This window comes from Mauremys reevesii, linkage group 2 (assembly GCF_016161935.1).
Source record: "Mauremys reevesii isolate NIE-2019 linkage group 2, ASM1616193v1, whole genome shotgun sequence".
In the NCBI taxonomy this organism is placed as follows: Eukaryota; Metazoa; Chordata; order Testudines; family Geoemydidae; genus Mauremys; species Mauremys reevesii.
The window spans coordinates 59,650,204-59,753,931 of NC_052624.1; the positions used below are offsets into that span (position 1 = coordinate 59,650,204).

The following is a 103,728-nucleotide window of genomic DNA, read 5'->3' on the forward strand; positions in this document are numbered from 1 at the left end:
CGTATCTTACCGTGTTTAAATTTCTTTTACATTTAAACTCAACTCTGAATTTCCTGGGTTTGTAATACTTGTTTTTGGGATAACTACAACTTCACTTTTATCCTTAAGTTACTGATATGTACTCTCAGTCTTAAGTCCGTCTTAACATAGTATTTTTATTAATTGTCCTGATTTTGATAGGAGACTTGGATTTTCTTACTGAGCTAGTGTCTCCCATTAAAAGCATATAGCATATAACTTCTAATTGTAGAAAGTTTCTGCAACAAAAAAGGAAAATATCTTTAAAATATATTGTATACCTCCCAATGCTTGAGATTGATATAAGATGTTACATGTGATATAATATGATATTGACACTCATAAGTTATAATGTAGTCTTGAGGATACTCAGATGAATCTTCCAGGGGAGGGGGGTCCTACATTTTTAAATTAACAATTTAAAACAAAAATCTTTAATATGGAAGAGACATCTCTGGAGGAGATTTTGGGTGGGGGGGGGTGCTGGGAGACGGGTGGGAGTTCCATTTGTTTTCTCAACCCTGGTTGCCTCATGTTTGTTTTGTTGTGTTCAATAAAATTGCTGGTTCCAGGTCAACTAATGAGAGAGATTAAACAAACAATCAAAACATTGTTGTCTAAGGATGAAGGTCAGTGCATCACATCCACTCTGTCCTGTTTGACAAGTATGTGAGGAAATCGCTGTGTGGTGCAGAGGGGATTTAGTCCCACTACCCCACCCATTCCTGCCCCCATATGATGGATAGAAAAGGGTGTGACTAGCAGAACAGGCTCCCAGGATTCTCTAATCTACACTGGAGGCAGCTGGTTGTGTTCATGAACAAGTGAGCACAAAGGTCCTGCACTGAGTCCAGCTCAGCCACACGTGAGGATCTGACCTATTGTTAGGAACAGAAAATCAGCTAGAAATAGTTGTATAATTTTTTTATTACATTTGAAGTTTAATAACAACCATTCCAATCATTGTACCAGTAGCATTCTTGCAGATTCTTGTATTCTAAACCTTCATATTTGAAACACATAGAATCATCGCAAAGAAACAGCAACAGATCCTAAAACTAGGGCAATCTTCCATTGTCACTTTTGATAGAATGGAAGGTTTTGGCACGAAAGAGTGGATCATTCCAACATACATGTTTTGTAGGATTTGTTTTTGTGTGTTTTCTGAAAAAATTTCTTTGTTTTTCGCTCTCACTTTGTTTTACGTTTTGGTGTTTTCTTTTATGTTTTGTTGTGTTTCTGCTTTGTACATGTGGGCCACTTTACTAAAGGGTCACATGAAAGATGTGTGTAAAGGAGGCCCCTATCACTTTCATGGGAGTTGCATTTGTCAGTATCAGAATAGTTGTTTGCTTTGGTGCCTATTTTATGCAGGGTAACAATAGTGGGTAAAAATGTAAATTCAAAAGGTGCAGAAGTCAGAAAAAGATAATAGGCTTTCAAGCCTTTCTACATTCCTGAAATATCCAGTGTACCCATGTTTCTGCATTATTAGGTTGCAGGTTTCCTTTATGGCCTGTGAAGGGAACTTAAAACAAAAACAACAGTTATTGTGAAATGTTGAAAGGTTTGAGTTCACTGGGTCACGTGACCAAGGCAAGTGAATGCCAATCAGCATTAATGCATACCAAATGTTTAAAGTTTTTACAATTCTGACAATATTATATACTATTGTGCTTTTATTGCTATTCTCTGTTCGTATGCTAGACAAGTGCACTGTACTGTTGTGAATAAAATGCAATTAAGGAGTTCACTTTTTTTCTTCTATGCTCCACAATTTCCCACTTTCTTCTAATCTATTTAAATTCTGTATTACTGCTGCTTCTGCCCGGTCAGATCTCCCCTGCTATGCTGAGATAACACTTAAGAAAATCCTGTCTCTTCCCAGCATGCAAAATCCTTCAGCTTCTGAAGTGCCTTTTCAGAGGAGCTGTAGATAGGTGACCAGCAGGAGTGTCTGAATGCATTAAAAATCAGAAAACAAGGAGGGAATTAGAATGGGAGGGGGTATAGAGAAGTGTCTTTTTCAGAAGAGAGAGAAAGAGAAGGAAAAAAAGTGTACAATGAAGAAAAGTGATGATGGAATAAAGAAGCCACTACTAAAGGGAAAATTGGGGAAAAGTGCAACAAAGGGCCTGATTCTCTGCTGCCTTACATCTTGGATAGTCATGCACACCAGCCCGTGGTGAGTGTCAATCATTCTGACTGGGCAGTATTTTACAACCACTTTGCACTTGTGCAAGTGGCTGCAAGGGAGCAGAGACTCAGGCCCACAGATTGACTAGAAGGAGAAAAAAGAGGGAGAGAGTGATGATGGGCCAGCACAAAGGACTCAGTATATAACACAGTTTTCAAAATAGAGTATAGTCACATTCTCAAGAGCCACTCCCACTAAGAATTTTGCAGACTAAAGTTTGCTTAGCCTGGGTGTGATGGGGTGTACCAACCCTGCACTGGGCCAACGGGGCTTGATCAATCACTGTGGGCCCAGGAGATCACGCCCCCTCACCCCTGCTGTGCGTGCTGCAGGAGGAGGAGACAGGTAAAAGGAGGCAGCTCAGCTCAGTTAGGTCTGATGCAAGAGGAGTGTTGCAAGTTCCTGCAGAGGAACCTGCATCTCTCCAGGCTGCTGGGACTGTGGACCCAAACTATGCTATGGACGACCAGCCGACTGCGGAGACTGACCGGGATGCTGAGCTGCAGTCAGCCGAAATACCCAAAATGGGCCTTATGGTAGGACGTGACCCAGAGAACATATTAGAAGCTGATGCTTGAACCCTTAACAGGGAATATTCTGGCTTCCTAGGGCACTGGGTCAGAACCTGGTGGAGTAGGGTGGCCCTGGGTTCCCCTACCCACCTGCCTCTGCACGACCACTCAGCATGGCTCCCAGGGGATCTAGCTTGAGAGTGAGCATTTGCTCTGCCCCATCCCAGGCGCTACAGTCTGTTTGTTCTGCCCTGCCCAGGGGGGGTCAGAGCCCCCAACTGCTATTTTCTGCCCCAACCAGGAGCTCTGGGCTACAGACTGACCATTTTCTCTGCCCCTCCCAGAGGGACAGAGCCCCCAACAGCTTTATTTGCCCAAGCCAGGAGGCTTGGGAAGCCATAGACGGAGTGTTTGCTCTGCCCCGCCCCAGGGACTACAGACTTCGTTTGTTTCTTCTGCCCTGCCAAGAGGGCCAGAGCCCCAACTGCTATTGTTTGTCCCAGCCAGGTGGCTCATGAGGCTAGAGACTGAGCGTTTGCTCTGCCCTGCTCCAAGGGCTACAGGCTGCTTAGTTACTCAGCCCTGCCAGGGCCCCGGAGTACCCCCATCACAATGGTTTGACCCAATAGGGAATCCCAACAATCGTGTGATGGGGCGTACCAACCCTGCACTGGGCCAACAGAGGTGGCCCCCCTCAACATGCTGAGCCCCCCAGGACAATGGGTATCAACTTCCTCTGGAAAAAAAGTGGATGAGGCAAAAGTTTGCATTGTTGCTACTGAGTTTTATCAGTTCTGATGCAGAATGCCTCTGTTCTCCTGTCTCCTTGTTCCTTCAGAAGAAACTCTCTGATAGAATTATGGCATGCTAGCCAAGGATGACAGTGCCTTGTCTGCCTTGGATTCAGTGTGTCTTGGTTTTCTGAGTTTTGTAGCGCCTTGGTTACTGTCTGCTCACATGCAGGCACCTATTGAGCAGTCCAGTCTCCCAGGATGGCATCTTCCGCCAAATTTGTCAGGTGGATTAGAAGTTCTTTTTTGTGTGTGTTAGAAGGAAGATGTACTTTGCTTTGAGACTTGAGGATTCTACTTCCTCTTCCTGTAATTCTGAGGTAGAGGCAACATTTACCATCTTAAAGAATTTAGCTGCAAACTCTTTGCAAGGCATTTCTTGGTCTGATTTATCTGTCTCCATGCTCTTCTGGAGAAGAATCATCTAAGGAAATTGAGGACATCATCTTTTTTAAAGTTTTTTTAAATCTACACTTCTTTTTTTACTCTTTTTGGGGAAGGGGAAAGAAAAGAGGGCAAAAAATCTGTAGAGACGTTGTTGACATCCCATTCAGAGGACTTGATGGAATTAGAAAGAATCTCAGCTGCCTTCTCTTAAAGTGGTCATGTTCTTTCTTAATCAAGTATTTTTACTGCTCTGAAGTTTGGGAGGGTTACCCTGGTACCTTAAAGCTCAAACTCATACTTATGAAGAAGCTGAGAGGGTTCAGGAAGACATCGGGGGGGCAAAGCTACATTAGCCTTGAAAAAAAGCTATGGCAACTGGAACAGACTGTTTTTGTAGAATCCCAGCTTCTTTGTCTACAGCTAAAGGGAATTTGGTCATCATGGTGAGAGCCTAACATGTACGTCATGCCTATATACCATCCTAATCAACAACAAATGCAACAGGAATGCATACAAGTCCACCTCTATGAGGGACCTGTCCGCCAGTAATCCTGGGGCCCCATTATCACCACCACAACTGCGAATGATGTGCATAGGTAAACACTGTAATCACAAACACAGTTACATGTTCCCATCACATATGGCTCATGAAGTGGCTCACTTAAGTAAACAGTTGTGTAAGTCATCCACTAACAGTGCTGCAGCCAATTACTACTCCCTAAGTATGATTAGAAATAAATACAGAAATAAATACAAATGCGCTATATGGAACTGCGGCAGGCTTCACGCAAGTTGACCTGTGGGCAAATTCCTCCAGAGAATCTGGAAGGATCCCAACATTTTAATTTTAAATTGGTAATATATTGCCTCAATATTAAACTGAAGGGATTCCAAGTAATCCAGTCTAGATTTTATTATTTTAAAACCTCCCATATTTTGACTTCTTGGGCTACAAACTTTCCTGGTGATCTGCACAATTCATAAAAACTTTTAATCTGAACTCTTTTTTTTTAAAGGCAACTCATAAATGTATTGCCGTCTTATGACATACTATTCAGATTGATTTATAGGAAACATCTTGGATTTCTTATAGCTGAATTAATAAGAATAAGCCAGGTAAGCCATCACATTAAAAATAAATTTACTATGGGAACTGTATATTAAAAGTTAAATAATGGCTTGATTTTTAAGCTTAAACTGAAATATTCGCTTTTCTGCCAACTAGTCAAAAACAATCTCTGAATGATTGCATTATTTTTGCTTCCAAAATGTTGTTTTTTGTTCATGGAAAGTCATAATCATTTGGACAAAAGATTTAGAATAAAAAGTGTTATTTTACATACTCTGACTTGCAAAGTTATTACAATGTCACCTTCTCACATCAAAAATGGACAGGTGTAGCCTTAACTTGGCATACGGATGCAGTGATTTTTTTCCAGCTGTAATCATTATGAGAAATTATATACAGATATCTATATTTATAGCATGTATACACGCAGATGCAATATTTTAGTATTTTAAAAACAGAGAATTACAAAAAAATTGTGCCTTGGTACTATTTTCATATGCCTCCTGAAAAAACAGGCTGTCTTGTTATTTAATACACTACTTACTACTTCAACTGCACAAGCCTTGAAAGGTGAGCAACAGTCTCATTAATACAATGTAGAACCTTCTAAGTATGATCTAATATTTTTCTAATCATAATAATGTCTGCATTTTAAGCTTTTGCAATCTACAAGGCTAAACGCAAATGCCTTAGATCAGTGAAAAGTAGGACTGAATATTGTCTATCCTGCACCTCAGAGCAGTGTCATTTTCAGAAAATATTCTATATTTGAGGGAAAGAAGGAAATGTTTTTGCAGCAGAGATGCAGCAGAAGTGACATCATCATAATCAGAAGTTATAAGTGAACTTCAAAAGATCTGAGTTTGTTAAATATACACTAGCTCAGATATTTATCCCAGTATTAAACATCACTTTGACTGAGAAACTGGACTAAAATCTCATGCGAACAGACTTTCTCCCACAAGATCTCCAGCACTTATTCATTCAACCAGAAATACCCGAGAAGTATTTCTTATGGTATAGCCACACCTTCACATTCACTTTCACCTGAATGAAAGCATGGGGAAGCACTGGAAAACAAAAAGAAAAAAAAATAACTTTTTTTTCAAACATTAAATGATTCATTTGGGGATCAGTTGAGATTTTGGACAAAATTTCAGGTCATTTCTTTTTATTTGAGCTAGAGTACCCCTCCCTAACAAGGAGACATGTGAAGCAACCAATCTGGCTCTTAAAAATCGATTAAGACTGTTTTTTCGTTGCTGAAACCTAGGCAAAGTTCTCATTCTGCATAAAGATCCAAGCAGTTCCCTTCATGAAATGAAAGGGAAGCCCTCTACCCATATTTAGAATCCTCACTCTGTTTATAACCAGGGAGTGCTTTACATTAATCAGGAATGTGCATTATTTGGTTTCAGAGTAGCAGCCATGTTAGTCTGTATCCACAAAAAGAACAGGAGTACTTGTGGCACCTTAGAGACTAACAAATTTATTTGAGCATAAGCTTTCGTGGGCTACAGCCCACTTCTTTGGATGCATAGAATGGAACATATATTGAGGAGATATATATACACATACAGAGAGCATGAAAAGGTGGGAGTTGTCTTACCAACTCTGAGAGGCCAATTAAGTAAGAGAAAAAAAACTTTTGAAGTGATAATCAAGATAGCCCAGTACAGACAGTTTGATAAGAAGTGTGAGAATACTTACAAGGGGAGATAGATTCAATGTTTGTAATGGCTCAGCCATTCCCAGTCCCTATTTAAGCCTAAATTGATTGTATCTAGTTTGCATATCAATTCCAGCTCAGCAGTTGAAGCTTTTCTGTTGCAAAATTACCACCCGCAGGTCTGTCATTGAATGACCAGACAGGTTAAAGTGTTCTCCTACTGTTTTTGAGTGTTATGATTCCTGATGTCAGATTTGTGTCCATTAATTCTTTTGCATAGAGGCTGTCCAGTTTGGCCAATGTACATGGCAGAGGGGCATTGCTGGCACATGATGGCATATATCACATTGGTAGATGTGCAGGTGAATGAGCCCCTGATGGTATGGCTGATGTGATTAGGTCCTATGATGATGTCATTTGAATAGATATGTGGACAGAGTTGGCATCGGGCTTTGTTGCAAGGATAGGTTCCTGGGTTAGTGTTTTTGTTCAGTGATGTGTGGTTGCTGGTGAGTATTTGCTTCAGGTTGGGGGGTTATCTGTAAGCGAGGACAGGTCTGTCTCCCAAGATCTGTGAGAGTGAGGGATCATCCTTCCGGATAGGTTGTAGATCTTTGATGATGCGCTGGAGAGGTTTTAGTTGGGGGCTGAAGGTGACAGCTAGTGGTGTTCTGTTATTTTCTTTGTTGGGCCTGTCTTGTAGGAGGTGACTTCTGAGTACTCTTCTGGCTCTGTCAATCTGTTTTTTCACTTCAGCAGGTGGGTATTGTAGTTTTAAGAATGCTTGATAGAGATCTTGTAGGTGCTTGACTCAACTCTTGAGAGCTTTCAAGCCACACTCCTACTACTGGTGCAGCTAACCAACCTACCAGAGGGGTAGCCATGTTAATCTGTATCCACAAAAAACAATGAAGAGTCTGGTGCCACTGGACTCCTGTTTTTCTAACCAACCTAGCGCACCTGTGTTTGCTCAGGCATTTGCCTGCAGTGGAAAGATAGAGGGGAGTGGAGGAATGTAGTTTACTTTTGAGTGGGCAGGAGATTTTTATTGAGGTCTTTAAAGTGGGTTTTGGATGAGTCCTCTGATTGACACTGGGTCATTTTGCTGTGCTGCATCAGTTTACAGTGTTTTGCATTATTAGTATAAAAAGTGCTATGTACATACACTTGGAAAACTGTAATAGTGCATTTTATGAACTAGATAAATAAATCAATGTTGTGAATGCCAGCCTCACCTCATGCCTCCCAGAGGGAATTTACAGGATCTCATGCTGGTCAAGAGCTTTCTGTTCCCTTACCATGAGGGGAAAAGACGTATATGAAACAAAGATAGATGGCAACTGGGGTTGAGGGAGGAAAATGCAGGAGACTGTGATGGCCCTCACTCAGGGTTGGTTGGTAGGGGAGTGCTGCCTAGTGGTCAGGGCTTAGGCCTGTGATGTGCAGGGGGGTTGTTGATAGGGGAGCCCCAGGCCCTCCCACTCCACCAGGCTCCAACCCAGGGCCCTCTGAGGGCTATCAGTGCTCTTATAGCCAGAGATTCTTAAGGCAGCCCTCCCTGGGTCACTTCCTACCACCTCCCTCCCTGTGATTATCCCAAGGTTGCTGTCTGAGGTAAGGCAGAACGAGGGATATCTGCTCACTGCAAGACACCTTCTGGTGGCTGTGTGTAGCAAGGTTGTTCTTGTTGGGGCTGACGGCAAGTTACCTTGGGCTGTTGTTACAGCATAGTTCGGGAGGAGCTAGTAGTGAACTGGCTTTGACCAGCCAGGCTGGCTTGCAGCCACTCAGCTGAATAAACAACTAAAGAGAGAAGGAAGGCCAGAGAGTGTTGAATGTGGGAATAGAGTGTCTCCTGCCAGAGCCTGCTTGTGGGTGAATACGCCCCCCACCCTTAGAAGGAGATGGTGATAAAAACAGCTATGAGGATTGCTTTAGATGAACAGCCCCACCTGTGGACCCTGGCCTTGTGGGTGCCCAGGAATTCCCCATGCTGGAGCAGCGCCTGCTACGAGCCCCCAAGGACAAGGCTGGAGGGTCCGGGACTGTCTGTAGCAGAAGGGACGTAAGCCTTGATTTTTGCTTGCTTGGTTGCTGGAAAGCATGTATTTAGTAACGCATGAAGGCTGGGAAGCTTATTATACTTTGACAATAAAACCAGTTATACTTATGCATCTGGTGTGGCTTCATTGAGTGCATCCGAGTGCCCCCTTTGGCTCAACAGTTCTCCTTTCCTCTCAGATGGCACCTGCCTCCTCCTCGGTATGGCCCAGCCTCCCAGGCCCAGCTCTGTCCAAGGGCTTTCCCCTACTGGGGTAGTCCAAACAAAAAATTAAGAGGATCAATCAAGTCCAGAGTTCATATGAGAGAGAGTGCTTCCCTCTCAGGTTGTTCCTGCAGTAGGCCCTCCCTTCCCTGGGCCAGCTCCAGGCACCAGCGCAGGAAGCAGGTGCTTGGGGCGGCCAATGGGAAGGGACGGCACGTCCGGGTCTTTGGTGGCCATTTGGAAGCGGGTGCCTCAGTCCTTCTTGGAGGGAAGGACCAGCCGCTGAATTGCCGCCAAAGAATGAAGCGGCGCAGTAGTGCTGCCACTGAAGTACCACCGATCACGGCTTTTTCTTTTTTTTCCCCTTTTCTTTTTTTTTTCCTTTCACCGGTTGGAGCGGCAAAAAAGCTGGAGCTGGCCCTGTCTCTGAGGGAGGGACCTTTAGGCAGTTGTTTAGCTCATCTCTCCTGGAGCTGCCAGTAGCGCACGTCTGCTCTCTTACCTGGTCTACCTCAAAATGAGCTGGTCTCTTGCCTTTTAACTCCTCCTCCATTTGGCACATTTGCTACAGGGTGGCAGGGCTGGCTGAGCCCAGAGTATTTCCTTAACCCCTGGTTGCTCAGTGTGGAGTTTGTATACCCCAGCACAGAGAAATTACCCTAACTAAGGGAAAACATAGGATTTGCCTGGAGCACTGGCTCCAAACATTCATAAAATCTAAATCGTAACACTGAGGTCAAAGGTTAAACTTCAGCAACAGTTAACACTGTAACTAGAATAAGGGGCAGAGAAGCTTCTGATCATTACATACACAGGCTGTGTGCTGGACAGGCTGGATCTCCTGGGCAACTGAACACAGTGCAGGCTTTTAATGTATGTTTGTAAAAGGGAAAATAGCCTTTGGGAGAGCTGATACAAGACCTAATCGTCTTCCTTTCCTTGATCACCTTGGTAGTGTGCCTTCTCAGTGGGTCTGTCCTCTTTGTGGTTTACATTTCAATATCAGAGCTACATCCCACAAGTTCTTTATCTGGTCAATGCTGACCTCTCAGTTTTACATCAACAGCTGTCAGTCATATAAGGAGGATCTCACTCCAGAAGCTGTCAGGGAAACCCTTCCTCCCCAGATATCAATTGCACAGCACACTGACCTATGTATTGTTGGCTAAAGGCTGCAGTGGGAGACCCTGGACCTAGAGGAAAATTCAGTGACTCCATTACTGTCTATTATCTTTGTTTGCCCCCTTAACTATAGGAGGCAGACATAATTTTTCTGTTGTCTTTCAAATTTTCATTTCAGACAGCTGGAAAGCAGAAAGGAGATTCTCTTCCTCTTCTCTTATCTTTTGTTACAGTCTCTCTGACTAGGTCTCCTTGACATACCCACTGCACATAAGCCAGTAAGTATTTAACAAGGCATTTTTTCTGGAAAGGGCCTATTTATGCAAAACCTGTTTAATATTGATAGGAACTGAGTCACAGACCTCCTTTAATTGCTAAATCTATCTGTTAATTTAAAAAGAAAAATGTGCATGGAGGCATTTTTCTGAAATAAATACAACTTACTCTTAATTCTGTCTTGGTTTATTTGCAGTTAGGACCAGATAGTGAAAGGATGGGCATTTCCCAGAATCCTGTCTCAGTAATGCGTGGCAAGTAATTTCCTTACAGGACCATGGAGAGTGCATTTATTGGCCCTGAGAGGAATGTCTCTGCTCTTTGCAGCTGGAATATAGTTCAAATAAATAAGTGTTTACAGGCAAAAGAATTGTTAAACTGAAGATAAGGCTGAAGTACCTATCAATGACTTAAGGGGAAAATCCTTTAAGAGAATGTTGTATTTATCTCAGCCTCCTGACATTCCATCCTGCACACTTGTCATTCCTTGCCTCTAAGATATTTTGCTGAAGGGGGTTTCAATAAGGACTTTAGTCTCTACAGCCTTTCACTATAGAAATTGTAAAATAGGACTTCTCAAATGTTTCCATATTGTATACTACATCTTAGCAGAGAGATGGTCTCACAAATCGCTTTTCCTCCCCTTCACAACTGCACAAAGCCTCTTCCTCCCATTGGTCATTGTGTATGTACTGCCTCACCTTCCCATTTATGACTGCATTACATCCCTGAGTCAGCTGCAGCAATTGTTTACATAGGGAGGTAATATTAGGAAAGCATTTGATGCATTTTTAGCTCTGTCTAATGCAATTTTAGCAGGTGAAAGCAAGGAAAGTTGGCACAAGGTAGTCAGCCAGCTCTCCTCTGCAGACTGCAGTTACCTCTGCCTTAAAATTGTTAAGGTATGTAGCTGCCTATGAAGATGGACTCTTGAGTGGGACTTTGATTTTATACACAACATATGTGTGAAACAATAGCCAATAACCTGATTCTGCTATCCCTACTCATGGTGAATAACACCTGTGACAAAGTCCCTCTTCTACCTTGGTGGGTCCTGTGCTTCTTGGTGGATTTGCTCACCTCAGTGATCTTCTCCTCTGGTGGAACCCACAGTCTGGGTCAACTCCTCCTGTGTCTGATCAGGAGTTGGGAGGTTTGGGGGGAACCCGGGCCCACCCTCTACTCCGGGTTCCAGCCCAGGGCCCTGTGGATTGCAGCTGTCTATAGTGCCTCTTATAACAGCTGCATGACAGCTACAACTCCCTGGGCTACTTCCCCATGGCCTCCTCCAAACACCTTCTTTATCCTCACCACAGGTTCTTCCTCCTGGTGTCTGATAATGCTTGATGGTATGATAATTCCTCACTCCTCCAGCAGCACACCCTCTCAGTCTCAGCTCCTTGTGCCTCTTGCTCCCAGCTCCTCACACACACTTCTCTCCTCTGGCTCCTTCCCCCTAGACTGGAGTGAGCTCCCCTTTTTATACCAGGTGCCTTGATTAGCCTGTCCTGATTGGCTGCAGGTGCTCCAATCAATGTAGCTCTCTCCGGTGCCTTCTAGAAAGTTCTTAATTGGCCCCAGGTGCCTTGATTAGCCTGGAGCAACTGCCATTTTGGTTCCCATGGTACTAGGGATTTGCTTAGCCTGGAGCTAACATACCTGCTCCTCAGTACTTTCCTGTAGCCATCCGGCCTTGCTCCATCACACACCTTAATCTGCAAGAAATCCCTTTTGGTTTCAGTAGAGATATTTTGATTTAAATGGGACTAATCATAGATTAAGATACTATTCATTGTGTGTACCGGTGGCATAATCTGGCTCTAAATCTCACTATTGCATATGAAAACCTGTATAACTTTAGAGCATTTGTCCTAAACAATTACTCTGAATATGGTTATTTTGGTGGAGATGTGAAAGCCTGTCTTTCTCTAATGACTCAGTATGGTCTTAAAGATAGGAGTAGTTGTGTGTTGGGAATAGGATTGCCTCCTGTTTTTCAGTGTGTGATAATACAAGGACAAACTCTGTAGAGCCAAATTAAATTAAATTACAAAACTGAATTTAAAAACCCCCCCCTAGTGAAAGTCACCAGTCCTTTACCAAGACTAAAACTGAAAACAAATTTGGAGTTTCTAGCAGAAGCTGATTTGAATTATAAAGAGCCACAAAATCACCAGAAAAAAATGATCAGGAGGTGACATCATTTTTCTCCTTCAGATTTCCCAAATACCTTGTCTAATCTTGCCTCTAACCTTTCAGAAAAATGCTATCTTGGCAGAAGATCAGGCTTATGAAATTTCAGGTGGATGTTTTTGCAAAGTTAGGATGGATACAGGGCAAAATCAGCTCTTTAAATAAAAGGTTGGCTTCACCCTTTACTACTGAATGACTAAAAATCTATCAAAAAATGTAGCCTTTTAAAATTTGTGTAGCTTTAATGAATCAAGTAGCACTTTGATGTTATTAACTCTTTTAGAATAATTCATGATTAAAAAAAAAAGGTACATCTATAAATCCAAATTCTCAAACAAAAAGAATTCTGGCAGTCAACCAAATCCATCAGAAGGTATCAAACAGGAAATAATCTCTGCATGGGAAAAACTTACTCTGAAAAAAATTGCAGTCCAAAAATTGAGTAAATGGAAAAATTACCAATCTTTAAAATAATAAGCCTACTCATGTGTATAGTATATGTAACTATAAAGAATGTCTATGTGTATTTACATGTAGGTTTGATTTCTATATAAACGTACACACTATATATATGTATCTATCTATATATTACACATATTAATAAGTTTATTTTCCTATAGGTTGGCATTTTTCAACTCAATTTCTGGACTGCAATTTTTTTAAGAATAAGGTTTTTTTTTCAAATAAGTTTATAATTTTTTTAAGAAAACAGTACAGGGCATGACAGGTGTTTAGTTACAGGTTATTATTAATGGTGGGATGAAGATTTGAAACTGGACTCTAAGAGCAGCTGCAGAAAAGATTTTTTTTATAAAGAGAGAAAGCAAACACTAAATTGTACTAGAAAACAACAGATTTGAACAAGTTCCAAAAGAATACCTGAAATTCCAGATCCTTTTCTCAGGCCTTCAGCAAAAAGCCTTTTGTAGTTGTTGTCAGTAAAGAAATGCTATACAGCTTGAACAAATCAAACACTTTCCATTCAAGACTGTCTCAGAGGAATGGAACTAACTAAAAGATTAGATGGAATCTGATTTTTAGACCTGAAATTCATCCTTAACAAGATTCCTTTTAATAGCAAATGCTATTTAATATTATTGATGTGGGCGTTACAGTACCCCAAAGCATGTCACCTCCTCAAGGAGCTCTATAATTCCTTTAGTAAGATGACTGTAAAGAAGTCTGCTCCCTCTTTGATAACTGACCCAGAGGGCATTTACTGAGTTCAAAGAGATGGGAAAGATAATTTTTCCCCATAAAGGCAGCGTCTACACATAATATTGAGCATAAAGTATCTCACTTTTTCTTTCTTTCTTTCTTTCTTCAACCTGAGGATTGATTTAATATGTGCATACAAGCATAATCTTTCTTTTCAAGGTTATTGACTCCGCTTTATTAAGGTCCATTTTTTTAGTATGCAACTGTGAGCAACTGCAATGGATTAACCCTTTCTGTTACCTATGGCCAACACTAAACCTATTCCCTCTGTCTCTGAGCTGGGTCCACCAGAAAGCAAGAACTAAACCCCACTGTAAGCTGCCTAGAGTGCTGGGACTGAATTTAATGAACAGACGGAATTTCAAGTGAACATGACAATGCATTTGGTTACAACATCTAGATTGCCCACAGCAAAACAAATGACCAAATCAAATCAAAAGGAAAATTAAGTGACTTTACAGAAATTCATATATGTATCTTGTTTTCTCTCTCTTGACCATGGGATGTTTTCCTTGGCCCTGGCCCATATTAAAAATAAGGGTGAAGAAACATAAGCCAGAACAGAGAAAACACAGGTTAAAGAATATTTATATAAGATAGATATATTCAAGTCGGCAAAACCTGATGAAATTCACCATAGGGTACTTAAGGAATTAGCCAAAACAGTCTTGGAACATTAGCCATTATCTTCAAGAACTCATGGAGGACAGGTGTGGTTCCAGAGAACTGGAGAAGGGCAAAGTACCTATCTTTAAAAAGGGGAACAAAGAGGACCCAGCAATTATAGACTAGTTAGCACAACTTCAATACCTGGAAGAATACTGGAACAAATTATTAAACAATTAATTTGTAAGCACCTAGAGGATAGTAGGGTTATAAAGAATAGCCAGCATGGATATATCAAGAACAAATCATACCAAACAAACCTAATTTCCTTCTTTGAGAGGGTTACTGGTCCAGTGGATGTGGGGAAGCAGTAGACATGATATATCTAGATTTTAATAAGGCTTTTGACACAGTCCCACATGACATTCTCATAAGTAAACTAGGGAAATGTGAGCTAGATGAAATTACTATAAGGTGGGTGCACAATTGGTTGGAAGACCATTCTTAAAGAATAGTTATCAATGGTTCCCTGACTGGGAGGGCATATCTAGTGAGGTCCTATAGGGGTCAGTATGGGATCCAATACTATTCAATATTTTCATTAATTACTTTGATAATGGACTGGAGAGTATGCTGATAAAATTTTCAGGTGACACCAAGTTGGGAGGGGTTGCAAGCACTTTGGAGGACAGAATCAGAATTCAAAATGACCTTGACAAATTAGAGAATTGGTCCGAATTCAGCAAGATGAAATTCAATAAAGGTAAGTGCAAAGCACTTTACTTAGGAAGGAAGAATCAAATGCCAACTGCAAAATGGGGAATAAATGACTAGGTGAAGTACTGCCGAAAAACATCTGGGAGTTATAGTGGGTCACAAATTGAATATGAGTCATCAATGTGAAACAGCTATGAAAAAGGCTAATCTCTCTCTGGAGTGTATTAACAGGAGTGTTGTATGTAAGACACAGGAAGTAGTTGTCCTGTTGTACTCAGCACTTTGTGAGGCCTCAACTGCAGTGCAGTTCTGGGTGCCACACTTTAAGAAAGATGGGGAAAAATTGCAGAGAATCCATAGGAAATGAACATGATTTTATTAGTTGGATATATATTGGTTGGATGGTCTAGATCAGTGGTGGGCAACCTGCGGCCCACGGGGACGTGCTGGCTGCTGTTTCCCGCAGTTCCCATTGACCAGGAATGGAAAACCGTGACCACTGGGAGCTGTGGGCAGCTGTGCCTGCAGACAGTCTATGTAAACAAACTGTCTCCTGGCCAGCCAGCGGATTACCCTGACGGGCCACAGGTTGCCCACCACTGGTCTAGATAATATTTAGTTCTGCCATGAGTGCAGGGGACTGGACTAGATGAACTCTCAAAGTCCCTTCCAGTCCTATGATTCTATGCACTGGTTTGTAGTGTTGCCATATTTTAGTTAGGTTGAATAATTGTCCATTTCTGTTTGTCTACCTTCTTATCCCCATCTCCGTTACTTTTAGCAATTCCACTATCTTTCTTGGCCTACAGGCTTGCAAGTAGGTAATTTTATTAATGCCTCCCTCGCTCTCCCTCCCTTCCATATGAATCCTTTTGCTAATTCCTGTTGGCTTCTCTTCTATAACATCTATGAAATGCATCCGATCCTCTCCATTCCCACCACTAAAATATTTGCCTAGGATATAATCATCACTTCTCACATTAACAACTGAAACCGTCTCTTCTCTGGACTTCCACCTTTGTCCTCCATCTTCCTCCTGACCAAAAAGTTGCTGCAGAAATCATCAACTTTGCCAACTGATCTGATCATATCCAGCAATTTTCCTTTTTTTAAAATATAGATTTTTATTTAAGTCATATCCACACATCCTCTGTAAATCACCCTAATAATACATGTTTCCAAGATGCAGTACAGGTTGTATTTTCAGTGTTCAGCCTCTGAACTTTGCAAATGCAGTCATTTTGAGCATACCCTTCCAATAGCTTATCTTCTGTCTGTACACAAGTGTTGACTTTTTCTGCCTGCAAAATTCATTGGGGGCAATGTTTTTCTTGTAGCTTTAAAATTCATGTTAATTATTTTAAAATGTCATTTTCTCCTGCAATTGTAAAATATGAAAAATTTAATGGAGACACTTATATTTGTAATTTTCCACTAGCTACAAAAGAGGCAGGAAGACAATCTCTGCTATGAAATGTCTGAAAACTGCACTGCTTTGCTTCTGGTTTTGTTTTAATGTCCTCCAGTTTCCTCTCCGTAAATATCTTTTTAATCGCCAACCCCTCAGTATACTATTTTTTCTTCTTTGATTCCCTCTTAAAATGATTTGCAATTGAGATAGCCCTTTTGTCATCAATTAAAAGTTGCTACTGTAGTTACACATGGCACCAAGATAGTATTACAGTAAAGACATTTTGTCAATCACCTTTTTAATTTTGGCATAGACGCCAGCATACTGATATGGCATTTGAATTCTGTCACTCTGTGTGCACTTATTATCTATCATCTACTACATTAACCCAGAAGTTTCATCCCTTCTCATTTCAGAAGTTGAGCACTTCCCCGATGGAATTAGAGAAGTGAAAACCGATTCACAAAATATTATGATAAGGAGGAAGCTTTGGTCTGTATTAATAAACCACAGTATTTAACAAAGATAATTAAAACATGACAGCCCCTTCCTGTATATTCCCCTCTACATACATGCACACTTCATTAATTAATCAATCAATCAATCAATCATTCCATGTGCTGTTCTGGATTTGCCACCAGTTAATGGAGAGTGGGGAAGCCTCAGATTTTCTTGCCACAAGACCAACATGTAGATCAGAAAATGAATCCAACCCTCTATTTACCTCTTTGTCAACAATATTTCCACAGCATTGTCACACTGAAGAGTTAGGCCTCAAAAAAATTGCAATATTTAAATAAATAATGTTATGTTTGTATTGTGATATTGGAACCTTAAGGGACAAGCTTCCTCACCACCAGTTTGTGTGAGACTATTTCAGTTTGAATGTGGCCTGACATACATACAAAACACATGGACCTCCCTATAGCTGCTAGAGGGAGATCCACTGACCTCTCTTACTCCCTGCAGTAGGGGAGCTCATTATACTTAATTTTCTTTTCCATCCTACTTCCTTCTTCTGCTTCTCCCACTGACTTATGTTCCCTCTCCTCAGTCTCTTCCATTTTTCCATCACAGTCTCTTGCCCTCAGTCTTTCCTCACTGTCCCTGCATTCCCACATTCCCTTGGCCCCACCTTCCTCTCCCATTATCCCCCTTCTCACCCAGTCTCATTTCCCTACCACCAACATACATTCCCTTTAAGCACCTAATTGCCATTTGTGCCTTGAAAATCTCCCCCACAGTCAACAATATGGAAAAGCAAATATTTACCTCCCATGTTACACAAACAACCCTATCACTGACCCACAAGACATACTTACCAATCTGAAGACACATCATAAATATATATTAATTACTTTTTTAAAACTGCATTAAAAGAACTTGATTTAGGTTGCAAGTCAAGCACTCAGAAGTTAGGAAATGCAAAGTTTATGGTTGCCTTTGGAGCCTTAATTCTGCCCCCTTCTGCATATGCATTATGATATAGTCTTTAATTACTTGATAACACATTTTTTTCCGCAGGAATTCTGCCTTGTTCAGTGCACAGGATGGATGCACAAGGTGACAAATTTAGGATTTCAGGGATGGTAGAAGTGCAACTACTCACAGAATGTTTTACCCATCAGCAGCTGGGCATGAATCCTTCTCCATTGTAGGATAACATCACATAGAAAAGTGTAGTTCCTGATAGAGAAAGGTTTGTAGGTAGCTGCCTCCTCCTCCTGTCCACCCCAAATCAGTCATTTGTGTCCCTGGCCTCCTGTGACAGAATATAATGCTGTGTCCACTATTGTAATAATCTTTGTACAAAGTACGCCTTGCGAGGTATCACTGGCAAACTCATAATTTGCTGGTCATTATTGTCCTGGTAAAATATGTGTGGCAACATTGTATGTAGAGTTATAAAGTTACATTCCACTGTATGGTGTTACTAAAACATGTTCCAAGTCTGGGGAGTGGCCAAACCAGCTCCTCAGAGACAACGAGCAAGGTGTAAACAAGGCGTATGGGCCATTATCTGCTAAGTGGCTATTCTTTGGCAGGAAAGGGGGCAGGGGGAAAAAAATCTACATTTTAGCAAAGAAACAGCATGGAGTTCCCATCCACAGAGACTGCCTGTCACCATGCTCCCAGCTGGAAAAGTTTCTCAAAGGAGGAACTGGACTATAAAAAGAAGGGGCGAACACCCTCAATGGACCTCCCCCACTTCCTGCTTTCTCATTTTCTCTGCCCATTCTCTCTTAGTCACTAAGCCTGTTGAGAGCATGTGGTGAGAAAAACTTTCCTTTGAATTTAATCTAGTTGGTTAAGTTAGACATTAGTTGCATTTTGTCTTTATTTTTCCTGGTAACCATTTCTGACTTTTATGCCTCATTTCTTGTATTAACTTAAAATCTAGCTCTTTGTAGTTAATACACTTGTTTTATTGTGCTATCTAGTCCAGTGTATTTGACTTGAAATGTTTGGGAAACTCAGGATGTGTGCATATCATTTCTATTAATAAAATGTTGGACTTTGTATAAGCTTGTATTGTCCAGAAGAGGGATGGGCAGTACAGGACATACATTTTGGGGGGAAATCTAAGACAGGGAGTGTATTGGAGTCACCCTGAAGTATAAACCAGGCTGGTAAGCGCCTAGGTGTGGCTCAAACACAAACCAACCTGGGAGTGACTTACATGCTAAAGACTGTGAGCAGTCCAGGACTGGAGGATACAGCAGCAAAGCAGTGTAAAGGGCACCCCAGGTTAGAGGGCAGGGGGACACAGCTATTCATTAGTCTAGATTGTACCCTGGGTATGTCACACCTCCAATAAGTTTTGTGTGCACAGAGTATAAACTTTCATTCATAACATGAATAACAGCTAAAAATTATCCTAAATCCAACATTAAAAAAATAAACCAGCTCAGAACTTCTCTACCACTGTTTGTATGGATAGACAATACATTGTCAGAAATATTGGTCAACAATTAAAAGTAGAGCTGCCAAGGGAAAATTTCAGCAATAGCCCAATTTCAAAGATATGCTCATAAAAATATATGGAGATAAACCAAATAAAAAGTACATAGAAAATTCAAAGGGCATAAAAACTGCCCTATGTGAAATTTCATACCAATTGGTCACATACTTTCATAGATAACCAGGCATTTATGCCCCATTTTCAGCCAATTTTAGAATGGAACCCTAGTTGCTACCAAAACCTCCATAATTATACATAGAAACTCCTGGGTGCATACATTAAAAGGATTTGTAAGTACGTCTTGCTGATCAGAGTTAAGATTGTTTATTAAATCTGTACAGTTAATTTTTTTTGCTAGTGTGAGCAGCCCAATTTGCTTTCAATCACAGGTCACATATTTTGCAGTGTCCAAATTCACCCTCTTTTGGGGATAGGGTTTTATTAACTCATAAATTAACAATGACACAAAGTTCAGCCTTTTTCCTAGGCTTGGTTCCTCCTAGAGTTCCCATTTCAAGCCTGCTCAGCCCACAGCCTGGTTCCTCTTTTACTGGAAAGCCATTCCATGGTCCCTTATGTTTGGGTGGGGTAATGAGCAGCAGATCCCACCTAACCCTTCCACAGCAGGATCAATACCTGCTAACAAGATGAGGTGTTTCAGGTAAACACTTCTATGCCCTGTGTTATGCAGGAAGTCAGACTTAATTATCAGAATGGTCACTTCTTGTTTAAAAATCTATGAATCTTTGTTATACCTACTTCTATTTCAGGATGTGTGATAGACTGAAATCACTTGCTTCGTCAGCCTGTGAAAGTTAAGAATAAATTGTTTCAGAGCAGTGATACAGGCAGTCACTCAGCTTCTAGCCAGTCAATATGTTTAGGGCATGCAAACATTAACACACAGCATGCAAAGTACTTCCGGTGCTACTTCTCACTCATAATACTCCTTTGCATATCCAGGAAGTCAATAACAAAAGATAGCATTGTTGGAAATCAAATTAGTTTAAAGTAGCATTACCATTTTCTTTTTAACATTATTCATTTTTTTTAAAAATTAGAATCAAGATCAATGGTTATACAATTGGTTTATTACCTTTTGAACCAAAAATCAAATCCTTAGACATTCCCTGGAGTCCCAATATTTGCAACCCCGACATTATTTGCAACTAGAACTTCAGTGAAGTATTGATTTATCAGTGTATTTTCTCTTACTAATGTCCATTGGTACATTCATGGTTTATATATATAGGATTTGAATGAAATTAATGATACATTAAAGATTTAAAATATATACTTGAAAAACAAAACAAAAAATTAATGTATTAATATTTCATGTCTTTGCTTTGAAATTTCTATAGATCTTATTACTGCTTTATGCCAGAGATTAATTTTAAAAAGACAACATAAATAATTTTTACTTACAAATTGTGGCACATTGTTTTCAACCACCTCCAACACTGTACTCAATATATGTGACTCAGGAATATAGACAGATGGTAAATTTCCCCATGGCAAAGTACATTAAAACTTTCTGTATATACAGGCACATTAATAAGAGTTTTTACTGTTATACTGCCAAACGATGCCACTAAGCATACAGGAGTTTGAGGAGAGAAGACATTACCCTTTTTATTTCAAGGACCATATATTTACAGTTATATTATTTAAGTGCTAAAGGTCACATGAACACCATGTTATAGCTTGCAGTTCATCTTTCTAAGAGACCAGTTCTCCACTGAGTGCTTTCAACTTTCATTAAAGTTGTACTGACTTTAATGTGAGCTGAAAGTGCTTGTTTCATTCCAGGATTGAGCCCTAAGTATACTAAATTGTGCATTTAATTATGAGCTGTATAACATGCTGTAGTTTTAGATCTCATATAATATGTTATTAGATAGAGAGATCCTCTGAATATTACCCTGTATAAAACATTTGCTAGATAAATGACAGGCTTGCAGTGATAATGTAGGCCTAAATAAATAAATAAAATAAAATAAAATAAATAAAAGTTGTTCCAACAAGAAGGTGTGAGTAACAGTAGGAGGAATAGTTCTACTTTGTGTAATGACCCATCCACTCCTAGTCTTTATTCAAGCCTAATTTAATGGTGTCTAGTTTGCACTAGTTTGCTTACAGACAGCCCCCCAACCTGAAGCAAATACTCACCAGCAACCACACACCACACAACAAAAACACTAACCCAGGAACCTATCCTTGCAACAAAGCCCGTTGCCAACTCTGTCCACATATCTATTCAGGGGACACCATCATAGGACCTAATCACATCAGCCGCACTATCAGAGGCTCATTCACCTGCACATCTACCAGTGTGATATATGCCATCATGTACCAGCAATGCCCCTCTGCCATGCACATTGGCCAGACCAGACAGTCTCTATGCAAAAGAATAAACAGATGCAATTCAGACATCAAGAATTATAACATTCAAAAACCAGTCAGAGAACACTTCAATCTCCCTGGTCACTCAATTACAGACCTAAAAGCAGCAAAGAGCCCTGTGGCACCTTATAGACTAACAGACATATTGAAGCATGATTACACTCATTATAGGTGGTATGGTAACACCCATTTTTCATGTTCTCTGTATGTATATATATATCTTCCTACTGTATTTTCCACTGCATGCATCCAATGAAGTGGATTTTAGCCCACGAAAGCTTATGCTTAAATAAATTTGTTAGTCCCTAAGGTGCCACAAGTACTCCTGTTCTTTTTTCTGATACAGACTAACACGGCTGCTACTCTGAAATAAATACCAAGTAGAACTATGCAAATGAATGAATAGAAGCAAGGGATTGGTGTAGTTCAGATTTCATCACAGAACGCTGGGTAGATGCATGGGTGCTCTTTCCCTCCTCCCCTCCCCCCATGTGCTTTCCAAGCATCATTGATTTTTGGAAGAGACAATAGCTATAGACTAGTTGGCAGCACTGTGTGACTCCTCTTATGGGAGTCACAGAGCATGAAAAAGGGGCAGTGCTAACTAATCCCCAGTTTCCACACAGACTTCATTTGCTGCAGGAAACATGCTGGATAGAGTGGCTGTGCTCATACTTCTCTCCCAGCTTCCTGGCTAGTATCCCATTTCCCATGAGCCCTGTAGGATACTCTGTAGGAAGGAAAGTGACAGCTATGTGCACATCATGCATAGCTGCCTTTCTCTTATGTGCAGTCCCACTATAGCTTTTTCCAAGTCTTTGCTCCCCACTGCCTCACATAGAAGAGTCAGGGATATATAGGGGCCTTTGGCATCAGTTGATTGGATTCGTAGGCAAGATGATGATGTTTACATTTATATTGGAATCAAATGCCTAAACAAGACTAAGTTTGGAGATTTAAACTTTGCTCAAGACCTACTTACAGTATTTACATGAACAGCTCAAGGCCTGGAATAATATAGTAACAGACTACAATAAATCTAATAGATATGGACTGTTAATCAGTAATATGACCTCTACAACTATGAGGGCTGATTTTTAAGGCGAATGAGCTGTCAGTTCCTATGCAAGACTGGAAGGAGTCTTCAAAGCTTGATCAGGATAGATAGATTGCAGAAAAAGGAAATGAGTGTGAGAATCAATAAAGCTACCAATACTTTTTGTCTGCTATATACAATCTGGAGCACAATGTTCAATATCTACAATATAGCATTCCAGTATTATCAAGCCTTTCATATGACAGTGAGACCAGACTTATACAGCCCAACAGATAATTAGACCATATTTCTCAAACATTTCAATGTTTGAGAAAAATAACAAGGCTACTCTGTCAGAACCCTAATTCTGACACAAAAACAATTAGCTAATTTAGAGCTAAGCTTGCTCAAGTGTATTTCCTATCAAGGCAATCACTAACAGTTAGGAAAATTACTATTCACAGCCACACCAAACCAACTCACATCCTTACCACAAAAACATCATAATATTCAAACATGCTCACAGACTCCTCAATACCACAAAAATATCACTTTCAGTTCCCTTCTAGAACCACCCGCAATGCACCCATCCAATCACATGGATTGGATCACATCAATATCACACAAAAATGGAGAACCTAACTTTGACCTTTGCTAAATTAAGCTATATTCCTTATAGACATACATGAAGTGGCCTGATTTTCAAAAGTACTGACAAGCCACAGCTCTTATGTTGTTCAATAGGAAATAAGGATGCTCAGCATTTTTGAAAATCAGGCCATGTAATATTATTTGCACATAGAACATAGGCGGTCAGAGTTAAAGGGTGGGATTGTATACTGCATCTCTAGAAGCTGCAGCATACACAAGTGCACCAAGGGAGAGGTTGTTCTGTTGAGATTCTGGGTTGGTTGAGGGCTGATACAGCCCTAAGCACAACATACTATCCAAGATAATATGGGGGGGGGGGGAATCAATGTCTTAAAATATGGCCCATGGTGTCAGTAGTCTGGTAACTGATCCACATACCGGTTCTGAGGTAAATTGTCTTTCATCTTAGGGTGACACCAGATCAGAATACCAGAGAACTGATTTCCTTTTTTGAATTAAGCAAGGGGTGAATGTATATGTGTTAATTCCGATAACGAACGAGACTCTGGCATGCTAACTAGTTACGCGACCCCCCCAAGCGGTCGGCGTCCAACTTCTTAGAGGGACAAGTGGCGTTCAGCCACCTGAGATTGAGCAATAACACACACACACACACACACACACACACACACACACACACACACACACACACACACACTCTCCCTGTTTTACAGCCTACATTTATAGATGTGGGACTCCTGAATTAGTCTGTTTGAAAGTAATAACTCTCTTTTAAGTAGCTCTTTGAAGTGTGTGAGTGTTGTAAGTGAATGAGGGCTGAGATTTTTCACATAATCATGACTTCAGGGGCATGGACTTCAAGAAAAGCAATAAATACTGCAAGATTTGTATTAGTTGAAATTGCAATAGTTGACAACACAGCCTGAAACAGGATGAGGTGCTGACAGGGTAAACATTGAGGAGCTTGGACTGAGGAGGAGTTCAGCACTGAGGCAAGTGAGTTGTTTAAGTTATTTGTTAGTGAAGTAAAACAAAGAAAATCTGTTAAATAAAATAAACAACTAAAAATCCTTAGACCTCTTTCACCATATTTGCCATATCTCTTTTGTGCCTCATCCTCTCCTTCTTGGCTCCTCCACCTCTTGAATTCCATCTTAGCCGCACCACCTGCTCCACCTCCACTGACCATGTCCCCTGCCCCATGACCAATCCAGTCCAATCCAGTGGGGGTGGAATTCAAGAGGGGCCATGAGGAAGATGTACACTCCCTACTGGTGATCTCAGAACAGAGCTGAAGGATCTTCCCCTACCAAAAAATACCATGACAGGAATTACTTCAGAATAATGAATAAACCCTAATGTTTGTCATAATATGTAAATAGGTAAATAAATAGGATAAACTTTGAAATTGTATGCCATTCATGGAATTTGTATCTGCATTTTATATTCTGATTGAGTCAAAATCTTTCCATGAACTACATGATGAGTTCACAAGAAATAACAAAAGTATTTATATTTTCTAGAATGTACATTCTGTCAACATTAGCTTCATAAAATTAATAGACAATGTTTTCAGTAAACATTCATAAATTAGCCTTATGCATCTTTTTGTGTGCCATTGGCAGACAATCTCTTGTACTTGTAATTGTTCTCTTCCTCGTATTAGTTTTTCTTCATTTTCTATTCCACTAAGCTAACAAAAACATCTGGGTTCTGAGCATATCAGTCTATTTCTTGGGTGTGTGGGGAAACAACTATTGCTAAATCCAAAGTATATAAGCTCTCTACTCTCAGTTCTGAAAAATCAGCACAGCCTTTCTAATAAAAAACAAAAGAGGAAAAAAAATTAACAAAACACAATCATTATTCCCATCCCCTGAGCATACTAATATATAGTTAACCAATTTGCCATTGTTGACATTCTTATATTTTCTGGAAGCTCCCACTTGTGATCACACCTGCTTTATTTAGAGATGAAACATTTTTTTAAAGAGGAAGCCTACTATTTTTATGACAAACTTTCTTTTCTGAAATCATCATAACTTAGATACTTTCATAAACAGCTATAGTAATGCTGCAACGAATGCAGATCAAGCCTAAGTATAGGTAATATTGAGCTTGATCCTTTTTCCACTGAAGTCAGTTGAAAAAGTTTCATAGATGTCAGTGGCAGCAGGATTGAGCCAATGGGGTGAAATTCACTCACGTGTCAAGGGCCAGCACAAAGCCCTCTGCTTCTCAGATAGTTTCATTCATATAGTGGGTATGCTGGCTGAAGAGTCGCATATGGGTGCAAGGGAATCCCCTATGTGCTGGGGGAAAGGTCTGTGTGTCAGCCTTGTATAGGCCAGCACAGAATACTACACTGGGAGGTGTGCTGGGGTAGTGCAGGGGGGAGCCGCTGATCCAATGGGCCCAGGAGCTAGCATAACTGGTGTAAAGGGGCTGTGACTACCATTGTAACCTTTATGGAATAGCAGCCACAAGGGTGGGGTGGGGAGGTGAGGGAGGCGTAGAAGGGTGTGTGTGCAACAGCCCTGCACCTGGCCCTGTCTTGTGAGAGGGTAGATTTCACCATCTCAGCCCCTCTGTACTCCTCCCATGTAGAGCCCAAATATATGGGCTTGATGTGGGTACAGTGTACATCAGCCACAGCTTACAGATATAGCCTGATGGGTACTACACTTTATCCCAAATATATTATGATGCTTTGAATTGCACCCTTAATAGGTAATGAGTTTGGGAGAAGAATATTCCCTTAGTCATGAAGACAGTGAATGGCAGGCTGCTGTGATAATTAAGAGGTGAAAATTTTAGTGTGTAAATTAATAGAAACCCCAAAGAACTAAAAAGGAGTCAGATGTGTCAGGGAAATATGCTAGGGCACTGAGAAAGACAAATAAACAACATAGAAACGTTTTAAAATATATTATTTCTGGTCAATGATCTTCACTATAGTCTCTCCAATTGATTGATTTAAAGATAACTCAAGAAAAGGCTTTCTAAATCTTTTTGTTTTATGCGATACTTCACTACTAAAAAGTGCATTATATATCATACTTATTGTCTTCATAATTAACTAACCATGGGTTAGTTTAACTTAAGATAATACCAGTAATGTTTCTATTGTTTTCAGTGGAGTTACTCTGGATTCTGTCTGAAAGTATTTGTCTTACATTATTTAAATTCCACATGTTGTTATTGCCAGGAATATTTAAAAGGGAAAGAAAAATGGGGGGAAAAATACAAACAATTGAAACCAGACTCTGTAAAGTTCTTGCTGGAGCAATTTTAAACTAGATTAATGTAAGAATAATAAATGTGTATGTTATATTGAACAGCACTAAACTTCTCTTTATTACACACAGCTTCTTAGTAATGTTATATGTTTAATTGCCTGTTGTTCTAATACTATCTACCTAATACGTATCCCTCTTAAAAGTTGACATTTAAAATGTATTTCAATTAAAGTCTAGCACTTTGAATTTCTGGAAAAGAGGAACTTGCTATTGTACTTCTATAGTAAAAGATAATTGGGTTTGGACTGAAAAGAAATTTAAGAAATTAGATTCTTGAGCACTAAGGTATAAGAAATTCCAAGGTATTTCTTCTGCATTTAATACTATCAGTTTATTCATTATAAAAACAACATGGTGTTAAATTATAGAAACATAAACACATTGCTTGAGACCAAGCTATATTCTACAAAATAAAGTCTGGGTTGGGCATTTTGAATAATTTGAATGTCCTTTAAGCTTAGATGAAAAATAGTAACGAATAATTGTTTTCTGAAGATCCATATCTCAATGGATGCCAGCTGTGTGTGTCTGTGTGCCTCCAAATGGGCTTGAGGCGGGACTCTAACAAGTCCTCAGACTACTATGCTATCAATACTGTTTCTAAAACTTCCCACAAAAGGCACTTCAGAATAATGTAAGATTTACTTATTACACTTTCTACATGCCACCTGTTAATTAGTTGAGCTGAGTTCCACCCGAGCTGCCAACCTGGGAAGAAAGAAACCCAGAGAGGAATTCAAGCTCAGATCCCTTACATGTCAGGGCATGTTTGTGTCCTTTGAAAAACATTTATTCCATCTCTTGGGTAGCTCCCGTTTCATTTTTCCTCCTTAGCCATAAAACATCCATGAAAGGGAAAAAGATTTTGTACATATGTCTACCAAACAGACCTCTAACAAATTAACTCAACAAATTCTGGAGCTATGATCATCTTCCTGCTTGACTTGAAAGGCTAAGAAGTCTTTTGACACTGATTCGGCAGAGCAAGACTGTGATACAGATAACATAATTTAAACCCTGCTTTAATTAACCTACTCAATAGCACATTAACTAGGGAGGAAGGATGGTCCAGTGGTTAGACCGCCAGCCTAGGACTCATCAGATTTGGGTTTAATTACTTGTTCTATCCTAGACTGTCTGTATTACCTTGGGCAAGTTACTTAGGGTGTGTCTACACTTTGAGTTGCAGGGGTATTCCCAGCTGGAGGAGACATTACTGCTGTGCTAGCTAGAAAGTTAACAAATATAGATGGTAGTGGGGGGCATACATAAGGTTGCCCTGCTTTTTCTTTCTGGGTTGATATTTGTTATAAGGTGCGTGTTTATGGAATCACCATGAATCAACATTCATGATGTCATGTACTCTTTCACAGTTGGGACCTAAATTTTGCAGAAAGGCTCTAGCTGAATTCTGCAGCAAATTGGAAATTCTGCAGCAGTGATGAAAAGTGCTATATAAGAGTTAAGTATTATTTAATGAGAAAGTGAGGTAATAACTGAATTAAATATGAAAATAAATACTACAATCAGTACATTTTTCTTTACCTTATTTGTTTTGCTATTGAATTCAATGTATATTAATACTGCCCTCAGTGTGCCATAGATTTTTTTTTTGACAGTGCATTACTGCATTACAGAAGTTATCTGAGGTGTGTTCAAGGGGTTCGTGGCAAGCTAGTGGTTTTGATAGCTGTGGCCCTCAAGTCTTGTCTACATCACAAAATTACTTGTGGCTGGCAAACTTTTTAAACCACATCTGCAATTATGTTGAATGCTGTTTGTCACTGGCTGTGTTTGCAGCTAACTCTGATCAGCTCTGGTTTCACTACACCCACTGCTGATTCCATTTGTCCTCAGTGGGTAATTTTGTTACTGTAGACATGGGCTAAAGATGCTCAAATACCTTCAAATGTCACACTGATACCTTCAGTTCATTTTTAATGTGTCCAGTATGGGTGTCCCTTCTCTTTGTGATACTTTCTTCGAACAGATGATTTGTTTAAATATAGCAAAAGCCCAGCAACTTGAGTTACCAGCAAAGCTGAGCTCAAGTCAGTGGCCAAACTGTAAAATCTGAACAAAACATTTGATTTAGTTTCAAACGAAAAGCTGAATTTTGTTTTTGTTTTTCTCAATGAAACAAAAAAACAAAAACAATCAATTTGTGTTGAACAAAACTTTTGAACCTTGGTGCGCCCTCATTCCTGGGTTGACTGTGTACCATGCTAGTCCCTTGGAGTAGCAGGCTGCTCTAAATTATTCCTGTTGCCAACAGTCGTAAGGGACTAATATGGCAGTCATGGATCCGTGGGGTATAGCGAATTCCCAGCCATGCCCCCTACACTGGCAGCTGGGGATGGGAAGAGGACTTAGTAGAGGATCCTTTATGCTACTAGAAGATTCTCCCTCAATGTGATTATTCTTCCATGATTGGCTATGTCAGCTTTAGTGACAGAATCCACCATTATTATGGTGCTAAGTATCTGCAGATCACAAGAATCACCCTATGCTCTGCCCAACCCTGGCATGCTCCTCCTCCCATATGTTGCCCATAATGCAATCAGAGAAGGGGCCGAAGATCTGGTACCTAATCTGTCTACTGCTGAATCTTAATTTAAAATGATATTTTTCAAATATATAAAGAGATGAATGTATTTTATATTAATTTTTGTTTTGAGGTTACTTGTTGCTTTGGTTTGTTTTATATTCAATTACTTAATATAAAAGAATGCCAAAAATGTAAAAGATCTCTTCAGTTGCATGGAACTAACTTACTTTTGCAGTGTTCATCCATTTGTCATTGCAAACATGTATTTCAGCAGGAAACCACATCAGATGAATTAGGATTTCCTGTTCAGCTTTCAGAGTAGCAGAAAGCTATTGACGTGTCTAGCTGGTTCAGAGTTGTTATCTACCATTACAGGAGATACAACTTTGACATAAAAACACTTTAGTAGTTCTTCACTGGAAGGCTAAAGTGTCTGGGCTACATGGTGTCAAATTAGTTCTGTCCACCTCTGTGGATTGCTTGCAGCAACATGCAGCTACTGGGACTAGTAAAGTACAATAAATTGCAGCCTAAGAAAACTGTCTTTGATGTCAGGCAACTGTGCTTGTGCTCTAAAATAAAAAATATGTATGCACAGTCATAAATCAAGGTGCTCTTCTTAGCCAGATGGAGACCTGTTCATGGCTATGCTCTTTTTTCCAAGCAAAAGAGCTCTCTTATTTCTTAGCAACAATATCTTATAACATCACATAATTCCAGGCAGTATCAGAAAGCAATTTCCTTTTCTCTCACACACAATAACTAAGACTTGAAGAACAGAGAAGAATTTTATGATTTATAATTTGATTTTTAACACTATGTGGGTGAATTATAGCAATCTGCATGAAGTTCTTTATAAAACAGAAAGTACTTCTCATGCCTCTACCATAATTCAATCACACACAAAAAAAGTGTGTGTGAGTGGGAGGGGGAGATATGACCAGTATAAAATGGCCTAGTCATTTTCTTGACTGGTTTTTTGACAGCTTTTCCTTTAATTTTTGATCACTGAATCCTGCCACAAGACGTAACACTGAACAGGGGAAACTTAGTACAAAACAAGAACAAAAATAAATAGGAATGTTTCACAGAGGTTTAATTTTCACTACAAAGATCAGTTAAGTTTAAAATGTTTTAACTACTAGGTGTTTTTAAAGCATGGGGCCCCATCCATGAGGACGGAGGTATTTCCTATCTTGTCCTTCTTTGGATGCCTTCCATTTATCTTCCATCTAAAGATAGGAAATGTGTCTCCTTCAGGCTCATTTTTGTTAGCAGCTCAGCAATTTCATTTGTACATTCCTTCATAACTCTTGGATAAATGCCACCCATTCCTAGTATACAGTGGTGTTGTCCCAGAATGGTAGAAAGACAAGGTGGGTGAGGTAATATCTTTTATTGGACCAACTTCTTTGGTGAGAGACAAGCTTTCAAGCTTACACAGATCTGAAAAAGAGCTCTGTGTAAGCTTGAAAGCTTGTCTTTCTCATCAACAGAAATTAGTCCAATAAAAGATATTACCTCATCTATCTTGTCTATCTATTCATTCCTAGTTACTTATTGCAGTTTAAATTGTCAGTTTATTCCACCACCACCTCATTTGCTACTTCAAGGCCTGGTCTACAGTGCGGGGGACAGGGGATCGATCTAAGATACGCAACTTCAGCTACGAGAATAGCGTAGCTGAAGTCGAAGTATCTTAGATCGGCTTAGATTGACTTACTTCGTGTCCTCGCGGCGCAGGATTGACGGCTGCTGCTGCTCCATTGACTCCGCTTCTGTCTCTCACCCTGGTGGAGTTCTGGAGTCGACGGGGAGCGCGTTCAGGGATTGATGTATCGTGTCTAGACAAGACACGATACATCAATCCCCGATAGCTCGATCACTACCCGCCGATCCAGTGGGTAGTGTAGACATACCCCAAGTGCTGGCAGTGCCTTATCTTTGTTATGTGCAACAAGTAGCTCTTGGGTAGGTGTTTTCCTCCTTGTCTTATATGGTGAAGCCTTCAGAGAAGCTAAATAGATTCTTCCTTTGCATCACTGTCCCTTTATTCCAAGTAGCCTAGTGGAACCCTTGACTCTTGCAGGATTCTGACTGCATATATAACCAAAGAATGCATTTATCTTTGGATATTTTCTTTTCAAATTCCATCGTAGACTTCCTAGCTTCCATTATATAATTTACCTGACACAGTTTATGTCTCTACCTATTGGTATCACTTGGGCTGAATTTTTACTTTTTTAACTTTTTTTATTTGAATGAACTCTTTAACCAACATTGTGAGTTCAATCCTTGAGGATTGGTCCTGCTTTGAGCAGGGGGTTGGACTAGATGATCTCCTGAGGTCCCTTCCAACCCTAATAATCTATGATTCTATCCCTTCTTTTCTGCTTGTTTCTTGGTTTTGGAGTACACATGCACCCTGTCATTCCAGCATGGCATGCTTACATATATAGATTCCAATCTTATGGTAAGGATTTTACTTTCTTAACTTTTGTCTTCAGTTTCATTTTTAAAACAGGGTTTGTTTGTTTTTTTAAACTTTCTAAAATTAGGATCACTTTACTAATCCTTTATTATCTTATGGTTATTCTTACTTAGTCACTCAGTTGCAATTACTTCTTAAATCAAATCTTGTTTGTTATTTAGATCTAAGTCTCTTGTGCACCAGCAAAGCCAGATATTCCTAGAAGCAATTCTTTATGGTGTCAGGAACATGCTTCTCCAAACTGTGCCCTGGATAGACATTTGATCAATTAAATTTGAGTAGTTGAAATTACCTCTTTATTAGTGTTTTACTAGTTTTTGTGTCCTCTTTGATTACTCTTAATATTGCACATCCTCTATCACTATCCTTATCCAGAGGCCGCTACTAAATTGCCATTCTTATGAGTTGGAATTTGTATCCAGATAGAGTACCACCTGGCATCTGCCTCTCCAATCAGAAATTTTATTTCAAAAGCGAGAGCGAGATTACAATTGAATCAACTTGACATTTTGTGTCTTTGCCTTTTTACTAAAGCTTGTGGGTGCAAATTCTATCTTGAGTCCCCCTCCAACATCTGCAGTACTTGGGGAATTGACACTTCCAGGAGGTACCCCTCATCTTCCTCCAATGAAGACCACTATGATTACTGAGAGTTCGTTCAGTATCTCCCCCTGCTGCTCACTGCTGCGTTTTTCTCAGCTCTCAGTCTCCAAGTGCAGTTTGTGCTACTGGGAACAGTAGGAGAGGAGTTAATCACTGCAGATTCAGCCTTCTTCCACCTCCCATCCTCTTGGTTTAAGGGATGAGGGCCCAGATTTTTAAATGTGTTGTTATGGGTTCAGCTAACCTCAGTGAAGTTGGTGGGCTTAACAGCGGCCTTTCTTTCAGGATAAGTGTAAAAATCAATTGAGCTACGTAAAACTAGATAGCCAAAACAACACAAGCCTCCACCCAAACACAGGCACATGACAAGGCTTGAGTAGAAGTTTAGCCATGTGACCCAAGGGCTTTTGTGTGTGTGTGGCCTAAGAAAGCCTACAGAGAGAGCTTTGTGGTTTGAATGCTGGCTGAAAGTGGCTTGGAATTGTGGGCAAAGAACATGTCTGCTGTTGTTTGATTCCTACTGTGTTCAGGGAAACAGGACGTTAGGCTCCTAAGTCACTTTTGAAAATGGGTCTTAGCCATCTAAGGCCATATCTGCACTACAGATGCTACTGCAGCACAGCTATGGCACTGCAGCTGTGCCACCAGAGTGCAGTAGTGTAGACATTTCCTACAGTGACTGAAGAGGTTTTTCCCTTGCTGTAGTTAATCCACTTTTCAGAGAGGTGGTATCTAGGTTGACAAAATAAAATAATAAAATAATAATAATAATTCCGTCAGCCTAGCCACTTTTATACAAACAGTTAGGTTGGCTTAACCAGTGCTCAGGGATGTGAATTTTTCACACCCCTGAGTGACATAGTTAAGTCAAGCTAAATTTTAAGTGTAGACTAGGGTTTCAATTCTTAGGCCTTACAATGCTGAACACAGCAACACCTAAATACCTTTATAAATTTGGACTAATGTATCTGTGAGAAGAGTCAGGTTCATGAGTACATGGGCAGACCAGAAGGTGAAAAGAAGAGAAAGCTAGAAGGAACCTACAGGGACATAAGTGGTAATTTGGGAACAGCAAAAGCAATTTAGGAGAGAAATGGAGATTTGGATGGAAGAGTCACATTGGAGGGCAGAGAGAGATGAGATGAAAGATAGGAAAAAGGAAAGGAAGTATAAATTGATAGGGGAAAGAGATTTTAGTAGCCAGCAGAGGAAAAATTTAAGAGAAAGAAAACAAAAGCTTACAAGATTGAAAACAAAAACTAGGATAGATAAGAAAGAGAGAAGTAGAGATGAAATAACTAAGATTGGACTCAACTAAGGTTGAAAGAGTGGGAACAATTTAAAAAATAAAAGGAACAGAGCCCTGGAACTATGGAAGAGAGAACAGTTAAAGGGCTGGGCCCGAAAGAAAATTCGGATGGGTATTTTGTTTTCTTTGTCCCTATTCTTTATTGTACAATTCCCCATGTTTTCTTTCATTTCTTCCAGTAGCAATTAGTGTGGCTGTCTATAACCCCTGGGTCAAGAAATATGTGCTATAGGGGTTGATCCAACTCCCATTTAAATAAAAAATCAATGAGTTCAGTGGGAATTGGACCCAACCCACTTCGCCTTCCTCTGCAGCGTGGGACACAGGTCACTTGCTGGAGGATTCTCTGCACCTTGAGGTCTTTAAACCATGATTTGAGGACTTCAATAGCTCAGACATAGGTAGGGGTTTGTTACAGGAGTGGGTGGGTGAGATTCTGTGGCCTGCTTTGTTCAGGAGGTCAGATTAGATGATCATAATGGTCCCTTCTGACCTTAAAGTCTATGAGTCTATGAGCTCTTCTGCAGCAGGCAGGGGAAGATTGCACACTGGGTCTTGTAAGGCTTTTTATCTGAATGGCTAGAGATAAGACTCAGACAACTTGAGGAGGAGCTGGAGAAAGGAGTTGAGTCATGAGGGAAATATGGGATGTAGCAAAGGAGTAGGGGTACTAAGTAGTGTACGAGGGGGCCCACTTGGATATAGTATGTATGGTAATTAAATATAAAAATCATTATACCTTACTGACACTACCCTTATTTCAATTCCCACCATCTGTCCATCACTGGCTTCCAATATCACTCTCCTCTATCACTCGGTTAGACTGGGATAGGGCTGGCAGAATTGAACAGTTGGGGCCTGATTTTAAAAGCTATGCAGACAGAGGCCTAGTGGGAATTTCATAAGCGCTTATATGGGTTAGGTGAAAAAGAGGTAGCTTTTTCATTACAATCCCCCCCCCTCCCCCCCCGCCAGCCTAGCCTTTATCCAACCTTTCTTTGTTAGTTAACAGATCTAACTCCAGGGTTTGGAACAAGACCTTAAAAACCAGCAGGGGAGGATAGTTCTTGGGGTAATGGTGTCATGTGCTCTTCCCATGAAACTCCATCCAGATTTGGCTGAGTTATAAAATGTGGAATATTGCTATTTGCACATGGGAATTAGCAATTATAAGGCACTTGCAGTTTCATTTTCTGAACATTCTAGCTGCACCACACAGGCTCCTCAGTGCTGCTGGAAAAACCTAGAAGTGGCTGTGCAATTTTAAAATGGGTTTTGTGTCCTTTTTTAAATTCTTTATGATGCCTAAAGCCTACAAGATGTTTCTTTTTGCTGTGTTTTTCACTTCAGAAACATCATTAGTGGCAAGCCTGGTTTTCCTTTTTTCTAGAAGACTTGTTGGAGGCCTCAGATGGATATTGGTAGCTTTCTCACACCTTTCATGAGAAATGCATAAGGAACATAGCTAGGGTGACCAGATCACCATACTAAAATATCAGGACACATTGGGGTGCCATTAGCCCTGCCCACAGTCCAGCCCTGCTCCTCCCAGGCTCCCACCCCCTTCCTGCTCCACCCCCACACCACACCCTTCCTCATCCTCCAGCCTGCCGCTGGCTTGCTGCGTCCTGTCACCCACCGCCCGCCACTCACCTCTATGGCACCAAATTCCCCTCTGCTGGATGGGTGCTCACCCACCCCACCCCCGCCTCTTCCCTGCCCTCGCCCTACCCCCATTCCATTCCCTTCCCCCAAGTCCCCACCCCTGCCCTGCCTCTTCTTTACATCCTCCCCCTCCCTCCTGGAAAGCCTAAGCACCGCCAAACAGCTGTTAGGTGGCAGGAAGCACTGGAGGGGGGAGGAGCAGGACTGGTGTGCTGAGTGGAGGGGGGAGGAGGAGGAGGAGGAGGAAAGAGCTTGGCTGCAATTTTTCCCCATGGGTGCTCCAGCCCCAGAGCACCTACAGGGTCAGCATCTCCCTCCCGCTCACCTCCTTACCTGAATATCGGGGCAAATGGCATCCTGATCATACATTTATCGGGATGTGGGACAAAGGGTTAAATATCGGAACAGTCCCAATTTTATCGGGACATCTGGTCACCCTAAACATAGCCAACTGGGGATGGACGCACGCTGTTTTAAATCAGCGGTATAGGTCGACTAGTTGCAACAGCCATTAATAACAGGGGGGTGGCATTGGGATGCGCGGCAGGGAGGCTGCGGTTACTCAGCCATAAGACTATAGGGCAGCGGTTCCCCACTTGCTAGCCGGTCTGCAGCCAAGTAACGGTAAGGATGTGTGAGAGTTTCAACTGCTCATCCAACCTGGAGCCCCCCAAGCCCAAGGCTGGCTCTTAAAGCCTGGCCCAGTGGGCACCATAGGGAATTGAATGGCATCTCCTTGGAAACCCTCAACCTCCCCGCTGGGAGCGCTGGTGCAACCCAGCTGCGGCCTGCCCGAGGGCTTCCCTCAGCGCATGCGCACACCGGGAACTACACATCCCGGCATGCTCCTCGCCGCACCTGGGCCAATCGGCAAGGCGAACCCACTTCCCTTCGCGTTCCACCGCTGGGTGCGGGAAACATCCCTGTGGGGTGGGACAGGCAGCCTCAGTTCCCCCCGGCAAAGGGCTGCCGGCTGGTGCCAGGGCGCAGGGAGCGCGCGCTGGGAAGGCTGCAGTGTCTCGGCAGCTGGGCCTGCAGAGGAATGAGGCGCGGCCCCAGAGAGACCGATTACGGGGGCCGCGGGTCCCTCACAGAGCTGGGGGTGGGCTGAGCCCGGGGTGACTGAAGGGCAGGCGGGGGAGGGCCGAGTCGGGGGACTTGGCGGTTACAGCCCAGCGCTTTCCCGCGCGCTGTCAGTCAGGGGGCGTGAGGTACCCGGCTGCCGTTTGGTTGGCTCATGCCGCGCGAGCCCGCCCACGTGTCCTTTTTCTTGTTCGCGCGCGCTGTCAATCAGCGCTCTGGCTGCTCGCGACGGGGACTGAGGCGCTTTGCCGCTCACCACCCCTGCGTTGGCGCCGCCCCTTCCCTGCCTCGCTTCGCGCTGTCAGGCAGCGCGGGGAGCCCTGCTGCAGGCGAAGGTTCACTTCGTTTAGCTCGCCTGCTCCGCAGCTCGCGCAGCTTTGGCCCCGCCCTCTCCCTCCCGGCGCGAGGCCCCCCTGACTGCCTGCTCTGGGCTTGGGTCGCGCGGAGCTCGGCTCAGTAGTCGGCTCGCGCCGCCCTAGCCTAGCCCCGCCCATCTGCGAGGAGCCCAGCTCCGTCGGAGAGGAGCGGCCGAGTCGGCTGCTGGGCTCGGTTTCCTGCTCAGTGGGCGTCAGTTGGGCCGCGCTGGGCCCCGCCCCTCCTCCCCCCCCCCGCTGGCTCTGAGCTGTCAATCAGGCGCCGGGCTCAGGGGCAGGCGGCGGCGGCGGGCGGAGAGAGGCAGCTACGCCACAGCCCAGCGGCGGCCATTCGTGGAAAAATAGGCCGTCCCGCTCCTCCCAGCTCCGGCTGCGACCGGCCTTCTCCCCGCTACCCCACCCCACCCTCCGCCTCCTCCTCCTCCTTCTCCTCCCCCCCAGAGCGGCGCCTCAGCGGGGCATTAATGCGGGATGAGCGGTATGTAACCCCCTCCCTCTCTGCCTCCCTCCGCCCGCTCCACCCTCCATCCCTCATCCCCCTTTCTTCTCCGCTCTCCCCTCCATGCCCCTCTATCCCGCCCTCTTTCGGTCCTCCTCTGGCCCTCCTTCTTCCCCCCTTTCTTCTCTTCCTTCCCTGCCCACTCCGCTCTCCGTCCCTCCTCTTTTCCTCCCTCCTCCATTCCCCTTTTCTCCCCTAACCCTCCCTCCTGTGCACATCCTTCCCTCCTTCGTTCCTCTTTTCCTCCCCTGTACAACCCTCCTCCTGCCCCCTAAAGCATCGACGGCCGCTCAGTGGCCGTCGATGCTTTAGGGGCAGGAGGAGGGGGAGGGTTGTGGGTGGGTTTTTCCCCCGCTGTCTGGGAGAGGAAATCAAACCTCCCCTTTCTGGGTGTTAACTCTCCAGCCCTCATGGGTTGGGTTTCAAACCACGTTTTGGGGACTGGCTCTTTTGTCATAATGATTTGGATTGTGGTTTTCAGAGCGGCAAAATCGAAGGGATTGGGTACCAAAGAGGAGGTGCTAATAGGCTTTGCTTTTGTATAAAGAAAGGTAAATAATTAATCTGTTATGCTTCCTATTTTTTTGCAGATCAAAAGAAGGAGGAAGCTATGTCCACAGAGGGAGAGAAATCTCCTGAGGCAGAGAACAACAATAATAAAAAAAATAAAACTGGAGGCTCACAGGTAACTCATGCACACAAAAAGGGAACTGCACACCTCTTAAAACGAAACGTGCAGTTAACTGCATTTCCCCTTCAAAGCATCTTTCTTTGGGGTGGGTGAAACATGAATGGTAATCTTGACTGCCTGGACATGTTTTTTGGGTGGATTATACTTTAAACTGATAAATGGCTTGCTGTGTATTGAAGAATTTTGTAAAAAGGACTGGATTGAGGAAGAAACACTTCGGCAGTAGTTTTATTTATTGGTAATAAATGGCCTTATTTTTCAAGCATATGTGAGGACCTGAGAATGTACTTCCTCATTCAGTACTGTATGATCTCTCTGTGTACTAAAACATCTTAAGCATTTTTGTGTTTTCTGAATAAACTTTGATAGTTGAACTGTCAGAAATAACTCACACCCACTCTTTTTCTAAATTTTGCTGCTGTTTTCTCTGTTTATGGGTAGGATTCTCAACCTTCACCTCTGGCTTTGCTGGCAGCCACTTGCAGCAAAATAGGGACGCCTGGTGAGAATCAATCAACTGGACAACAGCAGATTATTATAGATCCAAGCCAAGGTTTGGTGCAGCTTCAAAATCAACCACAACAGTTAGAATTAGTAACAACTCAGCTTGCTGGAAATGCGTGGCAGCTTGTTGCTGCTGCTCCTCCTGCTTCAAAAGAAAATAATGTTTCTCAACAAGGATCTTCTATTGCTTCAAGCACAGCAAGTCCCTCCAGCAGCAACAATGGGAATACATCTCCTTCAAAAACTAAATCAGGTAATTCTGCTACTAACCCTGGACAGTTTCAAGTAGTACAGGTACAGAATCCAAGTGGTAGTGTCCAATACCAAGTGATCCCACAGATTCAAACAACGGAAAGTCAGCAAATTCAAATCAATCCTGCCAATGCTACAACTCTACAAGATTTACAGGGTCAAATTCAGCTCATCCCTGCAGGGAATAATCAAGCTATCCTCGCAACTGCAAATAGGACCACTTCGGGGAATATTATTGCTCAGAACCTGGGAAATCAGACAGTTCCAGTCCAAATTAGGCCTGGTGTTTCAATACCACTGCAGCTGCAGACTATTCCAGGTACTCAGGCTCAGGTTGTAACAACCTTGCCTATAAACATTGGAGGAGTAACTCTCGCATTGCCTGTGATAAACAACGTGGCAGCAGGAGGTGGTTCTGGACAGGTTGGCCAGACTGCTGATAGTGGGGTTTCCAATGGGAATCAGGTAGTAACTACGCCTGTCACCACCGCTTCTGTTAGTACTATGCCAGAATCCCCTTCATCTTCTTCCATCTGTACAACCACTGCCTCAACGTCTCTGACTAGCAGTGACACTTTAGTAAGCTCGGCAGAGGCAGGCCAGTATGCAAGCACAGCAGGCAGCAGTTCAGAGCATACTCCTGAAGAACCTCAAACAACTGCCACAGAATCAGAAGCCCAGAGCTCCAATCAGCTTCAGCCTAATGGACTACAAAATGTGCAGGATCAGTCAAGTTCACTTCAGCAGGTGCAAATTGTAGGTCAGCCTATTCTACAGCAAATACAGATCCAACAGCCACAACAGCAGATTATTCAAGCCATTTCTCCACAGTCGTTTCAGCTCCAGTCAGGGCAAACTATTCAGACCATCCAACAACAGCCTTTGCAAAATGTTCAGCTGCAAGCAGTGAGTCCAACTCAGGTACTCATCAGGGCTCCAACTTTAACGCCATCAGGGCAGATCAGCTGGCAAACTGTGCAGGTTCAGAATCTTCAAAGCCTTTCAAATTTGCAAGTTCAGAACGCTGGGTTACCCCAGCAACTAACCATCACCCCAGTGTCTTCAAGTGGGGGCGCAACTATTGCCCAGATTGCACCAATGGCTGTTGCTGGTACCCCAATCACACTGAATGCTGCCCAGCTTGCTTCAGTGCCTAACCTCCAAACAGTAAGTGTTGCCAGCCTCAGTGCAGCGGGTGTTCAAGTTCAAGGAGTTCCAGTTACCATTACCAGTGTTGCAGGTAAGTGTTTTATCACATATATTTTCTTATATTTAATAGTGTTGGGCATTGAGCATGGTTTTGCTTATACTTCTGCGTTTAACATTGTAAGAAAATAAACTAACATTTTTTTAAAATATATTTTTTATGATACGGAGATAGATCAGGGGTTCTCAAACTGGGGGTCAGGACCTTTTGGGGTTATGAGGTTACTACATGGGGGGGATTGCGAGCTGTCAGGCTCCATCCCAAGTTCTGTTTTGTCTTCAGCATTTATAATGGTGTTAAATTTAAAAAAAAACTTTTTTTAATTTATAAGGGGGGGGGATCACACTCAGAGGCTTGCTATGTGAAAGGGGTCACCAATACAAATGTATGAGAACCACTGAGATAGATGTATCCAGATCTCCCATCTGAGGCCTTTTCTAAATATGGAACTTGATTTAATTTGATTAAGTATCTATCATTTGAAATTATATTTGAATAAGTGTTTGTTTAGAACGTGTATGACAGAAAAAAAGACCATTTACTGTCAGTTTACCAAAGGTATGCTTTTTAGGTTTCTCTGCAGTCTGAGACTCAAGTAGTAAAACTTTATATATTTATCCAAACTTTCTGCAACAAATTTTTGGAGAACATTCACCTCTCTTGATCTAATGCTGATAATTGCTATTCTCAGATGACATAGGTGAAAGTGGAGATAGCAAGTGAACTTAGATAATCTTGTGACCAGCGCTCACTTCAGTTGATTATAAAATTGCTTATCATTATGTAATTTCTGCACTATCTTCTACTTCTATAAGCTGATCCCTTTACAGTCAGGGTTTTGCAAATATACCATATGGATGTTGAATGAGTAAAATGCTCTGAACTTATACATATAGAACAGTGATTCTCAACCTGCAGGCCACTTGCAGCCCAATCAGCACACAGCTGCAGCCCATGTGATATCTTCAGGGCCCCACAGGTAGTATATATGTTGTGTGGATGTGGCCCACATAACACCCAGAGAGCTGCATATGTGGCCCACAATGGTAAATAGGTTGAGAACCACTGATACAGAGCATAATTCCCATAGTCTGTTTAAAAATTGCTCTTAGCTGTGATTCATTGTTTAGCATTGAAAGTCTTAATTTATGTTGTAATATGCTTGTCTGACTGCTCTTCTGATAGGTTAGGAAGAACTGTTTTTAAATACCTAAATGCTGATAAACAAGAATTTTTTTCATAAATATTCTGCAGGGTCTCTGCAGTTCCACAGTCAGGGAGAGGGGGGAAACAGGGTGGTAGGGGCACGTATGCGTGTGTGTGCAATATATAAAATGTTAGTTAGTTTTCATATGTAAAGTTTTGGCAAAAAAAATCACTTTTTAATTGACACAGTTTAGAGATTCTTCCCATTTTAGTAGTAAGGAATAGAAACAACTCCAGTGTGTAGACTTATATCAAATTACCACTAGAAAAGGTTTGCTAGTATAGATATACCTAGTGAAGATGCAGCTTTTACCAGCAAAAAAATGTTTTTGCCAGAATATACATGTTTCTTGAGTAAAATGAACTGTTCTGGCAAAAGCACTCTTTTTGTCAGTGAACTGGATCTGCACTAGAGGTTTTGCCCGTATTAAAAAATAAAATAAAACTGTTTTTAAAGACACTCCATCTGACATTATTATACTGTCATAAGTCTCTAGTGTAGCTCTAGCTTTACTGTTGTACATGTATGCATATCTAAGCAGGACATTTCATGCCAAATGAATTAAAACTGTTATAGCTGTAGGCCTGAGGATTCTTCATCTTTTTCAGGGGGGATTAACCATCATTTCTATCTTCTGATAAGCAGACCTGAAAGTTAGTATAGTTTTGTATTTCCTGTGGTACTTTCTTTTCGTGGTTTTAACTATCAAGAACTAGTTTGTAATGATGGCATCATTACTGTGTATTTTCATTTTCCTCTGCAATATGGCATCCAGGTCACTTGCTTGGATTATCTGGCTACAGGTCACTTGCTGAGATATATCTTAATTAATCAGTTCCCTTCCATTGTAGGGTCCTTGGGCATTGGTACACCTCTGTCACTTCTAGTCTCTCTCTGTGGCATGTAATAATGTGGTCTTCTATGGGCTCTAATACTTTGGTCTGATTTCAGTTGGATTTAGCGTGCAGGTGCACGGTGGTGGTTGTAGCCTGTGATATAGACAGTAGGTCAAACTAGATCTGATGGTTCCTTCTGGCTTAAACTCTGACACTGTGTGCTGCTATTAATACTCCTGGGCTTTTAACAGTAAGTTTGTTTCAGTGATTGTTTCAGCATTACAATCTTGACCTTTGGCTTCTCTGGTTCAAACAAATGATATTGCACTCTGGGAATGCATTACATAGTTCTGCTGTTGTGCTAGCTGGCCAATTTGGATCGGAAAATTGTCATGGATGGGGGATTTTGCATATAGTCAAAAGAACTCATTAGCATTAAACTGCATACAGGGAAGACTGCTTGGGGAAGCAATATAGGAAACAGATTTTCTGTTTAGGCCCCAACTGTGTACTAGGCATTGGTGGGAATTTGCCTGAAAGGATAATATTCAGTTCTTTGACCATGCTGCCGTTCACACAGTTTACCAGCCCAGGTTATGATGCCTCCTCTTGTAAGGACGAGGGAGGAAGACATAAAGTGGGGGGAGAGAAGTCAAATGGCAGTTGTATGGTACTGTGGAGGCTTCACAGTAGATAAAGGTTCTTGCCTCTTGTCCCTTCCCCCAAAAACATTAACATAAAATTAACTGAATTTTACTTGTGGCTATCACTAGTGCAAAGCCTTAGTTAATAGTTTAAATTACTGTTCATTAGGAGACTCCATAGACTGCTAATTCACTATGATCTGATGTCGCATGTAGAAATTAGATTGGAGTTTAGTGACTTAATGAAGATTCTACCACCATTAATAAATTTAATATTTTTAAAAAGTCACTGCTTTTTGCTAGAAATGTTCTCACTTGCATAATAGAGGTGCACTACTATAAGCTAATAATTATATTCCATTGTCATAGATCCATAAATACAGATGAAAAGGGGAACTGTCATAATTGTCTTCAGGTAGTGTATTTTTTTTTATTTTATTTGTTCATTTTTTGCAAAGTAATGTTGTCCTTCATCAATGAGCTCTGTTTTAGCTTTGGCAATTTGTTTCATGTCTGTACTGTGGTGGGGGTCACACCAGAAGCTCCTTGCATTCCTCCATTTTACCTCCTCCACCCACAGCTCTGTGTGCCAGACTCGCATCCCCCTCTATTTCAGGGATTCCTGTGATTTCCACCTCTCCAAACATGGAGCTTTCTGTACCCCTAATTTACGCTCTGTGCAGCCCCTTATTCTCCGCTGTGCTGTATGCCAGATTCCCTCAATCTTCCTCTTGTAGGGGTTCCCTGTGGCCTCCCACGTCCATCTCTTCTCCCACGCTAGATGCGTGGTGTGCCTCTTTCCTCCTCCCCTCTTATGCCAGAGATTATATACATAGTTTCCTCACTTCCATTATTCTTTCTGTCTGGGAGATAGATCATTCAAGGTGTCAACATCTTAAATTCTATTGGGACGATAGACAGAGAGGAGATTGTGGTATTTTGTTGGAAGGCACTAATGAATGCCATCAACCAGTTGTTTGACCTATAGATTGTTGCAAAGGCACTTGAAACTCAGGCTCTGCTAATAAGAGGGGCTCCATGAATCCTCCATTTTTCCCTTTCTGGCTTTCTGATTTTTCCCTAAAATCAATAGGGTTCTGACAATGGATGCCTAGAACTCTTCCTGAAATTGTGGAATTGATTGGGTGTGGGTGATCAAACATTATCATGTTACAAAGGCACAAACAGAAATGCTGTCAAGTTGAATGCCAGGACTTTGCAAGCTTAGTCAATAAAGTAGTAGTAGTGCATAGAGGATACTTTATTAATCATTAAATATATGTATGGCATACTTGACAGCCTTTTTACAATAATCTATTGCTAACTTTTTGTCCTTTTGATAGTCTAGTGTAGTTAGCGCTATGTAAATTTGTCTTAGTTTATGCTGTTCATTCCACTCTCATTTGTAAATGTTTACATCTGGTAATGTCAGATTTATTGGAATTCCAACTTTCATTGTTGAATTCTGACACGATCAATGCAATTAAGCTTTGTCCAGCATTTATAGTGAAGACATCTATTGTAGCATCCCAGTGTAATATTAACCCTGTGCTATTCTAGCAGATAACCTCAGCAAACTCATAGTGTTAGCTGCTAGATTTCAGACTGATGTGGAAAGGTCAGATTTACATTCTGAAAAGTTGCTTTCACCTAATGCTCAATATGTAGGTCATGAATGGACAGTGGGTTGAAACCTTGAACTTGCTGACAGCGCCATAGAGCCATGTAGTTCTAGTCATCCAGAATGCCTAAAGACACACAGGGCCTGATCCTGAAGTCAGCGGAAGTTTTGCCTGAACATGGACTGTAGGCTCTGTCTCAGAAATTGGATGTCTCAACTAACATAAGACAAGGAATCATTGCATTCTTCTAATCTGTTGTTAAAAGGATTGGTCTTTACCTGATCAGTTTTGAATCCAAGGCTTGATCTTGGTTTCAGTTCTTGGTAATATGAGGACTGTAAGATTGGGCTTCTAGTTAGAATGTCTTGTGTAACTTTCAGTACATACTGTGTGTGCTAGTTCATGCTGTCCTTTGGAATATTTTATTATATGTAGTGCTTAGTAGCCACATCTGTTATGTTAGTATTAACATCATAAAGTCATCTCTGGAATACAGACTCTAACTCAACGTTTTTTAATGTGGGCACAAAGAACTTGCTAGGGTGAGGGTAACAGACACGCCCTCTGTTGTCCAGAGTCTTAGCATAAACTAAGATCTCTATCTGGTAGGATTGTGAAGAAAACCTTTAAAAAATTACCAATATTCACTGATATAGCAGTGCCTATATGAGTTTGCGGAGAACATGATACAACAGCTGTTTGTGAAATACCCTATTCATTTCAATATGTGCTAACTCAAATTCTGATTAACAATTTTGCCATTTAAAGTATAATTATTTAATTGCTCATCAAAAAAGTAAGAAAGGAAACTTTTTTATGAAAATCTACTATATCTCTTTTCAGGAAAGCTTTTAACAATACATGATAAAGTTGGAGGGGCTGTGGTTGGTTTTTGTTTTTCTGAAGAGATGGGTGGGAGTTGGACTTGGCATTCAGAAGTTGAGGAAATGCTGTTGTAACTTGATGACTGTTCAGAAATACTGTATTTTGCAAAATTTCATTCATGTGATGTTTACAATTTAATTTTTTTCCAAAAAATTAATAAGTTGGTAGACAACTTCAATTTCAGTGTTCATGTTAAAGACCTTTAGTATTCCACCATTAGCTGTTCTGAAGCAAAGTTCTTTAAGTTTGTGACAAATGACAGGAAAAACTACTATTAGGTTTGTTTTTGTTTTGTTTTTTTAAATTCTTCTCACATAATGGAGACAATAAGAACCAAATGATTGAACTGAAGTGTTTTGTAATACTTGAATTGCCCCCTCACAGACACTTAAAGTATTTAGGAAAACATATACACAAGAGGGGTTAAACTAAGTTACTAATATGCACTATTAAAGCTTGAAAATTCCACTTGCCCACTTAATTATAGCAAGTAGGAAGCTTTCTTTTTCCACTGCTATCAACTTCTATAAAGAAAAGCTTCTAGTCATTACAGTTACAACATATGTAAACTTTATGACTGAAGCAGTCACCTTCAACATCTGGGGACTGATATATCCAGTACATTGACAGCAATTCTCAACTTTGTCAATATAGATACTTGTGGGCAACAGTGAAACTAGCAAAGAAGTGGAAAAAGGGAGAAATTAATAGCCAAACCCTGGCAGGCACATTTCAGCCAGAGGAAAACAAATAGTCCTAACTACAGTTTTTGGCAAGATGTTCAGCCCTTTCATGGGGATAAAGCAGTCTGTTTCCCATGTTCTCCTTGCCTCTTTCTCGTGGGCTGGCCTGAGATTCTCTTGCCTTCCAATCTAGAGACATAATGAAGCCAGGAGAGAACACTTTCTTCTGAGAACCCCAAGCTATATCCCCTTAATTTTTTAGATACCTGCCTGCACAAGTCCAGGTAGGGATCTTTTCTTTCCAGCTGGCAGACTGAGCCATTTGTCCAGGGCAGGCTTAGTGCCTAGTTTTTTGAAGGCATTAATCCTTTTCTGTATCTGAGTGAATGGCTATGTACATTCCATCATGTGTGGGCGAGAAGGAAGGTAATCAGCCAGAAGGTTTTTTTGGTAAGTTAGGAAAACTGTAAAAGGCCCTTTGGATCTCCCTCTTCTTCCCCTCTCCTCCCCCCACGTTAATTTATATGCCCTTACGAGAGTATTTAGGAGAGCTTGATACCAAACCTTCCTGCTCTTGGAAGCTGTATGTGACAGAAGATTGCTTATACCTGGCAAATAGCTACACTGGTTCCTGGTCTTAACAACCATAACAGCACGTGTAGTGTCCATAGTACGCACCCTCATAAGATTCTTTGAAGATCCAGTAGGCTCAATAGTCTTAGGCTACACACAGTTTCATTGTATACAAGTGATTTCTCCCCTTCTCTTCCTCTTCTTCTCCCCCTCCCCCCCCCCCCGTCCCCAGTCCTCCCTGCCCCGGTTTCCCTAAGCTGCTCTGGCTTGATGGCAATGCAGAAACAGTTTATGATTAATTTGGAACTTCTTTCCTAACTACAGTCCTAGCTCTGCAAGTACCCTGTCTTAAATAAAGTCTTCACACTGGACTGTAAACGCCTTGAGATAGACATCTTCGACTTGCCTAAAGCACCACAAAAGCCTATGGTAGTCTCTACATTAAAATATAACTTGGTCTCACCAGAATAAAGTTGTGCAAAAGTCTTCTGTTTAGCAAGGTAGTCCTGAATGCATAAGGACATTCAGAGATCTGGAACCCCAAAAGGTATCTCTAGTTCAAACGGACTGTCAGGTCACCATGTTATGATATACAATATGTCTTTGGTATTTTTCGTTTGAGACACTGGACCTTTCCACTTTCTTGGCAATGAAAATAGGCCCCTAACCTCACGCCTATCTGAAATTGCTGTCTCAGAAACAGGCTAAACGAATCAGTGTGGTGCTACATCTGAACTACTTTATTTTGCAAACAATACTGGAAAATAACCATAATGAAAGGGCATACTTTCTCCTTTGATTAGGGATGGACACCTACCTGTACTTTCCCACTAATTGTTCTGATAACAGCTCATGAACAAGCTCAAAAAAGACAAACGTTTTCATAGCTGGTATTGGCAATGAGAAGTATGCGTTATTTCTCTTTATGGATTGCTGTGAATGATTCAGCCTGAGGATTTGCCCACATCTGATCACACAGAATCAGGGTACCCTACATACCAACTCAGGATCCAATCTGTTTGCCTGGCTGCTGAGAAGTTTGGTATCGAGCCCTCCTAAATACACCTCTACCGCGATATAAATGCGACCCGATATAACACGAATTCGGATATAACACGGTAAAGCAGCGCTCCAGGGGGCGCGGGGGGGCTGCGCACTCCGGGATTGAAGCAAGTTCGATATAACGCGGTTTCACCTATAATGCGGTAAGATTTTTTTGGCTCCCGAGGACAGCATTATTTCAGGGTAGAGGTGTACTCCAAAAAGGGCATACAAATTAAAGTGGAAAAGGTGGGACTTGGGGTAGTTTTACTTTAATCCTAGAGACTTGTGGGTAGTAAGAGCTAGGCAAATTTATGGTTTTTATTTTTGTGTTTTGGTTGGTGGTGTTTTTTCCCTCTTTCTCCCCCCCCCCCACCCCATTGGTAGTTTTAAACAAAAACTCAACTCTGTTTAAGGTAAGAGCGAATTTGAAAATTCCCCCAAAAATCAGCAAATCAAAAATGTCAGTTTTGGGTCAAATTAAATGTTTCTGGATGTTTTTAAAGGTCTAGATTCCCAAAGGAGGAAGGATGGTGGTGCCCCCCTTTATAAACTCTAGCCCATTGTTCAGGTTGATCGCCATGGATGTGGAAGACCTGAGTTTATTTTCCCCTTTGCCTGATGTGGAGAAGGGATATGGAACTTGAGTTCCCCACATTTCAGGAGAGTGCCCCCAGTGAACTAGGAGAGATGTTTTACGGTATCTATACTCATTTACTTAAGCAATTAAATAGTTTAACTTACATTTTTTTTCAGTTTCTTAAATTTTATATTAGGAAATGGTGAGTGATTAAATTTCTTATTTACTAGATAATTGTGATTTGTGTAAAGACCAAGTAGGGCTTAAACTATAAATTTAAATTTAATTTCAATTTAAAATGCACAAACAGCATTTTCAAATTGTTTATTAGTTGAATAAAATTACCTATATGGTACATAAGAAAAAAGTTTTAAGTGCAAAATGTGTTTTGATAAACTGATTTACTAAACAAAGAAACTGATTTTCTGGTCACCATGGCCATTAAGATTTTAGAACTAGCAGATGTCATTCTCTCTCTCTCACAAACCTTGTTTTTATTCGTAGATTACTCCCAAGGCAATTATGTGCAGAATTTTTATTTTTTGGCACACAATATTTTAAAATTCTACAGATTTTATTTGTCAATAAATAAATGTGGAGGCTCTAGCATGGCAGTGAGTGGGGAGCACGGGCAACTGGCTGCATGGATGTGGGAGATCACCCTGCAGCCTTCCCCAGGACACAGACTTAGCAGCGAGGCTGTACCTGACCCTGACACAGCACAAGAGCTGGGCCTGCCCCAGAGGTCTGTATCCTGGGAAGGTTGGGAGGAGGACTGCAGGGTTATCTCTCACCTCTGTGCAGCCAGTTGCTTATGCTCCCTACTCCATGCTAGAGCCTCCACATTTATTGATAAATACAATTTGCAGAATTTTAAAATATTGGGCGCAGAATTTTTATTTTTTTGTTTTCTCTCTTTTCATTGTGAGATGAGTGGCATTTCAGCCTTTTTCTGCAAACCTCATGAAACTTTCTTTAACCCACCAGACCAAACTTAAATATGTACTTTAGGTACCGGGCTGAATTAGGGCATTAGTTTAGTGGAGGCCTCACTTTAGATTTTGTTTTCTTTTTAGCAAATTCTGTAGCTGAAAGAGGTGATTAAATAATCCTTGAAAAAGAGAGTACTTTCCTCAGCTTCTGGTTTTATACTGGAGCAGGGCGCTGGTGCAAAAGCACCTAATTAGCCCCTGCCTGGTCAGTGCCAATCAAGGGAAACAGATTGGGGCTGATGGAAAAGGCCTGATGCTGGCCTGAGGATTGGCAACACCTGCTGGCCTGACAAGCAAAGGGCTGTAAAGGCTGTGAGGGAGCCAGAAGGCAGGGGGCAGCAAGGGAGAAGTCAGTCTGTCAGAGAGGGAGTTGGAGGCCTCCTAGCTGAAGGCTGACTCTGCCTGTAAAGCTTGTAAGTAAATAAAGACATGGGTGTTGCACAACTCTGAAGCCTCTCTGAGCCTTATTGGGGAGAGCAAGCGGGCCCCAAGAAAAGGGGCAGGTTGTGAACCCTGGTACAATACAGAAGGGAAAACAAAATCAAGTTCCACTTCAGATATGCCATTTTTCTCCCCCTGCCCCTTCCAACCACAGATATTGTTTAGAAAAACAGCCTTGTCCTTTGGCTGTGAAAGGGGCTTAAAAATCTACTTTCAGTGGACCAAGAAATGGATAAAGATGCCTATATTCTTCTTTCATGATGTTCTCAAGTGCTTGAAGCTTTTCAATAATCAGTCTATCCATATATCAGATGTACAAAGCATCCATTGATAAAGCCCTTTCTAAAAGCATGAAAGTATATTCTGCAAGGGGCTCATGTTCATGGGATAAGAAACATAGGGCTTTGCCTGTGGAATTCACAATGGTACCATTTTAGATTTGCAATTACTTCAGCAAGCTTTGTAAGACTGGCATTCTCTTCTTGATTGATGCAGCCTTTGTTCCTTTTGGGTGCCCTCAGTCTAAGTTAAGCAAGTAAAATTAAAAATACAAAATCTAAACAAATTTTCCAGATTTGCTTCCTTATTTAATATCTTGTCCTTATCACTTCCTAATTTCCATCAGTGAATGCATGTTTTATGCTTGCAACTTCTATTTTTCATATTTGAGAGCATCCACTGGTTTGGACTCACCATTCCTATATACCAATGTTCTTGATTTAAAAATTAAGCTTGTAGAAGTTCTATTATACCACAACCTATAGCATTTAGATATTCATTAATATTTTCTACATAGTTTTAGTTTCAGATTTTGAAACCCTCTTTGGCAAAGGGATCGTGAACTCTGGTGTGCAGGAGCCTAAAGTGCCTCCATTTTAATGGATGGTGCATGTCTAACTGTGAACAATAGCAGAGATCATGCACTTGTTTGGCTATGAGAAATAAAAATTATAGTTAAAATTAATTTTCTCCTTATCTTAAAAACAGTGAGGACTAGAAACTTCAAATGTGGTCTGGTGTGAAGTAGTGCTGGCTGTCATTTTCAAGAAAAGTAGGTATATGTTTGGCAATTCCTGATTTCCCCCGAATGAATTCCTAAATGTTATATGAACACTTGTTGGCACTCCCTGTTCACTAAATAATTATAGACCTTGGAGGTTTATATTAAAAATCATAAATGCAAGCCCTTTTCCTGGAGGGACTAGTCTTCAAAATGTAAATAGATTGCTGAGTGTGTTACTGTGAATCCTAAGCTTAAAGAAGAATTTCAGAGTTCTGCTCCTTTCCCCTTACAATCCAGGCACTTTTGTCAATGATGCTAGCCTCCTCTGCTCCTGGCAGCTATAGCACTGAATTAATTACTAAATAACAACAACTGGTGGGCAGCAGCATCTCCTTCCCTCCTTGTAGAATGGGTACATAAACATACTTTCAAGTTGTTCTTGATTTTGGTGGCTACAGCAACAACGAAACCAAGAGGAAAAACTGTCAATGTCCCTTCTCCAATACCAGTGCACTAACCTCCAACTCTCCTTCTTGCTGAGTGAAGATACCATCTCCTGACACTTTTGAATGCTGATGAAATTCAGTGACATTATCCTCACCATGTGTTACATTTAATTTTGGAAGAGCATGCTTGGGTACTACTAAACACTATAGAAAGATTTGTTACAAACAGCTGCTCTTTCTCCTCTACCCCCCAAAAAATCAGTTAGGCATGCCCCAGTCTCTAAGAAAACAAGCCTCACGCTTTTTCAGCAGCTTTTTTTGTCTCAGTGGGTTTCCCTCAGATTTCTGATGCAGTCTTCTGCTGTACCCTGAGGGCTGTCCCAGGTAATCTGTAGAACCCATTATACAACACTGCTTCATTTTTCTTTGAGTATCTGATTAAGAACTTGTGGGATTGGCAGGTTCAGAGGGAAAGGGAGTGCCAGATATTGCACTTAGAGGGGGATATGGGACTTCTCAATGCAACACAAGTATCATGCAAGTCACTAACCAGGAAGACCAAGGGATATGTCATGCAGATCTTGAAATCCTGGATCTTAGGCATACTAATAACCTAAACATAGTGGGTTTGAGGTGGTGAAGGAGCAAAGTGGGGAAACACCTAGACTTCTACTACCATTATTTAACTATAAAAAACTAAAGCTAGCTGGAAAAGAAAACTAGAGAAAACTGGAATTTGAAACAGCAATGCTAGCACAGCTGCATACACGGACAAGTTGAGTCTTGGACCAAGGCAATAGCGTGGAACTAAAGAGGTAGTAGGTCTGTGATACCCTTCATGCCCTTGGTTTGCAGCATGATGAAATGAATGGCTCAGGCATGGACCAACGAATGCTAATTTTAAATCTTCAGGTCTTAGGTGTGTGGAACGCACATATACCTTGAGTGGAATACACATAGGAACCATCACCAAAGATGTTTTGTATATGTCAATCCCATGCTGACCTCACCACCCGGATTCCTGGTCAAAAATTTTAAGCTGCAGGGAAGGAGGGTGGGCCATGAGATCCACGTGTATAGAACATCTTGAACAATTGGTACTGTAAGATAAGAAACTGTTGTTTGACTACCTGTACACACATGGATCTCTTTCTCAATGATTAGCCAGCAGTTAACTCCTATAGGAGATAGGAGCTCATCTAAACAATAATTGCTGAAATACCTGATCAAACAGCATCAGAACTGGAGGCTGACAAGGATAAATAGTGGTTGGGGAATGTGTGAACAGAGCTCTATGAAGCTGAAAGCTGTGGAGCAGCTATGGAAATTCTACTAAGACATGCTGCCCAGGTCACCTGTGGCATGGTGGAATGAAATGAGAGATGGAGGAGTCAACATATAGATATCATAGGCTGTTCTAATCCAGTCTGTGATCCATTTTGAAAGTCTTTGTGCTCTTTGGACCTATTTCCAAATGGCACGAGCAATCTCTGCGAATTGCAGAGGTAATCAGACAGTACTCTTCTCACATCCAAAGTATTCAGTTTTGCCTACCCTAGAAGATGAACAATGAAAGAACACTAGGAAATGCATCTACTAATTGATATGAAAGTCAGAGACCACCTTAGGTATAAATCTGGAGCAAGGTCTCATAGTTACTCTGTCTGCATAAAATATCATAGCTGGGGGACCAATCATCAGAGCCTGAATCTCACTCTCTGGGCAGAAATGATTGCTACCAAGAATGCAGTTTTAATTGTCAGATAATATAGTGAACACTATATTCATGGGTTCAAATGGTGGATATATCAATGAAGTAAGCACAAAGTTCAACTCCCACAAAGGAGAAATTTTCCTGACAAGTAGAAAACTGAAGACAATCCTTTAAAGAATTTGTAAATAGTAGGGTGAGACCAGGCCAAGCCATTTTGGACTAGTGTATGATAAGCAGATACTTCTGCTATATGAACTTTGATGGAGCTAACTGAAAGACCTGACTACTTTAAAGACAAGTAGTTCATTATAACCAGAATCAAAGTTTGTAATGGACCAAATCTACACTTGGAAGACTGTGAGGAAAAACCTGTTCATTTTGCATTATATGTACACTTAGTGCAGGGATGGGTAAACTTTTTGGCCCGAGGGCTACATCTGGCAATAGAAATTGTAGGACGAGCCATAAATGCTCACAGGATTGGGGTTGGGGTGCAGGCAGAGGTTAGGTTTCTGGTTGGGGTGTGGGCTCTGGGGTGGGGCCAGAAATAAGGACTGCAGGGGGCTCCAAGTGGGGTGAGTGGGGGTGAGGGCTCCAGCTGGGGGTGCAGGCTCTTTGGTGGTGTTGGGAATGAGGAGTTTGCGGTGTAGGAGGGTGCTCTGGGCTGGTACCAAGGGGTTTGGAGGGCGGGAGTGGGATCTGAGCTGGGGCAAGGGTTTGGGGTGCGGGGTCTGGGGTAGGGCTGAGGGGTTTGGGGTGCAGGAGGGTGCTCCAGGCTGGGAACGAGGGGTTTGGTGGGCGAGGGATTAGGGCTGGAGCAGGGGGCTGGGACGTGGGGAAGAGACTCAGGGGTGCAGGCTCCTGGCAACACTTACCTCAAGTGGCTCCTGGAAGCAGTGGCATGTCCCTTCTTCGGCTCCTACGCGGAGGTGCAGCCAGGTAGTTCTGCACACTGCCCCATCCGCAGGCACTGCTCCTGCAGATCCCACTGGAGCACCAGAGGGGGCCATTGAAGCACTTAGGAGCCAGAGGGGGGCCATGCCGCTGCTGTTAGGAGCCACATGGAGCGGCCCCTGACCCTGCTCCCTGGCTGGAGAGCTGGAGTGGGGCAAGCCCTAGACCCCACTCCCCAGCGGGAGCTTGAGGGCCAGCTTAAAACAGCTGGCAGCCCGGATTCAGCCCGCAGGCCATAGTTTTCCCACCCCTGATTTAGTGGAGGATTTTCGAAGCTGAAGTAGAATACTGGATCTTCTACTGAACAACTTCTCTCCGCTGATGTCAGCCACATAGCATCCATGCCATTGGGTACAGGGACGAAGGGTCAAGGTCTAGAATGTAGCCCTTAGAATTTGTGCCCATCAAAGGTGGATATGTTATAAAAAGATGATCTGAGAGATATAGTAGGTCTGAAAACCAAAACTGACATGGCTGTGCTGGAGACCTAGGAAGGTCACCTCTCATGGGGTCATATCTGATCCCCAAGTGATCCACTTTAGGACTAGTGGGGGCCCTAGGTTTGTTGTGCTTTGTGCTTCCATCTGGTGGCTGGTATAAACCAGTAGACCTGTGATCTATGGGATGCTACACATTATAGTTGCAGAGAAGCAAGGATCAGATTATAAAAATAAATCATTTTATTCTATGAAAACTAAGGGCAGATTAAAAGGGAAAGGAAATAGGCAGGGAATCAAGAATGTTAACTCAATGAGTAATCAGCCAATCCTACAAGAATAATTTAAATAACTCAAAAGCCCAGAACAGATTAAAAATAGTTTCCCTCCCCCAAAGTCTTCCCATAGGCCTTAGCTGCTGGTTAGAGTTGGTGCTTGAAGAAGAGTCTGGTACCCATCTCTGGGAAGTCCTGGTTGTCCTCCGTCTTGCAGCTGGCAGTCAGTTCTTCCTGGCGAGAATTCATCTTGGGTGTCAGTCTTTCCTTTATGGTCAGTCTCAAGCTCTGGCTATCCCCTGAATCCCAGTGTAGGGGAATCATACCAGGCTTAGCTGGAAGACAGCTCTTTTAGGTAGAGAGAGAGAAAATGGAGTCTCAGGTCTTTTGTGGAAGAGAGAAACTCAGGAACTTCGTCTTCTACTGCTGTAACCAGATTCACTGTAGACCAGGGATCATCAACCTTTGGCACGCGGTTCGCCAGGGTAAGCACCCTGGCGGGGCCGGGCCGGTTTGTTTACCTGCTGTGTCTGCAGGTTTGGCCGATCGCGGCTCCCACTGGCCATGGTTCGCCGCTCCAGGCCAATGGGGGCGGCGGGAAGCAGTGCAGGCTGAGGGATGTTCTGGCCAATGCTTCCCACCGCCGCCATTGGCCTGGAGCGGTGAACCGTGGCCAGTGGGAGCCGCATGCCAAAGGTTGCCGATCCCTGCTGTAGACAGTTCTCTTCACAAATGCTGTCCCTGCTTGAGCTCAGCTAATGTGCCAGGGTGGTCCCAGCCATAGACTGGCTTTCTGGGGCCTACAGTTGTTTGGCCAAATGTGTCAGTCAGGTTCTGGTCTGGTAACTCTACTGTTTCGCCCCCACTGCTGGGCTAGGTCTCAAGCACAGATTAGACAGGCAGTCTCAATTTCAGTTCCCCAGGGCTGTGTGGTGTTGCTAGACACTGCTTTTCTCAAATCCCCAAAACGGCGCACACAGCTACATGAGTTGGAAAAATTAGTTGATTTGTTAAATGAGCAATCTCTTATACAACAAAATGGCCATATCTTAAGGTGAGACCTAGAAACTTGAAATTATTTATGAAGCTCTGGGTGACAGTTAAGTGGCAAACTAGGCATATCAGACTGTTCCACTAACATGATAAGGACACTTAAGGTCTACTACCAAAGCACCTTTTTTAAGCTTCACTTTCCCTTGGAGAACTAGCAAGGTTCATAAAAGGTATGCCCTTGACAAGTTTGACAAAAGATCAATGGACTTCAGAATTCTGGAGCTTCAGTACCCCTAAAGACTCCAAAGGGCATTAGAAGTTTTATATGCAGTACAGGAGATCATCTAAGCTCTGTATAAATCAGTAACTCCTCTGAAGCTCTTATGTTCCAGGAGCTCATTCAAATTGCCTGAAGACCTTACAGAGGTGAAAGGAATTTAAGTAGTGCTTGTAAGCTCCTTGGCAGGAATCATCTTTTTGTTTCTAGCACAGAGGGGTCTTTTTTCATGACTAGGATTCCTAGGCAGTACAGTAATAGAAATAATAAATAGGTCTTCAGGTATCTCTTGGAAGGTACCATACATTTTGGTGGTGACCTGTCAAGACGGAGACTATGATATTCTAATTAATATGGCTGCTAACTAGGATGTCACCTCGTTTTAAAAATGTTTTATTTGGACATAAACATACAAGAACATTTCATGCAAGTATTAATACATTTTATCCATAAACTGTTATCTTCTTAAAGCACCCCTTTATGTCTGATCAACCTCTTATCTGTGTTTTTGTTTATATTCCCAAAATGTTAATCAGATGATATTAAAAACTACTTGATCCTACTTTAAGACTGGCTGTCACTTTTTTCCAGTGGAAGGATTTTCCATACTTTATTTCTCATGCCAATAATGTTGAGGGAATCTGTTCTTTTCCAAAAAGCAGCTAACACACATCTTTATATACATAGTTGCTAATACATACAGGTACTTTCATATTGCAGGGATACGAATATTTTCCTTGATAACGGAAAGAGAAAATTAACTTCAGCTTTACAAAATTTTTGTCTGATAAAGATGTAAGGCAATTACTAAATAATGCTGAAAGTTTTAAAGAAACATTAGTAAGTTGTAAAATTTAAGGTAAAAAAAAACAACAAAAAAACTACACAATGGTTAGAAAGAATACAAAGCTGAGGTACCTGAAACAGCCTTAGCTCGCCTTCTTCCATCAGCATCTTGTTACCTAATATTGAATATTATCTTTCAGATTCTGTGTTTTATTTTCATTAGTGCTGCCAAACGACTGCAAAAATCAATTGCAATTAATTGTGAGATTAAAAAATAGTCACAATTACAGTTTTAATTGCATTGTTAACGACCATTTATTTAAATGTTTTTGGATGTTTTCTGCATTTTCAGATATACTGATTTCAATTACAACACAATACAAAGTGTACTGTGCTTACTTAATATTTTTTTATTGCAAATATTTGCACTGTAAATTTTTGTTTTAAATAGTATTTTTCAGTTCACCTGTACAGTAGAACTTCAGAGTTATAAACACTAGAGTTATGAAATGACCAGTTCTTCTTCGAGTGATTGCTCATATCCATTCCATGTAGGTGTGCGCGCACCGCTTGCACGGTCGTCGGAAGACTTTTACCCTAGCAACTTAGTGGGTCGGCTGGGCGCCCCCTGGAGTGGCGCCACTATGGCCTCAGATATATACCCCAGCCGACCCGCCCACTCCTCAGTTCCTTCTTACCGCCCGTGTCGGTCGTTGGAACAGTGGAGTGCAGCTTAGCTGACCTTCACCTCCCTAGCATTCTCATAACTTTCGTGTATATAGTTCTAAAATCAGTTTAAAGTTAGTTAGTAGTTGATTCTTAGTAGTTAAATTATAGTTCAGTAAGTTTAGTCGGGTTCGGGGCTCAGGCCCTCCCCGCACCGGGACTGGCGCTCATGCCTGGCTCCCCGGGATTCAAGCCGTGTTCGGCTTGCCATCGCCCGATGCCTACAGGAGATCTGCATGACTCCTGTTTAAAGTTCCTCGGGGAGTCGCACGTATCGTCTAAGTGCGCTATTTGCAAGTCTTTCAAGCCTCGCACCAAGAAGGAGAGGGACATTAGACTAAAACAGCTCCTCATGGAGGCGGCTCTAATCCCTCCGTCCTCGGCACCGAGTGCACCTTCATCGGACGCGAAGAGTTCGTCTTCGGCACCGGGCCGCACCGGTGCACCCGCTCCTTCTCAGCACCGAACGTCGTCGGTGCCTAAGTCAAGACAGAGGCGCTCGCTCTCTCTTAGGGCGAAGATTCCTAAGAACCCTGCCGCCCCGGCACCGCCCGCGGTGCGGCATGAGGGCACGGCTCCACCGCACAGTGTCTGCAGCCACCGTGCTGCCGCCTGAGCTGTTGCTGTCGACTCCGGCTCGCCAAGGCCCGTTGAGTCCAGCTCCTGTCTCCCTGTCACCTGCCATGGTCGAGTTGATGGTGCCTTCTACACCGGAGGTCTGCGAGGTGGCAAAGGACCTGATAGCGCTCTCGGATGCGGCACCGCCGGTGCGGGCCATCCAATCGATGGGGAAGCCAGCGTTGATCCATCCTGCTTCCGCCAGTGCTTCCGCCCGGCACCGCTCCCGATCGCGGTCCCACCAACGTTCCGGGTCCCGGCACCGTTCTCGCTCCTCCCGCTGCTCGCAGTCCCGGTACCGCTCCTCGGCATGGCACCGGTCGGACTCGTGGCACCGCTCTCTATCCCGGTTGCCGTCGTACTTCTCCCGGCACCGCTCTACTAGAAGCCGCTCCCAACACCGATGGTCCAGGTAAACCTCCCGGCACCGAGCTGGTCGTAGGTCCCAGTCCCGTTCACGGCACCGCAGTTTTTTGCGGCACCGCTCCCCGGCGCGGAAGAGCACCAGGTCAGTGGGGACGTCGGCTCAAGGCCTATCTGCTCCACCATGGCCTTCCAGGCATCCGCCGGCTTCGTCCCAGATGGGAAGCTACTCCCAGGACCAGGAAGTGGATGTTCCGGAGGGCTTGTTTCAGGAGGCACAGTCTGAAGCGCAGGGTACTCAGCAGTGGCCCTTTTGGACACCATGGGCGTACCATCAGGCCCAAGGTGCTCCCCTAGCTCCAGCGCGGGCCGCCTCTTCGGAGCATCGGGCCCCTGAGGCCACTACTAGTCGTCCTCTGCCAGCTGGCACGGATGCCCAGTTGCCTCCTTCAGTCGCCTCACCAGTGCTTCCGGAGCAGGAGCCTCAGCTAGAGGAGCAGATTCCAGACGCCCTGGCTCCTGGTATATCGTCCTCTTCGTCACCGGACGAGGCAGTGGCGGGCGCTTCGTCTTCGAGCCCACCACCGGTTGATCTTGCTGCTCATCAGGACCTCCTCAAGCAAATTGCCTTAAATATCAACCTGCAGGTGGAGGAGGTCTCAGAGGTCCAGGACCTGTTTGCAGCATCCTGGCGGTGGATGCGCCCACTAGAGTGGCTCTGCCCTTCATTAAGACGATCCAGGCCAAGGCTGATATCCTTTGGCAATCGCCGGCTTCCATTCCACCAATGGCAAAGGGGGTCGAGAGGAAATACTTGGTGCCATCCCGTGGGTATGAGTACCTCTACATGCACCCTCCTCCCTCATCTCTGGTGGTCCAGTCTGTTAACGACAAGGAGCGCCATGGACAGCCGGCCCCCGCTCCTAAGTCCAAGGAGGCCAGAAGGATGGACCTCCTGTGTCGTAAGGTGTATTCGGCAGGCGCCCTACAACTCCGCGTAGTGAATCAGCATGCTCTGCTGAGTCGCTACGACTATAACACCTGGTCGGAAATGGTGAAATTCCGGGAGTTGCTTCCCCCAGATTCCCGCCAGGAGTGCAAAGCCTTCCTGGAGGAAGGGAAGAAGGTGGCTAGGACCTCCCTGCAGGCCTCCCTAGACGCAGCGGACTCCACAGCCTGAACCTTGGCGGCCGGCATCACCATGCGGCGTATCTCCTGGCTGCAGTCCTCTAATCTTCTGCCCGAACTCCAATACACTATCCAGGACCTGCCCTTTGAAGGCAAGGAATTGTTCTCGGAGAAAACCGACACCAGGCTCCAGAACCTAAAGGATAGTAGGGTTACTATGCACAACTTGGGTATGCATACTCCCGTAACCCAGCGACGCACTTACCATCCGCAACACTTCCGCCCGTACTCTGTCCCCAGGCAGAGGCAGGACTTTAACAGACGCCGAGCATGGAGGCCGCAGGCACTATTCGGGGCCACAATCTCATAATAATCGTGGCTCCTCTAAACCGCAGCCGGACCCGAAGTCGTCCTTTTGAAGGCACGCCCGGGGGCAGCATACCTTTCTCAGTTCGGGATCCTTTTCCCCCTGTTCTCCAACCGCCTCTCTTATTTTTTCCCTGCGTGGTCCCTCCTGACCTCAGATGTCTGGGTCCTCCACATCGTGAAGCATGGATACCACCTCCAGTTTGTTTCCACCCCGCCTTAGCGTCCTCCCTCCCAGTCCCTCTTCAGGGACCCCTCTCACGAGCAATTCCTCTTGCAAGAGGTACAGACGCTCCTCAGCATCGGAGCAGTGGAGGAGGTACCAAAGAAAGATTGGGGGAGAGGATTTTACTCCCGTTACTTCCTGATTCCGAAGTCAAAAGGAGGTCTCAGGCCGATCCTAGACCTGCGTGGCCTCAACAAATTCCTATTGAAGTTAAAGTTCTGGATGGTCTCCCTAGGGACCATCATCCCCTCTTTGGACCCCGGAGACTGGTATGCTGCCCTCGACATGAAGGACGCTTACTTCATATAGCCATATTCCCTCCGCACAGACAATTCCTCTGCTTTGTGGCGGGCCGTCAACACTTCCAATTCGCGGTCCTTCCCTTCGGCCTCTCCACAGCACCTCGAGTATTCACGAAGTGCATGGCAGTGGTAGCCGCCCACCTCCGTTACCAAGGGCTCCACGTGTTCCCCTACCTGGACGACTGGCTCCTGAAAGGGGCCTCCAGGGAACAAGTCAGGGAGCATGTGCAAGTCACGCAGGACCTGTTCACGAGCCTCGGCCTGCTGCTCAATGTGGACAAATCCACCCTGGTTCCCACGCAGAGGCTGGACTTTATAGGAGCAACCTTGGATTCCTCTCTGGCCAAGGCCTGTCTTCCTCAGCCAAGGTTCCTGGCATTGACGACCGTCATCCGCAGCCTTCAGGCCTTCCCCACGACCTCGGTCCACACGGGCCTCGCTCTGCTGGGGCACATGGCGGCGTGTACATACGTCACCAAATACGCCAGGCTCCGGCTCCGCCCCTTTCAGATGTGGCTCCACTCGGTGTACCGTCCGGCCAGAGACTCAATAGACACCTTGGTCACCGTGCCGCCCAATGTGCTTCACTCCCTCGATTTGTGGCTGAACCCCTCCGTGGTGTGTGCAGGGTTGCCCTTTCACCCGCTCCAGCCCACGTTGTCTCTGACGACAGACGCGTCAGAGTGGTCCATAAGACCAGATATTATCCACACCATTTTCCGCAAGAGGGGCTTTCCCCAGGTGGACCTCTTTGCGACGCATACGAACAGGAAGTGCCAAACGTTCTGCTCGTTCCGAGGGCACTCACCAGGGTCGATCTTGGACGCATTTCTCATTCAATGGACGCACCAACTGTGCTATGCGTTTCCCCCGTTCCCATTAGTCCACAAGATTCTGTTGAAGCTCCGGCAGGACAGGGCTCATCTGATCCTGATTGCTCCGGCATGGCCCAGGCAACCCTGGTACACCACGCTGCTCAGCCTCTCTGTGTCCCCGCCGATCACCCTCCCCCTCTGCCCGGACCTTATAACTCAGGAGCACGGCAGTCTCCGCCACCCGGACCTCCCGGCTCTCCACCTCACGGCGTGGCTCCTGCGTGGCTAGACGCCTCAGAGCTACGCTGCTCCGCACCTGTGCAACGCATCCTGCTCAGCAGCAGGAAACCTTCCACTCGCTCCGCATACTTGGCCAAGTGGAAGCGTTTCTCGCTCTGGTGTGTCTCACGGACCCTTACGCCCACGGCGACCCCCGTGCCAGTCATCCTGGACTACCTATGGCACCTTAAACAGCAGGGCCTGGCCTTATCTTCCCTGAAGGTCCACTTAGCGGTCATATCCGCTTTTCATCCTGGCGAAGGTGGACACTCAGTGTTTTCTCACCCGGTGGTCGCCAGGTTCCGTAAAGGGCTGGAACGTCTCTACCCTCAGATCCGTCACCCCGCCCCTACCTGGGACCTGAACCTAGTACTCAACAGGCTCATGGGTCCGCCTTTTGAGCCGATGGCAACCTGTTCTCTCCTATACCTGTCATGGAAGACAGTTTTTCTGGTGGCCATTACTTCGGCTCGGAGGGTCTCTGAGATCTGAGCTCTCACTGTAGACCCTCCTTACACTGTCTTTCACAAGGACAAAGTTCAATTGCGGCCACATCCCGCTTTTCTCCCTAAGGTGGTCTCGGCCTTCCACACCAGTCAGGACATCTTCCTCCTGGTTTTCTACCCCAAACCTCATTCATCTCTACGGGAGCAGCGATTACACTCCCTGGATGTCCGCAGGGCATTTGCACTTTATATTGACCGCACAAGGCCCTTTCATAAGTCCCCCCAGCTCTTTGTGGCCATAGCGGACCGCATGAAAGGCCTTCCCATCTCCACCCAAAGGACCTCCTCGTGGCTGACAGCATGCATCTGCACGTGCTATGACTTGGCCCGTGTTCCAGCGGGTCACCTCACTGCCCATTCTACCAGGGCTCAGGCTTCTTCAGCCGCCTTCCTGGCACACGTACCAGTTCAGGAGATATGCCGTGCATCGGTCCATACGTTTGCTTCACACTACGCTCTGGTGCAGCAGTCTAGAGACGATGCGGCCTTCGGCTCGGCAGTTTTACATTCCGCCACGTCTCACTCCGACCGCCTAGGTAAGGCTTGGGAATCACCTACGTGGAATGGATATGAGCAATTACTCGAAGAAGAAAAGACGGTTACTCACCGTTGTAACTGTTGTTCTTCGAGATGTGTTGCTCATATCCATTCCAAACCCACCCTCCTTCCCCACTGTCGGAGTAGCCGGCAAGAAGGAACTGAGGAGTGGGCGGGTCGGCGGGGGTATATATCCGCGGCCATAGTGGCGCGCACGCCTACATGGAATGGATATGAGCAACACATCTCGAAGAACAACAGTTACAATGGTGAGTAACCGTCTTTTAACCACACACCTCATTTGGAACCGGAAGTACACAATCAAGCAGTAGTAGAGGGAAGGGGGGGAGTAAATTGAGTACAGTATTGTTAACCGTAAATTACGGGGAGGGAAAGGGAAAGCAACTTTTTTTTTCTACTAAGTAAAATATTAAGTCAGTGTTCAGTTGCAAACTTTTGAAAGAACAGCCATAATGTTTTGTTCAATTACGAACAGTTCAGAGTTATGAACAACCTCCATTCCTGAGGGGTTTGTAACTCTGAGGTTCTACTGTACAGGTACTATAGTTCATCTCTTTATCGTGAAAGTGCAACTTACAAATGTAGAATTTTTTTTACATTACTGCACTCAAAAATAAAACAATGTAAAACTTTAGAGCCTACAAGTCCACTCAGTCCTATTTCTTGTTTAGCCAATCACTAAGAGAAACAAGTTTGTTTACATTTACGGGAGATAATGCTGCCTGCTTCTTATTTACAATGTCATCCAAAAGGGGGAACGGGTATTCACATGGCACTGTTGTAGACGGTGTTGCAAGGTATTTACGTGCCAGAAATGCTAAACATTCATATGCCCCTTCATGCTTCGACCACCATTCCAGAGAACGTGCTTACATGCTGATGACGAGTTCTTTTCAATAATGATCTAAAGCAGTGTGGACCAATGCACATTCATTTTCATCATCTGAGTCAGATGCCATCAACAAAAGATTAATTTTCTTCTTTGATGGTTTGGGTTCTGTAGTTTCCGCATCAGAGTGTTGCTCTTTTAACACTTCTGACTGTATGTTCTACACCTCGTCACTCTAAGATTTTGGTAGGCACTTCAGATTCTTAAACCTTGGGTCAAGTACTGTAGTTATATTTAGAAATCTCATATTGATACCTTCTTTACATTTTGTCAGATCTTTAGTGAAAATGTTCTTAACTCAAACAACATGTGCTGGGTCATCATCCAAGACTGCCATAACATGAAATATATGGCAGAATGTGAGTAAAACTATAGAGCAGAAGACATACAATTCTTCCCCAAGGAGTTCAGTCACAAATTTAATTAACATATTTTTTTAACAAGCGTCATCGAAATGGAGTATGTCCTTTGGAATGGTGGTGAAGCATGAAGGGACATGTGAATGTTAAGTATATATGGCACGTAAATACCTTGCAACACCGTGTACAACAGTGCCATGCAAACACTTGTTCTCCCTTTGAGATGACATTATAAATAAGCGGGCAGAATTATCTCCCGTAAATGTAAACAAACTTGTTTGTTGTAGCAATTGTCTGAACAAGAAGTAGGACTTGAGTGCACTTGTAGGCTCTAAAGTTTTACCTTCTTTTGTTTTTGAGGCAGTTGTGTACCAAAAAAAAAATCAACATTTTAAAGTTACATTTTCATGATAGAGATTGTACTACTACTTATATGAGACAAACTGAAAAATACTATTTATTTTCTTTTATATAGTGCAAATAGTAATAAAAAGTAATATAAAGCAAGCACTGTACACTTTGTATTCTGTGTTGTAATTGAAATCAATATATTTGAAAATGTAGAAAACATCCAAAAATATTTATAATTTTAAATTGGTATTCTATTATTATTTAACAGTGCAATTAAAACTGCAATTAATCATGATTAATTTTTTAATCCAGTTAATTTGTTTTGTATTAATCGCTTGAGTTAGCTTCAATTAATTGACAGACCTAATTTTTAAGCTTATGGATTTAATAGAAGTTAAATGAACCACTTATTGTGGAAATGTTGTGAAAAACACCCAGTTGTCCCAGGATAAATCTGAATTTCAAACTTTTCATCTTTTTTTTCCCCCAAGTACTGCAGAGAAAAGCCTGTAATGTAGACGTAAGCCAAGTGATTTCACCCTGCTGAGGTAGAGATGACCGTCCTGGTGTGGCCTTGACCTGGAGCCAACTAGTCCGGTTAGAGCTGTTTCAGACTAAGCATGTGATCCAAACAACTGAGAGCAGCAGGAGGGACCCACAAGTGCTTACAATAAAAGACTGTATTGCCAGTGCTAAAGGTTCAAAACTCATTAGTCAGGTCCCATAAATCAGGAGATTTAAAAAAGAAAAAAAGACTATTCATTATTTACATACTTGTTTCTGAGCCTTAAGGGTACACTTCATGTTTTCAAACTGTTCTCCACAGCCACGAGGAATAGGAATTCAGTTTATTTAAGATGAAAGCTGAGATTCCTATGTAATCTGATTCCAACAGGTGAGTCTCTTAAAACATAAAATGTTATGAGAGTTGCCAGTGTGGGAGAGGGGAGCTGCCTCTTCTGAAGAAAGTAATACTGTCTTTGATTGAGAGGAGAGGACCAGACTCCTTTCTTTTGAATGATTTTGTTTTTTCTTTCTTCTTCCTCTGCTGCTACCATTGATCTATTGTACAAGTAAGCTGGCTTGGAGGGAATTAACTCCTCCTCCTCCCTGGCTCTATAGACCATAAATGTCCTTGGCCACTCTCACAAATTGCCCCCACCTTTTTCTGTCAAAGGTTATTTTTCCCATTGATGGTAATTCATATTAAGAGCTCTTTGGTCTTGCTTAGTATTATCTCTCCATCTTCTTTTTGGTTGAAACCATAAGGATGTCCTTCCAAGAGGTGCTTAGCTAACTGTTCTGTCTTCTGTCATCCTAATTACATGCCCTACCCGGTTAAGTCATTGGGATTTCATTATATTTATTATATTTGGTTTTTCATAGACCTCCCACAGTAGCTATTCTATCTTCTTCACACATCATTCTCCATTACTGGCCCAAAAATTAATCTCAACACTTATTTTCTAAGGTATTTGTCTGGGTGTCTTCGTTCTTAGGGTCTCTCATAAAACAGTAGGCCATATAATGGTCATGTATAGCTAAAGTTTAGTCTTTTTCAGTAGTTGTTTGAAACTGAAAATTCTCTTCAGAGAAATATCAGGCATTCCCACTCTATAACTGTGCCTTAATTTTTTCCCTTACCAAATTGTTATGGTAATTAAAGCTCCTAGTTATTTAAACTGTATAACTTACTGATATTTATGGTCATCAACTGCTTAGTGAGCTTTTCCATTATCTTCTCATCATTGTACAACCATATATTTGAGTTTAGCTTCATTGATTTTAAGTCGCATTTTTTCTGGCTGCTCTTTTCAGGTCTCCAGTCATCCTTTGCAGTCTCTCTCTTCTCTCTCTCCTATGATAACCAGGTCATCAGCATATTCAAAAAATTAATACAGGCCATTTAAATTCACTCCCATTCTGAGAATTTTTGCAGTGATAATACCACTTTTTTCCATAGGCAGAATACTAGGGATAATGCCTTAGTACAGTATTGCTGTCAGATGGGGCAGAGATTTAATTCCCTATTCATACTCAACTTTTTGAACCACAAACACAGTTGTACCAGCCTGTTAATTTTATCAGGGATTCTGAATGCATTTATTATGGCCCAGAAGTCATCTCACAACATACTATCATCAGCGTCCTTAAACTCAATAAAAGCTATGTATATATTCTGATCATATTCCCATCTTTTCTCAAATAGTTGACAAATTGAAAATATTTGATCCACAGTGAACCTATTTTTTTTTAATTCACACTGATAATATGTCTTCTGTGTAAAGAGTAAGACCTGGTCTACACTAAAAAGTTAGGTTGAAGGAAGCTGCCTTAAATTGACCTGTTAATGTATGTGTCTACACTACCGGGTCCTTTACACCGACCTACGTCACCTTGAATGTTGACTTCTGTAATCCATCTCCGCGAGAGGCGTAGTGCTTAATTTGATTTTTATGGGTCGACTATGAGGTAGTGCAGATGGTAGTTTTGTGTAATTTGAGTTAATTGGCCTCTAGGTGGTGTCCCACAATGCTCATCTGTGACCGCTTTGGAGATCATTCTCAACTCTGTTGCACTGCAGCCAGGTACACAGGAAACAGCCCCTCCCCTGCTAAAGCCCCAGGACTTTTTGATTTCCCATTTTTTGTTCGATCAGCATTGAGAGCATGCCAGCTTGAGCATAGCTGATCATGGAGACTACACACCCCAAATGCACTCCAGCTTGGTCTGCACAGGAGGTGGTGGATCTCATCGTTTTGTGGGGAGAAGAGTCTGTGCAGGCAGAGCTCCAATCCAGCAGAAGAAACGCTGACATATATGCAAAGATCACTTGTGGAATGGGGGAGAAGGGCTACACGAGGGGGACACAGCAGTGCCATGTGAAAATAAAAGAACTTGGCCAAGCGTACCAGAAGGCAAGCGAGGCGAACAATTGTTCTGGTGCTGAACCCCACACATGCTGGTTCTACAATGAGCTGCATGCGATTCTCACGGTTGACCCTACCAGCACCCCCACAAGCAACATGGACACCTCACAGGTGTGAGAGTCTAGGGACAACAAGGAGGACAATATTTTGGAGGAGGAGAATGGAAAACAGGTGAGCGCTGGATTCATTCGCCCCGACAGCAAGGAAATATTTTTAACTCTGGAGCCCTGTGGGTTGCAGGACATCACGCTAATGTGCCTTTACTGTGCTCAGCATGGGTCAGCAAGTAGTTTAAAGAGGCTGATAGGGGACTGGGGCCCCACATGAGAGAGACTGCAGTTTGGGAGTGAAAATGTTCCCCTCCACCCTGTTCGTAAACAGCTTCCCATGGTGCTATAGGGAAGGGCCATTGTTCGACTAGCTACCTCTGCTGCCAACATTAGCCTGCCGTAAACTTCATTAAAAGTGCAGTCACTCATGACCTGTGGGAGGGGCCGGGACTACTCACCATGTCTGGAGCAACAAAACAGCACGGTAATGGTTACAGATTCTGATTACATTATGGCTTGCAATTAGTGTAATAAGGTTTTTGTTTTTGTGTTTGTTTTGAAAATGGCCTTGCCATGAAAACATTTTATTCATGCACAATGGCTCCTTTATTTTTTCCCATGACTGACAGCTGGAAGTGTGTCCTTCAGCATGTCATCAACACCTGAAAGCAGACTTTTGCTGATTAGGAGTTAAAAAAAAAACATGGGAGGATATGTTCACTGAGATAATGAACACCCCCAGGACAGCTGACACAGAGCTGAGAGTGTGGAGGATTTCATTGTCCGAAAAGTTAGACATGGACTTGGAGAACCGGAAAGCTTCCAATGAGCAAGAGCGTGCGGTGCAGGATGAGATGCTTTGGATTATGAGGGACCAAGCAGACATGTTGAGGCATCTGGTTGAACTGCAGGAACAGAAGCAGTGGGGTAGAATCCTTTTACAGACCCTGGTGGACAGCCAGCCAGCATCGCCTGGTGCAGAATCACCCTCCCTTAAGCGTTCCAGGAGTCATGGGTGAAAAGTCCATTATCCCTTTCACTTAACTCAGGGACAGGGTACAAGGAACAGAAGGTGCCCATTCACAGACCTTTGATGGTGTGGAATGCGGTGTTATGTTACACAGCTGAAAATGTTTCTCCCGTTCCAACTTTACAATTCCTTTTCCCCAAGGTTACCTTTTTTTCTGTTCTCCCTTTTTATTTATGTTTGTTAAATAAAGTAAATGGGTTCAAGAAATAAATGTTCTTTATTGAGTAGAAGCAGTGGGCATGGGCATGTTGTCTCAGGGAAAAGCATACCATTCCATACTTTTGATTGGGGGTTGGTCTTTACAAGGACAGTGATACAAGCCAGGTGAAGCTTTGGGAGAGCACAATGCCAACAAGCAGCTTACAGTACTGTGACTCATAATTGAAACAGCTTTTCAAAGCCTCGCGGATATGCAGCATCCCTTGCTGTGCTCTTCTTATTGCCCTGATATCTGGCTGCTCAGAAATGGCTGCCATGCGATCTGCCTCAACTGCCCACCCCCTGGAAAATTTTTCCCCTTTTTTCCCATAGATATTATGGAGTACACAGCAGGCAGCTATAACCATGGGGATGTTCTCTTCACAAAGGTCCAACCTTGTTAGTAAATGTCTCCAACGCCCTTTTAAACGACCAAAGGCACATTCAACCACCATTCTGCACTTGCTGAGCCTATAGGTGAACTGTTCCTTACTGCTGTCCAGACAGCCTGTGTATGGCTTCATGAGCCATGAGAACAAGGAGTAGACTGGAATAACTATAGGCTTCTCAACATCATCAGTGTTCTGGAAAAAAAGTCTTGGATTGCAGCCTTTTGAACAGACCCGAGTTCCTAAAGATGTGCACGTTATGAACCTTTCCCGACCATCCTACATTGATGTCAGTGAAATGCCCCCTGTGGTCTACCAGTGCTTGCAACACTATTGAAAAGCATCACGTTCAGTTTATGTACTCTTTAACAAGTTGGTCTGGTGCCAGGATGGGGATATGCGTGCCATCTATCGCCCAAACCACAATTAGGGAACCCCATCGCGGCAAAACCATCCTCTGTGTCCTGCACATTTCCCAGACTCACTACCCTTCGTAGCAGAAGTTAGTTAATGGCCCTGGACACTTGGAGCACAGCAGCTCCCACAATTGATTTGCGTACTCCAAATTGAGTCCCCACTGACCGGTAACTGTCTGGAGTTGCAAGCTTCCAAATAGTGATCACCACCCGCTTCTCCACTGTCAGAGCAGCTCTCATTTTTGTGTTGCTGAACTGCAGGGTAGGGGAAAGCTCTGCACAATGTTCCTGGAAGGTGGCCTTCCGCATTCGAAAGTTCTGCAGCCACTGTTCGTCATCCCATACCTGCAAAACAATGCAGTCCCACCAGTCAGTGCTTGTTTCACGGGACCAGAAACAGCACTAAACAGAGTTCAGCTGCTCTGTGACTCCCAGCAGCAACTGTGAATTGTTGTTTTCAATGGCTTGCAGCAGGGCTGCTTGCAGTACATCGCTATGTTCCGCGTGGCGGACCCTACTTCGGCTCTGGAAATACTGCAGGAGAAGGCACGAGGTGTTTGAGATGCTCACAGCAAGAGTGCACAACTGACCAGGCTCCATGCTTCTGGGGTTATGCCATATGCGTGGCGGTTTTAAGGTGCGAAAACCACTGGGTTGTTTGCTGTTGATATGAGGGAGGGATCACAGTGCATCATGGGATGTTGACTCAGTTTTCTCATTCTCCCCTATGACAATGTTTTCGTCCCATGAGGCATTGCACAAACTTCCCAAAACACACTGCGGCAAGTTTCACTTTGGGATAGCTACTAACGATGTACTGCTTTGTGCATCAATGAAGGCACTGCTAGAGAGGACACACCCCATCAAAACAGTAAGCCTGGTGTGGTCACGCACAATCGACTTAATTAATTTTGAGGTTTGAGGTTGAATTACATAAAATCAACTTCATTTTGTAGTGTAGATAAGCCCTAAATCTATGTAAGAGTATCAAAGATAGGATTTTATAGGCCATAACGAGGAGAAACATTTCCTTCCTCACAATAGTTTTTTAAATGCCATTTTGTCACCCTTTTTTTTCAAAATTGGGCATATGACCAGCTGCTTCCATTCCTTTGGAATTTTTCATCCCTCTAGACCAACAAAATTACTTTATAAAGATTTTTACAAGGGAACTAAATTCATTGGAAAAGGGGAGAGAGAGGAAATAATGAAGAGAGAAGGAAGTGTTTCCTGTTTCCACTCTCTCCTCCCTCCGAAAAACAAATAGTACTGTTGTCTCAGGGAAGAACGTGCCATTCCACTCTTTTGCTTGGCTTAGTTCTCACGCTAGATGATCTTTGGTTGTCTTTAGATGAGTGAATTCTGCGGACAAGTATGGCAGACTTTAAAGCAATGTTGGTTTAAAAAGAAAAAGGCAGCAGATTCTGAAGTAAGAAATATTTCTGCCAAAAATCCATTTCTACTACAGTATTAAAGCAAAATGTTCTAGATGATTTGTTTTCTATTATATGAAATACTCAATTCTTCTTTTTTGATCAACTGATCTACAATTGCAATAAAATTTAAGCTCTCTCCTTCAGTATGTGATGAAGTTGCTAAATGGCAACCTGCTCTATAGAGGAAAAAGGTAACTGCAAAACAGTTAGGTACAAAAACAATGTAACAAGGAAATAGCTGTTTTTAATTTGGAAGTATTTACAACTGCTAATGTACCACTCAATATGCTAGATAACCCAGCTTTGCATTTCTAATTGGAGGCAAACCTAGACTCTGTTGGGGCCCTACAGATGTCTCAATGGTTAATAAATATCTCTCTAAAGTTTTTGATGACTATGTTGATGAAGTAACTTGACAGCTGCATGTAGATTTTTATCTTTGCTAAAACAACTGGTGCCCAAAATGACACTCTCATTAATATACCTGCCATACTTTCACTCAGCAATGATGTTAATGTTGAACAGCCAGATGACCTCTCAAAGCTATTGTATTGGAATGTGTCTCTAGCTATTAATTTTAATGCATTTTCAGAAGCAGTATTGCAAACACAAGTTCTTTGCATAAGAGTGTTTGTGACAGACAATTCTGTGCATGTGAGCAAGAGTTGGGAAAAACTTGAAACACACATTGTTTATGGGAGTTCAAGTTTGTGCAACATGAACTTAAATCCTGAACTTGCTGTGGGACATCTAGATGGAGAATTGTAAATACTTTTAAATCTTGGTTTGAGGGAGAAGGAGAGTAGTTAAGGGTAAAACCTGCACAGCTTCTTCTACAAGGAGAGACTTACTAAAAAGAGATCCTCAAGCATTGCTACTTTTGCTGGTGATCACAAAGACTCCTTGTAGTCTTTCTATTTTCCATTATGCAGAATATTTAAATAACTAATTTTTTCCCCAAAAGAATGTTGCAGGTAATAATAGGTTAACTCTGTCCCTGCAACAAAACAAATTTTACAGTTGGGAGGCAATGTAGCTCAATCTTTATTAGTGTAAGTGTTGAAGTAGGAGGTAGAGCAAGTAAACTCCATTTGTGTAAAACAAGATACTAGATTTTGCCCCTCAGAAGTCACGGGGAAACTTCTAAGCACAGCATATAGTGATAAGTAGTGTATTTAACCAAAAAAACACTGTTAATAATATTATAATTTTTACTACTTCCATTTAAAAAGTTTTTCCACTACTTCTGCATGATCATCTCATGTTTTGCTATATATTAAAAAGAGTTGAACTAGGCTGTCTCTTGCCTTAAGAGAAATTAACAAATTTGTGTTGATAGTTTCTCTGAATTGTTGGAAGAATAATAAATGTTCTTCACCTGCTCGGAGATCTTATGGGCAAAATCAGGGCAGCCATCCAAAAGAACATGAGGCATTATCTTGTTTGAATTGCTAACTAAACCTTTAGTTTGCTGTGTACAACAGTGATCTGTTCCAGGAGCAGCAACACATTGTGAAGAACCACTGAGCACCAATAGCTGGATTTATTTTATTATATTGTGTTCTTGGAGTTTTATATTGTATACTATATTGTTCTCAGTGGCTCTTTTTCTACAGTTGAGTACCTGCTATACCAAATATGAAATATGTAAATCATTTTTTTATTAAATGAAAAACACTATCAAATGGAAAAATCTCATTTCTGTCAGAAAATTTTTGAAGCTACTATTATTGCCCTAGAGAACATAGCTAAAATTTTAGAATTCAAAAGCTATTAATTGACTTAAGCTCATGAATCCTCTTAGGCCCTTTTGCATATTTTACTCTCTGGTGGTGAGGAACAGAAATACAAATTTCTCCATCTTTTTTAAGAGGAGATTTTAAGAGTTGACAGCATCCATTTTATAAACAAGACTGCTTATATACCATTATTGCTAATTTTAAATTCAAAACTATTTCTCACAAAAGCTGTAGCTTGGCTCCCTTGTTTATCTATAGGGGCATATTTAGTGGTGTGCCTCCCAAGAGCTATGATACAGCAGTCACAGGCCAAGTGAGGGACAGAAGTGGCTTTACAGACCCCAGTGTAAATTGGAGCAACCTCAGTGGGCTGCTCTAGCTTACAGCAGCATCCTTGGAGCTGCCTATTGGGTGGCTGTGCAGCAACCCATATTCTCTGTAACACCTGGCATTATACTACTCCCCATCCTGCCGCAACTCTCTCTCTTCACTAGGGAATGCATAGGACTAACAGGGTTCCTGTACTGGGGAATTTTTGCCTTGTGAAAGGTGGTGAAAATATACTTACGGTAAAGAGCAGTTTAATATTAATTCATATTATAATAGAGTATAAAAGGAGTAGTTTTGTTAAACTGAAGGAGCGCTCCAATCAAAAGGGTACTGTTAGGTTCCAAGATTATAAGGCTGTATTTCACTCTGTTGTCAGCAACTAGAACAGAAGTACTTGTGGCACCTTAGAGACTAACACATTTATTTCAGCATGAGCTTTCGTGAGCTACAGCTCACTTCTTCGGATGCACAGAATGGAACACACAGACAGGAGATATTTATACATACAGAGAACATGAAAAGATGGAAGTATGCATACCAACAGGAAGAGTCTAATCAATTCCTGTTGGTATGCATACTTCCACCTTTTCATGTTCTCTGTATGTATAAATATCTCCTGTCTGTGTGTTCCATTCTGTGCATCCGAAGAAGTGAGCTGTAGCTCACGAAAGCTCATGCTGAAATAAATTTGTTAGTCTCTAAGGTGCCACAAGTACTCCTGTTCTTTTTGCGGATACAGACTAACACGGCTGCTACTCTGAAACTTGTCAGCAACTGATCACCAATTCATGCACCATTTCATTTTTGAGTAAGAGTATAATTGTAGAGTTGTGTAAGTAGCTATTGTGTGCCTGTTTGCTTAATCATTTTTCTTTTTAATAAAATTTGTATCATTCATAGTATTGTGTAGTGGTCCTCTACTAAATACATTTTCTTTAACTGACCTAGAGTCTCAAACCTGAAAACTAAGTTGGGTTTTGTTGCACCCTTATCTTCAGCAACTTCATATTATTTGGGAACATTTCAACATAAAAGTTACAAAAGGGCTACAGGGAGCCTAACTTTGCATTTATTTTGCACGTTTAAATTATAAAATGTAATTAAGTATTCACAGTTCTTGTTTAAGTGCAAAATGGTACCAAATTTCTAGGGAGTCACACACACTGAAATGAATGCAGAGCTTCAGATATATACCCATTAGGAAACTACCATCTCAGCTTTTTTTGGTTTTGTGAGAACCTGACTAAATTTAATCCGAACCCTTGGTGTATGTATCCAGATGCCATGAATGGGAGCGTGCTGGGGAGAAAAAAGCCATGGACAGCTCTGAATTGAAATGGCGGAGGGGGGAAGGGGAGAGGACTTCTGTAAACTGATGATGACACATACAAGCTTTTCAGTCCCAATCCATTTCATCTAGGCCCTCTCATGAGAGCAGGGCGGCTCTAGCTTTTTTGCCACCCCAAGCAGGCAGGCAGGCTGGCTGCCTTCAGCGGCTTGCCTGTGGGGGGGGTCCCCGGTCCCGTGGATTTGGTGGCTTGCCTGCGGCTTCGGTGTACCTGCCGCTGAATTGCCGCCAAATCCGCGGGACCGGGGACCTCCTGCAGGCGCGCTGCTGAAGGCTGCCTGACTGCCGCCCTCGCAGGGACCAGCAGGGTGCCCCCCACGGCTTGCCGCCCCAGGCACGCGCTTGGAGCGCTGGTGCCTGGAGCCGCTGCTGCATGAGAGTGTCTGCTTACTTCCATCCTTTACGCTGAAAGCCTGCTCTGAGTGTTTCATTCCAAAAGAGTGTAGTTGTTTCACACTGTTCTCCACACAACCCCAATTGCTAGCACTCTAAACTGGCACACTTTCCCTGCCCTTTCTCTGGGACCTATTCTCCAACCTTAACAGTGATACAGATTCAATGCTGGAATACTTTTTTTTTTTTTTTTAAACAGGTTATTCCAGTGATCTTTGTGAAGGGCCCATTGCTGGTCAGCTTTTACCAAGTAGTAACAGCAAAGCTTTAGGGGATACTTACACTGTTTGATCCTTAAAGCAGATTTTAAAATATCCCTTTTCTAATCAATCCACTTTTGCTGCACCTTTCCTTCAAGATCCATCTCCTAAAATGTTTATTTCTTCTATCCTTCTGATTTTCCAGCAGAATTATGGTTCTTTCTCCTTTCTGCAGCTGCTTTGCTTACATTCTTGCTTTCACCAGTATTGAAGAAGCAGCGGGTTTGCCTACTCCGTCACGTGAACCAAAATGATGTTATAGGAATTTTCCCTCAGCCCCCCAACTCTGTGCCGCATGGGCTAAAAGGAAACCTGTGTTTTGTATTTATAAGAACATAAGAATACTAGGTCAGGCCAGTGGTCCATCTAGCCCAGTACCTGTCTTCTGACAGTGGCCAGTGCCAGATGCTTCAGAAGGAATGAACAGAACAGAGCTATTACTCAGTGATCCATCCCCCATTATCCAGTCCCAGCTTCTGTCAGTCAGTTGTGTAGGGACATGAGGTTGCATTCCTGACCATCTTGGCTAATAGCCATTGATGGACCTGTCTTCTATGAACTTACCTAATTCTTTTTTTGAACCCAGTTATTCTTTTGGCCCTCACAACATCTCCTGGACAATAAGTTCTAGAGGCTGACTGCACTGTGTGAGAAAGTACTTCCTTTTGTTTGTTTTAAACCTTCTGCCTGTTAATTTCATTGGGTGACCCCTGGTCTTGTGTTATGTGAAGGGGTAAATAACTTCCCTATTTATTTCTCCACACCATGATTTTATAGACTTCTATCATATTTCCCCTTAGTTCTCTCTTTTCTAAGCTGAACAGTTCCGTTTTTTTAAATCTCTCTTCATATGGAAGCAGTTCCATACCCCTAATCATTTTTGTTGCCCTTCCCTGTACCTTTTCCAGTTCTAATATATTTTTTGAGATAGGTTGACCAGAACTGCATGCAGTATTCAAGATGTAGCATGGATTTTTTTATAGTGGCATTTTTCTGTTTTCTTATCTACTCCTTTCCTAATGGTTCTTAACATTCTATCAGCTTTTTAGATGTTGTACAGAGGTTTTCAGAGAACTATCAGTGATGACTCCAACATCTCTTTTAGTGGCAACAGCTAATTTAGAACCCATCATTTGTATGTATAGTTGAGATTATTTTTTCCAGTGTGCATTATTTTGTGCTTATTACCATTTGATTTTCATCTGCCATTTTGTTGTCTAGTCACTCAGTTTTTTGAGATCTTATAATATTACCTCTGTAACTCTTCGCAGTCAGCTTTGGACTTTACTGTCTTGAGTAGTTTAGTATCATTTGCAAACTGTGCCACCTCACTTTTCACCACTTTTTCCAGATCATTTATGAGTATGTTGAACAGCTACAGGTCCCAGTACAGATCCTTGGGGGACCCTGCTATTTACCTCTTTCCCTTATGAAAATTGACCATTTATTCCTACCTTTTGTTTACTATCTTTTAATCAGTTCCTGATCCATGAAGTCCTTCTTATCCAATGACTGCTTATTTTGCTTAAGATCCTTGGGTATAGGGCCTTGTCAGAGGCTTTGTGAAAGTCCACGTACACTGTCAGCTGGATCACCCTGGTTCACATGTTTGTTGACACCCTCAACAAATTTTAATAGATTCTATTAGAAGTTTGAGGGAAAGGTTAAAGTCTCAGCTTCACCTATCATCTCTCCCTCGGTCCCAAGGAAAAGGACTGTCTACCAGCTTTAATAGTCAGAATTAAAAATCCAGAAGATGACATGTTCCCACTTTACTCTCAGATAACTAGGCTAATGATAAGAGAGGTTAACAAAAAAGTAAGAAGTAGAAAGATAAATCTTCCTATTCCTGTCATAGAGACTGCAAGGTAATTTCTGGCAGAGCTGGGACTAGAACCTCCGTTTGTTATGGCAGATCTGTCTTCCACTAAGCCTCAGTGGCTTTCACTTTGAACATGCCAAGTCTATGTGATTTGCTATGTTATCTGTAACCACTACTCTAACACCTTTAGAGAAGAGTCAGGGACAAAATCCTGATACTGGACATTTCACTGTTTTCTAGCATTTGTGTAACTTTCTGGCATATGGTTGCCGCTGCCAGTTATTCCTTTACCTTTAATGGTAGAAGTTTGCACTGTGGATCTTAAGGTCTGGAATTCAAACTGTGCTGACTATCTCTGTGTGGTGGTTGAAGGAAGGCAGTCATTACAGTTGCATATGTTGGAATTTCTGTTTTTTCAGTTTTCATTTTTAAAAACTGGTAATTTAAGTAAAGTCATTAAAAGTATATTGTTCAGGTTGCGAAGTCAAGCACTCAAAAATTAGGAAGTGCCATAATTTCATAATTCTATCAGAATAATTACTATCTGAACATATAATTCAAGATTATTTAAATTCAGCCATACATTTGGGGCTGATTTAAGGTTGCATGGGAAATCTTAATTCTGGCATTTCCTACCTTTTACATGCTTGACTTTGCAGCGTTAATGTTCTTTCAGTATAAATTTGTTTTGAAGAAATCCTAATGACATGCATCAAGATACTGCATATTTTTATGTATAAATGAAGTTTGTGACTCAGTTGCTTGCAAAAATAGTAGGTTAATTCCATAAAATAACTTAAAAAATAAATGTGTGTGAGTTTTAAATAGGAATATGGTTTCCAAGGTTATTCTAGGGAAAAGCATCAACAGTAGAAAATGAATTCTGTGTAATGCTTTGTTTCATATCTTCTACTGATGTATCTCTTCATTCTCTAAAAAAAGAAGATGCCTGTAAAACTAGTTATTTCATGTTGAGAGCACACATTTTGCTTTACTGTACTCTTTTTATAATGAATTACATTAATCAGGGCTCTCTAAAGTTGTGTGTAAAATCTGTTTGTAGTATACTAAAGCACACTAGTAAACTAACTGGGTTTAATATTTTTGTGCAGTTTTCGTCCACCTACAGTGGATATTCTCTTGAGCAAAAGTCAGATAAAATATTATGTTGTGGCCTTTCTGAGATGATCACTAAAACTTACAAAGACTTTCTTATTTTACAGGTCAACAGCAAGGACAGGATGGAGGCATGAAAGTACAGCAAGCCACAATAGCTCCTGTAACTGTAGCCGTAGGAGGTATTGCTAATGCAGCAATTGGTGCTGTTAGTCCTGATCAGATCACACAAGTGCAGTTACAACAAGCCCAGCAAGCTTCTGACCAGGAAATACAACCTGGCAAGAGGTTAAGAAGAGTTGCCTGCTCATGTCCTAATTGTAGAGAAGGAGAAGGAAGGTAATGTTAGTTTGTCAGTTAAACTTTAGGCATCTTGTGGGCCTGCCTTATTTTGGGGGCTTTTTTCCTTGTATTACTGTCATGTTTTTAATCATGTCCATAGGAAATCATGCTTGTAAATTTTCTGTTCAGAAAGAAGATTATAATCAACTTAATTTTACTATTTCATATTTTTCCTTAGAGAGCTGATAGGTGATTTTATTTTAAAATATTAACTGCTTAACTTTTGATCCTGTCAGAGCCAGCAGTGAGCCAGGAAAAAAGAAGCAGCATATCTGCCATATCGAAGGATGTGGAAAAGTTTATGGGAAAACATCTCATCTCCGGGCACACCTTCGTTGGCATACTGGAGAAAGACCATTTGTATGCAACTGGATGTTTTGTGGCAAAAGATTTACACGGAGTGATGAGCTGCAAAGACATAGAAGAACCCACACAGGTTAGTCAACTGTCTGTATTCGATAGAGTAATTCCTTTAATGATGGTGGCCATCGGTGAACAGTGATTTTAAATCAAGTTTCAAGCTGTTTCCCTGCGTCTGCATTAGAAAAAGATTGAGTTTAGGACCTGGTTAACTAGCATGCATTGGCTAAAAGCCTGACTTAAACTTGATCAATTTTCCTAATCAAGACAAAGCCTTGGGGCTTTTTTACACAGGGGTTTAATCCACAGTAACTCTGGTTGGTTTGATGTGAAAATGTCTACATGCACACAGCACAATTTGTTAGAGTGTAGTAACTCCAAAAACTCTGGAATACCCTTTCAAAGTGTATCACGTTTAATGAAAATTGAGTTAGTGTGGTGCATTGTTCATGTGCACACACAGTGTTGCTGTGCACTACTGTAGCAGTCCTCCAACTGGTATCCCACACTGTTTGTGGGCATCCATTACTGATCTGTCTGTTTACCTGTGTGCCCTCCATTGCTCTCGGATTAAGTTGACTAGATGTCCATTCTGTATTTAAAACCTGTCATGGGGCCAGAATTTGCCTGTTTGTTTCTGGAATTTAATATATCAGCATTGCTACAACATGCCCCCAGCATTTGCTTAGAGGTGTGCTGAGATACTAGATCTTATCGTTATCTGGGGAGCAAACTCTTGTGAAATAAAGATGTGTTTGTGGATTTTATCAAGTATATGTCCATGAGGGGCCACGACCAGGACACCAACCATTGCCAGATAAAGAGCAAACAGCTAAGAGGATTTACATTAAAATGAAGGATCCCATGAAGAGGTCTAGCAATGGAAATGTAATCTGTCCATATTTTGAGGAGCTGGACAGTATTTGATTAATTACACCACTGCTGAACTCAAATTGGTTGTGAACCCTGCTGCCTCGCCTACAGCCTTCCCCTGAGGACAAGCAGCAAGAGTCATCAGAGGAGGATTTACATTAAAATGAGGGATCCCACAAGCCCCGTCAGGTGCGTCCTGTGGGGCAGAAGCCCTAGCCCTACCACCCCACCACACACACCCTGGCTCTTGAACTTCTGAAGATTGTCATATACACTTGGGAGGGTCCGTAAGTTCTTCTTTGATGCTGGTTCCTATGTGGATTCCAAACACGGAAGAGTAGCAAGTAGCGGTTACCATGGAGGTCGGCGCAAGGGCTCTGGAAAAGACCAAGTCTGTGGGACAGCATGACCGACTGCCGCATTCATCGTTGTAGAGGGAGCAATGGCGAAATGAGTGGAGAAAGGTGTGTATGGAAGACCAACTGGCAGCTCAACAAATGTTCTGCCGTGGAATGTTGGTGAGGAAGGCCGACGTGGCAGCGTATGCCTGCATGGAGTGGGCCATGATTCCCAGTGGAAGTGGAATGCCAGCTAGCTCGTCGCAGGTCTCAGTGCAGCAGGAGATCCACTTAGAAGCACCGGTGGGATTTGTGGAAGCCGCAAGTGCAGTGTAGATAAAAGGCGAGCACCCTGCAGACATCAAGGAAATGGAAAGCATGCTCCATGGGTGAGGGATGAGGTGTGGGGTAGAAGACTGGAAGGTGTATACTTTGGTTGAGGTGGAAGGAGGAAGCCATCTTGGGTAGAAACTTGGGGTGTAGACGTAAGGAGACTTTGTCCTTATGGAAGACAGTGAACGGTGGGTCTGTCATTATGGCTACCAGTTCACTGATACAGCAAGCAAAAGTGATGGCCACCAAGATGATGACCTTCTTGGAGAGGTGAGGGAGGGAGCAGGTAGCGAGGGACTTTGGTAAGAGTACAGAGGACCAAGTTGAGATCCCATAGTGGGGTGGGCCTTTGTACAAAAGGAAAAACATTGAGGAGGCCCTGAGGAATCAGGAGGTCATTTGGGTGAGTAAAGACAGAGAAGCCATCCGCGGGACGCAGATAGGTGAACACAGATAGAGGAGTGTGCCAGGCCCGATTGGCGGAGATGGAGAAGGTAGTCCAGGAGAGAAGAAATGGAGACAGAGTCTGTTGGAATGTGGCAGTGTCGGGCCTAGGCAGTAAAGCTATGCCACTTACCAGAATAATAGGTGTGAGTGGATTAGCGTCTGCTGTTAGTGAGTATGTTGCGGATGGGTGCAGAGCAGGCCTGGTCTGCACATGATCCCCAATCAAACCAGGCCAAGTGAAGAGGGTGCAGGTTGGGGTGTCGTAGTCGGCTGTAGTCTTGTGTTGGGAGATCTGGGATGGTGGGGAGGAGGATTGGGGGGGCGAGCGGAGAGGTGGAGGAGATCGGTGTTCCAGTACTGGCGAGGCCAGGAGGGAACTAGGGGGATTACTGGAGGTTCTTTGAGATGTGTGGTCCCTATCTGGATTCAAATTCCATCCTCCTTCCCCTCTGTTCTGGGCTTTTCTGTTGCTGAGTAAGAGAGAACTGGAGTGGCGTCAACCTGTGCAGCCTCTTAAAGCTTCAGATGCACCACGTGGCTGACGCATGATGCACACGCAGATCAATGGACACAACTATGAACAGTTCCGGCGCATGGCGCCATATGCACATTACGATTGGAATCTAGATAAAGACCACACATCTCAAAGAACCTCCAGTTACAGTAAGTAACCTTCTCTTTAGCCACCCCTGCTATATGGTATCATTAACCACAGCAGCAGAGGATAAGGCAGCTCTCCGAGTATAACTGGAGCAATCTCTACACCATTAGTGCCCATAGTGATCCCAGCAGCAAACTGTCTTTGATTCATTTAGGTAAATCCAACTGAATTCCAAAAGAGCCTAGCATCATGGACCTTTCCAAATCACCCTCCTTTTATGTTTATAAACCTGCCTCGGTGGTCAACCAGCCCTTGGAGCACCATGGATAAGGCGGCAAGTCTGTCATGGAGGTTGTGGAAGTCACGGATTCCCTTACTTCACCAACGTCTGGCTCAGAAGACCCCATGGAAAGGAGATCTGCAGGCCAGCACCATCCTAATTGGCCATCCAGCACTCCAAAGGAACCCCTGAATCTCTTCAGAGGGATGGCTGTCCTCAATCTTTAGGGGACAGTATGGAAGCTACCTGGGTCCCCTCTAAGCAGTTTTTATCCAGTATTTTAGTCATGTTCTCGTTCCATCCACTGCTAGGTTCTAAGTTTATGAAGAGAATTCTTATTGAGAAGCTAAAATTCAGACCCTGCACGGAATAATCACAACAGAGGAAATATAGGCTGCAAGTATATCTGTTGAAAGCATTTTAAAAGGGAAGAGTAGTTTATTCAATGGATCTGGAAATCAGAAATTTAGAGAAGATAAAGTTGTATCTATTTTGCAATTTTAGATACATCCAAACACTTTTAAAATGTTTTTGAATTGGGGGAGGGGGGAAAGGCTTGTTTGAATGACTGAAAGAAGTTAAATACCTTTAAATATCTATTTCACTGACATTTTTGTTTTAAATTAGGTGAAAAAAGATTTGAGTGCTCCGAATGTTCTAAGAGGTTTATGCGGAGTGACCATCTCTCCAAACATGTCAAAACTCATCAGAACAAGAAAGGTGGTGGAACAGCCCTTGCTATTGTTACTTCAGGAGAACTGGACTCTTCAGTTACTGAAGTTCTTGGCTCTCCAAGAATTGTCACAGTTGCAGCCATTTCTCAAGATTCAAACCCAGCAACCCCTAATGTTTCAACAAACATGGAAGAATTCTGAAAGGATCATTTATACGGACACCTAGTGCTGCACTTAAGTTTACATACCTTTCATGATATGGAAGTGGGCTGGTAAAGTGGATTACAGAGCAGGAAATCATGTTTTCAGTCTTGACTTCTGTAAGTATTCCAAGTTGGAGGGTCAGCATGAGAAGTGTACACTGGTGCAACAAGACAAATTTTCAAAAATACAAACAGCGCAAATTGACATACTGGATAAACAGTTGGGGGAATACTGCTTCCATACTTTTTAGTTATGTGGCTCTATATTACATAATTGTTTTAAATGCAAATTTCCCCTCTCTTTTAGCATTTGTGTGTTGTTGTGTTTGTAAAATCAGACAATATCAATATGACAGGGTGGATCTTGGTTAGGAGTGTTGTCATTTGGAGGTACTTTGTTTATAATCTGAATCTGTAATATTTTCAAGGGAACTTCTTTTCCCATAAGGCACAACAAAAATGCATAAGAATTGAGTGGTAATTATTTCTTTGCTCAGTTCTGTGGCATCTGTAAATTGATTTTGGCCGTCTTTTCTCAAGTTTAGAAATTATTCAAATAGCAGTTGAATTTACATGCTGCAAAGCAGATCTGAGGTGCAGCTCAGATAATTTTGACCACTACATTATAGTAGTGTGTATAAATGACAATCACTGAACTCAGATTTCTCTCTTTCTGTGGAGAGTTAAGAGATATTTAGATTTAATGTATACATTAGAAAAAATTAAACTACAGAAATATATTAACATAAGATTTTACAGAATTAATATCTTTATGTAGGATAATAATAAAATATGGAAACTTGTGTGTTTAAGTTTTGATATTCCAGTTCATTACATTTTAAGATATCAGGAATTCATTTGTTAACTTGAGTCACAAAACTCATACTTTTGAATATTTAAATTTTATGGGAATACTTGGATATTAATTGGACAACTGAATTGCTTAATGAGTGTTGTAACTCATTCTCCAGTTCTGTCCTGTATATATAAATTATTATATTATGGTGAAGGTGAAGAATTCTTTATACTTTGACTAAACAGCCAAAGAAAAGGACAAATTATGACATTTTAACAACAAAAAAGGTAATTGTAAATTAATGTATTTTTTTCTTTCTCTTCCTCTAAAGATTAATCATCTTATTTTCTTTCCAATTGTAAGTGCATAGGCTGGTAAGGAATATCCACCACCCATTTTCTTATATGATCAATAATTTTGAGCCTCCAGCCACAAGAGAAACTGGGGCAAAAAGGAATATAGGTATCTTTTTATCATACAGCAATTGATTTAAAAGGTTTGATTATATTTCCAATATCTATTAACTTAATAAACATAATTGTTGGAGAAATAAAACAACTGAGCATTTTTATGTAAAAACTCCAGTGCATACATGGAGGAAAGATGGCCAAATATTTCACACTCAGGATTTTGAATTATTTCCCATAGGCGTAAATGGAATGTTTTACAAATTTAGCCATTTGGTATCTCATGACAGTCCATTTTTTAAAAATTATACATCAATATATTTTTGTGATATAAAAGGGAGTACAGTGCAAGAAGGATTACTCTTTTTCCTGCAGGTTAAAGATGAACAGTTTATTTGGGAAATGTTTGTATGAGACACATAACAGAGATCTTGTGCATTCCCTCAGAAAACTTCTCATATGAATACTTTATCAATCTTGTGATGTTTCATGTATTTTTGAAGAAAGAAATACCAATCATTGTTTACACTGTGTACACTTTAGGCCAGCCCTTTGTAGCAAAATATAAAGCTGAAGGTCTTTTGTACTTTCAGTTTACATTAAAAGCTTTGAGATTAAAGGAAAAACAATTTTACACTGTGGTTATAGATTTCAAGTTTCTTAAAGCTTTTGTAGACTTGTAACAAAGTCTTTAAATTTTAGTTGGGTTTTGTACATTCTTTTGTATATTTTATTTAAAGTACTCTCAGCTGATGTATCTGGATTTAAAACATCAGAATCAATTAGATTACTACATTTAATACAAATGAACATTAGGTAGTGCTAATTGTTAATGTTATATAAGTACTGAAACATCAAATATATATTTTATCATTATGCTTCACAATCAGTGCTATAAATTTCTTTATGCAAAGAAAAACTTTCCTAATGTTATAATCATGTTTCTTAGAAGTTAACAGTTTTTATAAACTGAAGGTATGAGCATTCTGCACAGCCATTTCATATTTTTTCATGCATACTTATGTATGCAGATAAGAAACTGAAGTCATTTTTAATCTACAATGAGTCCCTATTACAAATGTATCAAAATCTAAATCCGGTTGACTTCGTAGTATCTAAAGTACATTCACTTATGTTAGCAGGTGCACATTTTACCGCTGGAATTAGAAACATTTTGACAGTCTGTTCTGCATACCATTCTGAGTCCACTTTTCTGTCTTAGAAGGATCGTAAATTTCAATGTCCTTTATTTGACTCAGTGGGATATAGCTGTTGTAAGTAATAGGGCACAGATGTGCAGTAGTATCTTGTTTAATGGCATTTCACTGTTCATTCCCTTTGCCACTGTTATAAAATTTTGCTTTATTGTAATTATCAGTGCAAAGTGTATTTATCATGGTAGAACTCCAGTGTTAGAATAGGTTTTTTCTTACAATATACATTCTTTGGTTAGTTTTGTGTATGTGTTGCTGATTACATTAGAACTTGGTGTTAAGTCATTATTTATCACACTCTTTCACGAGAGCAGTAATAAAAGTGTGTAATTTAGGAGAAAAAGTTAATTTGTCAAACTTAGGTAAGCATGATGTTTAGGTCCTATTTTTCAATTTTATAACTGTTTTATTGCAACAATATTTGTATTTAAGTCTTCATTTTAATGCCTTGTGGTGTTTTTTAATGCATGTCACTGAATTGTCATCCCGCATAAATTGATGTGCAGCATAGGGTATTAAATCTACATAATGATTTTGAAACAGAGAAATAGTTGATGGTAAAAATGTAAATGTTTTGCAAAAATTCCTTATAAAAAAGTTTTGTAGTAATATTTCACTTGTAAATTGTTTTCTAAAAAAATAGAAAAATGAAAAAAAAAAAAAAGACAGAAATAAAACCAGATTTCCCACATTCTAGAAGTTAGAACTGAATTCTGCCAGCAAAGCCTCTAAGGCATTAATTTGACATTTTTATATTGCTGATTTTGGGGGGGGGAGTAGATTTAGAACTAAAATTATGTACAAGTTGTTGCCTGCAATAACAGTTTTGCAAGTAACCTATTAAAATTCCCTTGAGTTAAAAATGTTTCTTCATTTAATTACTTATAATATGAAGCAGTAATAAATTATGTTTGAATGATCTGCTCATCAAGAAGAACAGTGGAAAGCAAATGCTTCTCAATGGAGAAGCATTGGCAGCAGCGTCGGGATTCATGTAATTAAGACCTATACTTGCTGGTCTGCGTTCCCCAACTGGCAGACTCCCAGCAGGGAATTAAAAAAGCAGATTCCCGCTCGGTGTGAATTTTGTCGTGCTTGTTCAGCTCTTGGGAATGGAAGTTATAATTATGCCTGAACACATTCATTTTTATTAAAGAACATTACAAGAGGTGACTGAAGGAAACATTTAACTAAGATGAGAAATAGAAGAAACTAAGAAAAAAATGTGAGAATTGCAATTTTTTAAAAAGAGACAACAGATGATAAAACCAAAATGTCTCAATTGTGTTTCAGATTAGAAATGAATAAAACAAATGTACTGTTTCTATAAGAAGGATGAAGGTACTCACTTGAGTACTCCAAAAATTATGCTGGATTTTACTTTATTTCAGTGATATCGGTGGATTTGTGCTGCTGGAAAACAAAGTAACAATATTTTGCATTTTTGTAATGCCTTCTACCCATAAAACTTAAAGCATTTTATAATGAAATCTTCCAGAATTCCTGTGATGGACATACATAGTATTATGCCCACTTTACCGATGAAGAAACAGGTACAAAAAAAATTGATTGACTTGCTCAGTGTTTCACACAAAATCTGGCATATATGGGAACAGGGTGGATTTGATTTAATCATGGATTTCTACATAAAAGTGCATTCGTATTGGTTGTTATAACCTTAAAACATATTCTTCACAACTCAGAGATAGATGTAGGTTTCATTTTTAGAAGGTACACATTATACATTTTTTAAGTGATTTATTTTGAAAACTTTTCATATTAGTTTTACAGCTATATCAGAAAATGAATGATTGTTTGGTTATTTCATTTACCAAAGGTAATTGAAGCAGATATTTATGAAGTCATTGGACTATCTCATTGAACTATCTCCAATTCAACAGGTTAATCATTAATATTTGGAGGATTTTCTTGTTATGCTGTATTTGAAGGAGAACATCACCAGACAGACATTTACATTGTTTTATTTAACTAAAACAACATTATGTATTCTGGATTTTTTTCTTCAGCAGCAAACATATAATATTTTAACAAAACAAGCATATGAATTTTTGAATTTAGTTAAACATTCAAGTTTTTTAAAATCATGTTTGTTTTTGTTAAAATTGTTTTTAACTAAAATAGTTAAATGAAATATTTAAACAAAAAATTAAATCGAGTATGTCAGCCTGGTCAACATGAGAAACTTAAAATCTTGGCTTCCGCAGCTATCTCAATCATCTTCACCTTCATTTTCCTGTTTGTTTATAATCTGGAAAAGAAAAACAAGCTTTCCTTTTTTTTTTTTTTTTAGGTCCCAAATGATTTCTCAGTTTGGAATGAATTAGTCTAAAGTAAGAAAATATTCTTTCGATACCGGCCAAAGAAGTTACTACTGTTAAAAGTGAGATTATCACTTCACCAGTCTCTGAATCCAAGTGCTTAAGTGACTTCCACCAGTTCACTGGTGTGACTTTCTTTAAAATATCAGTAAACATATATTTCTTGAATGGTTCACCCTAAGCTCTGAAGTTTATTATAGTTGGCATTATGGAAGGATGATTGCTGGATGTCCATGTCATAGCCAACTCCTCTTCTTCAGCAGTTAAGGTTTGATCCTGGTACCCAGTATTGAGAATATTTGCAAGAAAATTAGCTGGAGACAGTGCTTGTCCCATTCGTTTTTTTAATGCTTGTAATTTAACTAAGTCACTGTTATATTTCTCTTTTTAAGCTCTGACTCAGTTCCTTCCAAATGTCAACAGCATCAGCAATAAAATTGCTATTTCCCTGCATTTTGTTCAAGGCTACAGAAATAGGCTTCAGGGTACTCAGCATGTTTTCAACATTTCTCTTAAGCCCAATGTTGAGAACTTTGACTATGACAGTGCCATCTATTTTTTCACAATTTTGTTCGCAAACTGTCATCAGATTAGGCCAGTTCTTGATATAGTGTTCAAAACAGTCCACTACTGAGTTCCATCGCACATCTCGTGGGAGAGTTAGTTTGGTTCCTCCCACTTTTTTCAGAGCAGCTGCTGCAAAGTGGTTTTTACGGAAATATTTTGCAATTTCAACAACATTAGCCTTTATTTCTGGAACACTGAAGTCATTGGCTAGGAGGTGCATCAAATGAGCACTGCAACTGCATATTATTAGCTTGGGACTCTCTTCACTGTCTTTTAAATTTCTTCTCATCTTGGATACATTTGTAGCATTGTCTGTGACCAAGCTGCATACTAGACATTTGATTTTTTTTTTCAGTTTGTTACAGCGTCTAGTGCTACTTCTTATAAGTATTCTGCTGTGTGTGCATTTCCTGACGTACCAATTGTTTCTGTAAGGAAGACATTCCCTTCTGTTGTCACACAAGCACTTACAACAGGATCATTGTGGACATCGCTCCACCCATCAAGACTAAGGTTAACAATTTCACCCTCTAGACCTTTTGCATACTGCTCAATTTCTCTTTCATACACTTTATCCAGCAATTTGCCTGCGACATCTGCTCTATCGGATGGACTGTATCCTGGTCTAATGACTGAACCATGTTAATGAAGTGTGGGTTCTCAATCATATGGAAAGGAGAGTTTGTTGCATAAACAAATGCGGCAATTTTTTTCATCAATTACCTCTTTTTGTAATCTGTTGATTCTTATCACAAACTTATCTATGGTTATTTTCTGGATGATGGAGATTTTTTTTTCTTTTTGCTACAGGTGATATACTGTGGCTATGTGACACGTGATGGACTGAAATGCTATCATTGGCAGATAACTCTGAAACTATAGAAAATGATGGTGATCTTGAAGGTGGATAGTCTTCAGAATCCTATATGTTGAGGATGGATTCTCCTAAACAAAATAAGTCAATGCAGTTATTTAATTATTATTACCATACTGCTCATTTAGTATTTCTCAATGCATTCACTGACACTCAGTACTACTTTAAAGGTGAAATTGTAAAAGCAAGATCTGCCTATTTCAGCTATCTTTTTTATCACAACTGCATCTAAAATGATAGTATTATAGAATAACTATATTTCTTGCTCAAACATGAGAATTCAAGAGTAGTCCAGAAGGGAAGACAGGCAGTCCTTAAGAAGTATGAAATAAAAAAGTTTACCAACCTGAAGATCCTGCATGTCAGACATGTTCCTTTCATCAGATTCAACGCAGCTTCCTCCTGAGAAGGAACACTTCTCATGATGTTGTTTCATTCGGGCAACCAGGCCTTGCATTTCTTTGTTGCACTGTTTGCATTTTGCATGCAGGCCTGTCTTACCCACAGGTAGAGGAACTTCATTAAAATATTCCCAAACTGGGTTTCTTTTATGGCCTACAGTCATTATAGATTTTCCCTTCTAGTGAGAGAATGGTATGGTAGATCTCAAATCAATTAAAGGTACACTCAGGGTATGTCTATACTACCCGCCGGATCAGCAGGTAGTTTTCGATGTATTGGGGATAGATTTATCGCATCTCATCTGGATGCGATAAATCAATCCGCTAATCGACACCTGTACTCCACCACGGCAGGAGGAATAAGCGGAGTCGACGGAGGAGCCGCGGCAGTCAACTCGCCGCCATGAGGACAGCCAGGTAAGTCGAACTAAGATACTTTTGCATAGCCGAAGTTGCGTATCTTAGTTCGAACCTCCCCTCGCTAGTGAGGCCCAGGCCTCAGAAAGACCTCAAGACTTCTGGAATATGCTGCTCAGTTTCACTTTTGTTTCTACTGCCTGTCCCTCCCTTCTCACATTTATCTCCAGACTTCTTCTCCTTGTCCATATCTAGGCTTCCTCCAAGAATCTTCTATTCATTGAACGTTTTGAAACTTTGCACTTTTAGAGAGAGGTAAGAGATTGACTCTGTGTTCACAATTTGCAGAGGAACAATAGGGTTGAGATCTGTTATTTCTCACCTCTATATTTTATTTATTTAAAAACATTTTTGCTGTTAACAAGCATGTTATCTCTGGAGACACAAATCCACAGTTTGAGAACTGCAAAACTAAGCATCTCTGATGGTATCTTCTAGACTGAGCACTGAGTCCCATAGGGTAGATAGAAAGATTAACCTAAATAATCTATACAGAAGCCCCTGGGACCCCATAAGATTGGGTCCCTAGTCCATGAACTATTGAAAGTCATTTAGAAAATTTTTCTTAAACATTACATGAATATATTGTCTCATACTATAGAATTAGAATTTATAATCCCTATTCCATGATGATATCTTTGAGCTATAACGTATCTTAATTAAAACTATCTTTACATAGGTTTTTTCCTCAGAAAGCATTTTATCAAAAAAATCTGATTTACATTTAAAAAATCTGATTTTTATTTTATTTTTAAATCATTGATTTTTATCCACCCTGGATGGGAACAGAATCTAAATTCCTGAGTCCTAGTCTTGATTTAAGACATCTGTCCTTCTCCTCTAATACAGACCTAGAATCCATGAGCTTCATTGTATCTACATGTTTGATGAGATGTTTAATTTCAAGTCTCATTAACTTGCATTTGAGTAGAATGATAACTAATATTACACAGAGCTTTCAACTGTAGCCAAAGTCTAACAGATTTTGAATTAAGATCTATAGTTTCATGTAACCTATTACCAAGTCTGTATTACAAAGTATTTTTAAAAAGACATTTTACAGGGGCACAGGATTCTTGTTTTTAGACGTTTACTGCTGCTGGATGTTTTAAATTTTCTTAGACTGTTGAGAAGAGAAAAATCTTCCACTTTGCATTCATCACTGTAGTGTAGTATCAGAAAATGTAATTCAAAACTTAAACCAATTAGAAGACTAAGGATAAATATTCAAACTTTCATTCTGTCCCCTTTATGTATGTGCCTTAAAATGTTGCCTTTCTGTCATCTACTTTTTGTCAAATGTAAAATGTAATTCAAAAAGGAATTTCTTATACAAGCTTAGATACAATAGTAATAAAAATAATGCATTGTACATACAGTATATACATTGATATACTTTTGTGAAATAGATACTGTGCAGGTAGGCTAGTAACATAACATTTTATATCCAGTTAAGTGGCAAAATACAGTACAGTTGAACCCTGTTATGTCGCCGGCCTAGGGGTTTGCCAAAAAGCGTCGAGATAACCGATGATCGAGATAAGGCGAAGCGGGACCGGGTAAGCGGGCTGGGCGGGCGGGCGGCAGGCGAAGCGGGACCGGGGCGCGCGGCGGGACCGGGTATGCGGGCCGGGCGGGCGGGTGGCGGCGGGACCGGGAAGCACGGGCGGGCGGGCGGCTGGACCGCGAAGCGGGGCCAGGCGGGCGGGGACCGGGGAAGCGGGGACCGGCGAAGCAGGGCCGGGCGGGCGGGGACGCGGGGAGCCGGGGGGTGGGGGACGCGGGGAGCCGGGCGGCGGGGGACACGGTGGGTCGGGACGCGGGAGCCGGGCCGGGGCCGCAGGGCTGGGCGGCCGGTGAGCGGGCGGCTGGGGACGCGGGGAGCTGGGCGGCTGGGGCCGGGGGGTCGGGGACACGGGGCCAGGGCAGGAGTCGCGCAGCTGGGGACGCGGGGCCAGGGCAGGAGTCGCGTGGCCGGGGAGGGATGCGGCAGGAGCCGGGCAGGGCCGCCGCCGGAGTTAGTAGTTTACCGGTAAGTGGCAAATTCCGCGCTCTTCTGTGCTCGAGATATTAGGGTTCGGCGAGATTAAAGAATCGACATAACCGATGAGAAACCGATAAGACAAAGAGGGAGTTTGGTGGTTCCACTTCTAAAACGTCGACTTAATACGATTGGCAAGTTAACCGAGGTCGAGATAAATGGGTTCGACTGTATTAGAATTTTTCTTTAATGACCATGGATCAGCTCCATACTCCCGCTCCCACACCCCAGCTACTTTGCACCTTTCTAACAAACCTAGGAATTCCATTAGATTAAGGGGAATCGTCAGGTGGCATAGTAGGCCCTATATCATTTTGCCCCGCCCCTGTTGTCTCATGAGAGAGGGGTATGTTAGGAGTTTCCTGAGGAAAATGAGATGTGTCTAGAGCAGTGTATCTCAAATACAGCCACTGTGGTCGTATGCAGCCACCAGGGGCTTTTCTTGCAGCTACATCCTAGGCAATAACGGGGGGGATGAACACAAGCAGTGGCCCCTACCTCAGGGCCACCAGCCAAAATTGGACCCTGCCCCCCTCTGGGGCCAAAAATTCTGGATGAGCAGGCAACCAGTGAATTCCCCACCTTCCTGGGAGTGGTTAGGCTCAGACTTCAGCCTTGGCATGGCAGGCGGCAGGCTCTGGTCATGAGGGAGGCTTCAGGCTCCAGACCTAAACCCGAGACATGGGTGCCAGCTGTCAGCTTACCACCGCCCTGCATTGCCTCTGGCCCTTGCTGCTTCCCTGCCCCCACTCCACTCATCCCCCCCATCACCACTGGCCCCCACTGTCTCCCTATCCACCTCCTCATCCAGGGTTCAATTTGTTCCCTAGCTTGCCGAATAAGGCTACTGTGAAAGTGGATATTTGTATGTTTGTTAATACCACTTTTCACAGCCTCCCAGCTAGCTAGTAAGTCTGCTGTGAAAAGTGATATTAACAAACATACAATTACTTTTCACAGCAGCAGACTTACCAACTAGCAAGTCTTAAAAAAAAAAAAAAAGCAACCAAAAAGTAATAGAAATAACAACAACAAAAAAGACAAGAATGTGCAAAGCACCTTATTTGTGTTTCTATTCTGTTTAGGTCCAGTAAAGAATAGAGACAACTGTACATTATTATTATTGAGGCTGCAAAAAAAAACTCAACATAAATAAATTACAATGTTTTGGACATGTATATGTGCATATTTATTCCCCCCGCTCCCCAAAAAAAAAGTTAAGTGCTTTAGGAGTTGGTGGCCGCACTCAGAGGCCACCAAAAAATTTGTTGTGAGAACCCTTGGTCCAGAGCACTGCTGAGCTACAGCGATTCTTGGCTGCTGGAATAGCTCCTTGGGGGCCATTGCAGCAGGATGCAACTTAAAGCAGACCAGCTGTCCCATCCACTGTAAGGATTGCTCTAAATTGAGCTGAGTTGGTCCCACAATCAAGGGATGTAAAGGTGGCCTAAAGCCACCCTTCAGGTGGTCCATTAACACAGCTGAGGATGTGGCTCCATATGTCTGTGACACAATGGAAATGATTTGCCATCACGAGAAGTGTTGTGAGGATTTTCATTTTTTCCCCCCCAGAGTTCTCAAATAATAGGAAAAACACATCTGTCCTCCAGGAACACTAAAGTCCAGGCTTCCCAGCCTGTTCACAGAGGGCTTAAGTGGCTGTGATATCTAAGAACATCCATCAGCTAGTTCTTATTGCTCAACTGGAATTGCTCTCTTAAGTAACTCCATTGGCATTGCTGAGGTGTTTTGTATTGTTTTTACCCAGATTCAAAAATACCCATCCACAGATGACTCTGGATCAAGGAACTTGTATGCCTCACTGCCTTGTGTAGATGTTAATGTTGAAGATATGTTCCATAGTTAACAGGTTTCGAGTTTAGCTTGTGACTTTTCAAAAAATAAAGTATATTCACTAGCACTGAACCACAGTCTCAATTAATTGCCTCCAATAATGAGTACAACAGCTGTCTCTTCTCTAACTTAGAACACTGTACTCATCTTCTTCTCCTGATTGATGTGGTAGCCTTTGAATTTCCAGTAGAAGGGAGCCCCTTTGGGACCAAATTGAGACCCCTGGGTACCATGTAATTTTGGCAGTCCACAAGATTGCACCAGCACCAGCTTGAGTAATATTTCAAGAGCTGTCATTTTCTTTCTCTTGAGTCTGCTCCCCTCCACTGCAGCCTGGCCTGAACTACTCTTAACCAGGATTTACACAAGGCAGCCTGCCAGCCCCAATAGGATTTCAGAATGTCTGAAAAGCTCACTAAAATGGCCAGTTAGCAGAAAAGTTCACCCTGTGAAACAGCCCAGATTGTGTAGGTAATGGGGCTCTAGCTCCCCACTTCAGGAAAATAATACCAAGTCCACCTCCCCACTCTCAGGCTCTCATCCCCTGGCACTGTGCTCTGCTAAATTTGTGTCCCCCACTAAAAGCTACTCCAAAGGTAGTCCCTTGTGTAAGCTGCTGTGACAGACCCAGGCCAGTGGGGTACAGGAGTCTGGTCCTATTAGTATCCAGGAAGTGGGCGGGTGAAGCCTGCCCACTGCTAAAGGACCTCCCCCCAGCCTAAGGGGAGGATCCACAGGTCTGGGACACTAACTAAATACGTGGGACAACCAATGAAAAAAACAGGAGCGGGAGTGAGGTCATAGGGCTAAACGAAGGGAACCAGATGGGGACACCGAGCAGAGAACCCCGGACAACGCCCACTGCTCCTCGAAGGCGTCAAGGGAGCCAGTGGACGCCGCCCAGAGGAACTCTGCCCGGATGCGTGAACGGACGGAGGAGCGGAAATAGGCCCCACAGTCGCAGGAAATCCCGTCGGCCAACCTCCTCTCCCTGGTTTTATAGATAGCCAGTTTGGCCAGGGCCAAGAGGAGGTTGACAAGGAGATCCCGCGACTTTGTGGGGCCACGGATGGGGAGTGCATAGATAAACAGGTGAGGGGAAAAGTGCAACCAAAAACTCAATAGGAGATCCAAGAGGAGCCGGAACAGGGGCTGCAACCTGGCACACTCTAAATAAACATGTGCCAGGGTCTCCTTCACGCCGCAAAAGGGGCAGGTGTTGGGGACAGGGGTAAACCGCGCCAAGTACACGCCCGTGCTCACAGCCCCGTGAAGGAGCCGCCAACTGACATCCCCGGCGGGCCTTGGGACTAGGGCAGAATACAGGCTGGCCCACCGGGGCTCCTCACCCTCGAGAGGTGGCAGGAGGTCCCGCCATTTCGTATCGGGGCGGGATGCGAGGGTGAAGTAGTGAAGCGTGTGGAGCATGAGCGTGTACAGATGTTTTCTTGGCGCGGTCTGGAACAGAACCGTCTGCAGATCGGGCAGCCGGCTCGCAGTGAAAGGGCGAGGGGAGTGATTGGGTCCATGGGGCAGGGGCCCGATAACAAGGTCCACGGGGCCCGGGGTGGAAGGTGGGCAGGGCGTGCCCTCTCGCAGGACCCGGTCGAGGTAAACCCGAGCAGCGGGCAGTAAAGCGGCCATCACCTCCTGAAGTACGCGCCGGGGGGTATGAGGGCTGGAGAGCCCCATGCGCTGAGCGAGCGTCAGGGGATCCAGCCAGTCTCCCTGGTCATAGTCCAGGAGGTCTCCGACCCTGGTGACTCCTGCCAAGACCAGCCTCTGGCGCACCATGGGGGACTCCGCCACCTGCACACGGAGCTGGGGGTTGTGCAGCAGGGGCTCCGCGAGGAGATCGACCCCCACGGTGTCCGCCACGGACCTGGTTGTTGAAAAGAGCTTCCAGGTCCGGAGGAGGTCTTGGTAGAAGACCGGCAGCCCAGAGAGGTCTCGCGGAAGGCCCCTCGGATCGAGATAAAGGAGCTGCCGGTCGTATTGGAGCCCTCGGAAGCGGCGGAGGAAGGCGTGCGCCAATACGCTCCACGCCGGACTACCTGCACCATACAGGAGTCTCTGCAGGGCCTGGAGGCGGAAGACGCGGACCTGAGTGCGCAGGCACTTCAGGCCCTGCCCCCCCTCCTCCAGGGGCAGGTGAAGGACCCCTGCGGAGACCCAGTGCGTTCCTGGCCAGAAGAACTCCAGAACCGCCGTCCGGAGGTTGGCCAGGAAATCCGGGGCCGGGACCAGGGTGTTGAGCCGGTACCAGAGCATGGACAGGACTAAGTGATTCAGCACCAGCGTCATCCCCCGGAGAGAGAGGCACCGGAGTAGTCCTGTCCATTTCCGGAGCCGCGCCCTCACCCCGCCCTCTAAACCATGCCAGTTCTCCGGCGGAGACGGATGCGTGGCAGAAAGGTAAACGCCAAGATAGAGCAGCGGACCCGCGCTCCACCGGATGGCCTGAAGCGCGGGTGGGAGGGAGCTCGCCTGCCACCCGTCCCCGACCACCAGGCCAGAGCTCTTGACCCAGTTGACCCGGGCGGAGGAGGCCGCCAAATAAATGGCCTGGCAAGCCTCCACCCGCGCCAAGTCGCCCGGGTCCTGGACCACGAGGAGCACATCGTCGGCGTACGCCGACAGGACCAGCCGCAGCCCCGGTTCCCGGAGCACCAACCCCGTCAACCTCCGACGGAGGAGACAGAGGAAGGGCTCGATCGCCAGAGCGTACAGCTGACCCGAGAGGGGACACCCCTGCCGTACTCCTCGCCCGAAGCTGACCGGCTCGGTCAGGGTCCAGTTGAGCCTGACCAGACACTCCGCAGAAGCGTACAGCACCTGGAGAAAACCCACAAACTGGGGTCCGAAGCCGAACGCTTGCAGAGTGCCCAGGAGATACCCGTGGTCCACCCTGTCGAACGCCTTCTCCTGATCCAGGGACAAGAGGGCGAATGACAGACCATCCCTACACCCTATTTCCAGAAGGTCCCGGACCAGATACAAGTTATCAAAGATCGTGCGGCCCGGGACGGTGTAGGTCTGGTCCGGGTGGACCACGTCCGCCAGCACGGACCCTAGCCGCATCGAGATGGCCTTCGCAACGATTTTGTAGTCCATGCTGAGGAGCGAGATGGGACGCCAGTTCCGTAAATCGCGGAGGTCCCCCCTCTTCGGCAATAAGGCGAGCACGGCTTGCCTGCACGAGAGAGGGAGGACCCCGCCCCGCAAAGACTCGGCCCAGACGGTGACTAGGTCTGGGCCAAGGACGTCCCAGAACACGCGGTAGAACTCCACGGTCAGCCTGTCCATGCCCGGAGATTTATTGGTGGGCATGCGACGGAGGGCTTCCGAGAACTCGGCCAGAGTGAGAGGCAGCTCTAGCCGGTCCCGGTCGCCCGCGCTGACCGTCGGGAGTCCGTCCCAGAGCACTTTGCAAGCGGCAGGATCGGTCGGATCCGGGGAGAAAAGAGACGCGTAGAAGGTCCTGGCCCTCCCGCATATCTCCGCCGGATCCGTGAGGGGGGTGCCGTCCTCTGCCAGGAGGCAGGTGACGTGCTTTTTGGCCCCCCTCCTTTTCTCCAGGGCGTAGAAGAAGCGGGAGCCGCGATCCATCTCCCGAAGGAGGCGGATGCGGGATCGAACAAAGGCACCCCGGGCTCGATGATCCTTGAGGGCCCGGAGCTCCTCCCGCTTCTCCCGGCACGCTCCGCAGAGGGATGGATCCTCGGGGCTGGCGGCCAGACGCCTCTCCAGCTCCAAGACCTCCCGTTCCAACTGCTCTATCGCCGCATCCCTCCGTCGGCTGGCGCCCCGGGTGTAATCGCGGCAGAAGAGCCGGGCGCGCACCTTCCCCAGGTCCCACCATCACCGCGCCGAGGGAAAGGCGCGCCTCTGCCCTCGCCAGGCCAGCCAGAACTCCCGGAAGGACGCTACGAAGCCCACGTCCTCCAGTAAACTATTATTAAAGTGCCAATAGGCCGGCCCCGGCCTCTCCGCGCAGAGAGAGGCCGTCACGGTGGCAAGGTGGTGATCCGAAAAGGGGCCGGCCGAACGCTGGAGGAGTGGGCTCGGGAAAGGTGGAAACGTGACAGGTAAATGCGGTCCAGCCGGGAGTGGCGTGACCGATGGGCCTCCACCCGGACAAAGGTGAACGTCGAGACGTCGTCCGGGTGGTGGTCGCGCCAGACGTCCACCAGGAAGTGCCGTTCGACGATCTCCTGGAGGACGTCCGCGGCGGCCGGGCACTGCTCGGTCCCCGAGCGGTCCCGTTCCTCGAGGGTGGTGTTAAAGTCCCCGCCCAGGACCAGGCACTCACGAGGATCCAGGGAGCCGAGGAAGGCGGATGCCTGCTGGTAAAAACGCAACCTCTCCGGGCCCGATGTCAGGGCATAGACGTTGACGAGATTAACCACAAGCCCCTCCATGCAGACCCGAAGGTGCAGCAGATGGCCCGGCACAGCCTCGACGACCCCCAGCACCTCGGGCCGTAGGTCGGGGGAGAACAGGGTCACCACTCCTGCCGAGCGAACCGAGAGGTGGCTAAAGTAGACCCTGTCCCCCCACTCCAGCCGCCAGCTAGCTTCAGCGGCCGGATCCGTATGGGTCTCCTGCAGGAAAACCACAGAGTACCCCCCGTCCCGAAGGAAGGAGAGCACCTGGCTCCTGCAGAGACCCATCCTACAGCCTCAGGCGTTCAAAGTGGCAAAGATGATCGGCACCATGAGGAGTGCTGGGGGGGATCCTCGCCGGCAGCCACGCCCACGGCCTCCGTCGGGCCGCGCAGCAATCCGTGACCAAACCCGTAGGTGAGTAGAGAGTCACGGAAGAAGCAGACCCGCTGGTAGGCCGCGGCGGTCTGCTTCCCGGTCCCCTTACCCTCCCCCATGAGGGCCTTTGCGGCCCGGAGGATCAGGTGGAAATCCCCCCACCGCTGGAGCGCAAGTGGGACTTTGTTACGGGAGCCACGGACGTCCTCAAGGAACTCCCGCAGCTCCTCCCTCAGCGCATGGGGGGTGCGGGGTAACGGATCGATGACCGTCCCCCAGCGGGGCCCCTGTTACAGCCCCGTGGCCCACCGAGGCGGGCAGGCAGGGGGTAGACCCTCAACGTGGCATCTGATGAGCCGACGCCACGCGGTCCGCCCCGCTCCCCAGTTCAACAGGGGGCGGCGGAAGGAGAACAGCAGCCCCTGATGGGTCAGGGCAGGGAAAAATAACTAAGGCCATGCCCTGGGGAGTATCCCCAGGGGCGGCAATGGCATCACGGGAGGTGGAGGGGACAAGGGTGGGGCCAGGGGTCAGTTGGCCCACACCCAAGAGGGACACCCCCTGGGAATTGGGTCCGGGTAGCGGGGCACCGACCGTCACCTCAATGGGCTCGGCGGCCATCAGTGAGGTGCCACCTGCAGCCGGGCTGATGGAAGACCCCAGGGGACCCTCGGAGGCGGGAGCAGAAGCATCAGTCAGGGTTAGGGAACCCGGGGACAGGGGGACCGTAGTGAGGTTGCTCAGATCGAGGCCCGTTTGCAAAGGGTCGTCCTCCCCCTGTGTAACTGGGGTCAGACCCAGGGCCTCGATCTCCTCATAGATGGAGGGGAGATCACCGTCCGCCACCCCGGGGCCCTCCCTACCAACACCCGAAGCGACGCCCACCTCAGCGCTCGCGGGGGCTGCGGATGGCAAGCGGGCAAGAGGGGCTCCCTCGGTGGCTTCCTCTGGAAGGGACCCCAGAGGAGGGGCAGCGTCTCTGTCCGGTGCTGCCACATCGTGCCCAGCCGGCACCACAAAACGGGCGTCATCAGGGGGCAAGGCGGAAGGCTCGTCATCAGAGACCCCCTTCCTGCTCTTCCGGGGGGTCTCCGAATCCGAAAGATGTAACGGGGTCTGAGCCTTCCGCTTGCCCCGCTTCCCCTGCACTAAGGACCAGCCCTCCATGGCATCATCCGGAGGCTGGCTAACAAGGGTTAGGTCTGGGGGCAAGGGCGATGGCTCAGAGAGTCGGGGAAACAATGGAGGGGCAACAGGAACGAGGGAGGAGTCTCCCTGGGGCGGGCCCTCTCCCACGCCCGGCGTTATCTCCGCCGCACCCTCTCCCACAGCGGTGGACCGAGAAGGAGGAGGGGCAGCTTCAGGTGCCGGGCAGCCAGGGGCACTGGCGGTGACAGGGCTGGTGCTTTGCCGGGGCTCGGGGGTCCCGGACGCTCCTCCGTGCCGGGCCAAGGGGCAGTCCCTCCGGACGTGCCCCATCGCCCAGCAGAGGTAGCACCGGGCCTCCCCCGTTGAATAATGCACCCGGTAGCGGGCTCCCTGGTAGGGGACCACAAAGGACCCCTCGAGCGCCTCACCATTACGCGCCGCCGGCGGCAGTTGAAGCTGTACTTGCCGGCGGAACGAGAGGACGTGACGGAGGGCGGGGTCCTTGCAGCCCAACGGGAGAGGGCTGATGACGGAGATAGGGTGCCCCAGGGCAGAAAGGGCGGGCAGCAGGGCGGCATTGGGCAGGAAGGGAGGGACGGAAGTCAGGAGCAAGTGGACTCCCAGGTCTTCCAAGGGCTCAAGGGGCACGAACACACCCCCCACCGCCAGACCCGTCTCTACCGCCTCCTGGGTGGCGGCCTCCGACGCCAGGAAGAAGACTACCTTCCCGTACATCTTGGAGGCCGCCACGATGGCCGTGGGCCCCACCACCCTCGCCAGCGCCCGCACGTAGGTCTCCACGTGGGGCGAGGTGGGCACCAGGAGGCAACGGACGCCGTGCTTCCTGGTCAAGCTGGGAAAGGGGCCCCGGCTGCTATAGACGGTAGAGGAAGCGGCAGTCGGAGAAGCAGTGGCAGGCGAGGGGGCCGCCGCCATCTGGGCATACGCCCTGGGGGCTGGGGGAGGGACACCCGCGGAGCTGGTAGAGGGAACAGCGGGGAGGGATGCCGCGGCCGGTAGCGGGGCCGCGGCAGTGGGGGTAGTCCCCACCATGGAGGGCTTGGTCTTTTTAGCGGGGCCCTTACCCTTCTTCCCACCCCGACCTTTGCCACCGGCTGGGGGGGCTCCCCCCGAATCGGAAGGGGCGAGGGACGTGGCAGCAGCGGACGTCTCCCTGGTACTTGCCGCTGCAGGTGCCCCAGCGGGGGCGGTGACAGATATACCGGCAGCGGCAGTCGAGGTAGAGGCTCGGGGAACGGACATGGGGGTTTCCGGAGGAGGGGTGGTGGGAGCATCGCGAGGGGTCTCCCCCGCCGCGTCTTCCGCCATAACGAGAGCGGGGAGGGGGACAAACAGCGAGGGGAGGGGAGGGAAAGGAGGCGACCACCCCTCCCCGCTAGGCTGCAGGCAGGGGAGGAGGGTGCCAGAAAGGGAAGGCTAAAGGGGCGTGGGGAGCAATCAAGGACCCAGGGGCGGGAGGGTAGCAGGCCACCGACCCAGAGGGGAATTCCGGCTCCTCTAATTGCACTAGGGGATCAGGGGGACTAACAGCATAGGGGGTGCAGTGAACAAGGGCAAACTCAAAAGGGGGAAGGGCACAAGCGCAAGGGAGGGGGCATGGGCGCACGAGGGGAGGGACCAATCAGGGCTGGGGGATCACAGGGCCGGGGGGGGAGGTCGAGCTAGGAACGGGGCAGAGGGTCCACGGGGTAGCTGCAGGGCTGGGGCAGGACAAGCAGGGCCGCAGAGGGAAACGGGTAGGGCAAACAAATGTGGCAAAGGAGAGGGGGCCAGGCCAAAGGGGTGGGGGTGGGGGGTGCGCCCACGGGCACTTGTGCAAAAAAGTCAGTGGTGGCTGCTGCTGTTGCAGGCCCAAACGGTGGAAGTGGGCGTGGCAAGCCAGGTGAGCAGCTCAGTCCCAGAGGCAGGAGGCCGAAGCAGAAGGAAAACAGCCAGCGGGGGTGGTGGAGGGGGCATCGATGGTGGTGGGGGCGAAGGGGGACATGGATGGACCAGGGGCGGGCTCCACACCACACCCCTGGTGTCCCAACAGACACAGTCCAAACCCCCACCACAAGAGCACAGTCCAAAAAATACTCAGTCCTTTAGTGCCCCCTCCACGGTGGTCTTCAGAGTCTCCACGTGGTCCTCCAGCAGCAGGCGGTCCTCTCCTTCTCCTCCTCCTCCTCGGGGCTCCAGCAGCTCCCCAGTAGCAGACACAGTAGCTCCAGCAGCTCCAGGCGGTGGTCTGGTGGCCAGGCAGGAGGGACCCCACTCAGAAGATGGCGGTGGTGGAGCCCTCAGCAATAAGGGCTGGAGCTGGGGTTCCTCACACCCCTCCTCCGGGGAGCAGGCCAGCAGCCCCCCTCCCCAAGGGGCTGTAGGTGGAGTAACAGCAGCAACTGGGCGGTGGGGGGGAAATCTATTAGCCAGCCAACAAGCAGATAGCAGAGAAAGGGGGTGGGTGGTGGTGTCCAGCCCAGCCAGGGGAGCAGCCGGAGCAGCAGTGAGGGCCCAGCAGGAACAGCAGCAGCAGCAGCAGCCCTCTCCCTCCTACCCTCTACAGCAGAGAAGTCAAAGGGAGAGCTTCTAGCCACTGGAGACAGAGGTTTCTGTTCCCTGAGTGACCAGAGCAGGGGCTGCACTTGAGTAATCAGGAACCTGCTAGAACCAATTAAGGCAGACAGGCTGATTAGCCTGCCTTGACTGGCTGCAGGAGTTCTAATCAGGGCACCTGGGTTTAAAAAGGAGCTCACTCCAGTCAGGGGGAGGGAGGAAGCCAGAGGAGTGTGAGCAAAGATGAAGAGGTGCAAAGAGTTGAGAGTGAGAGGGTGTGCTGCTGGAGGACTAAGGAGTACAAGCATTATCAGACACCAGGAGGAAGGTCCTGTGGTGAGAATAAAGAAGGCCATGGGGAAGTAGCCCAGGGAGTTGTAGCTGTCATGCAGCTGTTACAGGAGGCACTATAGACAGCTGCAATCCACAGGGCCCTGGGCTGGAACCCAGAGTAGAGGGCGGGCCCGGGTTCCCCCCCAAACCTCCCAACTCCTGATTAGACACAGGAGGAGTTGACCCAGACTGTGGGGAAGATCACTGAGGTGAGCAAATCTGCCAATAAGCGCAGGACCCACCAAGGTAGAGGAGGAACTTTGTCACACTGCCCATAGGAAATAACACTTCCCAAGGATTTCTCTTTGAGCCAGTTCTTTATCTGAGTAGGCTATTTGAGATGGATGGGGACAGCAGTCTATCCCCATGTATTATGGAAGCATTTGGTAGCACAGTTAGGGTTACATTTTAAAATAGGGCATAGATTTTCTAAAAGTTGGTGCTCTGTTGGTGTGAATTTTTTTTGAACTCTTCAGGTGCTGGTTTCTGTATATATTCCACATGCACCTGAGACCAGAGATTTTGAGCAGGTATGTCTGTTGGTCTTCATCTACACAGTTACTCTCTTTGTGCTATGTACTGAAGGTATAAGGCAAGGTGCATGCAGACTGATGTCTCTGCTATTGCACGTCCTGAGTCAGAATCCTCTGCTTCCAAAGCTGCTTCATAGTCTTCTTGTCTGTAAATAGTTGTAAATAGTTGCTGGTATTTTACTGTTTTTAGTGTTTTTCTGTTATAGTTAGTATAGACCAATTTCTTCCTCACCTCAGGGACCCCAACTTTCTCCTCAAAAGAAGGACTGTGCCCAGAGTTCCAGGGTTTAACAACTGTGTCTTCTGCCCCTATTCCTTCTCCATCAGCAATAAAAACCAGTGCTGCCTTTGCTACCCTCCATTCCCTCACTGCCAAGTGCAGCATCTCCCATTCCTTCCCTCCCTTGAACTCCATCCAGGTCCTCACATAGGGGTCCTGAAGACTTAGGTCCACATAAACCTGACCAAGAGGATAAGGCTAGAAGGAGGGAGGATTGGATCCATTGGTACTGGAACTGGCTCCATTTTTTAGGTCAAACGATAAGCATCTACCAGTGCCAACTGGGAGCTCCACACTGGACTTCTCTTCAATGGTACCATCCTGCTTCGAGAAGGATCTGCTAACCACCAGGCCTGTAGAGCAGTGGTGGGCAACCTGCAGCCCATCAGGATAATTACCAGCGGGCTGCGAGACAGTTTGTTTACATTGACCATCCACATGCCTGGCCACTTACAGCTCCCAATAGCCATGGTTCACCCTTCCCGGCCAATGGGAGCTGCAGAAAGCGGTGTCCACCATGTCCCTGCAGATTGCACCAATTCCCATAGCTCCCATTGGCCGGGAATGGTGAACTGCGGCCACTGGGAGCTGCAGGTGGCCATGCCTGTGGATGGTCAATGTAAACAAACTGTCTCGTGGTCCACCAGCAGATTACTCTGATGGGCCTCAGGTTGCCCACCACTGCCCTCGAGGTACTGGATCCATTGACACCCGTTTCTGGGCCCCTTGCACTCAGGTATGTACTTAAACCTTTACCTCTCTGGAGGATATTTCTCTTTGTACCCTACCCTCTTCCTCCTCTGTTTATGGGTCCAGTCCTCCTCAGGGACATCTCTAAATCATAAGAAGCCACGTTAAGGGGAAAGAAATTGTCCTCATCCCTTGCACAAGTCAGAGCAAGTATCCACCTGTACCATCTGCACCTCTGGTAGAACATGAACATGACACTTGGATGACAAGATGTGGGTTCTAGATGAACCTTCACCTCACAGGGAAGACAGCCCATGCAGAGGCTTCAGGATATCTGGAGCTGTCATAACAGATATGACTACCCAAGAGACTAACAGTACCCACTGCCTTGGGGCCCTCTGCAACCGATCAACTCCTTATACTGGCCATAGTGGAGTTCATGGCCTCTCTATGCTAGGCAACCCGGATCTGTGCACGAATCACAATGACCCTCTCCTTGTAGCCAACACCAACTGGCTCCATTGGAGAAGGCAAAGGAAGAAATTGAGCCAGATCCAACAGTACTGGTGGTTCCAGTGGTATGTCATCTCCCTCCCCTGATGATGCAGTTACTCCATTATCACTATCCTCATTTGATCACAGACAATACCCAGAGCTGTGGCAGAGTGGTGACTGAACTCCAGAGAAGGTCCATAACACATAGCATAGGATCCTGCTTGTCTTACAATCCTCTGATCCTAA

At 44.0% G+C, this 103,728-nt stretch overlaps 1 protein-coding gene and 1 long non-coding RNA gene across 5 annotated transcripts; one reads left to right on the forward strand and one right to left on the reverse strand.

Annotated features, from left to right (window-relative positions):
- Positions 1-32,251: 32,251 nt before the first annotated feature.
- LOC120396966 lies at positions 32,252-36,584 on the reverse strand. The gene is made up of 2 exons (XR_005593586.1): positions 36,239-36,584; positions 32,252-32,531 (listed from the first exon to the last, which is right to left on the reverse strand). It is a non-coding gene; the product is annotated as an uncharacterized LOC120396966 (long non-coding RNA).
- Positions 36,317-84,854, forward strand: SP4 (Sp4 transcription factor). 4 transcript variants are annotated; one of them, XM_039522259.1, is made up of 7 exons: positions 36,317-36,434; positions 36,466-36,482; positions 37,927-38,021; positions 38,469-40,023; positions 77,430-77,661; positions 77,901-78,100; positions 81,524-84,854. In XM_039522259.1, exons 3-7 carry the CDS (start codon positions 37,947-37,949, stop codon positions 81,769-81,771), a joined length of 2,310 nt encoding a protein of 769 aa, XP_039378193.1. In that variant the 5' UTR covers positions 36,317-36,434; positions 36,466-36,482; positions 37,927-37,946; the 3' UTR covers positions 81,772-84,854. The 4 variants fall into 4 exon arrangements, with proteins under 4 accessions (XP_039378193.1, XP_039378194.1, XP_039378191.1 ...); XM_039522260.1 differs by having other exon boundaries at positions 36,337-36,482; XM_039522257.1 differs by lacking the exons at positions 36,317-36,434; positions 36,466-36,482 and adding an exon at positions 36,681-37,315.
- Positions 84,855-103,728: the final 18,874 nt, after the last annotated feature.

Excerpts from the sequence above, each read along its gene's own strand:
- SP4 (XM_039522257.1), top strand. Across the intron at positions 40,024-77,429 it reads TACCATTACCAGTGTTGCAG|GTCAACAGCAAGGACAGGAT; the intron begins GTAAGTGTTTTA and ends CTTATTTTACAG. Across the intron at positions 77,662-77,900 it reads TGTAGAGAAGGAGAAGGAAG|AGCCAGCAGTGAGCCAGGAA; the intron begins GTAATGTTAGTT and ends TGATCCTGTCAG.